At 44.1% G+C, this 123,259-nt stretch overlaps 10 protein-coding genes across 14 annotated transcripts in view; 4 read left to right on the top strand and 6 right to left on the bottom strand.

Annotated features, from left to right (window-relative positions):
* The first annotated feature begins 17,991 nt into the window (after window positions 1-17,991).
* On the top strand, window positions 17,992-19,485 carry nkx2.5 (NK2 homeobox 5). Its single transcript, XM_030100869.1, has 2 exons — window positions 17,992-18,373; window positions 18,843-19,485. The coding sequence occupies exons 1-2, from the start codon at window positions 17,995-17,997 to the stop codon at window positions 19,472-19,474; spliced, it is 1,011 nt and encodes a 336-aa protein (XP_029956729.1). The 5' UTR covers window positions 17,992-17,994; the 3' UTR covers window positions 19,475-19,485.
* Window positions 19,486-22,023: 2,538 nt separating this feature from the next.
* On the bottom strand, window positions 22,024-24,444 carry bnip1a (BCL2 interacting protein 1a). Its single transcript, XM_030100918.1, has 6 exons — window positions 24,344-24,444; window positions 23,000-23,092; window positions 22,827-22,918; window positions 22,582-22,686; window positions 22,353-22,471; window positions 22,024-22,220 (listed from the first exon to the last, which is right to left on the bottom strand). Exons 1-6 carry the CDS (start codon window positions 24,422-24,424, stop codon window positions 22,024-22,026), a joined length of 687 nt encoding a protein of 228 aa, XP_029956778.1. The 5' UTR covers window positions 24,425-24,444.
* A 934-nt stretch (window positions 24,445-25,378) lies between these two features.
* Window positions 25,379-27,192, bottom strand: atp6v0e1 (ATPase H+ transporting V0 subunit e1). Its single transcript, XM_030100991.1, has 4 exons — window positions 26,982-27,192; window positions 26,433-26,480; window positions 25,858-25,981; window positions 25,379-25,751 (listed from the first exon to the last, which is right to left on the bottom strand). Exons 1-3 carry the CDS (start codon window positions 27,083-27,085, stop codon window positions 25,888-25,890), a joined length of 246 nt encoding a protein of 81 aa, XP_029956851.1. The 5' UTR covers window positions 27,086-27,192; the 3' UTR covers window positions 25,379-25,751; window positions 25,858-25,887.
* A 1,703-nt stretch (window positions 27,193-28,895) lies between these two features.
* On the bottom strand, window positions 28,896-32,950 carry rpl26 (ribosomal protein L26). Its single transcript, XM_030100931.1, has 4 exons — window positions 32,863-32,950; window positions 32,081-32,252; window positions 31,867-32,007; window positions 28,896-29,061 (listed from the first exon to the last, which is right to left on the bottom strand). Exons 2-4 carry the CDS (start codon window positions 32,246-32,248, stop codon window positions 28,933-28,935), a joined length of 438 nt encoding a protein of 145 aa, XP_029956791.1. The 5' UTR covers window positions 32,249-32,252; window positions 32,863-32,950; the 3' UTR covers window positions 28,896-28,932.
* A 695-nt stretch (window positions 32,951-33,645) lies between these two features.
* LOC115395298 (serine/threonine-protein phosphatase 2A 55 kDa regulatory subunit B beta isoform) lies at window positions 33,646-75,100 on the top strand. 2 transcript variants are annotated; one of them, XM_030100773.1, is made up of 10 exons: window positions 33,646-34,029; window positions 62,648-62,745; window positions 64,347-64,512; window positions 65,452-65,564; window positions 68,379-68,556; window positions 68,688-68,852; window positions 71,247-71,416; window positions 71,960-72,051; window positions 72,149-72,272; window positions 73,131-75,100. In XM_030100773.1, the coding sequence occupies exons 1-10, from the start codon at window positions 33,951-33,953 to the stop codon at window positions 73,284-73,286; spliced, it is 1,341 nt and encodes a 446-aa protein (XP_029956633.1). In that variant the 5' UTR covers window positions 33,646-33,950; the 3' UTR covers window positions 73,287-75,100. The 2 variants fall into 2 exon arrangements, with proteins under 2 accessions (XP_029956633.1, XP_029956640.1); XM_030100780.1 differs by lacking the exon at window positions 33,646-34,029 and adding an exon at window positions 54,640-55,019.
* Window positions 75,101-75,985: 885 nt separating this feature from the next.
* gpr151 (G protein-coupled receptor 151) lies at window positions 75,986-77,660 on the top strand. The gene has a single exon (XM_030100845.1). It carries the CDS (start codon window positions 76,007-76,009, stop codon window positions 77,324-77,326), a length of 1,320 nt encoding a protein of 439 aa, XP_029956705.1. The 5' UTR covers window positions 75,986-76,006; the 3' UTR covers window positions 77,327-77,660.
* A 5,445-nt stretch (window positions 77,661-83,105) lies between these two features.
* Window positions 83,106-103,146, bottom strand: adam19b (ADAM metallopeptidase domain 19b). The gene is made up of 23 exons (XM_030100652.1): window positions 102,872-103,146; window positions 102,560-102,672; window positions 102,397-102,467; window positions 94,430-94,508; window positions 93,563-93,639; window positions 91,028-91,232; window positions 90,888-90,953; window positions 88,639-88,710; window positions 88,385-88,551; window positions 88,154-88,238; window positions 87,813-87,952; window positions 87,558-87,735; window positions 87,395-87,484; window positions 86,956-87,151; window positions 85,601-85,709; window positions 85,297-85,513; window positions 85,070-85,147; window positions 84,483-84,591; window positions 84,250-84,379; window positions 84,019-84,121; window positions 83,557-83,913; window positions 83,364-83,461; window positions 83,106-83,289 (listed from the first exon to the last, which is right to left on the bottom strand). Exons 1-23 carry the CDS (start codon window positions 103,002-103,004, stop codon window positions 83,283-83,285), a joined length of 2,880 nt encoding a protein of 959 aa, XP_029956512.1. The 5' UTR covers window positions 103,005-103,146; the 3' UTR covers window positions 83,106-83,282.
* Window positions 103,147-105,257: 2,111 nt separating this feature from the next.
* Window positions 105,258-109,823, bottom strand: thg1l (tRNA-histidine guanylyltransferase 1-like). Of its 3 annotated transcripts, none has more exons than XM_030100881.1 (7): window positions 109,809-109,823; window positions 109,314-109,520; window positions 108,751-108,927; window positions 108,470-108,639; window positions 108,287-108,375; window positions 106,008-106,115; window positions 105,258-105,738 (listed from the first exon to the last, which is right to left on the bottom strand). In XM_030100881.1, coding segments are annotated over exons 1-7 (915 nt in total). In that variant the 5' UTR covers window positions 109,811-109,823; the 3' UTR covers window positions 105,258-105,576. The 3 variants fall into 3 exon arrangements, with proteins under 3 accessions (XP_029956741.1, XP_029956746.1, XP_029956756.1); XM_030100886.1 differs by lacking the exon at window positions 109,809-109,823 and adding an exon at window positions 109,621-109,790; XM_030100896.1 differs by lacking the exons at window positions 109,314-109,520; window positions 109,809-109,823 and having other exon boundaries at window positions 108,470-108,544; window positions 108,751-108,817.
* Window positions 109,824-110,605: 782 nt separating this feature from the next.
* lsm11 (LSM11, U7 small nuclear RNA associated) lies at window positions 110,606-113,890 on the top strand. Its single transcript, XM_030109855.1, has 4 exons — window positions 110,606-111,077; window positions 111,478-111,617; window positions 111,725-111,808; window positions 113,057-113,890. The coding sequence occupies exons 1-4, from the start codon at window positions 110,606-110,608 to the stop codon at window positions 113,354-113,356; spliced, it is 996 nt and encodes a 331-aa protein (XP_029965715.1). The 3' UTR covers window positions 113,357-113,890.
* A 1,415-nt stretch (window positions 113,891-115,305) lies between these two features.
* The window catches only part of clint1a (clathrin interactor 1a), a 12,180-nt gene continuing 4,226 nt past the window's right edge, over window positions 115,306-123,259 (bottom strand). The window contains exons 3-12 of one of the 2 annotated variants that reach the window (XM_030115309.1): window positions 122,388-122,484; window positions 121,992-122,100; window positions 121,406-121,570; window positions 121,035-121,218; window positions 120,703-120,922; window positions 120,537-120,627; window positions 119,965-120,030; window positions 119,156-119,490; window positions 117,175-117,391; window positions 115,306-117,054 (exon numbers count right to left, since the gene is read on the bottom strand). In XM_030115309.1, the coding sequence (XP_029971169.1) occupies window positions 116,726-117,054; window positions 117,175-117,391; window positions 119,156-119,490; window positions 119,965-120,030; window positions 120,537-120,627; window positions 120,703-120,922; window positions 121,035-121,218; window positions 121,406-121,570; window positions 121,992-122,100; window positions 122,388-122,484 (1,813 nt within the window). In that variant the 3' untranslated portion in view covers window positions 115,306-116,725. The remainder of the gene's footprint in view (window positions 117,055-117,174; window positions 117,392-119,155; window positions 119,491-119,964; window positions 120,031-120,536; window positions 120,628-120,702; window positions 120,923-121,034; window positions 121,219-121,405; window positions 121,571-121,991; window positions 122,101-122,387; window positions 122,485-123,259) is intronic. The other variant, XM_030115319.1, reaches the window with a different exon arrangement.

Below are 123,259 nucleotides of genomic sequence, written 5' to 3'. Positions count from 1 at the left end.
TACAAATTAACATGAAATTAATGATAATGTTTCAGTGCAAAACCATGAGAGCAACAGTCATAACAGTGACAGACTCTGAATACTTAACAGATCGTGAAAATATGAAATTAGCACAAGAACAGTTATTCTCATCAACGCTGTTATTTAAAATTTACGTTGTTTTTGATGCGAAGCGTCCATTATACTGGAGATCGTCATGTTTCTAAACATGATTTATTTTTGGAAATAATACATCTGATACAAACAAACTTCTAACCTGCAGCTGTCAAACACTCTAAAGAGCTAACTCATGTGAAATTAGACACAATTCAGCTGCACAAGGCATTAAGCAGTGAAAACCTCTTCCTGTTCAACTCAAGACTTTCTGATTGTTGTCACAGTTTCTGTTCTTGGACGGATTGGTGATGTCCTGAAGTGTTTACCCAGGGTCATGTGGCAACAATTTAAATAAAGATTCAATAATAAACACAATTTATGGTTTCATTATAATTTCTGTTTCTCATTCAAACGTTGAAGATAACATTCTTTTCGAAATGACACGACACTGAAAGCCCAGAGCATCAGCGATGCAGCACTACAGGCATCAACAACGACAACAACAATCACATCTTTCATGGGATTTGAAAGATGTTGCAGAAGTAATGATGCAAGGTCATTAATGTAGCAAAATCCACCAGCAATTCCCAATGCCCCAGCATTTAGTCAGCCATATTGTGGAAGTTATTATATTTATTGAAAACTTCAAATTTCAGAATATTCGGGGGAAATAAGATCAATGAAACATTTGAAGTTTTCATTATTCGCAAGTTTTTTTTTGCTGAAGGTCCAGCTGGTTCGTATGCAGCCCTTTAACTAAAATGAGTTTGACACTGACGCGCAAAACGCTACGTCAAAGATTCAGTGTTTTGAAAACGTTTCAAATGAGATCAAGATATTTGTGATATTTCAGCAAAACATTAACCTGGCCGACAATAAATCCACCGACTTTAGGAACAGTTAAGAACTGAGTCAGAGTTGGGTTGTAGTTTTCCGCACATACAAGACAATTTCTTTTCATTGGTCTTCAAAATTGCATCCATTCGTAAAAATATGAATGTTGCAACTATAAGAGTTTAATAACAGTAAATGTGAAAATGGAAGCAAACATTAAGAATGGCTCATTCTTCACCATATCATGGTCATGTCGTATGAAAAAAAGAGCCTTTCTCTAACGTATAATTTCACCTTTTCTCTACATTTTAAATCCATTTGCTGCAAGTTTAGTCTGTCGTTTGGCACTGATGAACCGCACGTGTGTGTGTGTGTGTGTGTGTGTGTGTGTCTGTGTGTCTGTGTGTGTGTAACCCGGGCATGGACATCCCGTGTTTCATGTTTTTGATCCAGTTGTTGTGGAATCTTATTCAGACTGCGACACATGTGGTGTTAAGATGAGAAATAGCGAGCCCATAAAAGTTGTGCGTCACATCCCACGCAACGCAGGCTGTATAGGCACGAGGTCTGGTTGTGCCGTGCGGGGGAGAGCTCGCAGTGCACGGAAAGCTCGTGTCTCACACCAAGCTCTGCGCTGCAGGCCCACATACGCTAATTATACCTGATATACAGCCTGATGTGTGCTGATTGAAAGCAGGCTCATCTAACACAAGACACGGTCCTGCTGCACTGCTGCGCGCCGCCGGAGGCTGCCGGTTTGTTTCCAGGCGCTGGTCTAAGGTCACTTTCATGGTCTCCAAACAAATTAATTTGGTTGTGATTTAGCGAGGGGTAAACCGGTGCACGTCTCCGAGCATCGTGCGTCAGAGAGCGCGTCGACGGTGTAAAGAGGATGTGGCATTTCATGCTCTCGTGGGGCTTTTTCAGCTCGCAACCAGCTGTCCATGTGGCGACAGCTACAGCTACACACAGAAATGAGCGGCATGCACCGGGCAACACAGGCCACGGCACCACGCCAACCACGCCAGACACTCCCTCCGAGGCTCTCGCAGGCGTGCGCCGTGTGTTGTCGGATGCACAAGTTTAGAAAACATTGAACTCTTTCTGTCTCTCGTGATCTGTATTTGTCTTTTTGTGACTTGGGCAAACAGTTTCTGTCCGTCAGCTACGTTAGAAATACACAAAGGAAAACTGTCTGGGTCTTTTTTTTTTTTTTTCCATCTAGTGTTCAGACTTAGCTATCCTCTCTGTCTCTCATAAAATGGATCGCTGGGGAGGTATTGCGATGGCAGGACAATTATCCAAAGAGCTGTTTTCACTGGAACTGCAATCAAGCACCTGGAAAACTCGGCCAGCCACAATCAGGCTCTCCGCCAGACCTTTACTATTTTCTATTGAGATTGTTTGTATTCTCATTGTTGTCCTGCAGATTCTTCATCATGTTGCGGATTCCGCTTGGGAAAGTTACATAAAGTCAGATTCAAGGCTCCTACTGTATCCATCTGCTGGATCTCCGGCATGTTCACTTTAATTACATATATTCAAAAAGGAAAGACAAGGCCGGGATAATTTCACACTTGCGATTTTACAGCTGCTTTGCAATTGCAGCGTAATTACAGATTAAGAAAACATGACTTGTGTAAAATGGAATAACGGCAGCTCAATGACAAATAAGCCCCGAGGAGCAAAACACCTGGTGAAAGACCAATAGTTAGGTTTAACTGCAAGCCAGCTCAGCGGGTACACCAGGACCGTTTTTCCAGCATCCGTCTTTGTAATGAACCTGCCATTTGTACGAACAAACTGTGTTTCAGTAACTTTCTCAGTGACCCCGAGGCGATTTGACCGAGCTTCAACTCGCACATTATTAGTCAAAATATCACATTTCTATTTTGTCAGCGCGGACTGTACGTACAATCACTGAGATGTTGACTTGACTAATGGTGGCATCGGCTTAATGGTCCGTCACACCTGGTTCTTTTTTTTTTTTTTTTTTTTTTTTGGTTTTTGTTTTGATTTCCCATCTTGAATAATGTGATCCGGCCAAAAGGTTTTCTTACGCGGCAGTGGTCTGTGAGACCACTTCAGATGAGGGAGGGAGAATCAGCAGCGCAGGGGAAAGACTTGAAAGCAATACTTTGAATTTTCTGGTGGACCTGCAAAAGTGAAGCTGTACAAGTTAACGCTGATGTTGCTTCCAGTCGGGCATCTTTCCTGATGCTGTCAGGAGGAATGAGTCAGTTCAGGATTTTTCAAAGTGCTCCTTGAAAACACCCCCAACTTCAAAGCTAAAGCTCTTCCACAAACAGGATAAGGTAATGCACTAATCGAGGAAGAAAACATTCTGACACATGAAATTAAAAAGCAACTAGAACATACAAGCAAAGATGCAAATTAACTGGATCATTGAAACTATGTTATTGGTAACAGCCTTAATTAATAAAGTATTCATCAAAATATTTAAAAGTGTCATTTCCAAAACTGATCACCAATGTTTAATTTGCTCGAGTTCTGAATTAGAATGTGCTGAGTAATGGAGTACATCCATTCCATGCTTAAAAACGTTTAGATTTTAATTATTACCATATGTCCGTTTCTATTTCTGAATGGAGGACAAAAAGAAAGCACATATAGAATTAATCTGGGACACACCGCGTAATGGTTCATATAAAAATAAATACATAGAGCGCACTCAGAGGCAGCAATCATAAGTTTCCTGACCACAAATGATGTTTTCATCTCATTATCTCTGCACTTCAGAATGTAAAGGTTTTTTTCTTCTCTCTCTCTCTCCCTATTCAGATACCAGACGTTATACAGAAGGACATATCCGAGAGCCAACCCAGAGACACAAGTCTGGTGCGAGAAAACGCCGACTCAGCGATCCGTCATTATACGGAGTCTGAAAAAGAGCAGGATTCGCCACTGACAGAGGATAAATGCAGGGGGAGATGCTTGATGGGGGACGCTGGTCTGTCCTGTGATTTAGCTACCAGTTGGAACTTCTCACAGCGGCGCTGATTCACTTATACAAAGTAATTTCAGTAGCGCCAACTGCAGCCAACAGTAATGATGAGATGCAGCGCAACCACATGGTGGACGCTGCCTCGCGGGCTGCCTCCCCAGACCTCAGACTGTCTGTGCGGCGGTACACCTTGTCATTCAGTTGTATTCATGCTGCAGTCAAAACAGACCTACTTTTTTTCCCCTCCCCTCCGTCCCGTCTTGTCATTAACGTTCACGGGCTGAGCGTTGAGCTGCTGCCGTTTCATCGGCGCACACGTGACTCGTGTGAAATGAGACATACGAGACACCTTTCTTTTCATCCGCACGTGATGCAGGTCACAGCCAGACCCCTCGCCATTCCCTTCTTTGTCTTCCTTCGTCCCCTCTCTGTCTCCCACTTAAAGCTGCTTCTCTTCTCCTGTTGACAGCTTTGCTCAGCCGAAAAAAAGAAGCAGAATTACTGAGTAAAAGGGAAAAAGAGAGCAAATAACAGCTCTTAGAATGTTTGGATTGTGAAACCAGAACATTAGTACAAACCATAATGGCTGGCCCGGAGAGCCCAGAGCCGCTCCAGAACTTCACTCTCACAGGCAATGATGTAACGCCAGCCATTTCATATGAAGCATTCGCTTGTTGCGCTCCTCAAAGTCTATTTATACCTTCTTCGTCTACTCAAAATAAAGCTGCCTATGTTAGGCTGATGCCCTTTAAATAGCCTGTTTGTTTAAGCTGAGGGAATTAGAATACACCTCTATGGTGGTGAAACTCGGGGGCTGTTTAAGGTCTGCAAAGTAGAAAAACGTGTGAACTATTTATCACAGAAAATCAAATGGAAAAAAAAAAAAAACAGAAATGATGAAATGCTTCATGTCAGAGGGCCACGCCTGTGTGAGATGATGCCCCGCACTCAGATATCCATAAATGACTGAATTAATGGACGTAAAATGACTCACTCAGCTGGCAGGTAAAGCCGAGCGCGCTGTCCAGGATAGATACTTTTACTACTACAAAGCAATGTGTGTGTCTCTGTGTATGTGTGAGTGTGTATGTGTGAGTGTGTGTGTGTGTGTGTGTGTGTGGCACATGTGTTTGTGGTGCCAACCAGGCCTCGGTGTATACTATGAAGCAGAATAAACAAGTCTGTCTGTGTTCGCAGTCTGTAATTAAAGCCGTATAAAAGTGCACACGCATGCAGTGAGAGCACACGTCATGGCCCTCAGCGGCTCTGCTTCCCTCAGCCCTCAGCATGGGTTTGACAACAGCTGACCCAAACCACCTATGGCTAACATCTCTGCACACACATAAAGAAAACATTAAAAAACACACACACACACACACACACAGAGCAGTAGAGAAGGCTGTGCAGACGCGAGGCCGCACGGCTCGCATTGTGGAGCTGAATGAGCTGTGCACGGTAGAATTGCTGCGCAGCAACATGCTGCCGCTCTGCACAGCTGCCCGTCGCAGCCCTGCTTCATAAAAACTGGAATCACAGCACAGCCGCAGCAGGCAGCTTTGACCGTATCGGCTCATTTCAAAGAGCAATCACACCTTTCAGAGGCTCCCTCATCATCATCATCATCATCATCATCATCAACATCATCATCTCAGACATAAAAATTACAGACGACGTCGAGCTGGATCCACTGAAAATTTAGTTGCATTTGCACCTGATCTACTGGTCAACGTCAGGAGGCACCACAGCTGGGAGGTCCGGACGCTCCTGTCCTTCGGAAAATCAGACAACTGCCTGCTACATCATTTTGAGGACCGAAGCTCCCATAAAGATTCCTCTTTGTAGGGCCACATGGTGGTTTAGTGGTTTGTACTCATGCCTCATCGCAAAAATTCACCCAGGTTTAATGCAAGATGGATCAGCAGGCTTCTCTGTGTGGAGTTTGCATGTTCTCTTCCTGCACGAGTGGACTTACTCTCTGTACTTTTAGTGTGTCTCATAGTCCCAAAAAAATCAGAACTGCCTGATTAAGGGACAAGATTAAAGTCATTTTGGATTCAGTAAATCGAATTTTCTCATAATACAATGTAGACTTTCAGAATGGACCGTAGTGGTCTCGTCTCAGAAAGCCTGCAGCAGGACTACATCTAGATCTATGCAGTGCATCTATCTATCTATCTATCTATCTATCTATCTATCTATCTATCTATCTATCTGTCTGTCTGTCTGTCTATCTGTCTATGTTGATGTGTGTGCAGGCCTGTGTTCATGCATACACACACGTGAGCCTCCACCAGTCTTCATGACAGTTCCTGACCAGATTTTGCCCTCTGGTGGTGCATTTTGGGTAACGCTGGTTCTGCATTTCCTCCCCAAGCAGGTGAAAGTGCACAGCTAAAAGCTGCAGGGGGGTCTGAACCCTAGAAAGAGTTAGTGTGGCTAAATAAATACATTTTTAACAGAATTTTTTCTGATAGGTTTTGAAAGGGGAAAAATACAATTTAAAAAAAACCCCCACTGCAGATCAGTGGCAGAGGAGGAGAGGGACGGCAGAGAAGCTAACAAAGCAGGTTTGCTCAAGGAAATATTTAAAATCGAATGAGTGGCTGTACTCACTCATGATGCGGCGACACAGCGTGTTTGTTTGGAGGCGCCAGGATCAATCAGGTAAATCGCTAAATTAAACTGTGAACTTCTGATATGAAGTTAGGTTGTTAGGTTTGTTATATGTCTCAAGATAATCAACGCAAAATCTTTCTGAAGAGGTAAATAAACTTTCGTGTGTGTGTATGTGTGTGTGTGTGTGTGTGTGTGTGTCAGTTACCAAACACATCCTCTTGGAGCCAGTGATGGCCCTCGAGTCCCACGCATTTCCCATGCTCACTCACACCAAGCAGCGAGTCCCACCACACTCCTCTCTCCTCTCCTCTCCTCTCCTCTCTCTCGTTTTCGCCGTCATGTGCTCTTCTCCTCTCTTTTTCATTCATTCTCCTCCGTCATCATGGCTGCCATTATCACCCCACTCTGTTTGCAGCTGATTTGCAGCCTGACCTCATCGCTGGCGGAGGATAATTACCAAACGGGGACACCATGTTTTAACTGTGATTTCGAGGTCAGCCACTCGCTCACGTTTGCTGGTCGTTTTTGTTTTCGGCTGTGAAAGTTGCCAGTGTTCCTGTTCCCCCCACCCGCCCACCCCCAGCTCCCTCTCTGACCCCCGTGCATACATCCGTCCATACTGGGACTACTTTAGGGAGCAATCACTGTAATCTCTCACTGTCGGAGGAATTGGCAGGGCACCCTCTGTACACTACGTCTTGGAACACCGTGTCCATGCAGTGCGAGATGTTAAAGAGTGGTGATTGTGGAGAATGTGGCATGGTTTTGCTGAATGCCAGCCCATTAAGTTCCGCCATGCCAAAGCTATACTTGTGTTCCAAACACTGTGCTGAACTGCAAAGTACAATATACTGTGTGTTTTTCACACAAAAACACAAAAAGTGCTTGGATTCTATATGATAATTAACATTTAGGAAGTGTGTCTTGCAGCCGTACTCATCTGAGCAGTGGGACCGACTGTAAAGTGGCCACATGCAGGTTTTAACCTCCACGGCCTGGATGGGGATCGGTGCTGAAGCAGGTGGTCCCTGGATGTCAAGACCCCAAGTGAGTAAATGTAATGGAGCTTCTCCGGAATTTTACTCACCTTGAGCATGTTGAGCACTATCCGTGTGCAAGCAGCATGAACATACAGTAGATCACATGGCCGTGTGGCCACCATCGGCTATAAGCCGCCTCGGCCGCCGACACAAACCTTGAGAAAAACTCTGCTTCTTACAGATCAATGAAAACATTATTACCCTGTTTTATTAGTTTAACCCTTTACTGGGGGAAGTGGTTATGTTCGGTACCTCATACAGCTCTTCAGATTTCTTCCAAACTAAGAACTGTAAGTTGAAGACAATCATAGAATTCAATATTAAAGCTGCACCAAACACTGAGACCACACAGCAAATTTCCCAGTGTTGAATTAACTCTGAAAGTGTTAAGAGTGGTCTTATATATACACTGTTGTAGTGTTAAATGTAAGTGTTAAAATATACACTTTAAAGTGTTCATTCTAAGAATTAACACTGTGTAGAGTTAAATAGGAACACTGGTCAACAGAGAGGAATATTTATATAACTCCACAGAGTGTCAGCATTACAAAATTAACACTGGTCAGTGTTGAGATTTTAACACTACAAAAGTGTATATATGAGACCACTGTTTAACACTTTCAGAGTTAATTCAACACTGGAAAATTTGCTGTGCAGAGTTGAACTTTATACGCTGTATGCGGAATATTTCTGCTTTGTTCACTATATTCGATCATACACAGCTGTGCTCATGGTACTAGTGACAAGACGTACATGTACACACACTCACAGAATGAGTCATAATGAGACTCTTGTTAAATTAATGTGAAATTATGTTATGAGTTGTAAGAGGTGTATACAATGTTTCAACAAGACTGTATGGCAAAAATCCAGAAAGAAAAACAGTTAAAGAAAACATGGGATTTTTTTTTTCCAGTTTTACAAATTTTAACATCGACCTGTCCAGGGTCCATGCCCGCCCTCGCCCACAGCAGCTGGGAGCCCCCTGCGACCCTATAAAGGACAAGTGGCTTAGAAAATGGATGGATGGATGGAATTTTTAACATATTTTTTAGAAATGCATTTTAATTGGGAATTCTACAATGGCATTTAATCCTGTTATAACCACTACGCCTGGATTCACTTGGACTTCATGGCTGTAAAATGATCAAAGGTGAGATTTTCTGCCTCATCAGGTGAATCTTTTCTGTGAACGGCCCTGCAGAAGACCTGGGAGCCACCGTAATGACAGCGACATAAACATAGAGCTCTATTATCTGCTTTCTGATCATTTTTGGATGTCTATATATCAGTAATGATCAAGGAGCTGTGATAATGAGAAGTATACACGCCAAATCCTACAAGTTGTGAGAAGATGTGAGTGAAGGGATCGAATGTACCTTGAAATGCCTTTCAGTGAGGGTGTTAAATGTTTACAAGAATTTAATTTCTAAAAGTCTGACTGATGCTAAACACCATCAAATTTAACAAGGACATGAAAAAATCTGGTGCCATTTTAAACAAAACAAAAACCGAAACCCTGCGTGCCTGCGCCTATCCGTTTCCCATCACCGCCCCTGCGTGTCGGTTTGAAGGAGCAGCATGCGGGGAATGCAGCTCACGTCGTACGTGCCTGGAGGCTGCCACAGAAATGAAGCACATAGGTGTAAAGAAATGCCGGTCAGCCTCTCCGTGGCTCCTGGAGTCCAGCTCCTGGCAGCGTGCTGGCGAGGCCCCGGCCCAGGAATGCTGTGCCCATCTGTCAACACAGAGCTGCCTTCACTGGCAGATGCCACAGAGCGGATTTTTGTAACCTGGCCCTGGGTGGATTTCATAACCTGGCCTGGCAGCCGCAGAGAGCCTCAGGACTGCGAGAAGATTATGTGTGGGGATGATATGGAGCGGCATGCGTGTGCGCACGTCCCGTCGCTCTGCAAATATCTAGCAAGCGTTTGCATTGTGCTCCTCTAATCTGTACCTTTGCTCATCTCGGTGCCCTGCCCTCTCCCGCTCCACGCTCCGTGTCTCTCCCAGGCGCTCCCGGCCGCCTCTCATCGCTCTGACATTCATAATGAATGGTCGTCTCTATGTGGGGCCTGAATGTGTGGTGGAGTCAGGGGAGCACCACCTGAGTGATGATTCTGTCTGCCCAAGTCACTCTCACTACCTCCCTTTATCTCATGCACACACACACACACACACACACATATACACACACACTCCTACACACACACACACACGCCTGACCTGCTGGGAACACAGGGTCTTGCTGTACCAGGCCTCTGTGGCAGGGGCAATTAGAAAGGTCCAGACGGAGCACAAGCTCGCTTCTCATACTGTCCCCATTAGAGAGTGTGGGACAGGCAGAGGGGACAGACAGGAGGAGGACACACAATAACCACCTCTCTCTCTCTGTCACACACACTAACACATGCGAGCGAGTATACACACATACACACACACACAGAGCTGCGTTTTCATCACTCCAGAAGAATTTAAACTGACTTACATTCATTTCCTGTGTTCTTACTACTGTTGGCCAGATCTGTTTGCCGAGCTGTGATTATAGTCCAACCTCAAAACGGGTCGGCCTCTCAAAACGCAGTGATTTGTGCTTTGAGGTCTCGCTATTAAACCCCATATTTCAGGTAACTCCTCGTAATGTGAGCGTGTTAACAGATTTAGGTGTTTATGCTCTGAGCGAAAAACACACAAACACACATTCACCTCGTCTTCACCCCAAAAAAAAAGCATTAGTTTTCCTCATGAGGCAGCACTTTTTTCTTCTCAAAAGAACAATTTTTTATAAACTGAATGTGTCGTAAATGCAACAAATGCAAACACTATATAGATATATACATATATAGCAATAAAAGATGTACTTGCGTTGCGGTGTTTGTTGGGACTTCTCAATTACATTTTACACTGTTTCAGCAAGTAAATCTAATAAGTTAAACTTTTCAATACATCTAACAGTATAAACCTGTGGAAATGTGTTTTTAGGATCCACGAGTCAGTCAGACCTCACAAGAGGATTACTTTCCCAGATTTTAGGACCCAAACAAGCTTATTCAATGTGATGTAATGTACACACAAACCCCCAATTACTGATCTAACAGTCACAACTGAGTGCCTAACAACAACCTGAGCCTGATCGCCCTGCATTTCGGGTTCAACGAGGTTGATTGGACACCACAAGTGAGGTGCGCTCCCAGTTTTTGAGCTACTCCGTAAAGAAAATGTGCATACAATCACAACTGTAACCTACATTAAAGCCTACAACTTAGTTCTAACCTTTAAATACATGTAAATCAGTGTGGGGGCTGCATTTTCAGACTCCGGAGTCCAGGCCCCTCACAGAGAGAAATACGAAAACCACACACAGAGCCATTATAGAGTAACATTATGCAGACTTAAACTGCATATGTGGTGAGACAGGAGCTAAAAGCAGTTATATTTAGCCTTTTTGTAAAATTATATTTCTCATTGAGTGAACAAAATATGGGATCAAGCCATCACGTTGGTGTGTGTGGACTCCACCATCAGGAGCTGAATAATAATGGGCCAGGTTGAATGGAAGAGTGTCCAGTGCCAAGATGCAAGAAGCTCTGCTCAACCTGCCAGAATAGAGGTGATGGAGATGCATTCAGGGGGAGTGGGTGATGTGTTTATGTGACTGTTTTTTGTTTTGTTTTTGTTTTTGTTGTTTTGCACAGGAAGCAGCCAAAAGAGCCGCGCGTGTCGGGGCCCTCTGGGTGGCAAAGGGCCCGTCCTCTCGACCGCAGACGCGCGCAGAGACGCACGCAGCTGCGCGCGCGCTTTTCCACGCCGCCTTTTGTCTCCACACATGAATTATCCACCAGTCCCAAGTGCGGAAACCAAGCCGGCCCCGCGAGCCTCACTACAATGTCGGTCATTTAGGCCGTTAGCAATGCTCTTACCTCATGCCGCGGTCCACTCCAGTTGCACGGAAAACGGAGCAGTCAGCATGTTAAATGCGCGCGCCGAAGGCCGCGTGGACGGAGGGCCATAAAGAAAGTGCAGCTGATGCAGCACGAGCAGCCAGCGAGACGCGGCAGACCGCAGGGCACGCCGGGTCACAGGAGGACTCTGCCATGACGGGCCCTGCAATCATAAAAACTAATCCCTCATCAGGGCGCACGGGAGCGCACGCGGTTTTTATGGTATATTTCCAACGAGGCAAGACATGAGGGGCTCGGCAGCGCCAATAAAACGTCTTTCAAAGTAAGTTTCACAGAAGGGGGAAAAATAATTACCACAGAAAGACACTTCTGAGTGTTTTTTTTTTTAATGCAGGCATGTTGTTTGCAAGGAATTCTTTACAATCAGGGTTGGAAATGAAGAAGTATTGTGTTTATTATCTGACTGTGAGAGGAATATTTTCTTAAGTATTTTATAATCCATCAGGACCTGAATGCTAATAAAGTGTAGGATTCACGAAAGGACAGTGTGTTGCTGCCCTCTGGTGGCTGATGTGATCAGAACACGAGTGAAGAGCAACTGGATTTTTTTTTAAATGAGTGAATGCACCAAGAAGTAACAAAACAAAAAACATAAAATCTCTATTTAAAACATTATAGACTGGCGATATCTCAGTTATGAATCTTCTTTTCATGGATGGCTCAAACATGAGGTGAAACTTTTTTGTTTTATTTGACTAATTTGAAGTGACATTGGTGTTTTCTGTCATGATAGTCTTTTTTTCTGATGTCTTGAGTCTTATATCACTTCATACAATCAAGGGCTTGTTTTTCTATTTCCATTGAGATTTTTTTCACACTTAAAAGTCGAATAAATAGGACAATAAAATTGAATTCATTATCTTTTCTGCTTGAACCAACTTACTGTCACAGGATGCAGGACTTCTTTGTGAGCAGAGTGAACATACTGAGGCAGACAGACAGTCAAACTACCATTCCCTCCTATCTTCATGTCATCCTCCTGTGCTTGGGCTGTGCAAATAAACTGGTGAAGTCTACCCACTATGGCATGTAGACTTCACTCACAAAAGACCCCAAGTTTGGACTTGAACCAAGGATTGTCTCAGTGTACATCAGAGAGAATAAGAGAATAACCTCATATCAATGTAAGCCCCAAATCCTATTCAAATATCTTAAAATCAGATATAGTTCAAAAGAAGCTGGAGAAACACCACATAAGGTAGAGGGTTGTTGTTTTTCTTCTTCTTTTTTTAAGGCAGAGGAAAATGAGGACAATCTATTTTAAGGTTTTCAAGGTCAGCATGAAGACATGTTGCATCTTTGGCCAGATGAGATTAAGTTGATCTAATGAAAGAAGCTATGCCTGGAATCCTCCAGAACTTACCAGGCTTCTTCAAAGGCCTCAGCATGATGCAGATGGGTCAGTCCTTCAGGGCTGCAGAAGGGTCTGCATGAGACACCTTGAAGACCCCTTGCTGAGTCTTTGTCTGTTCAAGATTTGGTCATATCTATCAGGTGAAATCACCAACTTCTGAACTGCAAGCAGAGTGACCCACTAATGAAAACAATATTGAAATAGTAGTGAAACAACCTTTTAGAAAATGTAGATCGGAGATTGCAATGCCAGGCAGTACTGAGGAATTACCAAACAGATCCTGAGTTTAGATCCTATCATATGGCAGGTGAGGAGAAAATAAGCTTTGAGTGTTTGTGCTGGCTCGGCCTGCTGAGAGGAGATAAAGATCCTGCACCGTCCTTGCCTTTTGCAGGTCTTCTCAGCTAAATGAGGGGCTGCACTGAACAGCTGGACCATAACTTTAGAGTTAATCAGTAAAGCACAATCTTTCTTAAAAACCATTCATCAGCTTACGAACTTCAACAGTCGCTTACTGCTGACCGCAAACATCAGCTGTAAAGGAGCCACAGACAAAACTAAACTGGGCCCAGACAGTGATCCCTCCTCCTGTGTCCCCCCGGAGGGCCTGACTTCACCCTGAACCCAGAGGACGCCCGTGTGAAGTCCTGCCAAGCCGCCGAACATGACCTGCGGAGTGTGTGCGAGGGATGGCGTGGTGGGCAGAGGGAGGCAGAGGATGGAGGGCAAGATGAAGGGGATGCTCTCCCTCCGTCACAAACAAGACAAATGATGCACAGACAGACGGCACTCCACATTGCTGCCATTTTCATTTAGTTTCCAGTTACAATCGCGAATGCGAGGGCCGAGCTGACCCCTGGACGGTCTTTGCCTCAGTCGGACTTCCTTCAGCAGCCACATGGGGGTATTGTAGCTCAAAAAGGTTTGGTGGATAGAAAAGGGAACCACATTTTAGCTTAGTTAGTTTACCCACATCAGTCAGTAAATCTCTCCACCTGATTGTGAGAATCATCCAGGGTGCAGCAGAGGCGGAGACACAACATGAGAGAGCAGTTGTGACCTTGGACGGGAGGCGGATTGAACTGCGTCACCCGTTAACACGAACACAGGGGGGTGAAGAAAGGCGCTGGGAAATATAATATGGAATGAAAAGAAAGATCTAAGAAAACAGGTGGTGATTTGGATTTAGAGGAAGCCTGCTGGGCCACACGAGAGAGGAAATGTCTGAGGTTAGAAAGGGGTCAGAAGGAGAAGGAGTTTAAAGTTTGTAATGTGAATAAAATTAAATCCTCTCTTGCTTATTTTATGATCCAGCCATCAGCTGTAGTAAACCGGTATGTTCCCATCAGTGTCAAGTTTGGCAGATTTGTGGGGAGACTATATCTAGACTGTCCATCCATGTAGATGAAACACAGTTAAATTAATTAATTTAAAAAAATCTATGTAGCTGGAAGGAATCTAGTTTTTTCCCCATCATTTTGTGAATTTCTTCATAACAAAATAATTTAAGATCAGCTTATTTATATTTTTTTCAGTCACATTTTATTGTATTTGGACCCTGTGATATAGAAATGATTCATTCTGAAGTCTGTCACTTTTAACAAGACCTGCTTACATCAAGTGTTCATGGTTTTTTAAGTGGAAAACCATTTTTTTGTTCCGTGGCTTTAAAACTGTTCTCATGTCACTTGTACTGAAATCACATTTTAATATTATCCTTAAAATGTCCTAAAGTTACAATATGCCAACAAATTGAATGATGACAAAAACATGATTTTCTCTCAAAGTAATTTTCTACATTTCCTTTTAGAAAAAACTTGGAATCCCGTGTTGGAAGCAAGACCCTTGCACACCCCTGCTTTAAGTGTTTACCAGAGAAGTTCAGAGTTTTCAACATAAACTGTTCAGTGTGAGTCACGATCCTGCTGTCAGTGGGTCTACTTTCAACACAATGAGATTTTTTTTCCCTCTCAAGCTTATTATAGAGGCAACACAGTGGAGAGGGAGTCTTTTTTTAAAGGAACTTCATAAAGCGCCACGCTCACATTACAAGGCTTCCCTTTGTTATCATGCAGGCTCTGTATATACTGCATGATGTTCTATGAATAGAATTGTAAAAATGTTTCAGGCAGTAAAAGTCAGTGTGGTTTGGAAGCGTTCAGCACCATCACACTGCCACCAGATTATGACAGAAAAGCGTCCTCAGTTATTTGTGTGCCCTTATTTTACTTTTGAAAAAGCAGTAAGTGTCTCAAGGACACTTTTTGGACTAACTTTGTAAAAGTATTTTGCAGATGTTATTCCAGTGTGTTTTTTTAGATTTTTTTTTTTGTCATCTCTGTTGATTCTTTCTCTATCATTAAATCACAAAATAACTTCATGATGCAGAAATATTCAGCCTTTATGTTCCTCTGATTGCATGTTTGACACTTCCTGATGTTAACCCAAATACAAATGCAACAAATTTCACTGCATTTCTTTTGCTCGTGTGTTTACTAAATCTCTGCTCAAACAGATTGATAGTATTCTCTGTGTACTTTAAAGTCTTGTGATTGCCTAAACAGAGGTTGTTCAGTAAAAACAATTAAATTCTTAAGACACACAATGGGGTTTATGCACTTGTGTTTCTCATACAGTTGATATGCTGATGCCGGTAAATTGATTTAATCTTCTGCATTTCGTCAATACACTGTATTATAAACCACTTTTGTCATTAATGCCTACATTTCCTTTGCAAGTTGAATTTTTTCTTTATGTATTTTTTTTTTTTTTTTTTGTTTCTTCATATTTCTTTGAGCATTTATGTGTCTCTGATTCCACTTGGGCCTTTCTACAATGCTCTGCTTCTGAAAGTAACTGATTACTCGATTGGATTTTTATTGAAATTATGTACAACATGCATTTTACTGCAAAAGTTCCAAAAATTCAATCCCCAGCTTTGTTTTCAGTAAGTTTTTTGCTATGGAACCAAGGTCACTAAAACACACAGAAATAAAAATACAAAATACACATTTTCATCTTGAGAAGAATTTTCAAGACTTCAAATTAAAGAAATACTACAAGTACTTACAAAAGCAAGTCATTTTGAAATAATGGAAAGCCTTGACAGACAGCTAAATTGAGTAGAGCATCTGAAAGTGTTTGCAGTGTCATTCTTAACCGGATTATCAATCCGTTTTTTATCTCAGTCAGTCTAATTATCAAACAGTTAACTGGATCTCAATCACCCAAAGGCCTCCTGGGCAGAAAACACCAGCCGAGGGCAGCGTGGGCCACCAGAGCCCACCCCCCCCCCCCCCCCACCCCCCTCCATCCCTCCCTCCGCCGTGAGGATCCTCGCTCCGACACGCAACCCTTAAAAATACCCACCAGTTCGTGCAGCGGAAGTTTTTAAGCAGCCTTATCTGAAGCTTTATCTGAGCTGGAGATGTGCTGCAGAAAGACGGGTCAAAGGGGACGGCGGCGCAGCGGCAGGACGGAGCATTAGGGGATGTGAAACACATGCCAGGGCCTGTCATGTTTAATTTACAGTTGACAGAAGACGCTGGCGTTTCATCGAAGTTCTTCTTGGATTCTTTAATATGCTGTTTATATTTACCGGGAGACACTGAGGAACGCGTTTTGCGCCCAGACGGCGACGGAAATCCATCACGGTGGAAACATATTCCCGCGCCGTTGTGCTTCCGCAACACTGCGTTTACTTTATTTCGCCAATTATTACAGCGAGAGCAGGGCCCGTGTTGACTCTCACTGCTGCCCGGAGAAGATTTTACAGCCATTCATCAGCTCGCGAGGCGCACAAATAGCCTTTAAAACTATAAACACAATCGGCGGGTCGGAGACGGGGGGACCCATTTACCCCGTGGCTGCGCTAAACGCTGAAGATAAAACAAACGATAATACTGTCTGTCTCCTGCGACCGTCTCCACACGCATTAATAGCAGGTTTAGTGCCAACCGAGCGAGGGGGGGACGCGCCGAGGCCGTGCGTCATGACGCACGGCGTTCTGCTCTCCGCAGCTGTTGCCAACTGAAATCACAGGTGCTGCACAAAAGTGATATATGTAGTTGGTTCGGGAATTCCTGAATTTGACAAACATTGTAATTTATTACAAGTCTCGAGAGAAAAAAAAGTGGCCAAAACGCCTGTAGTTCAGGGACAGGTTTTGGGACAAACGTGTCGCACATGAGACGTCTTCAGGATAACCTGGCCTGCAGCGTGGGTGGTGTGTGTGTGTGTGTGTGCGCGCGCGCAGATTTGTTGTCGTCTGTTATCACTCCCTGATAAGACAGACAGCGGCTCCAAGATCTCTTGGAGGCAGACTGCAGAATTGTCGCTCCTGGTTTCAGGTTCCGTGTTTAGGGACCTAACCTGATGTCTGCCCCGTTTCCCCCCTCCGACACACACACACACACACACACACACACACACACACACACACACACACACACACACACACACACACACACACACACACACTCTAACAGTTCAACAATGCAAACGCACTTTATGAGTAATTATTATACAATTTTGATGTACTCTGTTAATATGAAATGTTTTTCTGGCTCTTGAGACAGTATATAAACATCCGTCGAAAATGCTGCCAGGACTGAAAAACGCGTTAGCTTTGTGTGTGAGTAACTGCAACACTAAAAACTCTGTCCAACAAGTCCATAATATAAACATTATGAATGGAGATAATGACACAAAAGATGAGACTTTTAGACAGAGTCAGAATTATTTTTCTACTCTAATTTATAAAGAGAGTACTGAAGTCTCGGTTTAATTCCAACATGTGAACAGATATGACCTTATATGCAACAGGAGGCACGTACAGACATTATTTCACGTCGTCGGATGGGAGTACCAGCCGGTTAGGGTCCCTCTGGCTCCCCTCCTCCTCTCTGCGTCACTGGAGAGTGAGAGGCCAGGACAAGAGTTTGGAGACACAGTTGACATTCAAAATGCACACTTCACTCAACATCAATCTGCTACACTAAACTACCACTGACATACAGTAAATACGACCAGCAAGCAAAGAAGAGGGCTGTTAACATCTTTTTTTTTCTTTTTTATTGGTTGCCTCCATAAGAAAGAGTTGTTTCTTTTCCTTTTAAATTCTTGGCGATGTTTCCCAGCCCCAGCACGTCGACTCCCTTCTCTGTAAAGGATATATTAAACTTGGAGCAGAGTCATGACGTGATGGTGTCTTCTCTGGATGTTTCTTCTCGTTTGGACTGCTGCTCAGCGCCACAGACCTCCATCTCCTCCTCTTCCTCCTCCTCCTCCTCCTGCATGCTGGCCCGCCTGAAGCTGGAGCCTCTCCGGGACGCGTCCGCCGCCGCCGCCGCCTCATCCTCACTGTTTGGAGAAGACTTCAACAACCCCAAGGCCGGCAGAGACAGTGCACTCAACTTTGCTTCAAACTTTTACGGCAAATCCATCATGGAAATGGATTTGGACAAGGAAGGCAGAGCTGATATGTTTGAGGGAAAACGAAGAAAAGGTGAGTTGATGAGAGAAAAGATTGAAATGTAAAAGCCTGTGCAAAGTCAGGCCTGCAGACGCACACATTGGTTTGTGCAGATTTAAATATTCTGGAGAAACAAATATATTAAAGCCACGAACTATTAAAAAAGAAGAATGCATATTTCAAAAGCTGAATATATTTTTAAAAATGAAACCACTGATACAAGCCGATGTGGAGTTTAATTACTGAGGAATAAACAGAAAAACAAATGTAAAGGTAAATTGTGTCGCGTAGAGGCGTTTCACTTCTACGTGTAAATTAAATTGCATGTGTTATATGTATTATAAATCGTGATAATTAAACGGAAGGGTAACCAAGTGAATCCACAAACTCTGTTAATTAGTTTGGGCCTAAACATTTTACGCACGAAAGAGGACTGCTATATCTATAAAATGTGTGGAAAAAGCTTTAATTATGAGTTTTTCCTTTCCTCTGTTTCGATCAGAGGAGTTTGGTGCTCAGGCCGAGGCCGCGGAGGACGTGAAGCCCGAGGATCCGGACCGACCGAAGCCCCGCAGGCGCAGGAAGCCGCGCGTCCTCTTCTCCCAGGCGCAGGTGTACGAGCTGGAGCGCCGCTTCAAGCAGCAGCGGTACCTGTCGGCCCCGGAGCGGGACCACCTGGCCGGGGTGCTCAAGCTCACCCCGACCCAGGTCAAGATCTGGTTCCAGAACCGGAGGTACAAGTGCAAGCGGCAGAGGCAGGACCAGAGCCTGGAGATGGTGTCCCTGCCGCCGCCCAGGAGGGTGTCCGTGCCGGTGCTGGTGCGGGACGGGAAGTCGTGTCTGTCGGCCGACGCGGCCGCCTACAACCCCTCCTACGGCATGGGCCACATCAACCACTTCGCTTACAACAACTACCCCGCTTTCAGCAGCTACCCCGGCCCCGGCTGCAACACAAACTACGGCTGCAGCTACCCGGCTGCCCAGATGCAAGGCATGCAGGGCGTGCAGGGCGTGCAGGGCGCCTCCAGCAGCGGGAACTACGTCAACTTTGGGGTCGGGGACCTGAATAGCATGCAGAACACGTTTTCCTCCGGTAACGGGGTGTCCTCGTTACACGGCATCAGGACATGGTGAAGGACGGATTAAAAAAAAAAAAAAGAAAAGAAATTCTTAATTTTCTTTAACATTTTACGGCTGCATGAATTTATAAAGATGGGACAGTTTATAGGACGCTGTAAGTTTTCTCATTTTTACGCTTTGCGGTTTTATTCTAAGCACAATTTTTTGTTCAACGTAAATAGATTTTTTTCCCCCTGCACTTGTAATTTGAGTAAAAATAAAAGGAAGTTGCAACCAGAGTTTTTTTTTAAAATTCAATTTCAAAATTTTTCTGAATATTTATTTTTATTATTATAGATATACAAATGAAAAAAGGAGAAAAACTGCAATTTATAGACTTTAAAAATACATTTTAACATTCTGTCCAGGGTCAAGCTAATTGTGTCTGTTCAAACCATCAGTATATATTTTAAAAAAAATGTAAAAATAATCAAAACTAAATTTTGAAACAGTAACTTCATGCACACATTCCATGGTTGAGTTGAACAGTTGCTCTCAGAGCCACATGAAGGGTCTGAACATCTGTACCTCCCCAGCATGGCTTGTGTCTGCTTAAAATGTTCAAGTGGCTATTACCAGGCTTCCCTCAATATGCTTAAACAAGGTTAAAAGGTTGTTAAAAGTTTACACTTTTTACAGCCTACTGTCACACACGTGTACTCTGTGTTTAGAGGTAGCTGGGATGAGATGAGAGATGGCTGTTAGGCATGACCTTGACCTCTAATGAACATTTCAGATCTGCCAGAAGTAAGACAATCATTGAAACTATTTCTCAAATTTGTTAGCATGGCCAAATTTTCACTTATGACATACCTTTTGACGTAAATTGTAATTCCTGGGTGTCTAACTGCTTTATCTGACGTCTGAAAATGCAGTGAAGCAACCCAAATAAGCTTTTTTTTTTTAAACTAATGTCCAGTTTTCAAAAAATATGTCTGCCTTGTTAATTAATTGGAAAATTATGCAGACTAATGCTTGATAATAAAAATAAACCATTTCATGCAATAACTATTGGAAAACTAGTGCATATGGTACCATTCCTGGCATAAATGCTGAGGTTCCTGTTCAGGTCCACAGCGTCTCGTACAGACTCCCACAGTCCAGATACAAACTCCCGACTCTTGACTGACAGTATCTCAGTGCTAAATGCACAAATAATCCAATTTGCTCGACAGAGAGCCAGAGGCCTCGTCTAAGTGCGCAGCTATATGAACAAGCTAGGAAACTGGCTCTGCACAACTGCCACCACTTTACATGAGTAAGAGATGCTTAGGCGTCTCTTAGGTCTCTCCACACTTACACTCTTTTACACTTTCTCATTTTTTTTTAACAGTGTGCATTTTAAAATTCACATATAAGACAATTTCCAAACACCAACATCATCACTTTTGTGTTTATTAATGATAATAACAATATTAATGACAGAATTTACATAGAATAAAGAAATTGGCAACGCTAGGCAATCACGGAAAGGGGAGCAAGGTCATGTAGCTTCTCTGGCCACCCTCTCCTCCATGGTGTTGAAAAGGCAACGTCAGATAACAGGGCCACACGGACCTAAAAATATCTCCCCTTCCCCTCCACCCACACTGGAAAGGGAGAGGGAAACGGGTCGGAATAATCTGCTTTTCCGGGTCTTATCTGAAGAAAGGCAGGGATGCATGCGGCGCTATCTATTGCCAGTGTGAACACCGCGACTCCTTTTTCTGAGCTTTTCTGCTCGGGTGCAGCCGTAGAGCTGAGCTGAGCTCCTCAACCCGCACGCTGGTTAGAGGCTTTTGTTTTCTCCACTGAATGAATAAAACATGTGGAATATTTGAATTAAAACACAAACTGGATGAGTCCAGTTTGGCCTAAATCACGCTTGAGGCATTTTTATTTCACTAAAATAACAAAAGGTTTTGTTCAATAAAGAAAAAGCCTCCTGCAGTAATTATACAGTACGTAGCTACAGGTATACACCAGGCTGAAGCATCATCTGCACAGTGATTGTGTGGCAATAAATAAAACAGGTTATAGTCATAAGCAGACCTGCTACACACACATTAAATCCCAGAATTGTTCCCAATCATAATTGCACTCAGTATGATGATATTCATGATTAACTCTCTAAAATCAATGAAGACTACTGTATTCATGTCTGTTAAAGTGGCTCTTTTTTCTCCTTACGTGATCGTTTTTTGGCTTTTTTAAGACAGAAATTCCCTTGTTGAGTCATATGTAAACATGTGCCTTAACACATTATCTGCACTCGACTAAGGACATAAACATCAGACACATTTTGCACGCCCATCTCTCTGCTCCTGACCATTTTTTTTTTTCATCAGTATGATGGATTAAAATCTATCCAATAAATAAAACAGAGTGAAGCTTATAGGCATGCAGGTTAAACCGCCGTTCTGTGGGCCATTTGTCACCGTCGGCAGTCAGTTCGGTCCACATTCCACCGGGCAGAAACACACACACGCGTGTGTAATCCGACACGCGGCATTCAGAGCTGTTTAAATCAATTGCGCTGGGAATGGAAAGTTGTTCTGGCAGAGCTCTGCAGCGAGGTACCTGGTCTACAGGAAGGGGAAGAGTCTCTTCTTCAGGATGTACAGCACCGTGGCGAGGAACAGAGCCAGGGCCAGGAAGATGAGCAGCTTGTCGGTGAGCTCCCTGCGGTTGTACTTGGTGATGAGCTTCCTCCCGAGCTGGATGGTCCCTGCCATGGTCTTAAACTCGTCATTCGTCTCCTGGACCGTCCGTGAGGAAGTCGCTTCAAACAGAGAAGAAAAACATGAAGTGAGTTCACGCAGTGCAAATTAGAACAGCTTAAAACCTTCATCACAAAAGAATTTTAATCTGGTGTTTCTCAAACTGAGGGGTATGATTCTTTTATTCAACTCACCGAGAGACGTGATGGTCTCCTCGCTCTGCTGGACCTGCTGGGCCATCATTCTGCTGATGCTCATGAGATTTTCTGTGATGCTACTGGAGGTCTGGGCCAAGTCCTCTTTGGTCATCTTCCTAGACAAAGACAAAGATAAACACTGAAAATATGACAAAGGAATACACTCGGTGGAGATATTTTCAAAAATAAAGACATTCTTTGACTATTTAAAATTATTTTAACCCACCTCTGTCTCACAGCGCTATCGGCTCCTTTAAGAAGTTCCTGCTTCTCCATGTTGTCGATGGACAGTTTGCTGGCCAGGTTGGCTTTTCTCCAGGCAGTCTGGTTACTGCAAAACACAGAGAAATAGAACATTTTCATAGAGATCCACTGAAGAAGCCATATTCCACGGGCATTTATCAAAAACTCATAATTTCAACATCTAAACGCCACAGTCTCAGTGGGTTAGCGTGTTGACGAGGACTTCACCTTTGCATCTGTTTTTTGTGTCCTTCTATACGACTGACCAGGTTCTGCTTCTCCGACTCTTTGTCCTGCTCCATGGCCATCTGATCCAAGTCCTGTCCAGAGAAGCAGGACATGTGAGAAAGCCCAGATTATTAGATTTGCACACATTTATCCTCAAAGTAAAACCTCCTCACCTGAATGCGAAGTCTGAGGTTGTGGAAACTCTTTTTCACTTCTGCATTTATTTCTGTCAGCTTGCTTTGAGGCCCAGTGCACTCTGTGATATCCTGGAAAAAACAATTGTTGGAAACAGTCACTGCATACTTGAATCATAGGAATAACTTAATAACAGTTTTTCACAATGATTTAAGTTGAGAAAATATGCCTGCATGGAAGCTGATGGCTTCTAGTGTCCAATCTCTTGCAAGCAGCAGTTTAAAGCACAAACATGTCTGACTTCCAATGAGTTAAAATACAGAAAACAGCAAAATATCACAACTGAGGAACCAACAGCACTTGTCTCCAGTCTCATCACCACCACTACAGGCTCTTCAACAAGATCCTTCAGCCTCTGAATCCTCTACAAGTGGACAGAGGACGCAGAACAACTAAAGGAAATCTTCTTAACGGTTCTATAAGGCGTTCCCCAATATCAGCTCTGAAATTGCTGTCAGCTTACCTTCACTAATAGAAAAAAAATATATAACAGAGATTGAGATCATTGAACAACTGCCACCCCCCCACCCCCCCATAAGTCTGATCAGAAAATTTGATGAGTATAACAGTCAACAAAAAGAAGTTCAGGGGGCATACAATGCTCAGTTATTAGGGTTAATTTAGTCCCTACTTTAAAACAACAGCAAGACTACAAAAAGTTAAAAGATCAGTGGTATTTTGGATTTAAAAATTAAGAAAACGCTGAAAACACTGCAATGTAATATGCAACAAACAATCCCCAGCATGTCAAGTCTGGGAGGTCCAGCATCTAGTCTGATTGTCAACATAATCTTAGTCCCAGAGCCACATCTCATTTCTATCTGGGGGCCATAACAGGGACTGGCTGGAATTAAAACTTTCTAACACAGCTTCTAGGATGGATTCATGTGGTTTAATTTGTGTCAGTACAAAGAGTCGACACTGATGACATAGCTACAAAACCAAAACGAACTGAAAACTGTAAAGAGAAAAATAATAAGTAACCTAATTTAAAGCAAATATTCAGTTATTGAACTGGTTGAAGATTTTACCTGTAAGTATAAACACATATATATTACATTGAAATCTGGAAGGTTTTTTTTTTTTTTTTACAATTTAGAACGTTGGCAAGTCCTTTACGATAGCTTTTATTATCACCATTATTATTATTATTATTTATTATTATTGTTATTATAAACTTTCACAGATGATTTGAATGGTTTGATCCATGTCTGTTCCTCTTCTCTTCACCCTCCGGGAAACCCCCTCTTCCCGCGGACAGGCTTCCGCCCCTGGCCGCCCGGACCCCGGACTCAGTCCTCTTACCACACAGGTGTTCGCACCTGGATGAGAGCCTTGATTTCCAGATCATATTTCAGGATTTCTTGCTCACATATTCGGACGTGGACATCCGACGACGCCATGTTGTCAACGTAGTAGTGCGCTGGAGCTACGGAAAGCGAGAGGGTGGTTTTGAAACGCGATTTTCCATCTTTGCACTGAGGAATAAACCTTTAACCCTTTATCAGCCAAGTGTCTGTGCTTGGTAACTTTGCAGTTTTTCACTTATCTCCAAATCTAGTGTGATTCAAACAAAATCATTACATTAAAAAAAACCACATTGTTAATTTATAAAGTACCTACCACTTTTGAAAAGGATCAACAAGTCCATTTTTTTATTGCAACTAACCCATCAGCACTTTCACTTTTGATTCTCACGTCTTAAAATATAAAATAACAGCATGAACAATTTCCTTTGGTCAACCTGAGGAAACGATTTTCCATTACTCCACCAAATCTAAACACAAAACAAAAATGTGAATATTAAGGGTTAATGAGGCAAACTAAGGAACAACAATCTCAGAATAAAAAAATAAAAAAATAAATAAAAATAAAAATTATTTCCAGAGAAAGTTAACGGTTCAGGAAAAAAAACGTGCATAAATTTTTGAAGCAGTTACAGTTGAACAGGCTTGTTCAAAAGTTTTGTCATAATGGTCTCTGGAGTATTAGGTACAGTCTGCTGTTTTAAATTGATATGTTTAAAAAATGAAAGTGTGGGCCTTCATATGCATCAGAGAGAAAATCAATGTGATCATTCAAATCCAAATTCACAACCAGAGAAAAAGAATCAAGAGTGAATTGTGTGGCGTGTGGGTCATGCTTTCAAATATTGATTGCCTAAGTGGGCAAGACACAAAAGATCCAGTTGTGGAGAAATTGCGGAAAACAAGGATCAGGAACCTGTTCAAATATTTGTGTTTATTGTCTGTGTTGAATTTAAGCTCTAAAGCACCCTGAGTCATGTCTAAATATAAGTATTGGTTCATATGAAAGGAAAAAGGCAACTCATACACACAGTCAAAACAATCCAAAAGTCATGGAGTTGATGAATATTTTATTTTGTACCCATCACATAGATTACGTTCATCCATCACACATAGACAAGCACTCTTGACAGGCCTCACACATACACAATCTCACCTAAAACATCTTTCACACATCAACAATAACATTAACCACAATTTACACAATACACAGACCAGGACACGACAAGTGGAGGCTGGTTCATTTTAAATTAAGAACACATCAGGTGAGATACTTAAGTCCTTTGGGAGTTGGTGAAATATTTGTACAAGGCACCATTCCAGGAATCACTCAGACTCAAGCAAGGATCTGAGCTTTAAGGCGGTTTGGAGGGAATAATCTCTGCACTCATTGACGTCCATTGGTATCCGCTGGTGAAAGAAACTGAAACACAAACCGAGAAACTGAGTGTATAACATACGTCTTGCAATGACAGGTAGAACATCAGATTTAAGTTTGGCGTTCACCTTCTTCAAAGGTAGAACTTTACCTGCAAGATTAGGAATCCTGGGATGGAACATTAAGACCAGTGATACCTCAGGTACCAGATGGTCTCGTTGGATAGAGACGGCCCAAACAGTGGGTTGAACTGAGCCAGAATAGCGATCAACCAGCTGAAAGACAGGAAACAGGAACTAAAGCATCAACACGACACTATATTTTCTAAATATTAAAGTAGTTACTCTTCTTCTTTGAAACCCTCATTTCTCATGACACAACCTGGGATTGTTGGGATGACATTACTTTGTCTCTACTGCCCTCTTTTGCCCAGTTATGTGCAACATAGCATGTGGTGCATAATAACGTTTTGATGTAACTAATTAATGCCAGAAGTTTTTTTCCACATGACATCTATAGGTTGGTTCACTATGGTTGTCACACATACTAATTCATACACATTTCTGCTGCCAGCACTTCAGATCAACGAATGCATGTGGAAATGATGGAAGAGGTTTAGATCTTAGATTTGTTTCTCTTAAATCAACCTTTTCTTTAGAGTAACAGGTTGTTAAATGTGGATAATCAGACGTTAACAACACAATGTGACAGTTTGATGATACTCACAAGAGGTAGCAGCAGACTGCAGTCAACACCAGCATAGTGACAGTCACTCTGCTCAAACAAACAAACAAACCAAAAGTAAGAATTACAAGGCATAATTTATCTGTAAAAGCAGCATTGGTGGTTTTAAACCAAACGAATCATATTTATGGAGTTACATACAGCAGCTGGTCTCGTGATGCAGTGACACACAGAAATAAAGGAAGTTAGATTCATTCTAACTCTTTCCCCAGCATGTGATCCTGCTAGTCTCATCTTTAAATATATACACAACGTTTATACAACGAAAAGCGGAGCACATTATTTTTCTACGATTTCACGTTAAAAAAAATAAAAAACTTCATAAATTACCTTCAATCACACCAACTTCACCCAAACAACAACGTTTAAACTTCTTTAATCGGCCAAGTTCGACCTGAACTCATCCAGCCATCAACTTTCGCACTTTTTGCGAATAAATAAAGTTTAAGAGGAAACAGTAGAGCAGACCCGGGGAGTTACGGAGAGCTGTGCTGGAGCCTGCTGGAGGCTAAAGCCAAGCTAAACTCTCACCCTCGGTTCGGTCCTTTGGGGATGAACCACGGCACGACTCCGCCGACGATTCCCCAGAACAGGGTCATCACGGAGGCGGTGATCACGAAGCTCAGCGTCGCCATGCTGCCGACACCGGGGGTCCGACGGGGGAGGAAAGTTAAGAAGTTCGGAGTTGACAAAACTTTGGCTGCCGATCGACGACACGGAACGACGGCGAGGATCACATGACCGCGCGAGGCGGAAGTGGCGGAAGTGGAGGAGGAGGACGGGAGCTGCGCTGCGAGCTGCATACAAACACTGGAGTCTGTACTGAAACACTGCGATCATTGATGCTCATTCTGCTTTTTACATAGTTGCTCTGTCAATAGTTGCACATACATCCATCTTCCAACACGGAGCTGGAGCTGATCCGGGCTGCAGGTACACCGGGTAGAATCCAAACGCCACAGCCCAACCTGGACTGGTCTGGAGTTCAGGCTTTCTTGTCATCAGGAAATTGAAGGTCCTTGTTTGTCCCGCTGGATGCCTTTTGTTCTCCTTCATAACAGCAACAGTAGATTGTGTGAGTGATCGCAAACATGACATGACAGGAAGCGAGTAGGGCCAAGCTTGAAAAAAGGGAGTGTGTCAATAAGGGCAATAAAACCAGTTAAGAGTATCAATTGTCACTTGATTTCTGTTGAGAGGTCTGCCTGAGGTGGAGGTCAATACATTTATAGCTTCCATTTAGACAGAATGGACAGAGTCAACAGCCCTTTGGTTTTCAGTGTGACGCTGGTGTGTGTTGAGTCGGACGATCAACAGTCGTCTCGCCTCAGGTTACAAGGAAATCAGTACTGAAAAGTTGCCTGTTCAGTCATCTTGCGCTGTAGCGGTTAACACACATAACTCTACGACATTGTACCTCATTTGAGTTCAGGCCAGGGGACTTTACAGTCTGTTTGTGCTGGGTGAATAGATACTTGGATCAATCCTTCTTGAAAACCTATTTTACTGCGGAGTATGGCTGCAGAGGGCTGGAACACAGGGTGAAAGACAAGAGACTTCCTGGACAGATGACCACTTCATCAACTAACAGGCGCACACACATCTACAGCCAGTGTGGAGGCATCAATCAACCCTACAGGGACATCTCTGTAGGAAAACTTTTGTTTGTGCAACAGCGAATTCCACTTCGTTCCTGTGGCTTAGCAGGAATACAATTCCGTCAATTTGTACTGGGGAACAGTTTCCTGATCAATATTGCTCCGATTCACCAGCATATAGCTCAAAAACATGAGAAACATGCAGTTTATCATGACAGACTTGTTGCATACACCACATTTAGTAACTGAGCATACAAATTTAGACAGGAAATGAGAAATTCTGAATTTGAAAAGTAAATGTTACATCTTTTACTAAGAAAACAGGAAACACTTTAAAAATGATGGTTCAGAAGCTGTAATAATTCAGTTTAACCCTTGATTTTGAAGTGTATGACTCATCTGAATCATGAACTTATTTCTCTTCATTCTACAAATAGTAAATGTGTAGTAAGTATGCTATGTATGTATAGTAAGCATGCTTGCTAAAAATGCTTGCATTTGTTGACTGAATAACTCACTTTGCATTTAGAAAACTGACTGTACAAGCATCAAACAAGCTCTACTTAATAAACTTCATCTGAGCTTACCAACTTGAAAGCAGCATGCCCTAAACCCAGTTTCCAACCACAGGTTGCAACATTTTCCTGATCTGGCTACAAAATTCAAACATGCTTTCTTTTCAACAATGACAGGTAATAATAAACCACACTATTTAAAATCATCAGGTGACTTTGTGACCTATGTTATGAGTCGGATGTGTAAGGCAGACATGTTTAAATCATAAATCTTCTTTTACATGAATAAACCTGCCCGGTAGAGGGAAAAAAAAAATCAAGAGACAGTGAGCTCCATTTACATTTTTTATTGATAGCAAAAGATGGTTTTTACTCCTGCATCTTTTCGATGGTCTCCTCCTTGTATTTGCCCTTCTCCTTTCCATCGGAGCGAGACTTGGCCTTACGCTCCAGGATCTTCTTGCGGTCCTTGTCGAGCTTTAGCCTGGTGATGACCACCTGGAAATCAGAAACAAAGGAAGTGAGCGTGTGGACAGACGTTTCACTGTTGGAACTGGCCATTAAGACGACAGCCCAGAGACTGAAAAGTGACAAAGTTGAAGGAGTTTCAACAACTACACCACTACAGCTCAGGACCACAAAGGAAGGGAAGAGATTTGTCAATGCTACTACTCAAAAACAACCTGCGATCAATGTTCAACTGGAGAGCAAAGAAGTAAAAAAACAAACAAAAAAAACACTGTTTTCCAGGTAACTGAGGCGGTTCCAGGACAATAGGGACTTTCAATTCCTACTTACACACTGAATCTGAATACACCCCTTTACTGCGGCTCATGCGCCTGTGTAGGTACTGCAGAATTGGGCTGGTCCGAACAGGCGTTTTTGCCCTCCAAATATTCGGGGCCAAGTAATGCCGATTATCCAAATATTCGGCATGGGAGCCACCGGTATACGCATGCGCCAGAGCGTTGCAGCAAACAAAACACGTCGGACGCTACTTTGAAAAGTGACTGTGTGAAGCCGTCAGGCTGTAGCTCCGTCTACAAAGACTTCCAGAGAGTGAAAAACTAGTGAACAGAGAGAGCAGACTCTGGAGGAATGAGAAGGTCCGCTAACAGAAGTGAAAGTGTCTAATTGCTCGGGCGCTGCCCCCACGATTCAGAAACAGAAAAAGAAAAAATAAAGTCGAAATAAACTTTGATACTAAATGATAACAGACGGAAAAAGCATGCGCCTCATTTTCTGTAAATAATTTGCAATAAAGGGTTAGATAAACTGTTTAGAGCACGGAAAAGCTCCCCGGGGATGCGGGGGGTGGGGGAGGAATACTCGGATAGCAAAATTATTCGCCGAGTGTCATCATAGCGACCGAACTTTCAGGACCAGCCCTACTGCAGAAACACCAAAAATAAGGATTTACATTACTTCTAGCAGAGTCTAATGCGCCTATCGACATTTGCATCATCCAATTTATGTGAGCAGTGAGAGCATGACAAGATGATGCAGTGTGGGCTTTACATTAGAACTAACAGCTTAAACACAAGCCAACTTTCTCCAAAACACCAGAGACTCAAAACTACACCAACACAAGATGTTGGTGGATAATTAGCCAGGCAAAAAAATAATTACACAATCTCAACAACATGGAAGATTTGTTTTCTGTTCTTAAATCATATTGGAGGTCATCACCACAAACAGTCTGCTGACTTTCTGAAGAGAGAACTGAAATGAATTGGGCAGCTGTACAGATTTATTCAGTGAAAACAGCTTCTCAGATACTTGCTGCTGGTATTAGAACTACCTTGAAAATAGATAGGATGGTAATTAAAGTTGAATTAATGCCAGTAGGAGACATAAATGTCAAGCTCTATGTAAGCAGGCAATTTTCAGAGGTCTAATTAGTCAGACTAGGTAAAAAAAAACCCTGTCAGTGCACCACAGGTTGCACTCGCGAACAATTCTTACAAAGTGTCATGGCAGATATTTTACATAATGCAGTAGAATTCACAGGCAGCAGGTGGAAAATGTATTCAAAGTATCTTGTATAAGAAAGAAAAGCCGGGGCACTTTTGTTTTGCCGAAGTTTTAGTCTGATTTTTGTATTTTAAATGATCTTGTCGACCCTTTACATAACGAAAGAATAAGCTATAACAATGACAACACAATGCTCGCAACTACTCCAACCTTAAAACACGCATTGATCCAGTTGAAGTTTGATCTTCCCTGTGTCAGATTGATTTTCATTTATTGTTCTTGTAACACTGGGACTGTTTCTTTAGGCTACACTAAAATATAATTTCAAGGTTAGTAGCTGAAGGCTGCATCAAACCATGATTACTCAAGTGTCACATCAAAACATGAGGCTGTGGAGCATCAACATGTGCAGACACCTTGTATGCAGTGCTGAAAACTTCAAGTACAAAACTGTGAGAACAATATTCTTGACACCGTCACAGAAGAAAAATACAAAGGCGCTTTGATAAGCTGAATATGACCAGTCTGTCATTGTAAACTGTTTTCCAAATTACATTTCTACCAAGACGTCTCTTTGATCACTGTGCACATTCGGCTTTCAACACATGATGCAAATGCTGTTCAACTTCTGAAGGAATAACAAGCATCATCGAAACATTTAAACTGAAATAATTATAAGCTGAGCAATGTGCTCAGATTCAAGTTGCTTTTATACTTGTATTTGAAGCTGAAGTAATGTAACTTCAGCACAAAACCTCTATTAGACAACCAGATGAACTAGACTAGTTAAGCCGAAAAAAAGAAACTGCGGTTAAACAAGAAATGTTAAAGAGATGTGATCACCCAGATACACCCTGAAGGAATAAGACAAGAGAAAGCAGTTTAGGACAGGGCAACTAGCATGCCCAAAACAAGTCACTGAAATAACTTACGTAATATAAAAAATACAAAAAATTATACAAAACTGATATACCATAGAACTCTCCTCTGAAAAATAGAAGGAAAAATCCAGAATTCAGCAATAAAACTTTTGTTACATGATGGTTTCAAACAGCAGTCCATCTTTTTCAATCTACCCCTTCAAACCTATCTGCCGCAGTTCTGCTCAACCATAACAAAGAAATATGTGCCAGAGAAACAGTCCAAGAGACATGGGTGGTCTTCAAAATCATGACTGAGATACAATTGTGGACAAAAATCAAAAGTCTGTGTAACACTTTTTCAGAGAAACAATGAACCTTCTCAAGCGATCTTTGAGTAACTCATAGATTGTACAAGTGTGCATCAACCGAAGGCGCACACAAACTCAGGTACAGGTACGTCTCTCACCTTGCTGGGGTGGATGCCAACGTGGACTGTGGTTCCGTTGGCCTTCTCTCTTTGCACACGCTCGATGTAGATGACGTACTTTTTCCTGTAGACCTGCACCACTTTGCCAATCTGCTGGCCTTTGTAGTGTCCACGGACGACCTGTGTGAGAACATCCCGTCAGGTAAATGCAACCTCCACTTTTAGTCGCGTCTGGCCACGGAAACTGTCTTACCTGGACTTCGTCATCCTTGCGGATGGGCATGGACCTCACATTGTACTTCTGGCGAAGCTCCTTGGACAGCGGGGAGGACATGATCTTCCTCCTGATGTGTGAGGGGGCATTGAAGTGCCTCTTGCGGTTCTTACGGCGGGAGGAGGTTACGAATGGATTCAGCTTCATGATGCTGTGGACGAAGGAGTACAGGTAAACTTTTAATTAGCACTTTCATCTAAGAAACACTGCTCAACACAAAACGCTCTCTCAAACTTGCACATGCATAACTAAGCCTTGAACACACCCGAATACACACTCGTTCTTATAAGTGCAGAGCTATATTGGACACTTTAAAAAGAGCATGTGTCTCATTACGCTTCATTCACTGTACAGAAATGTGTCGTTGAGACTAGTGAGGGTGAATGCTAATCTAGCTCAATGTGCTAAGTTAGCATAACGTTGATAAGACGGAGGTAGAAGTGTTCATTTATAGCACAAAGTAGGCTACATACTAATGAAGAACCCCGCCGACTGCAAATTAAGTCAAAAATGACTCAATAACGGTAGAAAATGTGCATTACGATGTCGCTAGCGGACATGCGGAGACTGACAGACCCGACTATGACACCGAACACTACGCGGCGTTTATTTTGTCATCTACCGCCAGAATTCTAGTAATATCGGCCTTTTCTGAACCGTGATGATGTTTACGTGGTATACAGACTGGTACAGGGACACTTGGATGCGCCAGGTGGAGGATGAACGGGGATTTAATGGAAGATTGTGTCGGGGTTTCTTACCCTGCCGTTTACTCCTCTATGGCCGGCGGAAAAGAGGCCCACGTTTTACTTCCGCTGGCATTAGTTCACTCAAGTCTCGCGAGACTTCTCGAGACAAGACACCAAAACATTCACACAAACTGAGCAAAACGTTAAAATACACAAAGGCGCGGATTTCTTATTATTTGATTTCATCCATTGTTTTTTTCCATACATTTTTTATTTCCTTGTACAATACTGTGTTTGAATTGTGCTATATAAATACATTCGCCTTCATCATTGTGCATTATACTCTTGGTATTCTTATTTTTAGCTGAACTGTTTACCTGCAAATGTCTTTCCAGTTGTAGCTTATTAATACGTTATGTCCCTGTTTGCCTCAGTAACCAGCAGTTTTATTTGCATTATCGCATGTTGCCAGAAGATGGCGCCAAACTTAATTAACCGATTACCTGGTCAGCAAACAAGTTTTGTCTATGAATCATCAAGTTCTGCTCTGTTCGTCACACTCCATATCTCTATTTATATTCATCTCAAAGGTTAAACAACCACTACCAGTAATATACGCAACTGTGCATCATTAAACGATCCATGGCGTACCTTAATTTGGAGCCTTTGAATTATATTATAGACTAAAATAAAGACGATGTTTATGTCATCTGATTGATCAGCTTCATCTTCCATAGGGTTGTCTGTATTTTTTTTTAATTTTTTTTTTTAATTTTTATCTTTTTAAATAAAGGGACACACAAACATGACGAGGGGTGTTTACGCCAGCAGACCACACAAACATTGACCTCCCCTCCGTGAGGACAGAACCGAGCCCCCGTCCTGCTCACGCGGCGGAGGGAACTACCGTCAGGGGAGGCGGAGGCGCGCTGACACCGAGCGCTGTTTGCTCCCCGGGCGGCGCGCACTTGTACCGGAGCCTGCCTGCCTGTCTGCGAAAAAAAGTGATGCTGTCATAGCCCCCTGCGCCGCGGACGGAGAGCCTCTTTCCCCTCCCGCACCTCCCCTGGATCCTCTCTGGCTGGCTGTCGCGGCAGCAGTGCGGATGTGGAGCCAGCAACGCAGCGCTCTTCAGCCGTCGGCAAGCACCGGAGAAGAAGATGAAATGTTTTTCCCGTTATCTCCCGTACCTCTTCCGCCCTCCGAGCACTATCCTGTCCTCCACTTGCCACACCGAAGGTAGGGTGGGACCCCGGGGGGGCTTCCACGGGGCTGTGAGTTGCTTACTTTGTGCGTGTGACATGAATGTTGGGGCTGCTCGTCTGTCCCTCACGCATACAGTGGACATGTGCAGAAGTTGGACCGGCCAGTAAACAGTGTTGGCCTCCCGTGGCACGTTTCAGATGTGCCATGAAGTTTTTTGGGGCCATTCTTAAATGCGAAGAGGGAACGGACGTAATGATCTGCGGTGCAAACTACAGAAAGCCCCCCAGGCTGTGTGTGTGACTGTGACTGTCTTAAAGAGTCCCATTCTCACCTCTTTAAAGCTGTCAGGCCTGGAGCATGCCAAGAGGGAAAGTCAGTTTGTGGAGTTGCATGACAAGTACTGCTTCCCATGCAGCCCTCAGTCCGGGAGACTCATTCATTTCACCAATTCATTCTTTACTAAAGATGCCCCACAGAAGACATCTGGCTTAATTCACTCAGCTCAGAGTGAGGAGTCACATGCTCCATACAGAGTTATTTCCTCAGAGTTTTACAGAGTTGAAATGTTCAACTGACCAGCTGTTGTGGCAATAAATGGCTTCATACACTGGCTGGTCAATTCATCCTGCTGATTGTGCTGTCAGAGGCAGCCCAAGAGGCTCTGAGTGTTTGTATAACCAGCCATTTACTAGGTCATAATGTGGAGACCGAGGCATTGCATTATTTAGCTTTGCATGGTTGCCCTCCTTCCTGTGTGTGCTCTGCCCTCAGCCCTCTGGCACAGGAGGGAAGATAGTGTGGTACAGTGTACAGTGCAGCATGCAGTGGTCACTGGCAGTGACTGTAGAGCTGCCCTATATACCATCAATCTTCATAAAGAAGGACAGAGAAATACTCCACTCACTCATTCACTCATTTGTGAATTATTCCGCTTCATGACATCCTTTGCCCTTCACTCCTTAAACTCTTACTCCTTGTCTATTCCCTTTCAGCAACTCTCCCTCCCTCTTTTGAGCAGTTTTGACATCCAGTGCTTTTAAATTATGATCAAAGTGATATGTTTGATATGGAAAATGTCAAAGTGCGGGTGTGAAAATATTGCATAAATGTAAAATATGAAAAGAAGAGTTGGAAATGATGCAAAGACGTGAGTGACAGCATAAAAGCATAAAGTGAAACACCAGGAGAAAGCTATATAAATAAATCAAATTAATTTTTTCTTTTTCAGGCTTAAACCAGAAGTGTCAGACATATTACCACATTATAAAACAGATCCCCCACAGGGTCCAGTCAGGCAGTGCAAACTATAGAAATTTCTAATAATACATCAATTAAACTTTTTCAATAAATATAACTATTATCCCTGATTTGTTGCACTGTATTAGTAAGATTATCCTACATAACACAGCAGTGAGAGCAAGGAATTAACAGTCGACTGCAGCAAGGTGCTGCTACCAACGGAAGAGACATTATTCCTATATATAGCAGGAGCATTACATCAATGCTATGAGGCCCAGCTGATGAAAACATGCATGCTTGAAGGCTGCAGAAATCAAGTGTTGTGAGAAGCGGAATGCTTCTTACTGGACAAATCTGAAAATCTGAGGTTGATCAAATCTGATTTTATCACAATCAAATTCAAGGTGCAGTCGTTTTCTGTACTTCTCTGAACTGAAACAAAAGCAAGAATTTTGAGCTGTCGGCATTTGAAGGCTGTTATGCATCGATTTCACTGGTGTGGCCTCACTGGACTCAGACAAGGCTGGATGAGGTTCTACAGTGAAATGAGCTTGTCAGCCATTGCTTGAAGAAATGTGCATTTGTGAAGAAAAAAGACCTGCAGCTCGTCAAAAACGATCAATTCAAAAATTAAAATGTATCAACCAAAGTGTCACAAGAAGAACTAATCGCTGAAATATGACAATCCAGCTTTCAGCTTGATGTTTAAAGTCTATTAGTGTATAATGAATAACATGTGAGAGATTTCTCTGGTGTCATGGTGTAATCAATTGTAGTGGAACGTCCTTATCTTAATCAAATCATACCAACTGAATTCTTTCAGCTGGATGTTCGGAGGTGAACAAGCAGCCTTTTTGGTGACTTGACGCCCTCTCTAAGCTCGCTTTCTCTCGATTCCTCGGCCTGAGATAAAGGAATGGCTTAATAGAGGAAGTGATAGATCACAAAAACATGGAGCTGTGATGCTCCAGCCAGAGTAACATGATCCATGAGCTCACGCTGCTCCCAGCGTGGAGAAATAGGGAAGAGTCGTACACGGAGTGCAGAACCGAGAGATGTGGAATCTCATGTGCTGGAGGCCAGCAGGGTGCGATGACACAGCGGATGACCTTGGTAATGTGATGTGTATAATAAACACAGGGTGTCTTCTCCGTGCGCCGTGGATAAACGGACGGCTCCGCCTGCCGATTGGCCGATTGGCATTTGTTTGCCCTGTACGAGAGCCGGTGTTTGCACATCCACATTGTGACCTTGTTCCTGTGTTTTGCCCTTCCAGTGGGCCTGCTGGTCTTGAGGAAGCCGAGCACTGCAGCAGTGTAGTCCTCCTTCCTGTCCACTCCAGCCGAGCAGGGTTCACCCCGGGGAAGATGAGTGTGCAGTTACCATGTTAGTGGAAAATACATTATATAAGCCCTGCACTGGGCTGTGTGTGTGGTTGTGCGTGCGGGTGCGTGTGTGTTTGTGTGTGTTTTTATGTTCTCTTTATTTATCTGGGCCATTGTGGGCAGTTGTGTGCCAGCATCACTCAGATTCACCTGGGTCCTCTCTCTGAGGGATTCACAGCCAGCTTTTGTCTGTCACTGTTGTTGCCCCCTTCTGTAAGGTTGCGTGTGTCTCTTAGTGGCTTTTTTTTTTTCCTATGCCACCCCCCTCCAACGTTTTCTTTTCCTCCAATTTCACATCCGTCTGTCACTTGCTTTGTGACGGATTAGGTCTTAAAGTTCTGCGATGGGTGTATATGTGTGTCTCCACTCGCTGCTGTTTTGTGTTGAAGTCAGGGAAAAATGTGCGTCCTCGACTGACACCTCGCCACATCGCATGAAGCCATCAATCAGCCTCAATCGTCCTGCATCGGTTCTCCTACTTCATGTTGCTGTAGCATCCGAGCAAACCTCTCTGATACGTTATTTGATGAATGTGACAAGAAAAAGCAGATAAGGGTTTTTTTTTTCTTGTAGAATAGATTTATGACAAATCTTTGTGGATACTTGTGTCATATAAGTGTATTTGTGTGCTTTGCATTTTTCTGCACCTGGTGTTTTATTCATAGGAGGAGCTGTGAGCTTTTTGTGGCAAAGGCCTGAGGGGGAACTTCTGTCAGTTCTCCGGCAAAATGTGACACTCATTCGGCGGATCGGAGACGAGGAACACGAGATCATAGGTTGGGCTGTGTCGGTCTTATCCTGACAGACACTCAGTTCACAGCCCAGAACGATCCTCGTAATCGTCCTGTCCTTGTCTGCCGCTGAGGACAAACACCCCACGTACTCATGTACTGATATAATTCACACACTTAAGCATGTGACTGCTCTGTTTTCAGTTTGGTCAGCTTTTAAAAAAGGAGCCTGCGCTTAAAGAGATAGGCTACTCCCGTAATTAATGCTGCTTTCCCATAAAAGCCATTACTTACTTGCCAAAACTGTAGATCCTACACACACCATGCCGCATTTCAGAAGTGTTCTTCACGTTTAATGTTTGCCTCATAGGCAATAAGCTTGAAGTTTCCTGCCTGAGCTGCAGTAACAACAGTCCGGTCACTGTGACGTGATCAGGCTTAGTTCTGCTGACTTAAGAAAGCTTACCCATAAACAGTGCAGACAGTGTGCTGTGTAATATACTACGCATCCCGTTTTTAGCACTTTTTATAGGCTGAACGGTAGTCATGTGAAAACAGCCGTTCGCTCTGTCTGTCTCTTCTTCTCTGTCTGCTTGCCTTCAGGGCTTTTCTGCTGCAGACGTTGTAGTGTAGTTTTGAGAAAAGGGGCTTTTCCCGGCTGGAAAAGAATTAAATAGTAAAGGTAGAGTTTGTATTCTGTCTTTTGGAAAGGAATAGTCAAGTGAATTTGAGTAAAATGATATATGATTGCCACAATCCGAGCAGTTTAGAGATAAAGCTTTTGACATGTTGGATGGAGATGGAGCTGCCAGGTAAGAGGAGAGGAAGAAGATCTTTCCTGAAGTAAAGGAGGGGATGGAGAAGGTGGGCATAACAGCAGAGGAGGCAGAGGATATGCTGAAAGAAAAACAGATGATCCACTGTGGTGACGTTTGAAATGAGCAGCCCATAGACAGAGATTGTCAAAGAGTTGAGCAAAGTGCATGTTATTTGTTTGCTTGTTTTTGAAACTATCCCTGAAAGCTCGTGAGGTTGCATTTCCAGTAATCAAATATTATTTCATCAAGGCACCACATGATGATATGCAGTCTGCTTGTAATGATGGAGTGATGTACCCGTCTGCGCGGTAGCCTTTGCTGTCTTTCAGCCGATTGTTTTGGTTTTGACTCCATGACTTTGGCCCACTTTCTCTCCCCTTATCAGTAACATTTCCAGCTGCAGCTACTTCAAGCGCAAAATAAGATAAGGCTCACTGAAAACTGCTCAACAACAGGCCCGGGAAGTTAGCGGCCCGCCGGTGAAGTGGGCCACGCGGTGGTTAAAAGAACCTGGTATTTATGTATCATTACGCTCACATTGATGGATATTTACTGCTTGCAGATGACTGGATTTCAACACTCCCATCTCACTCTGAGGCCTTTAAGAAGGACCAAGTAACGTTTAATCACTTTCAGATGACTTGAGAGATGCTGGAGTTGTTTTATGTTTTGAGTGAGTTTAGTTGGATTCATAGTGGCGATATTACAGATGATTTATAGCTACAGCTGGTCAGAGACCGACAGAATTGACTCCTTTATGTTTTAACTGCATTGTAACAAGACATATTTATACCCTTTTGTGTCCGTTGCCCTTTGCTAAGTGTTTTGGGTGAAGCTAATTAGACAATATATCAGAGGCTTTAAAAATGTGGAGCAGGTTTCTCCCTGGGTAGACAACAACAGGAAATCTCGCGATCCATGGGATTCCTTTTCGCTAATATGTGATTTAAAATTTTAAGAAGTATGCATGATTTAAAAATAAATGTAAGAAAAACTTATTGGCAAGACAGACCTTTCTTTAGAACTGAATTTACTGTAAGTATAACGGAGAGATCTGGTCTTTATTGATCAGTTTAAACTTCTTAAGTTATTATAAAGGTGCTATGAAGCATGTGAGTTTTGTGAGTTGAGCACCTCTGCTCCACAGTATCTGTATTTCTAACAGATCATTGCAGTGCAGTTCGTACCCTCATTTGTTTAACAAAGGCATATACAATAGCAGTGACATGAATTGCAATGGAATGAAGCCATTGAAAAGCAAATGGCCTGTCATGCTCGGTGTTTTAAATGGAAAGTTAATTGGATGCTGAGGAATATTTATGCTAAAATGGAAGATTGGTTCCCAGCAGTTTCCCTCTTCATTAAGCCATCGATCTGTCTTATGTACAGCTTTATGAAGTGGTTTCATCAGAGGAGACGACTGCAGGAATCCCCACAGTAAGACGCATGCATGCACAGGGAGAATATGCAAACTCCATGCAGAAAGGCCCAAAAGTTCATGCTCAAACCAGGAGTATTTTGATATGATTTTCTATTAAATGTTCACAGTAAAGAGACATACAGTATACTCACAGGCTCTCTGATAATCATAATGAAAGAAACTAAATACGTTTCTCTGGAAGAATCAACCAAAAACTTACGTACTTGTGAAAAGTTAAGCAGCAATATTTATCAATCAAAAGGCAAATGTCAGAAAATTCCTCATATTCCTCCTCCTGAGCTGGAACTGAGGAGCCGATGGGAACCGAGACGTTCTCCTCCTCAGCGAGATGAAAACACTAACATATCAGTGTCGTTCTCACACAGCACTCAGCCACAATCTCACTTTACCACAAACACTTCCTGCCAGCTTTTCACAGAGAGCGTGCATGGAAACAAGGGAAGAAGTGAGCAATTACAGCAGTGCTGAGACTTTCCTCACTCCTGTTCCCTCACAGGAGGCGGCGTATCATTACAGCAAACAGTGACGCAAGTCTCTTTGTCTTTTACTCTTTTTTTTTTTCTCCTTTAAATCAGTTTTGTGTAGAAGTGAAATGCGTGTGACATGAGTCTCAGAGTTTTGAACCCCCTCTGTTTAAGAGCATCGACCAGGCCCCTGTTGGGAGCTCAAGCCAGACAAAAAGGCTCCTTATCAAGCCGGGCTGCCGGGCCTTTGCTCCGGCTGACAGACTGCAGCAGAGACACAGCTACTATTGGGATTGGGGTATATATAGAACATCAGGATAGGCTTCCTCTTCCTCTCTGCCCCCCCCCCCCCCCCCATCCACCCATCTGTCTCCGTGGGTTTATGAGAGGTCCTGATGGGTTGAGTGAGACAGGTTACTGTAAACAGATTCACAATGCTGCAGTCAAATTAGTTGATGAACTCTTTACTAAAAATCCCAACATCTTATTTGTAATTCAGTTAATCTGTAATAATACTGAGGCAGATGATAAACAACCTATAGGTGACATTATTGCAGTAAAAAATGGTTTAAATGCTGTTGTCCTAGCCTCACATTTAGAATCCACCATCCATCCATGCTAAAGTTTAACAAGTGGTATACCCAGGTGGCACACTTGGATGGCAGTCGTCTTTTGTTTGCACTGAAACCTTTTGTAGTCGTGAAGAACAGCCTAGCTCAGATGAAACTTTAATGAGAATAAGCAGCAGCGGCGAGGAGGATATGGAACTTATTAGAAGAGAACATGGCAAAGCAGACAATAAACCAAAGCATGTACACACATACTTGATAGAATGAAATTGAATTGGAAAAGCAGTTTTTCTTTCTAGCTTTCGGTTGATGAACTCAGTGTGTGTGCAGTCATTACCTCGTGCATGTGCACAGATGCAAACATCCACAGTGGTAGTTTCAGCCTCTTGTATTGGTTGCAGCTGCAGGTCAGAGATAAAAGCACTGATTAGATACGTAAGGGGTGGTGTCATCCTCATTTTAGTTTAGGCATCACGTGCTGCAAGATGTAAACTAAGGTGGGCCAGACCAGCAGAATGACTGTTTATTTGCAAAACTTTAACATGCAAAATTATGCTAGCCATGCCTTTTGTTGCAAAACACAGTGATGGTGCTTGGTTTCTGCATTCCTGAACCAACTTTAACAGTTTTGATCCACAACAAAAGATCTGTGGTTGCTAATGAAATTGTTTATTTATGATTATGCCCCGTTTCCACTCCCCCCCCCCCTCAGTGGCCAAAAAAGAATCAGTTTATACAGGTTCAAATAAAAGCAGCAGAAATGAACACATCTGGCGCATGGCAGGTGGCGTCGTTAGACGGGTATTAGAGCTGATTGGATAGCTCTGTGGGGATATACATCTGAAACTAAAAGCTGACAATCACTTCTCCACAGCGCATCCACGGTACACGCACTGGGAAGTAAAATGGTAAAAACACAAGCGGGCTGTTTTTAAGCGCTCTCCCGCTATACTTTTTGGGTGTAAAATCAATGTGCAACACCCTCCTTTGGTGGGAATTGTGGTGTGCTGCAGATAAGTGCTCCAGGCCTCAGATGTGGCTTTCTTTTTTGGGTCTGTTGAAGTTCTCCTGCCAGAGCTTTGCACGCACTTAATAATAATTACATGGACAGAAAAGAAGAGTTGATGGATAATAATCCTGCCTACTCTCTGGACACAGGACAGGCTCTGTGTTCTCAGCTGCTTGTAAAGCCCGAACCCAACTGTACCCACAGGAGCAGTGGCCGTCATCCAGCTGGATCTCGGTTTAGGTGTCTTTTTATAGTTTCCCAGCATAGTTTTTCAATATTCCTCTGGAAATAGCCGTCCACTGTTGCAGAGTCATCACAGTGGCGCTGTTGAGTGAGATGGTCGATATGAGGATCAAACACCTACAGCTCGTCTGGAGCAGAGGTGGCTCCTGGTGGAGGATGGTTTCAGGCAGTTATTGTGTTTTTTTTATGTGTGAGAAGAACCGATGTACAGAGTAGAGTATTGTGTCTGCGTGCTTGAGAGAAAGAAGATACGACATCAGCCCTCACGCTACATCCCAGAGAAAGCTTTTCCTGTTCTGACTGAATGGTGTTGTACACATAAGACATGACAATGGATAAATAATGCAGCCTAATGCCACTGTGCGAGACGGCAGACGGCAGCAGTACATGAAGTACCAGTCTGTCTCTCCCCACTTTCTCTGCTTCTCCCTCCACTCTGCCGCTCCACACACACACACAAAATACAAAACCCGCTAAACTCTGTGAATGGATGGTTGGTTGGCACCCGGTGTCGCATGATGAGTCATCAATCAGCGTGATTATTTATTTTATTTTGTTTTATTTCTGTGAAACACTGCATCTGCCTGCTGCACACTCACACTGATTCACACAGTGACACACACCTTATTTGTCCCTGCTGTTGTGCTGCAGAAGTTTGTGTTCGTCTGAGTAACCCTCATTAGTCACCAGCTCGGCCTCGCGCTCCAGCCTCCAAATTACCTGGAAGATTCAGAGAATAGTGCCTGGAGTCAGCGGGTAAAAACACAGTCCTGATACTTTCCCTTGTCAGAGGGCCATGTTTGTATAAAATTATTTTTCTTATTATCGTTTCACCTCAGTCACAGTAAATTTTCAGTGAGGATTCAGACATAGATGCATCCTGAAAGCCTGAAAGTTCCCTTTTTAATCCTGTAGAGGGTAATTATTCAAATGATATGCTGTCACATTTCGGTGCTGTTTCTACCTTTTACTTATGATAGTTTTGTAACATTTTTGAATCTGTATAACACACAGAATAACATTTAATCAAATTTATTGGAAAACTGTAGAATTGACCAAAGAGAGGCTGTATTTCACCATTTGTTGTTAAAGAATGTCTTAATAAGAACAAATTCTCACTTCAAAAAGCACAGTCTCAAGTACACATGCCGTCCTGACTGCTTCGCACAGTCTGTACCTTCTTTTAACTTTTAATCTAGTTTTTTCTCTTGTCCTATTTTGCCTTTTGTTTACTTCTGTTTCCTGTTTACTTTTTGACTTCTTTTTTTAATCTATTTGTTTTATTGCGCAACCTTGACGTGAATCAGAGCGCATTCCACAACATGTCCTATTTGTATAACCTGCGACACGTGACAAATAAACCTCTTTAATCCTGAAAACCTTTCGTAAATCTGCTGGTTCATCCTGAAGATTTCAAGTTGTTATCCTGCAAAAACTGCATCATTTTATGAACGGCTGTGTTCTATATCTGCCTAGTTAATGCAGAAGACATAATATATGGTCACTTTAAAGGCCAACATGCTTTTTAAAGTCTGGATGAGTCATAAAAATATAAAATATCACACATTATGAAAAAATCCTGTGTGTGTGTTAAATTTTAAAAGTTGGGAGTAATGAGGAAGTTAAATATGAATGTTGATTAGTGTGTAAAATATATGTGAAAATGAAACCTTGTGAAAGACTTATGGGACGCTGCGATGTCTTAAAACAAGGAGGAAAGTGGAAGAAACGCAACGGTCCATAATCCAGCGCTGTTTGTGTGTCCCGTTTCTTATTTATCTTTCAAATATTTTACATGAATTGCAGCATATTTTCTGCTGTTTGTTTATTAATTGTTTGGGTAAACAGTCCTGTTGAACAGCTTTGCGTCCTGGACCCTCACCAGATCTTTAATCCCACCATGACACCAGCGCCGTGCGCCGGGATTATCAAGACGTGACTGAATGACGGTCTCTAGGATCAGCGCTTCTTTTCTCATTTGCTCGACATATTTATGAAAGGAAAAAAAAAACAAAGTGATTCTTTCAAAACAACATAGTGTTTTTTAAGCATCTCTCATTATTGTTACACGTCGAATCTCCCTCCCATCAAGTTTCGGTAATTGAAAGAGGAAACACATTTAAATTGTTCTTCAGCACTGGTGTCAACATCGGATGCTCGAATATTGTGTGTGTGTGTGTGTGTGTGTGTGTGTGTGTGTGTGTGTGTGTGTGTGTGTTGTAGGCAGTTGTTGTTTTTTTTTAGTAGGCCTAATCATTTATTAATTTTAATGAAAATACAAAACTAAGATAAATCTTTATGACATAAATAATGTATTCATCAGAACATAAAAGTTTGTGACTTTTTGAATTTTCTCGTTCGTCACTTGACTTTATGTGAAGAGAGGGAATGTAAATTTCAGTCTCCACTCAGGTGACGCCCAAGCAGAGTTTTTTCCTTTGACCTGGCATCAAACTTTGACTGACTCAGTGTCTTTGTCTCCTGAACGTGGCAACAGAAACAGGTTTGTACCCATTTAGTCAAAATGAGCTTTGCCACTTTGTTTTCAACCTCGGCTCCCGGTGATTAATATTGATCCAGCCAAATGGCTCTCTGACCCACCTAGCATAAAATGGGCTTAGCGGCCTGGTGTGTGACAAAGTATAACTCTGAGCCTAAATTAGCTTTCCCACCAGAAGGCAATTTTACGCTTGGAAACGACACTCAGTAAGTATTTTTTAGGGTCTTGGTCCATCATTCCCAGACTGAAGCATTGATTTCCTTTTTTTTTTTTTTTAATGTCTTGTTTTCATTGAAATGACCGACACATTGGATCGAATCAGGTTTGCTCCCGGTGACATTTTCCTTAACCGGTTTTCCACTTTGGCAAAAGCTGCACGTGGACGTAAAGCAGCTCGGGCGAAGCAGCAGCTTTACAGCCATGACGATCGCTGCAGACATCGGGCTGTTTCTCACTGAACCCATCTGGTCCGTTTGAGTGTTGCTGAGTATGAGGGAGGCGGTCAGGCGGCGGAGGAGTGTGGGTGATGGATGGGGTGACGGCTTCAGGGGGAGGGGGGAGGGGGGGGGGGGGGCGATGAGAGTGCAGATTTTGGGGTGGAAAAGGATCTCTTTTACGGCAGGGTTGAGTCTCGAGCTTGGCTGTGACACACTGCTCTGCCTGTTTCCACACCAAGCTCCCAACCAGCTTCGACCAACCAAAGCCTCCGGACCCCCGGACCCCTTCCCTCGTCCCTGACGTTTTGGCTCGTCCCCATCTCCATCTCTCTGTGTCTCTTTCACCGCCTCCTTCCTCTGGCCCTCCGTTTCAGATTTTTCTTACCTTCGCTCGCTTCTCTCTGTTCTTGTCAGGCTTTTTTTTTTTTTTTTTTCTGCTTCCTTCCGGTAGTACAGAGGAGAGAGGGACCGGACCGGGGCCTCCAGGTTACCATGGTAACACTTTGTATCCTGATGCCATTAGTATTGACGGTGTGTCGCTGCACCAAGCTGTCCGGACAAAAGGGGCTGTTTACTGTTTACCCCAAACTTAAGCCATTCACCGAGAGATTAGTGTGTGTGATATAATACTGTTTGTCTGGGAGTTTAACACTGCGATGGGGATCAGACTGAATTGTAAAGCAACAGATGAGTAAAGCGTTTGATTGATGAAAAAGCTCTTAGAGTAAAAACAGCGTGGTCAGGTTTCAGGAGCTGGATGAGCACCAGAACGAGGCAAAGCATAGCGGAAATGGCTGTTTCACAAAACAGCAGTCCTCCCAGTCTGCTTTGCTCACTGTATGATTGCTGAAGCATGTCTGGGAAGCGCACCTCCCGGGCCTCGACTCTCCGTCTCGCCTCTCATTTCTCTGGCTGCTTCACTGGCTCGTCTGTCTGAGGAGACAGACGTCCCCTCGCTGCGACGCTCCCCCTCACAAATTCAGAGCGGGGTTTTCGTCTGCGTTGCTTGCGCAGCCAAGTGTGTAACTCCATACATCTGTGGCGAATGCTCAAATCGCCAGGTTGCTCCCGTGTCTCTTCGTCTCACAGCCCGATCAGCTCGGAGCTCTCCCGCTGGCCCTCAGCTGGCAGGTTCCAGGCGCTGTGCTGCCAGAGTAATTAGTTCTGCCTGCTTTCCAGGGCCAGGGGTGGACAAAATATGGATCCCATATTGATGCTGTCGCATCACATGAAGAGACGGGACATCTGCAGTGCTCATCCACGACTCCTGCGCAGACCCGTCACCTCTGCGTGACGCTGACGCTCCGATTGACATGGTGCTGTTGTAGTTCTTCGTGTAACTTGATGTTTAGATGGCAATAAGCTGCAGAAGGAAAACACTTCCTGTATTGATTGAAATGTGAATCCCGAGCCCTTTGTGCACACACGCACACGCGCACTCTTCCATTAAAGCCTTCATCCTAGCAGGAGAAACAGAAGGTGAAGCTGTGGTTGTTCATAGGCAGTGTTTGAGTTGGATTTTGTGATAACTTAAACTAGCTAGCTAATTTTATTGTTTGTGTGTATTTGTGTGTGACATTTCTGTCCTGATTTACGGAGATTGAATGGACCCAAACTGACACCTGTGGTACCATTATGAGGATCCAGAATTGAAGGATTTCCTTCAAAACAACAAGTTTCTCTCCAAATATATCGCACAAATGTGAGCCTATAAATATTCCAAAAACATTGATCTATTATAATTGTGTTTTCTTGTAGCTTGACACTGGTGTCAGCCTCCTGTAATTGTGTCAATTCTGCTTTGCATTGCTTTTGCTCTGACCAATTTATTCCCTTGAGGACACAGGAAACAATGCATCCCTCACCTTCAGGTCTGATGGGAACCTAACGCGAACAAAGGCAGGAACCTCCTTCATGTGGCTGCTATTGTGTGGGGGTGCACATGTGTGCACAGTGGAACATGCCAAGACTTTGTCCCAAAATGTGATGTATGAGAGCAGCACACTTATGTAGCTGAAGTGCTGTAATTATGTCTCAGGTTTTAACATGTAATCTTTGTTTTTGCCAGATGGTGGTGCTCTAAGATTATCTCCTTTACTGATGCAGCATCAGGCTCAGAAACCTGAAGAATGGCATGCTTCAGTTTCTCTTCTGTGTGCTTGCAGATAGATAGATAGATAGATAGATAGATAGATAGATGGATATTTTAACTCAGAATTATCAAATATATTGAATTCAGTGTATTTTTTCATTTCAATATCAAAATGTTATTTTCACATAAACAGTGGAAAGTGTGTTTGACAGACAGCCAGGATGATACACAGACAGATGGACAAACCACTTTTGCCAGGAAGTCCCCTCACGCACCCTCCTACATCAAAAATGGCAAATCCCCGAGGCTAGTTTGCAACAGAGAAGGCCTCACACCGGATCAATAAATTGAGCTCTAAAAATTAAGCCCTGTCCAAATGAGAAACTGACTGGTTGAGCTTATTGACATGTTTCTATTAAAGTGGTGGAGGTGGCAAAGAATTTATCATCGCAGCAGTAGAGGCTGATCCCACCTTAAGCTTCTGTGCGTGTGTGTGTGTGTGCGTGTGTGTGTGTTTGCGAAAGGAGTGTGGATGGACAGCTTGCCACCCTGTGGGCACCACAACTACAGACTATCTGTGATCCACGCTGGCAGCTGCTCTGCCAAATGGGATTTTCCTGGAGATTACAGCCTCTAAGTGTGACACGCTTGCATGTGTTTGTCTTTGTTGTTGACGGAGTGCGTGTGTGGACTATTGTAATAATGAAATGTGTGGGCTTTTTTTTTTGTCTATGTCAGTGAGTGTGTATGTGTGTATGTGTGTGTGTGTGTGTGTGGAGCTCTTGAGCCGAGGTGCACAGAGAACATGCTCTGTTGTCACATGGGGCTGGTTGAAACATGACTGAATGGCTGCAGGGGACCCTCTCTGGCAAGCAGCACCAGCAAGAGGGGAGGGGACGGTGTTCAGATATGGGGTCAGGCTTTTTCCACACTGCTGCTGTTCTTATTAGCGACGCTCTTGTTGAACAGACTTTAAATGCTCAATCTGTTGGTTACCTAAAGATGGCCAGAACAGAGGAGGACCATTATGACTCGCCCTGACTGTTCAATACTACAATTGACTTGTGTGTGAGATGACTCATTAGAGCTGATTAGTTTATTAGAAATTACATTTTCATCAATAAGAGGAAATGATTTTAAAAGAGAAAAATGTCCAAGATGTATGGATTAGTCACTTTTTTTTGTTAATTAAGCATGTCAATTTAGTTTCTCACAACTTACAAATATGATTTAGAAATATTTGAATGATATAATTATTAGCTGGCATGTTTTATAGATAGTGCATAGAATGATGCACAATAAAGGTAGTTGATATTTAATTTAATTAAAAAAAAATCCCCGTTGTCACATCTTGCTCACGTCTATAGTGCAACAGATTTTCTTTGAAAATTTCCATTTAAAACAGCTTTTATAAATTTGAATTTTACGACATGCTTTTCCTTCTTTGGTATTGATAAGCCACTATCCACCTTCCTGCCTGCTCTGCATGCAGAGCGCTGTCCGCGGTCCTGAAGATAAGCCGTGCATGGGGCCCCGGTCATGTACGGGGAGGTGGCTTTGTAGTCGCTCGCTAACCTGCTTAACCTACTTTCAACTGGCCGGTCTTTCATCTGTCCACAGAGAGGAAAGTGCTGGAGGATAAATATAGCGTACTTAATAACACACACAGTGTTCGTCCCAGCTTTCCAAGCCAGCACAGACAGTAACCCTGTTTTTCCTGTGCCTCATGATTCCGTTTTAGGGCGCACGGTTTCTCCATCCTTCCCCCTTAACGCACCGCCGATCATTTCACTAATGAAATCCAGCTTTAGTCCAGCATGAACTCCTCATGTTCGTCCCATTAACCCAACCGGTAGAAAATGTGTTGGGACATGCTTGAACCTTTATTGAGATGAATATGACTAAAATAATGACATTTTAAGATCTTAATTGTCCAATTACACGGACAGCTGTTGTGCTGCATTGCAATGCCAGTTCAATTGCAGTTTCCTAGCAACCAGAGAGGTACAATGCAATGATTTTCTGTTAAGTGGCATCATTTCCTCCTAGCAAGCCGAGACTCCATATTCACAAAACAAATCTAAACCTGCACTGTGCACATGCTCCTCCGCCTTAAGGCCAGTGTTTTGATTTCTTGTAACATTTGCAATGCAGCAGAAATGCTAAACGTGTGTTTTATGATATTGCGGTGTTTCATTTACATGCATATGGCCCATGTCGTGCATTTGTATATCTGTACATCCTCGAGGTGTGAATTGTGAAATAGCGGCGCTGCTGCAAACCGAATTATTTCACTTGATTAATTTTCATCTAAAATGCGCCGTCCTGTGCTAATCATTGTACATGCATTCTTTTCAATTAATTTATTATCAAGGGAAGCAGAGAGGGGGGAGGTTGGGGGAGGGGAAAGGAGAGTCAAGGGGGGGAAACAGAAAATCCAATCCTGCTGGTCCGAAGTCTCGGAGCAACGGAGCATTAGTCTCATCCTGATGTAATTGGAATGACACCCAGAGTAAAGCCTGCTGATTTAGGGACAGCCTCTAGGCTTGATTTAATACCCTCTACCAAAACTATACATCCATCTTTTTATCTTTCTCTTCTTCCCTCTCCCAGGCCCTCCTTTCTCCTCTGCATCCCTCCCCCACCCGGTCTCGCGCTCCGTTCATTCACCAGCCGCTGCCATGTATCTCCATCTGTAGTCTATTAGCAGAACAGTGGCGGCGTTTTATAATGTTTAAAGCCAGAAGGTTACACACTCGCAGTAGAGTGCGTAATTTCCAGCGTTTTACTTACTCCTTATGGCATTTACACGCTCAAGTGGCTGTGTTTTACTTTCACAGAGGTTGAGTTCTAATGCGGAGCACAAATATCTCCAGAGAAAAGTGCAACGACAGGGCGGAGTGAGAAGGTGTATCCAGGCCAGGGTGCTGCCTCCCTGGGGTTTGCTGCTGCTCCGTCCCCTGACAGATGGACTGCCGGGGCAATCCTATTACCCCTCATGTGTTTAGCTGCTCTTAATGCCAGGGTGGGTTGCATAGCTAATGGAAGGCCAATGAATGTTTGCAGGGAGAATGTTATGCTGCTGATTATAATCCTGATTTGTTTGATAACATGAAAAGGATCTGAAGCCAGCAGAAAAGCAGTAAGAATTATGACCATAAGGACTTTGTAGCTCAGCTGGTGCACTTTGATCCAGCTGGTCTCACTCAGAGATGTCATATCAAACCAGCCCAGCTACTACACAGGCTTTATCTTATGTTTGGTGTAAAGCAGCTTCCCTCCGACTGCAGCCTATATTTTCCCGTCCTTTTTTTTTTTTTTTGATTCATGAAAGATTTGAATTCAACTGAAAGCATTTTTTAATATAAGATGAACCTTTAAAAGAGACGAATAAGAAAAAAGTTGAAGCCTTACTGCTGTTTAAAACTAGTTTCTCTGTTGAGTTTTTACATCTGTGATAAACTTTGTGGCCTTGATGATCTAACTCTGGACCACATGGATTCATCTGCAATCAATTTTCCAGGTCCTGTTTGCATGTCTCGGCTCTTTGTTTTAAAAATGCGATTGTATCAAACCATAATGCTGTAAATCAATTAGCAATTATGGCAAGATTGGATTTTCAGCCTCGCTCGGAGGTGAAGGGTGGTCAGTGCTGGTCCATCAGCTCATCACTTAGTAAAGACTGAGGCATCTCGATAGCTGCTGAATGAATTGCGGAGACATTTTGAGCTTATTTATGTTCCCCAGAGGGTGAAATCTATTTTATTATTATGTCTTGAGGACTAGTTGGTGAATCGCAGTGAAATATTTGCACAGATTGTCATGGCACTCAGGGGAATGGTCTCACAGGCTGTGGGTGATACCTCGACCTATACTGCTGCCACAAGGACGTTTGAGTTGTGACTCGATACCTCAACATCCATGCATTTTTACAGTACTGTGTGTAATGAGGATACATCATTTGCATCTCTGAATGACTGATTTCTAACCTTTTTTTTTCCATAAGTCACCTCAGTTTGGCTCTAACCTTGGCTGTAGACCCTCCCCCATAGTTTATGATTTGTCAAGTAAAGCCCAAACGCTGGTTCACTCACATACATACAGCTTGGGAAAAGCATTAAGCCCCAGGTCTGACGTAGAGCACCTTAATATTGTTTTCTTTTAGATATGCTTTTGTCAATTTTTAAGCCTCAGAGTAGAGGAAGCCATGTCTTTTAGTTCAAAATCACTTCAGTGGTTTGCTTTATGAACCACAACCTTGCAAAGCTGATGACATTTCCTATTCTGGACCATAAATTTACAAGTCTCACGTTAACATGCCAAAATGAAATGGTGAATCAGATTTCCATATGACTTGCATCAGTCACACTGTGGCAATATAATAAAAACAGGACTTTCTTTTACAAACCTACACACAGGTGCTATTAAATTTACCCATGTGTAAAATTTCTACATTATGTAGCGGAGGCGTAAGCAATGAAGAAAAATAGGCCTTTACTAATGTGATATTGAAATCAGTTTCCTCATAAAGCTATATACAAATGATTGCACTTTCTTTATGTATTGAGTACATAAAATGATTAACTATGTGGAGCTCATATAGATTTTGGATTTACTTCGCCATAACCACATATTTCTTGGATTAACTGGACGAAAACACTCAATATCATAGCTTATTTACCCCAGACATTATGCAGTGATCAATATGCTATCGACTGCACTTTTCAGATATGAAGTAATTGCAGAGAAGGTATATAATTTTAGCTGTGCTGCTCAGTTGCCGTGCAGCCAAATATCTATGCTCCCTGTGAAGGTGCATGCACAACCACAAGCCTGCACGTTACTTGGTATGCAGGCGGCATCTTCGCCGTCTGTAGGCCTTTACCGGCATCCCCAGGTCAACCAATTACCACACATCAAGGAAGGCAATTGGGCATGACTAAAATATCATTGCCATGTGATTGTGTCCCTATGTTTGGTGCTGCTGGTGCCTAATTTAACCCACTTTGTCCATACGATTGAGGAGAATTGAGGACACGCTCTTCCAATTCTGGTGGCCCCCCGAGCATTTCCTTCCAAGTCAGACTCGCGGCAGCTGGGCTGTAGATGCGCTGTCACCGGTCCCTCACCCGGCGGAGTGGGAGATGGGGGGTAATGAGCGAGAGAACCGGGGTAGCGGTGGAGAACGTGTCGCTGGAGGTTTCGGAGGGCAGCATCAAACGAGCCGCGGGGTGCAGAAACTTCAGGTCTTTTGAGGTGCGCCTCCTGAACGCACATATCGACCTGCGATCACTCGTCGAGTCGTGTGAGATCACATTGTGAAGGGGTGGTGGGAGGCTGAATTTGAAATGTGGGTTAGGGGCAATCATGCACAGGGATTGGGACCGGGGCACGGCGGAGGGGGTGGAGAGCGATATTGGAGTGGCAGCATTGATCCCCGACTCTGGCTCCAAGCAGGCCTCTCCACTTATTCCTTCATTATACAGTCAAATATCTGTGCGCCTTTAACTGTCAGTGCCGCCCTTCATTTGTATGTGTCTGCCTCATAATTTTACCCTCACCTCCCAACAAAATCTGACAAAGCTAAGCCTCTCATCCGTGCAGCTTTACTCCACTAAACCCATTGTTTTCCTGATTCCATCTCATTTTAATTCGGGCTGCTCAGCTGTAACTTAGCTGGAGTCTTTGTGGAAGAGGAGCAGTGTGTCTTCCTTTTGTCCTCGCGGATTCCTGTTTAAATATTGATAGAGATGGGAAATGCCATTGACCACTCGGTTAGATCTAAGAGGGTCAAGGATGGCAGCATTTCTCTGCAGATTTCATTAGAGGAGCAGAGGACTGTAAATATAGAAACATGTGAAATCGGAGGTTCTCGCCGACGCTCCAGTAGCCTTCATTATCCCCCCGCATGGATAACACCACCTAATGTATTCCATCAGAGATGGAGGTTGGAGGGTGATGGGGTGTAAAATAGCATGAGTAGGAAGTCCCTGTTTTTTTTTTCGCCATGAGCATCCCACCTTCCTCACGGTCAGATCCCCATTAGGACAGGAGCCGAGGATTGGGTGTGCAAATGGTCGCATGGATTAGAGCGCTAATGCATTTAGGAGAGGGGGCTCCACAATCTCTTTATTGCCACTGCTGCTCTGTGTGCTGGGGCTCGTGCAGGGAAGATACTCAGTCCCTTTGTGGAATTGGAGAGATTTAGGGTAAAGTGAGTCGATAAGGGGCAGGGATGCAATGCACACTGATGCAGTGCACACACACACACACACACACACACACACACACACTGCACTCATCAAAGATTATGCTTGGACCACAAGTAGATGTTATTAAACTCAGCATGGAAATTTGATTTTTTTCAGAAAGAGGCGCAGACGGCTGCCTCGCTAATCTAATTAATCAGTGTCTGGGTTTCTTTCCTTTTTTTAAATTTCATCTTCTTGTGACCCTCTCTGTTCTCTCTGCTCTCTAGTTCCCTGTCGCCAGTCTTGATCTTTCTCCTTTGTCCTGATCTCTGCCCTAGTTCCTTTGATGATGCTTTTTGCCAAATGTTTGGACACAAATGTGCTTCCATGTCTCATAAAAATCTTTCTGAAAAGCTGCTGTTGGAAGATGTTTAAATGCACAGAACGAAGCTTGTAACCAAGGTGGAAAACATTCATTTTGAGGAGCCAGGTTAGCCCAAAATTCATCAGATCGGTTCAGTAACTTTGAGTCATGCTGTAGCCACTGCCAGGCTAAGGTCAGCTGTTGCTGTGTGAGGGCAGGATGCACCCTGGAAAGGTCAGCAGGTCATCACAGGGAAAACAGACCCATCCACTCACATTCACACCTACAAGGAGTTAAGAGTCACCAGCTGATCTGAGTTAGATGCTTTTTTTCCTTTGGGAGGGAACGGAAGTCCCTGATGGAAAAGCTAATCGTGCAGTAAAACCATGGAAATTCCACCTACAGGCATGTTGAGGGTGCGAACCACTCCACACATTGCCGGTTTAATCCCGCTGTTTGCATCAGTCCCAGCTTGATATGCATGTAACATCTAGATGTCTCTGCAGCAGCAGGGTGGAGGGACGGTGGTGCAGGATCTGCCAAGCTTAAGAGGCAACTTGTACCCAGACCATAAGGCATCTGCCGGCTTTACAGGCGCGAGCGTGGCTGGTGGTCATCATCAGGCGCTGTGCGAACTGATTTTCGGGTCTTTCTCTGGAGGTGAGGGCTGGCGGTGTTTTTTTTTTTTTTTTTTTTTTTTTTAAAGAGCCATCCGGCAGGCAGCAGGGAGGGGCAGGGCGCTCCTCTCTCCTCAGCTGAAGCGCAGCAGCAGCAGCAGCAGCAGCAGCAGCAGCAGCGGGGATCCACAGGACGGCTCTGCTCCGCTCTGCGCCATCCGGCACAGTGAGTCAGCTGAGCGGACAGACTCCGACACACGAGGGAAGGGACGGAGGAGAGAGAGGGGAGGACAGCCGAGATGCCGGGGACCGAAAGAGTCTGACATGGAGATGCTGAGGTGATCGGAGGAGGCTTGTTGACGCATAATCCCGCCCGCCCCGCTGGCGCTGGGAGGGGGGAATCTATCCTGCCGAAACTCAAATCCTCCAAAAGAGATTTACTGCGCGCTGCTGCTCCGGGTTCAACCTCCAGGAAGACGCTGATTTTTGACCGGCGGTGATACCGCTCGTGCTTTTACATCGTTTTTCATTCATTTGAATGGGATTTACAGGTGACTGTGTGACTTGTGTGCGCGCGCGGTGATCATCGGTCCATTAAGCGCTGCGTCCGATTCGACGCTGTCACTGCGTCGCGCGCGGCGGGGCTTGTCGGATGCGCTCTGAGGTGTGGACAGGACCTGCCAGTACATCGTCCCCATCGGCACAGGTATTTGATCGGGGATTGTGTTGATTACGCCGGAGATCTGGAGCCATGACAGGCCCCCCGCTGGTCCCACAGCCCGCCTGCTGACGGTACCGGGCATGATGGGAGCAGGTCTGCCGCGTTCAGGATCCCGAACCAGCCGATTCATCAATGGAGGAGGAGAGTGACACCCGGAAAATTAACAACAGCTTCCTTCGCGACCACAACTATGCAACCGAAGGTATGACGAGATGAAGGGGGAACGAGATTATTAGATTTCTGCAGTTTGCCGGCACTGCAAATAACCTAAGGCTGTAGCCAGAGGGGATGCTCCTATCACAGCACAAATAACTCACTGTCTATGAAGTGTCACATAAAATGTCACAGTTTACCTGGGATGGCCTGTTTGGATTTATAAAAAGCCATTTTAGGGCTGTATAATGATGGTACATGATCGTTTAAATCACATTTAGCCAAATTAAATACCCCAGAAGCTGTCACAGGGATATTAAAGGGACATTATGGCCATTTCCTGTGAAAATACAGCTTGTAATTACCACGTGTTGCCTTTAAGTGGACATAATGGGAAGGTTTCCTGTCAAGCCTATTTTAGAGTGACCATTCTGATGAGGTGATTCAGGGCTTTAATCCGTTTGGACTACATGCAACAGGGGAGGAAAGTCTCCTGTACAGCAGCCTCTATAGCTGAGTCCACACAGAACACGCCAAGCCGTTATTGAGGGATGAAAAATGTATTTTCTTTGTCCATTCTGTGTGTATTCTGTGTGTAAAAATAAATAATTTAAAAAATGGAATATGAAAAAGGAACATGGCCTAATTCCAGGAGGCAGCACAATGAAATATAGATCTGTCTCTCTCTCCCTCTCTCTCTCTCTCTCTCTCTCTCTCTCTCCCACACACACATTTTCTAGCTATCCATGCTCACAACCATGCTCTGAACAATAGCTTTTTTTTTCTCAAGCTCCATGCATGTGCTTCCTCCTCACTTCAACCACGCTTCAGTCTTCTGATTATCAACCTGTTAGCTGTTTGATGTACAATTATTCCCTTATGTTCCACCACTTAGCTCCACCTGGCCTCCACCAGCTCCTCACATCACCGATCACTCTAAAATAATACAGTCAAAATTGATCATCTTCCTTGTTACCACCTCGGTCCCCATTAAGTAATTATGCAGATTGCTTATGGACATTAACTGCTGCACTGGCATGAGTGAGATAAGCGAAGCATGGGCTACTGAGGGAGTTTCAGTGCAGCAGTTTAAATAAAACACACATTTTGTACAGACTAATGCAATCATGTAGTTGTGAAATGAAGTGCATTGCCTCTAAGTATTGAAATTTGCACATTTTCAGCAAAATATTCTTATAACTGGATGCCAATCATATGTTTTTAATTTTAAATGTGCTTAAAAGATAAACATCATCAGGCATTGGGCGGATCTGTATTGTTCAGTTTTAGCATAGCTTTTTTTTTGCAGTCAAGTCTGCTGTATAAATAGACTCTGCAACACAGGGAAAGCATTTCATTCTTTCACACCAGGCACATTTTCCACCCACTTACCATACGGTCCAGAAAAAAACCAACATAGAAACACATTTTCATCTGAAATATGATCGAGCGCTAAATTGAGCAGTAAAACGGTATATTCATGTAAATGGTCTGCACACAGTATGCTCTGCAAGGATGGAGGTTTGTTGGAGAGTGTGTGCGGCTGCAGGGTGGGTCACAGCTTCTTCTGGTTGCCATGGGCTCAAGTTACAGATGCCACTGCAGGCTGGAGGAGGGACAAAGTCAAGGCTGGCGAGAAGCAGCTTTTCTGCTCCTTGCAGATTTTTTTTTCTTTTTTTTCCTGCTCACATGCCGAAGGGAGCCATCATTTGCTCAGCTCCAGCACGTCGATGATTCCCTGTCACTGTTATGCACACAGGCGCTGGTTCACAGCAAGAGGAAGTGAATTGGGGGAGGTAGTGGGTGTGATGGATATCTTTGTTTGATGGGAGCACTGAGATGAATAAACAGGAGCGAATTTTGTCTTCGCTCTCGGTTCTTCTTTTCTCCACCGTGTCTCATTCATTAGATCAATAGAAAGTGGTTGAGAGTCACATATATTGTTAACTGTGTCTCCTTGAAGCAAAAAGACTGTCTAGTCTGAGGCCCATCTGTGCTTTTCAGACGTCTACTTTTGTTATGTTTTATGGGCGTAATTTACGAGCGATCGTCACACCTCATATATCACGAATGCGCGTCTTTTCACTCTCGCCGGTCTTGTCTGATAAGTGCCGTGCAGTTAGCGTGAAGCCAAAGATCATACGGACCAGTGTTGGGGTCCATCACCCGTCCTCATAAATTTACTAAAGTGCACATGTTCCATCAGGCCCAGTCTGTTCAGACCACACACACACACACACTCACACTCACACACACACTCACACAGGGGTCCTTGGTGAGTGGCAGAGCGCCGGTTGGGATTTCCCTGCGGCCGTGCTCGCCCACAACAGCAGGACACTTTAATGATGTCACATTTTCATGATGTCTCTTGGCCTGACCTTTGCTTCGCACCAATCCCACGCCTCGGCGGCTCTGCGCGTGGTTACACTGACTCCGTGCACTAATGCGTTCTGGTCACCCATGACCTGCCAGAAGTTATCAAATCCACATCAAGCTCAAAGCCAAACTTTCCAGAGACATCATCATCATCTAGAAGGAAGTAAATCGCATTGCGTTCTGATTTGCATGGAGCAGTCGCCTGCAGGTGACACATTAGTAATGATGATGATGGGACAGATGATTTGTGTCTCACTGTTGCTGTATGTGTGTGTGTTGAGTCACTGAACTGCTATGCTCCTTGGTCTCAGTTTATTTTCATAATGACCACCTTGGATGCCTCCATAATGGATGGAACTGTCAAATAGTGCCACACCGGCTTTAAAAATGTAAATAGCTTCCTTGCTGTGAGGCAGGACCTAACCTAACGTCTGCTTTGGTATTGATTTCTGGTCTTTCACAATTTAGTCACCGGAACAATGACCTAAAGATCTATTGGTAGGACATGTAATCCCTTCCTCCGCTCCCCGACCCTTTCTTCTCCGCCGTCGATCCTGAGCTCTCTGCTTGGCCGTTCTGCGACTGTTTGAAGCGAGTACATGCCTCGTGTGTGATGTGACCTCTCCAGCCCTACTGAATACTGATGCAGCACCGTCACAGAGAGCGCAGCGCCTTTATTGCTGCTGTTGATGAGAGTCGGGCCAAGCCCCATTGCCTGTGCCAAGGCAAACGGCCTGGGGCCACACTTTAGGACCCCGGCATGAAAAGACTTAGCCTACCATACCCTCAGGTCCCATCCATTATTCACTACGAAACACTCAAAACACAGAGCCCCGCCCTGCTTCGCCTCGCCTCGCCTCGTAGTGCAAGTAAGCTATAGCGTGTGTGTGTGTGTGTGTGTGTGTGTGTGTGTGTGTGTGTGTGTGTGTGTGTATGGGGGTGGTGGGAGCTTAATGGCAAGCTGTGAAGTTGGGGCGAGTCACACTCCTTCTTCAGCAGCTGCTTTCATCCCTTGATTAGCTTCTTATTAAGTCTGCAGCACCATGAAAATTTAATGAGAATTTATTAAAGAATACCCGTGGTGTTTGCTACTGTAGGATGATTGCAGGAACGTCCTATTTCTCAGCCTCGGTATGGCTCCCTGGTCAGTAGATGAGCCAGGGCTGTGGCAGAGGTGCTGTATGGGAGCCATTCGGGGAGCAGCTAGCCTTAAGGCTAGGCAGTGTTTGACCTTTCCGGACTCAGTAATGGGGTACATTTGTAAGTTTTGATAGCTAATTCCCGTGTCCTGTCGAGGAAGCGGCATCACTCGAAATCCTTCATGTTTCGGTGATAAGGTCACCGCAAGTACAGGATTTTTGGTGTGTGCAGCAGCCGACTAATCTTTGATTCACTTCAGCGTTGAAAACAAGAAGATGAAAGGGAGTGCAGCGAAGCAGCAGACAGACAGACAGAGCGAGCGTGTCAGCTTTTGTTTTGGAGGTGGATTATAATTCTACGCGTCCTACGCTTCCTCACCATCCCCCACCCCCCCCCGTATTTTCAATTTCTAAAAGAATACCAAATAACAGGCTTTGGGAATGATTTCTCTGGGTATTGGGCTTGCGGCGTGTTGAGGCTGAATGCGGATTGGGCTGACGCTCGCCGGCTCACCTCTCTGTCTGCTCTGTCCGTCCCGTGTTGTGTCTGCAGTCAGATGTGTGCCACGGCGAAGTGTTAATGAAGTGTGAGAAGTGAAGCAGTAACACGTCTCGCCCATTTCACCCTCGGCTCCCCGGAGTGTGGCTTTTACACAAACTCACACATACGAAGATACACGCACGAGAGGGTGCGCAGACACGCACATGCCAAAAAGAAATGCGCACGTACACACACTGCTTCGGTCTCAAGGGGCTGATCTTGGAGAAACCAGGTTAATTAGCTTGTTCACTCCAGATCTTACAAAGAGTCATGCTCTTCAGATGAAGAGCGCTGTATTGTGCTCTGCTGCTTTGTGTGCAGCTAATAAAGCCTAATAAACCCCTTAATCATATGGCGGGGTACCAGACCAGTGGGGAACGGGGGTTTATTCAAAACTTTGATTGATCTCCATTGTTGCTTGTGTAAAATGAAGTCGTTATCGGCCGCTTATTCAGCACAAAAATGGTCTTTCGTGTGAGCATAGCTGTTGGGGGAAGAATAGGAAGGCGCAGATACATTCTGGTGATTATCAGGGAGGGAACCAGATTGGCAGGAGGAAGCCAACGCGAGAACCATCTTGAATTATCCGCCGGCCTGAACCTTTGACGCAGGCGGCTCAGCACAAGTGCCATAATCCTCCCCACTCTGCGTCTTATGCTAACAAAGAGTTTGCACGACACCGTGTTGCTCACGTCCCTCCCTTTACCCGGAATTACTGGATGCTACTTATGCAACTAGCTTTCCATTCACCCAGACCATTTTCAGGTTTGTGTGTCTTACACAACCCCGATGTGCCACCAGATCAGGCTTCACTGTGTCTGTCTGTTGTTTCCACCCTGACAGGATTATGCGCTGTGGAGAGGTTAGCCAGGGTGCTCCTATTTTGGTCTTTGTGTCTGTTCCAACGTGTGTCTGTACAATCTTTTATTGAGCTATTTGGAGCAGCCAGCATTGCTCCCCAGACTTTCTACTCCACTTGCTAGCTCTCTTCTGTAACGTGTGAGCATGTCATGCTCCGGTGTCTATAAATACATCCAATATCCTCGTTTCCTTCCTGCTGCTCCATGTGTTCCTGGCTACACGAGTTTCATTCCAAAATCAATGCATATCTATGTTTCCATCCAATTGGTTCGGCCGCCGCCGCTATATTGCAGTGCTGAAGGGTGGTTATTGAAGATCAGATTGGTGGATGGAATCAGATCGGGGCTGCGCAGTGCCTGTTTTAATTCAGTTGTACACACACACACACACACACACACACACACACATGGCAGCAGCAGGCCAACAGGCTTGTCTGTGTTATTACTGGTGATGGATGTGTGTGATCTGGAGCATCTCTACGACGCGTCAAGAAGCGCTGACCTGCCTTTGTCAGACCTGGCTGGCCATGGGATTTATGGGCTTCATCTGGTTATGGTCTGCTGATGAAGCTGCATGTGGGCGTATGTGTGTGTGTGCGTGAGCATGAGTGTGGGTGTGTGTCTAAGTACACATTTGATCAGCTGAATCTCTGGCCTGTGCCTGATTCAGTCCAGTATGACCCTGCTGGAGCTTTGTCATTAAAATTTCATCTGATGCCAACGGAAATTATTGAGGAATCCCCACCCACCTGCAACTCTGTGACTAATCCACGTGTTCGCTGGAATGAAATTTCATTTGAAGAGAATGTTACTATTTAAAAACAATTTTATGAGTGACTGAGGCTGAATAGATTGCCTTGTCTGGGTTGAATTCATTTGCATGCCGGAAAAAAAAAGTCATTTATAGGAGCATTCCATCACATTACCATGAATTTCAGCTTTGCCGGCTCGCTGTGGCTGATCAATCAGTGAGATGATTGAAAGACGTATCCATGTGTAAACCTATTAATGGCATCCATCAATTACTGCTTCCCCTCTGTGACTTAATGTTCAGATGATGAGGGGAGCAGAGAGGGAGCGGAGGACCGAGAGGAAGGGAAGACATAAAGGGAGAAAATGGCTTTGAGTGGAGAATGCTGACTGCTAAGCCGATTCTGCTCGATTCACACCAATGGCTTCGGCCTGATGGTGTTGGGGAAGAAACTATTGTGTGAGCAAAGAAGAGCGTGCTGGAGGGGGTTGCACCACACATCCCTGTGACTGTGTTAGCTCTCCCCGCGCACATGCATTAAGTGTTTGTGTGTGTGTGTTTGTGTAAGGTACGTTATGTGCCGGGGATTCTCTCGCGCTGTAATTAGGTCAGACTCTGTCTTGTCTTTGATAGATTACTAGTCTCACCATTCAGATATGATTAGCAGTGGCCCCCACCTCGTGTCATTATCGGTCCACGGCTACAGAGATCCCTCTGGTCTCATCTGTGAATGTGACTTTCTCTCCTCTAACTAATTGAAAAAGGGAGGGAACGCACACACAAGATAACACGCAAACAAACACACATGGAGAAAGATGCGGCGCTTAGTCATTTCTGCCGCGCACAGCGGCTCCGTGCGCAGCGCGACAGGGACTCTATTGTCTGAAGTTGTGCGCTGCATTGAGCTGTCCTCGCTCCCCCAGATGCAGTAGCAGGTTTTCACTCTATTGCAGCACTCCCTCTGTCTGCTGAATTACAGCTAGCATCAGCAAGTAAGTCTGAGAGCTATTGGCACACACACAGACACACACACACACACACACATATACACTTTGCTGCTAGAGATGGAAACGGTCTCCATAGCAACATCCCCCTCTCCTGTTCAGAGCTCCGCCAGCAGCAGGTCCACAGAGGGCGTGGGGGGTACAAAACAACGCACTCCCTCTCTTTCACTCTCTCACTGTTTAACATTATTGTCACTGTTAAACAGAGGGATAGCCTCTCCTCTGTGTGTGTGTGTGTGTGTGTGTGTGTGCGTGTGACTGACAGGCAGATTTTAAGATATGCCTCCTGTAGCCAGGGGCTGTGTAATAATTACAGCCAGCATTAGCCTCTCCTAGACCCAGGCAGGCAGATGTATGTCTTTGAGGAGGAGAGGAGAAGCTGTCTTAAGGGTAGGTGACTCTTATTTACTTTGTGAAACTGTAGCTTTCCAGGGTCACTCCAGAAAGTATAAATATGGACACTAAGTTCCTTTGTGATGTTTTATTCACAGTTATGTTGTTTTATTTTTTACTCCTGTTGCCCTGACTGGTTCTTGTTAGTGTGCTACACCAGCGTGGAAATGAAGAGCGTGATTGAAAGGTTTCTGAGTGTGGTTTGTGATGATGAAGGAGAGTCACAACACAGCATGCGGCCCTGCTCAGGAGTAGTGAGATGAATGGCATTATTAGTGTCTCTGCAGTGTCCTTAAAAAAAAAAAAAAAAAGCAGCAGTGCAATTAAATGACACAGATTGACTTCCTTTGGTCAGACAAGAGGCTGGATGATCATGCTGTGACTCCTGCAGTAGTAACAACTATATTCCAGTGAGCTGGGCTATCTGTGGGTTTTGTTTCAAGAGATTCCCCTCGCTTCCCCAACGACACGTTTTTTTTTTTTTTGAAGAAGAAGAAGTCGCTGTCCCAGATCTCGCTGAAAAGCCTATCTTCTCGCCCGTCTGAGATGTTGACAGGTTCGTTCAGGTCCACGCTGACATTTTCCCTCCCTCTCTCTGTTTCCTGTGTTGCAGCTGACATTATCTCAACGGTGGAGTTTAACTCATCGGGGGAGCTGTTGGCCACCGGGGATAAAGGAGGCAGAGTGGTTGTCTTCCAGAGGGAGCAGGAGGTAGGAAATGCCAACAATGCAACTCTAATTATGCTGCCCTTATGCGGAAAGGATTTGACAGCCCTGGAACAAAAACAACTGATTGTTTGCTAATGGGGACTTTGAAAAATGGCTCCTACCTGAAAATAACTTCAAAATGTAAGATTTAGGGTGATCTATAAACGCTGTGAGAAATGGTTTTCTGGTTGGAATTTTCCATCATTTTCCAGATAATTGCGCGTTCTGACAGAAAGAAGTGCTGGACACTTAGCTGTTTTTTGGGAAACACAATTTTGACAAGCTTTATGTCCTTTAAAATATGCAGTATGCACGCCTAAAAAGTCATTAAACTGATATTTAGGCTAAACTAAAAACCTAATGATGTAGTTTAGGAATATCGCCACCCCAATCTGCCCATTGAAGTCTTTCTTTTGGCATTGCTTTGAAAGTTTAATTAAATGAAGGAAAGTCTGAGTAAAAATGTTTTGCAAGAGCAGTACAAATACATATTTTGACAACTTAAGTTTTAAACTGTAAACATGTTAAATTCTTAATTCATCTTTGTGTCGCACATGAAAATCAACTCCTGATCGATGACAGAGAGATTAGGAGGCAAAAAAGTTAACATAAAAAGAGATATCAGAGCGATAACTAAGATAGTTTAACCATGGAACAGTGGTTCTTTACCTTGTCACACAAGTCAGATGAAAACTTCACCACAGGAAGCTATAGAGTGTCGATCTCAGATGAAAGTTATTGAATATCTCCTCTTGGTCTTTCAAAACTACAAACTTTGTTTAAGGCTCACATTTCTGCTCAAAACTTTCAATTAGAAAAAAAAAATCCATGAATGACAAACCTTTTTTGTTGCACTTTTAACACTAATGGTTTAGTAGATTTTGTATGTTATTTATGATAATCTTAATGTAAATTCAGTCTGTAAAGCGAATGCTATTCACCCAGTACATTCTACTGCAGCCTGTCAGGCTGGACAAAGCACTGATTGTGGTTACTTTTCTCAACCAATGAGAACGTAACGATGTCGAGCCATTATAGTTATTACTGTTAGGATTTCCATCTGGTGAATATATCAGATTTCAGAGAATCACTAAAGTGAAAAGGACCATTGATGTCTGCAGCATGCTGTAACTGGAGCTTCTTTTTTTCCCTAATAAAGCCTGTAAAATGAAAGTCACGGGGAGGGTTTGTATGTTGACCGTCTGTATTATTAGTTTGACTTATCTAATCCAGTGTGGTTTCACACAAACCTTTTACAAAGATACAGCTCTGCCATGAGTTTCTAATAGTTACTCACATCTTTGACTTTTATTTATTATGAGTACATTTTTATTTTTGTTCAGCTCTGCTCCACATCACAGCAAACTACAACATCAAGCAACATTTAACTGATACACAACCTGTTGCTTTGTGCAATTTAATCCAAAAATTAAGCCTTTTTTAAAGTAGAGCTTTTTTAGTAGATCACAGCAGTAGATTTTATATTGTTTCATTTTTTTCAGAGCTGGCTAGAAGAAGCTGCAGTGCTCATGACCAGAACTTTAATCAAGGAGGCCCAAAGATGGATCTATAAAACTTACCTTTACTCTCTCGTTCTTTCACAGAGTAAGAGCCAGCCCCAGCGTCGAGGGGAGTACAATGTTTACAGCACATTCCAGAGCCACGAGCCGGAGTTTGACTACTTGAAGAGTTTGGAAATTGAGGAAAAGATCAACAAGATCAAATGGCTTCCTCAGCAGAACGCGGCGTACTTCCTGCTCTCCACCAACGGTCAGTAAGCCAAGGCGGCGTCGGCAGAATTACAGCCAAACAAACTGGATAGACGCTCGACCGCGTGTTCACATTTGGGCGCTGTGTTGGAGCTGTGAGTGGATGAAACTGTCAACTGAAGCTGGGCTCGCGTCTCACTGTGATGTGATGTTAAAGGAGCTGTGATTAATATCACACGAAAACCTCTTCTTCACTATTTCTGGTACCATATTGGTGTTTTGCTTGGCTGAGCAAGAGCCACCAGCAGAGGAGTTTTAGATTAGGGAGTTCATGCATGGCTGCCACGGCAGAAGCATACACACACGCACGCACACACACAGACACACACACACACACACGCACACAGACACACACACACACACACACATACACACACACACACATTAGCAGAGCGACGTCTTGCAGATTGTGGACTTCATGCATGGCTGCTGCAGAAGTGCTTGTGGTGGCTGGAGCAGATGGCGGAGGGTCCTGTGGAGATGGCCTCGATGCTCTGACACCAATATTCACAGCGGAAATTAAAAGCAAGTGGGGGAAAAAAAAAAAAAAAAAAGGCGACAGCCCGACTGCTGCTGCCATCCACTCCAGCAGACAGGAGATGAGATCCAACCGGTGTTTATATGATGTAGAATTGAAATATGCCCAGATGGTTATTTTTTTTTTTCTTCTCCATATTGCAGCAGGGAAATGCAGTCAACTTGTAGATTGATATCAGTGACATCAGAATCTACACAGGAGCCGCCATTCATCATCTTGGCTGGCTCCTGCCCAGCCACATGCCAGATTGGCCACCCAACCCCCCGCATCCCTCTTTGCATCTGAGATTCACTGTACTGAGCCATGAGCTAACTGTAGTTTATGTGTGTGTGTGTGTGTGTGTGTGTGTGTGTGTGTGTGTGTGTGTGTGTGTGTGTGTGTTTGATGTCCCCACCCCCCCAGACAAGACAGTGAAGCTGTGGAAAATCAGTGAGAGGGACAAGCGTCCGGAGGGCTACAACCTGAAGGATGAGGACGGACGCATCCGAGACCCGTCGACCATCACGTCACTGCGGGTAAGAGGTCACACCAAACCGTCAAACACCACACCGAACGTCACATGCTCTCTGGGTGAGGATGATATGATCTGCCTGGCTGGTGTGTTGAAATGTACAGTTTGGCTCGCGGATATGTAGAGTGATATGAAATCTGACAAGGAGGAAGTATGAGAAGAAAAAAATACGTAAAAGAAGCCTTTAGTGTGCATAAAGTTAAAGAAAATCACAGAAACATGTTCAGTGGAACAAAATGTTACTAACAATTGACAACAACACGTTGTACAATAGTATTAATCACGAGAAATTTAATACAAACCAAGTTTTTCTGCTGATGTTGTAAGAAACTAATATATGAACACATTTTCCAAATCATACAGCCGGTGCACGTGTGGTATGTTGTCAAAAATCAAAGACGCTTGATGAGAAACACTAATCCCAAAACCTTCACTGCATTTCATCCCACTGTTTCTGCCTGTTTGCTCATACCATCATCATCATCATCATCATCATCATCATCATCATCATCATCATCAATTATTCAACAACTGGAAAAGTAGCAGAGTAACTGTTGACACAACAGTAGACACACACAGCATTTGTAGAGGAACTAATTTTCTTGTCTGAAGTTGAACGCATAATTGACACGGTGATTTGTGCTCAGTTTTGATGCTCTCTAATATTAAATCCGACGAAGCCACAAGTCAGTCAACAAATCAAGTCTATTTATATTGTAGCGTTAAGATGAGAGGCCATTCAACCTGCTTCAGAAGAACCTGTTAATTATTTATAGGCATATCTGCAAGATAGGATACTCTTAAATAAATGGCCACAAATAAATTGGAAGTGTATGTATGTTAGTGTTCTTGTGCATTGGGAACCTGCCTCTATTTGAGACTAGATTCCACCCAGATGTATCTGCACCCTTTAAAAAAGCGTTTGAAAAACAAACATAATTTAAAAGCAAGCTAAATGGCTACTAATATTTTACATATCTATCTCACTGGTAAAGTACAGTAAACATTCATGTTTTGTAGTTGAAATCTGTTTAATTTATGAATTTACATGAACTGCACCACATGTTAAAATGAGTGTCCAACCAGACCAGATGTTGTTGGGAAAGTTTTGATTGAGCCTGTGTAAATGTGAAGTCCGTCACATGCAGTCTAAACCGGGACACTTCTCAGCCACCCGTCTTTCATCCCGCGTCATACGACTCAGGGTCCGCATAAGCTGATTAAATCAAAATGTAGCCATCGTGCATTATGCTATGATAGCTTTTAATCCCGCATAAACGTCTTAGTAACACTTACTCAGTGTCTGTCGCTGTCGGATTCTCCATTCAGACGCTCGTTAAATACTGCAGTTTAAGCTTCAGCACTGAGAAATGGGAGCTTGGTGTTTCTGGACACTTTTAAACTCGGATCGGTGGAAGAAAGTGAGAGTGAGTGATCAATATGTGCACTGAGAAGAACACAGGAGGGATCATCCGCTCCCTCTCTCTGAGTCTTATCACACCACCACCTATTCCATTTTCACACATTGGTGCTCGCGTCGGACCGTGTGTGCGTGCGTGCGTGTGTGTGTGTGTGTGTCACAGCAGATTAGTGTCGTGTTCAGCGTGTCTGTCCCTCTTTGTCTGGCTGGCCAGGGGATCATAGCAACCTGGAGGACGGGCCGGGAGTGTGGCAATCCTGTTAAGAGACTGTGAAATCTGCATGGGGGCAGGAAGCAGAGGGCGAGAGGGACGACTTCACAGTATTAGTCCAAATGTACAAAAAAAAATGATGTTTCAGATGTAAACTGTCTGAGTTTCGTGTATCATCTGATTACGATATTCCGTCTTAAATGAAAGATTTCTGCTTTACATATCATGGATCTCTGATGGAGGCGCAGGGCTGAGCTGAGCTGTGTCGCTGTCAGTGTTGAGGGGTGATGGGTTAATACGGTCCGTGTCTCTCTGGACAGCGAGTGAAAGACATGGAAATGAAGCGACGCCCATGGAGATGCAGCAGCCTGCTGGGCTGCCATGTCTCTCTGTCAGTGCCAGCGACGGACCAGAGAAAGAGAGAAGAAGCAGCCGATTTGTCCTCCGTGCTCCCTCCCCTCTCCTCCCTCTTTGTCTGGGTTTTATCTGGTCAACGGGGGGGCTGCATGCAAACTGGTGCTGGGGGTCTTTGAAGCCCAAGCCGCCCTGTGCAACTGTGTGTGTGTGTGTTTGTATGTATGTGTGTGTGTGAGAAAGAGAGACGCTCAAGTTAATTCTACAGAATTCAGTTATCATTCCTCAGCAGGGCCTGCCGATGCCCCCCGGCCTTCTATCTTTTTACACCGCTTTCGCTTTCTCCCCTTTTCCTCTTCTCTGGCGCAGTGGTGCACACAAACTAGGAAACGGGAGTGACTTATTCAGCATTACATGAGCAGAGAGAGAGAGAGAGAGAGGGAGAGAGAGGTGCAATCACTGTGTAGATGTGTTGCAAACAGACATGCACAGGCTGATTGAAGCCGCTCATCAAACGGCCCCGGAGCTCTTCGCTCGCTGTCTCTGTTTCATTAAGATTTGTGGAGTGAATGTCAAATGAATCCCTGGAGTCATCCGGTTGTGCTTCTGTGTCTCTCTCTCTCTCTCTCTCTCTCTCTCTCTCTCTCTCACATACACACATATGAGCACACACACACACGCATGAGCAGATAAATATCTAAGAATCCAGCTTCAAAGTATGAATAATATGTCAGTGTCGCAAAACACATCAAAGGCTCTGAAATAAATCTTTTTATTGTGAAATATTTTGCTTCATCTCTTAACGTGTTTGATCCGTATCGGTCTCTCTGCAGGTGCCGGTGCTGCAGCCGATGGATCTGATGGTGGAGGCTACAGCCAGGCGCGTGTTCAGCAACGCCCACACCTACCACATCAACTCCATCTCCGTCAACTCCGACCTCCAGACCTACATCTCCACCGACGACCTCCGGGTGAACCTGTGGAATCTGGAGATCACTGACCGCAGCTTCAGTATCCTCAGCGCCAAGATCATTTAGTGTCTTGCAGAATATGTCATTTTATTCAGAACTGAAATTACGATTGATTCCTTCGGTACCGTGTTTGCGCCGCGCGGTTGCATTCCTTAGCCGGCCGCCTCTCAGACATCGTCGACATCAAACCGGCCAACATGGAGGAGCTGACGGAAGTCATCACCTCAGCGGAGTTTCATCCCCAGCAGTGTCACACTTTTGCTTACAGTAGCAGCAAGGGCTCGATACGTCTGTGTGACATGAGGCAGGCCGCGCTCTGCGACAAGCATTGTAAATGTGAGTAACCAAGTGCATGATGGGGAAAAAAATGATTAAATGTCACGGGCGGTGGCAAAATCTTACAGACGGGGTGGGATAGTTATCTTTATAGATTTTCTTTCACAGAATGAATTTGATGTGCTTCAGCATGGTATTCTTTTTTTTTTTTAAATGAAAGATAAAACTATTGAGTGCAAATCACATCAGGACACTCCCACTGTTTATTTTTTCATTTCACTGCTTGTTTTCATCATATTGATTTTCTTCTTCTACATCAGTAAAATCATTTTTGAGTCCGAAATAATTAGCTTTTATAATTCTGTTGTGTAATTTATCTGCCGTTGTACAACTTCATCTCCTTTCCGAACCATAAATTCTTTGAAACAGCAAGAAAAATTGTCATTATCCTGCTGGAAGCAAACTGGTACTGCTTGTTTTGCTTTTTATTGCTCGCTTTAAGCGCAGAGGGAGTGCAGAAACAAGAAGCAGAGGCACAGGGTTTGAAAATTAAAATGCAAATACAGACAGTTAAAAAAATATACAACGCAGATTATGTGGGATCACAATATTTCTGTATCTGCTCAACCTTTTGTGCGGCGGCGACATGCGGGCTTCCCCCTGCTCAATGTGCTCCGATTGATAACCCATCAGAACGTCACACGGCCGGCGTTCCAACAATGGACGACCTTCGACGCCGCATGCGTAGTCTTTGCTTGAATGAATAATGAATACATTGACATTTTCACTGGGAAATCAATGGCTTAAGAGCAATCGCATTAGGCCCTCATGGACACACCTTGTTGTTCAATAATGCCACTCATTTCCTCAGACATATTGATGTGCCCACTGGACCGTGCGCCGGCGTGGCCTGTTGAATTTCACATGAGTGTCTGAAGGTTGCTCGAGGGAAAATATGTTGAGGGTTTGTATGATTTTGATGGTGTTTACACCGCGGCGCTCACTCTTTATCTCTGATTGTTAGATAGTGACGTGTATTTGCCCTCCTCGAACAGACAAATCAGTCAGTGTAGGGCTTCCTCACTGACATTATGAATTCAAAAGCTCCTTAACCTGGAGTTACAGTGTAACTCTTAAAGAGATGTGCTGTTTTAAGAGGATTTCTATTTATATGGGGCCCAGATTTTTTTCCCTGCTAGGCTGGACCCACAGGACTGATGGACTTCCAGCGTTTGGAACTCTCAAAGATAGTTAAAAAAAATAGATGCCACACACACCCACACAATCGTACACAGAGACACACACACACACACACACAGAGTGCAGACAGGTGCTCCCGTTAGCCTCGGGACAGGTCGGTTAATACTGACCTACTGTCTCCCTGCATGAACCTGTATGACTTGAAGCGATATGTAATTCCTTCCCTCCCACTCTTCTTCTCTCCTTCTCTCCCTGTCTGACTCACACACACACACACACACACACACACACAGAAAAAAAGATACATATTTTCAAACCCCCCCCCCCATTCATAGTGTATTTCCTCCCACACCTATAAATCTGGGAGGCTGCTGGTATCAATCAGTGTTATAGTAAAGATGGATGGAGGGGTGAAGGAGGGATGGATGGAGGGATCGGGGAGGATTGCCAAAACTCTGAGCCCCAGGACAGAAGAAGAGGGGATCTAACCCCCCCCCCCCCCCCCCCCCCCCCCTTCCCCACTATCTGCCAACTCCCCAGGGACCCTATTATACTCCCCTGGAGCTGGACAGAGGGAGGGCAGAGACGCACACACATGCATATATACATGCACACATTGCTCACCCGCTTATTCACAAACACTCGTTCACTGGCACACATACAAATCCAGCGGGGCTCATATGGACCCAGCACTTTGACATTGATTTGTTTTTCTTATCCCTTTCTCATCCCCCCATTTTTTCATCTCGCACGCCGCATCCCTAGTTAGACTCCCTGTTGGTACTTCACAGAGCTATTCTCCTGGCCTCGGCGAGGCGGGGGACTGCAGGGAGGGGCCATATTTGGAGAGATGGAGAGTAGAGAGAGAGAGAGAGAGAGAGAGAGAGAGAGGAACAGGGGAGAAAAGGTGGGAGGAAAACCACGGCGGAGGAGGAGGAGGAACAATAACTTGACAGCTCACGATGGAATGCCTGGCTCTTGTCCCCAGCGTGCTGGCCTGCACACACATCCGCAGCTGCCAAAATCAATATGAATCATAACCAATATTTACCCACCATGCTGACCCACGACTATCTCCCTAAACACACAAATGATTCTGTGAGGAGATGCAGCTGCTGCAGGAACCCAGCGCCGGCGCTTTGTTGTGGCTGTGACTGTGTGTTAATGACAGCCTTCCATCACCAATAACAGCATTATACTATGGAATTCATACATTTTTCTGTTAGTGTAAGTTGTTGTTGTTGTTTTTTTCAGACTTCGAGGAACCAGAGGATCCATCCACCCGCTCTTTTTTCTCTGAAATCATCTCATCCATCTCAGATGTGAAGTTCAGCCACAATGGACGCTACCTGATGACTAGGGACTACCTCACTGTCAAGGTGTGGGACCTTCAGATGGAGAGCAAACCGCTGGAGACGTACCAGGTACGCCTTCGTCTTGTTGTTTCTTTGCTCGGCCCAAAGACGATTCTCAGCTTGTGAGGTTAGTAAATAACATCTTAACCCAGATCAAATCAAAACGTATTGATTTCAGGCTAATCACTCAACGTAATCCTGTTGCGCTGTCAGCCCGCCGATCTATAACCATGTCATCTCTAGCAATTACCCCAGGAGAGCTCATTGAGCCGAGTGTCCATAAGAAGACAGATAGTGAGGGTCCTGATGCAACCTGAAGGGCAGAGCCTCCCACTGTGAGGCCGCCGGAGTCGGAGACACACTGTCTGATCAGGGGAGTTATATTTGTGCAGGTCATGATTGATAAGGCCATCAGCAGGTCTCAAGGGATTCTCTCTCCAATTCCACCTCCGCCTCCACCTGCTCACTCAGGTCTTAGCAGGGGTCACCAGGGCTGGAGGGATTACTGAAAGTAGAGCATATGGTAGCGTGGCTTGAAGCTGCGTGGTCGTTCGCTTCAACGCAATGAATGTAATACGACGACTACATCAGATTATCTGGTTTGCTTCCCAGGTTCACGACTATTTACGGGGGAAACTTTGTTCGTTATACGAGAACGACTGCATCTTTGACAAGTTCGAGTGCGTCTGGAACGGATCAGACAGGTGAGACGTCTCGTCGGGACGCCCGTCAGTCAAACACGTCGCTGAATCCTTCCGAATACTCTTCTCAATAACCTCCCGCTCCTTCCTCTCCCCTCAGTGTCATCATGACAGGCTCTTACAACAACTTCTTCCGGATGTTTGACCGGAATACCAAACGCGATGTCACGCTGGAAGCATCCAGAGAAAACAGCAAACCCAGAGCTATCCTGAAGCCGCGCAAGGTACGCCACTTCAGGCATTAGCATTAGCATTAGCGTTAGCATTAGCAACATGACGAACTGAAAAACATTAAACACTCAAATGTCTACACTGCTGCTCAGATAGCATTTTTTCATTATCCCCAAAAAGTACTGTTTCATGAAAAACATAATTGGATACGGGAAAGCAACTAATTTACAGTTAAAACTTTGATCATTTTCAAGCCTGTTTATTTATCTTTTTCAGTTACTAGATTTTTTGGCTTGAGTTTGTTGTTGATAGTAAAATAAAGTTTAAATGCACATTTTAACATTGAAGAACTCCTCATATATGTGGTATCTTATAAGTGATGTGATTCCATATCAACGTGTGGCCGCCTTTCCTGCAATACCCACAATGCACTCCTTCAACAAAGTATTGTTTGAAGTAAATTGGAAAGCCAGTGAAGGTTTCATTTATCAGTCATGGCACTTTCACATTATCCATGTTTTTTCCATCAGAACTTTTGCTACAAACGAATAATTGCAGTATACAGGCCATACTGTACATTAAAAGCTGAGGGGATTTGTTCACTTATATCTTTAGTTTTCTGCTGCAGAAAGAGGGTGAAACTGTGATAAACTAACTGTACACTGAGTTCAACACCTAATATACATATCAACAGAAATCAAATGATCTGAAAAATATACATAAAAGACTGAAGATAAACGCTGATATTTATTTAGTTTTCCACAATATTCGTCTTTATATCACTGCTGCCACGGTCCAATAGTTAAAATATTCATTCTTCAGAATTGTTGAAATGACTGATAATTTATGTCTGAAGACGTGTCAACACTCCCACATCTTGATGCCTCCTCGTCCCTGTTGTGGTGGTCCAGGTGTGTGTAGGTGGGAAGCGGCGTAAGGATGAGATCAGTGTGGACAGCCTGGACTTCAGCAAGAAGATCCTTCACACGACGTGGCACCCACATGAAAACATCATCGCCGTAGCTGCCACCAACAACCTCTACATCTTTCAGGACAAGGTCAACTAACGGGCAGCCTGACCCTGGCGACCCCCGCCCCCACCCCGCCCCACCCCCACACACACACACACACACGGTGAGGGGAGGGGCTGCTGTCCTGATTCCCCCCCTTGCTCTGCTGAGAAAATGCAGAGTTGAGCATCCAGTGACTGACGTGGGGAAGCGGACGGGCAAGAGAGAATTTCGAAAAGCACTAACTGGATACAACAAATTAAGAAGACTCTCCGTACTTGAGAATGGATTTTCATTCTGCAGTCTGACTTCTAATTTATTTTATTCAGCCAGGCGGATCCCTGAAGAATTGAATGCTGTGTGTTTATGCAACACGGGGTTTGCTGCGTCGATGGCGTGATGTAGCACAACCTCTGGACCCTTGAAGAAAAAGGGCGGTTGTGGGGTTACTGAAAACATAGCACACAAAACAGAACAGAGCTTACATGGTGGCGGCCCCCCCGTGCCATGTGGCAACAGTGCCCCCTCTCTTTCAGTCTGCCCATGCTGCGTCGCATGCCATCAAGCCCACCGCCTCCGGCTGAGGTGAGAGTTTTGGACAGTGCAAACCCACTGCAGAAAAACAAAGAGACTGTTAACCTCTGACCCCAGAAACAGAGTTTTCTCTGCCTGTGATCCAACACAGTCAGTCTTTCTAGTACCGGTTTTGTGTCTCCTTGGCGAGACTGCTGTAGTCAGTAATGTGAATGAAGCCCTTCCAGGCGGTGTCAATGGTTTTATTTAACGCTGTTGTTTTGTTGAGTCCTTCTCTCAGTCAATGAGTCTGTTTAGAAGCTGTGGTGCCTTCTTTTGGTATGTGGGGGTTCGATGTAGTTGGACGGGAGGGAAGGGGGGGGTGGGACTGAATAAAAGGCGGGAGTGTGAATGTTACAAATGAAATGTTAACTTAGGATTTTTTTCCTCTTTTTTTTTTCTTCCTTTATTTTGCTATAAACGAAAACACACACACAAAAGAAATCTCCACCCAGGCCCCACGTGGGATAAGTGCTTAAGGTGATGTAGTCCAGATTACATGACAGCACAGGTTACGTGTTTGTGACTCAGGAGAGGACGCTGCGGTCTGTAAAAACGTTATTGTTGCTCTTACGTTGCAGTAAGTCTGATGTCACCAGTTTGCAAGAGACACGACGAAGCCTCATTATTTCTTTTTTTTTTAATGCAAAACTCTGACAAAAATACCGAAATCCCCTGTATTACTTTCGCCCTTAATTTGGATAGTACTGAAAATGATCTGTAGATGGTAGAACCGTAATCCTGTTATGTTGTAATACTGAACATAAACCTAAGATTTTTCTTGGCATAACAATGCTAGCGTAGCTCTTCCTGCATGTGTTGGGTTTGATTCTCATGAAGCTGACAGCCTGCGAATAGTTTTTTTTTTTTTCTCCAACATCTACAGATCGTCTGAGGCACTATGCACTTGAAATATTTTTGCGTTTCTTTTAGATATCGTTACATTGCCTGTCCGTGTTTCTCGTCTCGCTGATGATAGGCAACACAGAACAATTGGCGGGATGTGTCTCAGTACTTCGCTCCAGTCAGTCTGGAGACGCTGGCCTGTGTCGAATTCGTTCTTTGAGCCGACTCCCACAAAACAAAGCGGTCAAAGGTCTAACCGAACTCTGTGAAATCAGGGAATAATTAAGTGTTGATTCCTTTTAAAACAGTAATGTCTTCTAAACAACCTCCTTTGTGTCACTTCTAATTGAAACAAACAAAAAAACTTTTATAGCTCAGAATGTATTGAAATGCAACAAATTACCATGCAGTCTTTATGCTTACTGGACTTTCTTTGAATAAAAAAAAAAAAAGAATAAAGATGTGCAAGTTCCAATGGTGGATTTCCCTCTTTTTTTAAACAGCAACAACAACAAAAAAACCCTCTGAGTCATAAACAAGACAGGTGTTTCTGTCGCTTCTGATGTGACGACGCCCTCATGTGGACAAACAGGAGTAAAACCAAGAAAGGCAGCTTGAAGAAGATAAGAAACGTGGTTCTATCATTTGAAGATAGCTGAAAGCAAATTAAAAATTACTAATGGGATCACAATTTATTCTAAATAATATTTTTTTTTTTTTTAAGTTTCCAGTAGGTGGTCTCAATATGCCACTCACATACCAGAATTAAACACATCTATTTGTTTGGATGAAAGGTATGTTTGTCCAGCAACAAATGTCAAAATGACAGATATCGTGCCAAAATCGGAAGACTTTCATCAACTGCATGGCATTGGCACTCTTATTTGAAATGTCTAATTGCTGCTCAGAAAACCTTCAAGTAATGACCTTTAATTCACAATCACTTCCATAAATTACAAACCCGGTATGTTCATCTGTGCACATTATGCATACTTTTTTCCTAATTGGCCCCATGAGGGTGTCGTCTACGCACATTTCGCCAGCTGGGGACAGCAGCTGTCAATCAAACGGGATCCTTATAACCAGCCGCCCAAGCTGCATCGTTGCATCTCTGGAAAAACCAGGGGGACGGACAGGAGCTCCGCTGTGATCGCTGACTGTCAGTCAGTGCTTCCTCTGATACCTGCATTCAAACAGGTTTGGATTCCAGCACATATTTTTTTGGTTAATCTGCTTTAAAGAGTACCTCTGTTTTTGGAAACTCAACCATCCAGAACAATTTTCTTCATCTTCTTCTTTTTCTCTGTGCCTAATTGTCTACTTTCTTCTCAAATCAGATCACCGCTTTCCTGGAAGACATGGATAAGTTGAGTGGGAGCAATGACACGGTGCTGAACAGCTCCATAGACAAATGGTCGTATAGTGATCACGGCTTGTTCCGGCACCTGGACCCCAGTGAGCTCCGGGTTTTGGTGCCGGCCGTTCTGGGAGTCATCTGCGTCTTGGGTGTGGCGTGCAATCTGACGGCGATGGTCATCCTCTTCTCGAACGCGCACAAGGGCAAGCTGTCCCTCATCAACTCCCTCATCTTCAACCTGATGTTCGCCGACGGGCTGGTGCTGCTGTTCAGCGTGCCGTTCAGGGCCGCCTCCTACTCCAGGGCCGGCTGGAATCTGGGCTGGCTGGTGTGCAAGACGGCCGACTGGTTCCTCCAGTCCTGCATGGCGGCGAAGAGCTTCACCGTGGCCATCATGGCCAAGGCTTGCTACCGCTACGTGTCCAACCCGACCAAGCAGGTCAGCATCCACCTGGGCTCCATCCTGGTGGTGCTCTTCTTCATCTGGGTGTCTGCCTGCCTGATCACCATCCCTCACTGGCTGTTCGCCACGCTGCAGAGAGAGATCCGCGGGCTGGTGTGCGTGCTGTTTGTTCCTCCCCAAGCCCGGGATTTCATGTCTGTTTATGTCAAGGCGTACCCCCTGGGAGTCTACTGTGCACCTCTCAGCTTCGCCTTGATGTACTTCTGGAAGGCTTACGGCCAGTGCCAGCGCCGCTCCAGCAAGACCCAGAATCTGCGCACGCAGATCCGATCCAGGAGACTCACCTTGATGCTCTTCAGTCTGACGGTGGCCATGGCCATCCTCTGGCTCCCTCAGTGGGTGGTGTGGGTTTGGGAGCATCATATAGCGGAGAAAGAAATCGAAGGAGCCCAGCCCCTTCTCTCCTCTCCCCCTCTTCTCCTGACCATCTCCGCTCAGCTGCTCACCTTCTCTCTGTCGCTGGTGAACCCGCTGATCGTCCTCTCGCTCTCCGAGGAGTTCAGGGAGGGCTATAGGGGGTTCTGGAGGCGCCTCACGCTGCGCCAGCAGCCTCCGCCTAAGCCAAAGCCGGGGCCCCACAACCCGACCTCCCTGAAGTCCCCCTGTCCCAGACCAGAGACTTCGGGCCAACTGAGAGGGGAGAAAAGCTTCCGATCGAGCTCCAGCCAGGAACCCAGCAGAGAGGCTCAGTCCCAGTCGGAGCAGGGCGGCGGGAGGGAGGCAGACAGAGTGAGCCTGAAGGACGGGATTGTGTTGCCTGACGTGGAGCAGTTCTGGCATGAGAGGGAGACTGGGGACCACACAGACGAAAACGATCCGGTGCCGTGGGAGCATCAGGACAAAGAGGAGAAAAAATGACAGCCATTCTCCCAGAAGATCGTCTGAGTGCTGCACCATAAATCTCTGGCACTCCCTCCACTGTGTTTATGGTATTATTCAAAGGTAAGAAGGGCAAACCGTGTGAGTGTGGACTGTAAATAGAGTAGCACATCATCCAGACCTCAAATCAACTTTGCAATGATGTTTATTTCCTTGTCTAATTGAAATTCATTTCTGTGGGCTCATTCATGATGGCTGTAAATAAAATGCTTGTTGTGATGATGACAGTGTAAATTGAATTCAGATGATCTATATATAGATATATAGTAAAGTAGATATCTGTGTGTTCAATATGCTATAGTAAATCAATATAAAAAGCAAAAAACTGTATCTGGACTTAATATGTCAATTTAATCATGAGAACCTTATCTTTCTGTCTGATTTGGAGGTGGATGCTGACGCCTTATTTCTGCCATGTGTCATTTCAGTTTGTATATAGTCTCTATCATTCTGTATATAGTCTGAATGTTGCAAAGTGTTGTGGAGAATTAACGTGGAAGGTGAAAAGGTCCGTTTGTTGTCCTCTTTCAACGGGAAACAGTGTTCACAATAAAGACGACTGTCAAACGGAACACATGTGTTGTTTTTTTTCCCTGTTAAACATTATTTGGATGAAAGGGAAACTACACCGTATTACCAGAGCTATGTGATGCAAATCTGCTTTCAAGTCACTGAAAAAAAAATCTTGGCTTCAGTTAAATCAGTGACACACACACACACACACACACACACACACACACACACACACACACACACACACACACACACACACACACACACACACACACGTGCAGTAAAGTCTAAATGGGACCAATCAGATATGCCTCCTGCTGGGATTGGAACATTAAGCATATTTTTCTCAAGTGCTTTAATATTAGGAGAAAATGCTTTTTTTTTCTATGCTTAGATGTAATTTCAGTGGACTGGTCTCTGCGGGAGCCTCAGCAGCTTTTCTCTCTCCATTGATCTGAATCCATAAGATGGATTGAAGACTTACAAAGAGATAAACACCTTAAGTGGAAATTACACCTCAGCTGATCTGTGATCGATTCGTCTGGCTGCTGTAAAAGGACCCCAGCTGTGCCGAACGCTGGAATCCACTGTAAATGATGTGTTTGTTTCTTTCTCGTGAAAGATCCAGGCTTGAAATTTCACATCTTATTAAATGAATCATTCTCACATCATAAGACGTCTGGAAGGAGAGCGCAAGAAGAATTTCAGATGTAGTCATTCCATAGTTGGCTGACGCCTTCTTTTTTTTCTCTCCTCATCCCTTATGACATTTTCCTCTCATTAATCATTTACGTTGACCTTTTATTGCCAGAGGCAAGTACCTCAGTCAGAGCAACACTTAACTATATAACCCACCAACAGTCCCCGGGGTAGTGACCTGGCCATAAATACTGAAGGCAATAAATATGCACTCATTATTCAGCTGAAAATCTAACCTTTGCTGTTCAGTGATTAAGTGTTACTGTAGATGAACAGCATAAAAACAGTGGGTGTCGGTCAATTTTGGCTAATGCACGATGTGTAAATGCACTTTGTGGCCATTTCTCTCCAGCTTTTACTGTTGACACCTCTGGCTCAGCCATTCACCCTGGTCAATGAGCCAGTAAATCCACAGTTGTGGGATTTTATCCAAGTTCAACAAAAAGCCCTGAAGCAACTAATCACTGGCACGCAAATGGTGAAAACCCGGCTGCCCTACGTCTGAGAGCAATCATCTTATGAGTCATCCATCCATCATCTATACCGCTCTGTCCAACTCAGGTGACTGACGTCAGTTCTGAGGGAACCCTGGTGTGTCCTGCACTAGTCAGGGGCAAAAACAGAGATACATAGCTACTGTGGGGGGAACAAAGCACATAGCAGTGTATACGCTTAGACTGTGAGAGCTGGAATCACACTGTTTGCTTTCTATTTTATGACATACATCAGAAAAACAGAACTTGGTATTTGGTAAAGAAGCCTTTATGTCAGAGATCAGACATTTCCCCCAGGTCTTGACCAGGTTTGTTGGCTTGTAGTCATGCTGAAAGACCCAGCCATGATCCATCTTCAATACTCTCACTGAGGGAAGGAGGTTGTTAGCCAGATCCCTGTCCCCTCAACACGGTGTTCTCTTTGCAGAAAAGTTACGTTTCCACCTCCATACTTCACGTTTGGGATGGTGTTCTTAATGTCCGTCTTCTTTTCCAAGCACAGTGAGTGGAATTTATACCAAAATCATCAGATCACATGACTTCTCCCATTCCTCCTCTGGATCATCCAGCTGGTCAAACTTCAGACTTTGCAAGGGCTGCAGGATTTTAATCCATGATGCCGTAGTGTGTTACCGAAGGTTTTCTTTGACATCGTATCCCCAGCTCTCTTCAGGTCATTGACCAGGTCTCGAGGTGTAGTCCTGGGCTGATCCCTCACCTTCCTCATGATCACTGATGCCCCACAAGGTGAGTTCTTTCAGGTCTACAGTTTTGTCCCTGATGTCCTCACACAGCTCTCTGGTCTGCACCATGGTATAAAGGTTGGAGTCTGTTTGATTGTGAGTGTGGACGGGTGTCTTTTAAACATATTACAAGTTCAAACAGATGCAGTTACAATACAGGTAAAGAGTGGAGAACAGCTATCAGGTCTGTGAGAGCAGGAAATCCTTCTGGTAGTTTGGTGATCAAATACTTATGTCATGTAATAAAAAAATCAATTAATTATTTAATAAGTATACAGTGGGATCTTCAGGGCTTCTCCATCTCTCACAGTAGAAGTGTACCTATAATACAAATTATAGACTTTTATATGCTTTATAAGTAGGAAAACCTGAAAAATCTCCAGTGTAATACTTGTTCTCCCCACTCGACATGCAAGCACACGAGAGGAAACCAGAACACTTGAGCAAACTTCAGACATGCACAAATAAAATTTGTAAATTTTACATGGGAAGGTCTCCAAGCTCAGATTCAAACTGGATATTCTTACTGTGAGGCAAGAGCGCTCCCCACTGAATGAAAGCCCTCTGAACACCAGCCCAGATGTGGTTTCCAGCCTGTCCAGCGGCCATACAATTCAACCAGCAGCAGCATTAACATTTGTCAGCAGCAGGCAGGAGAAATCCATGTTTTCATGTTTTGCATGATGCAAAGTTTTGACCCTGTCATTCATGTGGGACAGAAGAAACTAAGAATTTATAGAACTTTGATTTTTTTTCAGTCCTTTATTGCCCACCAGGAGTTGTGTCGGCCTCTTTCTTTTTCACCCAGTTAAACCTTTGATATTAGTCATGTGTTGACCAAGACTGTAAAAGTTTGACCAGTGTCAGTCAGCTTCTCTTTCTCTGACCATTTTACAGCAGAAATGTTTATGTGGAACAACCCTAGGAGATCAATCTTCAAATAGTGATAAAATATAAGATTTTTAAAAAATGCAGCCAATATAAATGACTTGTATAATCAAAAACTCAGAAAAAGGCTGAAGGGGGAAAGGAGGGATTAAAGTCAGGGCTGAAAGAAGCCTGATTGCAAGAAAAATGGTGAAGAAACAAATGAGATAATCAACGTTTACAAGTGTAAAAACAAGCCGGTCTTAATTAGGCCATTATCCGAGGCAGGGGAGCTTCCAGCAGGTGAGACCCTCCCTTTGCTGCCCTCCTGGCTGCGCCGCCCTCCTGCTGCGAGGGGAGGCGGGGGTGTCACCCCGGCGTTTCATCCCTCAGCCAATCATCATCTCTAATAGATGAAACTCCACAGGAAGTGACATGCTACCCAACGCTAATTATGCTCGGCAGGAGACGCTGGCTGCAATTAAGCCACATGCTAAAAACCTTTGCCTGCCAAGGCCTCGTCTCCCTCTGAGACACAGCTACCTTCAACTCCCTTTGGTCCTGAGGGTGATCACCTCAGTCCACACACAGTCAGCCTGGCACCGTGTGTGTGTGTGTGGAGGGGGGGGGGGTTGTTTTTGCACTGGTGATAGGTTGGTTCAGAGGGTCTGGCTCTAATATTTAACAGCGTATCGATCAGAATAAATGCGTGAGCTTTCATCTCGGTAGAGGATGCGGAGACCTAAAGGGCAGCCACCTTTCAGCAGGACTAAGAGGGTGTCATTCAAATGTGTCCATCACTCACCGATGGTGGAAACCCGAGTAGTAAAAGTTAAACCTCAGCATTTTAGATTTTGAGTCCACTGAGTCTGCAGAAAAAGTTTAAGTGAAGCTGTTCTACCAACTGTCAGAACAACAATAAAATTCTGCACTTCGTGAAAGATGTTCAGTAAATGAATAAATCAAAGTTGACTGTTTTGGTGTCACACCAGAAGGCCAGGAGCTGGACTCTTCTGTACGCTGATGTTGCACCACATAAAACGCTGTGGCACTGTTTCCTGTCTGCAGTATGACTCACAGTTCAACGCCACATGGTGTGATTCTCGTGAGGCTGATGCACGTTTACTCCTGGAGCCTAAAATACATTTTAAAATGCTCTCTGATCTGATGGTAATTAATTTCCTGTTATCAGCCAGGGAGGATAACGACGCACCACAGTGACTCAGATGGAGATTGGGAGGGGGGGGAATGGAGGCTTGGGGACACAGCAGAGGCTTTCTAAATATATGGGGGGAAAGACAGTGTTGATTCACCTGTGATCCCCCCCCCCCACCCCAAGCTGGATGACAGAAGATGGATGGATGACAATTTTCAGGCTGTTGTGCTGCCACCAAGTGGCCACAGAATGGACTTTGATTCAAAATGTACTCAACGGACAAAATAACTGTTTGATTTGAACACTGACAACACAGAAGCCGGTGAAGAGTTGAACATATTTATTTATTTTTCAATGTGTTGATTTAATTTCCAGTTTCAGACACAAGGCTGCACGCTCCCTGTGTTTGCATAGGTCTGAGAACAAGGTAAAACATGGCAGGTGACAAACTGTACTTCCACATTACAGATTTGTTATCCCCCAAGCAGTATAAAAAACAATCCCACAATATCCAGCTGTACCTTATAACAGTGCCAAAAAAAAAAAAGCTGCTTCATAGCAGAAAGTGGAACACAAAGTCACTTTAAAAGAGGATAAACTGCCAATGAACAGTTTAATTCAACAAACTGATGAAACTGAATTTATGCTGCAGTTTCGGGATGATGAACTGTAAATAAAAAAACATGATGTTTTACCAAAGCCCTGATTGTCAGCAACTAAACAGACAATTTAACCCAAAGGGAATACGTTGTGGATGTATATATATGAGTTACCTTTTATATTTTCATGGTGTGAGTGTTTCAGAGAAGAATTGTGGTTGTGCAATGCAACACAATGTAAAAAAATAATGTAAATACAAATCATATAAGCTTTAAAAAAATCCCCCCAGATTCCCTGCTACATATCAGACTTGTATCTCTCATCACAAGCATATTCCTACAGCATGCAAGTTGTGTGTGTAATCTCTTAAAACCCTTGATTAATCCATTTTTTTTAACACTTAGGAAACATAAGAACTCCATTATTGGCATCTCTTCTTAATATAAGATAATCCCTTTATAGCTAATGCACTTTAAGAGGCACCAGGTTTGGTTCATAGGCTGCACTGTAAACATTCATTTTTCTTTCCTTTGAGAATAAATACTTCTGGAACAGTTTCACATTTTACAACCACCCTTGGGACAAACAAAATAACATACAATAGGAACTGAAATTCACAGCTCTGGCTGTTTCAAGTGAAAAAATGCACACTTGTAGGGCTAAAACGTACTCACTGCGACCTCTTCTCTACCGTAATGCAGCTATTTAAACTCCAGTTCAGTGCACATGAATATAAATACAGTGTCAAGTATTCATCTTGTCCTACAGTGTCACATTTTGTAGCTACCTGCTAGAAGTACAGTTTGAGGCAGTCTGTTATTGGGTGTACGTGGTGATCCCCAATGCCTCCCTGAGATGGTAGTTTAGGATCTGAAAAGAAGTGTAGAAAATCAGAATTTATTGAAGAATTCTTTCGAATTGCAAGAAACAAAGCAGATAATTACCTGTTTGGCTTCTTCTGTCCAGCAGATGGCACCAAAGCAGCCTTTCCTCTCTGCAGGGCATTAGTGGTCACCTGCAGGCCTCTCCCTCCATGTTGCTCCTTCATGAAAAAGACCAGTTCAATCTTGCATCTTCAGTTGAATAAGCCTATAAGCTGCTGTGCAGGTAAGTGTGCAGGAATAAAACAGTATTTACCAGTGCTGGGTTGACGGGACACGGCGGTGGAGGTCTGTTTGGGGGTTCCGGTCGAGGTTTAGACATCGCTGAAGGCTCTGAGCGGTTTTCGTGATTCAGAGAAGGCAGAAGTGGAGTTCCTGAACTCTGGTGTGGTTTTTGCCCGTGAAGCTGAGCGGACTTTAAAGGTGGCGGGGTGTAAGCCTGAGGAGGGTACTGCTTCTGGCAGGAAGTCCCGGGCGGGACCGGGGCCGGCGGGGTCTGCTCCCTGCGCCCTGAAGTGTAGGCTGGAACGGGAGGGGGCTTCACTGCAGGACGCACAATGGCGGGTCTGGGTCGAGCCGGGCAAGACGGGCTCGGGTGAGGAGAGGACGACCCCTGAGGAGGAGACACGGCGCAAACATGGCGGAATTCAATGGGTTTGTTTGCTAAATAGAAGTCAAGATGCTTTAATAGTTATAACTTGTAGCTGTAGGTCTTTACCAGATGGTCTGAGTCTTGTTTCTTCAGTCGGAATATGGGGTTGGCGTGACCCGCCACATCGCCGTCAGCCTGCTGAGGCTTGCTCTCAACCGGGATCGAACAACTGCAGGTTAAAATAGAAGAGTCATCACACAGTAAATATCTACACTACGTTATTGGCAAGTGGAACGAGCCGCTGCTGAATTGCTGTTGCTGTAAATGATCAGAATTCAACACTGCATCGTTGCATACTTTGGCACTGGTAAGGGAACAGGGGCTTTCAGTGGGCGGAGCTTATGTTTGTAGCGACACCAAAGTCCAATGGCAGCCAAGACCGCGAAAAGGGTCAAGGGGAGAGCAAGCAGCACTCGAAGAAGGCGACCTGATGGAAGGAAAAGTGGAAAAATGTCAGGATGAAAACTGAAACGTCACAAACAAAAAAATCTCATCTCATTTTGCTCATGAAATCTGGCGGCTTTTCTCACTGTGGCTGATGACAGGTCCACTGTCCACGCTCCCTCCTGACCCCCGCTGGTCACACAGAGGAGGAGCCCAGCCGGGGTCACAGTGGCAGTTATGGTTGTTGTTGCACAGCTAAAAGGAAAACGGAACACAGATGATCATCCATCCATACGACCGTCCCTCCATCCATGCATCGATCCTCGATTCCAGCTGATCATGGCAGACGATGAGTGAAAGCAAGTTACAGCCTGAACGGCTACTTTTGTATTTATTAGTTTACATTAACTTCCTGAAGAACAATCTAATAATGAGATTATATTTCTGTTCTCGTCCTCAGGAAGGACTTTTGTACATAAACCAGCCAATTTTCATTCTTCTCCCGCCGAGCTGACGGCACCTTTCTGCTTTTACTTGAGTAATGTTTTTCCTGCTTTAGTGTTTCGATGCTCTTGCGTTGCTACTTTTAATTAGGCAAATGATCTGAACGGCTGCTGGCTCGCTGCCGAGGCTGCCAGCTTCCCATAATGCTCGGCGAGCAGCCAAATGTTCAGCCGGAGCCCGGAGGAATCCATCATCGCCGTACTCCCCGCTGTGACGCGCTGGAACTTACCCCATGTCCGTGGCACTTGGCGTTGCACTCATCCGCCCTGAGAAAAGATGCATTGCGGCACTCTCCGTTGAAGCAAATCTTTTGAAACCAAGGGAGGGAGAGGGGAGCGTTTCAAAAGTTACTCAAACAAGCTGCAGCCTTGCTGGTTACACATGAAACTTTACGAAAGTGTTCCTGATGTATTAAGAGTCTTCATCTGCTTCGGTGTGAATTTGAGCGATCCTCACCGAGTCCTCCCCACACTTGGTGCCCGTCATGACCAGACCCGGGTCCAGCGTGTCGCCCTGCGGCTCCTCGTCGCCCTGGCCCAGCTTGTACACGTGCGTTCCCATGCACATGACTTTCCTGTTGCCCACCGTGACCGTGGTCTCAATGCGCACCGCGTTGTTCTCAATGGGCTTGGAAGCCGACGTCAAACACTGGATTTTGCCGCATACGGCGTCCCTGGCACGTCAGGAAAATACAGACGCACTTGAGATTAAGAGAAAAGTCGAACAGCAATGTGTTTCGCTGAGTGTTTTGAATCCTCACCTTTCTTTACAGCTCCTGTATTTCCCGAGGAGATCTTTGCCACAGTTCCCGTACATGTCCCCTGCTTCGTTGACCTTCTTGAAACACAGGTCAGGGGCTGAGCGACCATCTGCGGTTTGAAAGACACACACAATACACACAAACATAAAATCAGGTTTGAACATGCACAGACCAAAAACTGCAAAGAAAACTGCATGCACAGTGTGTTTTCAGGCCACCTGATGGAGAGCAGATGGCATATTCTGCGTGGTTCCTGTGGAACTACAAAGGCTCTCCGGGACGCCTCTATCACAGCAGGAACGTGGACAGTGTCCAATAACAATCCTTTATCCTGTGGCTCATCAAGGGCTCATCTTCAACGCTCAGCTTCAGACACTGACTGTTCAACCTCTCACCAGTTTCCCCTACGAAATATGTTCAGTGGAATTTTCCACAGTGCAAAACACAGAGATCCGACAAAGATGACAGAAAATAAACTCTCAGGAGACGCATGGCGGTACCTTAAGGTGGACGATACCTTCACTGCACTGTGATCCCAGTTTGTTGGTCAACTGAACGTGATATTAGTTTATTTACAGAAGTTTTGATCAGCATTTCTTTTATTTCAGTTGGAGTAACAGTCTGCCCTCTATTAGGACTCACTGATTAGAAAAATACCGCCTCTCCCATCCGGACCACAGGCTGCCTTTCATTTCTGATTAACTCCAACACGCGCAATAAATTATTTGCTGGGAAAATCACTGCATTAACAGAATATTTCACACACATTTACATTTCATGCCTTTTTTACTACTTGAAAGCAAGAAAGATTTACTTTGAGATCAAAACATCCATCAGAAGCTTCATTTCACGTCAAACTCTGTTTCTGTGCGTCTCACTTCTGGTCTGTTGTCACTAAAAAAGCTAACGGAGTGCAATATGATCAGCTGACATGTGATATTACTCATTTAATTACTTGATTTAATATTTCCTTCATGTGAGCACATCCTGTCTGGTTCAATCTCGTCTCCACTACTGGATACAAACAGTGGCGCGCATTGTCTGCAGAGCTGTGTCTGGTAGTGACGGGGAAACCGTGGAGACGTGAGCGTGGCAGAGAAGTTAGGGGCAAAAGAAAGTGGCGAACGCCCCACAAAGCACCACTTAGCAATGAACGTTTTGAGAGGAACGCTGCCATCACTTGTATTTTGAGGAGTAACCTCCAAGAGGAGGCTAAACTGTATCTCTGTGAGGTGTGTTACTGTGGACACATCACTGAATGTCAAAGAGCAGAATAAAGCATATTGAAAAACACAAAACAAAACAAAAAAACATATTGGATTTAGGGTGAAAAAACATGCACTTATTGTACCAACCTCGTCCCCAGAGCGAGCGGCACTGCTGCTCGAGGGTCAGACACATGCCGGTGTAGCAGTAGGCCTGTCCGCCTGCACAGGAAGTCCCATCCACCAGATAGAAGTTAGCGGGACAAGACTCTGCCTTTCCATCGCAGTACTCCGGCAGGTCGCACGACCCCGAGGGCGCACGGCACAGCACACCCGGGCTCTTCAGCTTCACAGCGAGGGACGGGGAGAAACGGAGCAAGGTTCAAATGGGAGGAAAGGGATCTACGCAGGCTCACAAGGTGAAATCCCACATGTCAGAGCAAAGGACTTCTATCATCATTACTGTTACTGCAAAACACGCCATTAACATTTAGCTTACAATAAAAAAGGGAAGCATGTGCTTTGTTTCATTTATCTAGAAAAGACATCACCAGTGATGGAGAGGTTTGGATCAGCAGACGATTTCTACCTTGCAGTTCTGGCAGCAGACTCCATGTGCACACTCAGCTCCGGCTCTCAGGGTGCAGTTGTTGGCGTTGCAGCAGGGACTGGTGCATTCCTGCGCAGGACGGAGAGAGATAAAGTCACAGAGCCTAAATAAACATCTAAACGGCATATGGACGCCCGCTGACCTCCTCCTCTCCACAGTCACACTCCTCTCCTTCCTCCAGGTAGCCGTTGCCGCAGCGCTGCCCTCCGTACATGGCTCTGGTGTTCGGCATGTTGAAGAGACACTTCCCTCCTCCGGAGCTCAGGTAGCTCTTCAGCTCCCTCTGGTTGCAACCGTTAAACACGCGTGGAAACGGATGCCTGGGTACAAATGCACGAGTTTTTCACTTTAGGTCTTTGGTTTTTCTTGATAAGGATACTTTTGTTGTGCGTCCTACCCTGTAGCAGCAGCCATGATGCAGCCCCCGTCCTCCGCCTTGGCCTGGCAGCAGCCTGCGATGTCGTGGCTCATGCCGAAGTTGTGGCCCATCTCGTGAGCCATGGTGGCTGCAACACCGACTGCTGACTCTGAGTGGTCCTGTGCAGCAGAACACAGAGCCGGCTCATCACAGTGCGAATCGGTGCAGGTTATCATTTCTTGAATGACTCCAATTACGAAAAATAAGCAGAAACGGTTTATTTATGGTTCATGAGGTTAAAATTAAGTGCAAAGGTAGCTAAAGATTGTGAAGCTCCTGCATGCAGAGGCCTCCTGTTTGTTGACAGTCTCGTCTCTCACCGTGTTCACTCCACCAGACTGGTAGTCGGAGCACATGGCTTTGAGAGGAGCCAGCCCGATGGTGGTCCCCTGGAATGGCCTCCCCCTGGACACAAAAGAGCCCCGCCGGCAATCAGCCCCAACTAGGACACGGCTGGCGTTGATTAAATCATGTGTGATACGCCGCCCTTGGGACAGAGGACTCAGAGGGGACAGGCGGGGACGCCGGACGAGGGGGGGAGAGACACTGACGTGATGAGCTGGGCGTTGTCGTTGGGCAAGGCGCGCAGCTGCTTGCGTCTCCATGTCAGGAAAGCTGCCAGGGTGCTGTGAGGGTTATCGGACACGCCGATCAGGTCCTGGCCGGTCCACACCTCCAGGCCGATCAGCGCCACGCGGATCTTCAGGGCCTTGTAGTACTGCCGGCAAAAGTAGAAACAGGAACTGTGACAGAAATCCGTCCTCTAAAAATAAGCGTGCCCGCTTGTGGTTTCCATGACGGTTACCTTGTCAACCAAGTTGGCAGCTTCAAGTAATTTCAGTTTGGTCTTCTCGAGATTACTGTCGTGCTTCTCATACTGCAACCAGAAAGGAAACGACATACCGGTAATCCACGCAATTTACTCTGAATGACATGCTGGACGAGAATCAAACAGAGTTGGGCGTCAGACTAGATATCCAGTATAGGCACGTAAATTTAGTTTAGTTTAGTTTAGTTTATTTAGCACATACAATGAAATATATCACATAAACCAGTGCAGAAAAAGAAACAGTGCAGGGAGGAGCGGGCAAGCCAAAGGCTTATGAAGAGCCCCCACCTAATAAAATTATGCAGATATCGTCAAAAAAAACAAAAAAAACAACAACAAATAAATAAAATGCATAAATAAATAAAATAAAATACAAAACAACAAAAAGCATCATAAACTCTCATGCAAAACAAAAGAAAGAAAGAAGAAAAAAAAGACAAAAGAAAAGAAAAATGCTGTTGACCTTATATGGACATGCTCATAAAAATTGACATTTTTGTTGATCATTATAGGCAACACTGAAAATAAACTAAAAAGAAGTTAGCAGTCTACGGAAAAGCTTAAGTACAGAGCTCTCTTGGCTACACTTTTGAATTAGATGCTCTCTTGCGCGACTTTTAAAGATAGATAAAGATCTACAATTGTTGGCAATGTGGTACCAACTGTTCCAAACTTTGACACCTCTATACCTAAACAAAAATTGGCTTCTAGATTTAAGACATTTGGGCGGATGTGGAGCTGAGGCCTGTCGTGTTGAGTAAGAATGCAAATGAGAATTTGCTGCAAAGTACGTCCTAAAATGCTCAGGGACCTTGTCATCTGAAGAAAATATCTTGTACATAAAAATGCATATTTGATAACTGTTAATATCATAAATAGTGAGAATCTGGAGATTTTTAAATAAGGGAGCAGCAGTAGCGTCCCAGACAGATCGAGATGCAAGTCTAACAAAGCGATTCTGAAGAATTAAGATTTTTTTAAGAGTGGTTGTAAATGTACTCCCCCAAACAATATTACAATATGAAAGATGCGGATAGATTAGACTGTAATAAAGAGTAAGAAGACACTGTTTACTAACAAGTTGGCTAACTTTCCTTATTATACCAAGAGATTTGTATATTTTCTTACTCACACAGTAAATCTGTTCTCTCCAACTCAAACTCTCATCAATAATTATTCCTAAGAATCTTGTAGATGATACTTGGGGCATCTCTATGGACTCAATTATAATTTTAGATAAATCCTTATTGTATGATTTTTTCCCACTGAAGATAATAAAGTTAGATTTTTTTATATTCAAAGATAATTTGTTCATTTTGAACCATGTGACAAAGGCATCTAAACCATCATTCACATCCCTTATTAAGGAATTGAAGTTTGGGTTTGAGAGAACTAGTGTTGTGTCATCTGCAAACATAATTGGAGAAACGATGTTTGAGATGTTACACAAATCATTTATGTAAACAAGGAATAATAGTGGACCAAGGATGGATCCTTGTGGAACTCCACAGTGAAGTTAAATGCCTGGCTTATTATCTTTTTTTTTTTTTAATTCAGAAAATAATTTAACACAATACACAACGTAAAACTATGATTCAAGATTAATTCTGATGTGGCATTGTTAAGTTCCTTATAAATTTCGCAGAAAAAATTCTACACATATAAAGCATTCAACTTGTGTGCCTTAAGAAAGTCATCACATACCTAAAAAGTATAAAATTATTCTTAAAATGACTACAATTCAGGGACCACAGTTCTGCTTTTTTTTTTTTTTTTACATTTATTTAATTGAGGAAGTTGATCTGGTACTTTTACTAAAAGCATATTGAGTCACTGTACTTTTACTGAAGTGAAGCATGTGACTAATTTTAGCAACTCTGCTGTATGAATCCAGGCCTCTCTGGATCCGGGCTGTATTCTTTTTCATGTGTGTTCTTTACTTGAATTGTTGTTCATATAAGGTTAGCTCTGTGCATGAAGTGAGATATATAAATAAAGCTCCTATGTAAAAGGAAGGTGACCTTATATGGTGCATCTCCGGCCTACATTACCGTACCTCTCCACAGATTATCAGAAACGTTGCTATATTCCACTGACCTTGTGATTTCTAACTACCCACACCACGGTTCACACATTTTCTTTTTTTTCACTCGAATATTTAAAGATGTAACACAAATGAAAACCAAAGTCATGAGGTATGAGTGACTCCGCGACCACATCCTCACCTCCGCTTTGTCGGCCACCAACAGAAGCTCCACGTACATCATATTTTGGCTCAGTTCCCTCTTATTCTGAAAAAGGTTGAGAGGTAAACAGTCGTATTTTATAGAAGGCGATATCGGGTGGGAGACGGTGACTGACTCACCCTGACGCTCCGCGGCGACGCCATCCCACGGATGAAGTCACCCAGCACGCCCTCCTCCTCCTCCTCGTTGCCATGGTGATGGAGGCAGCGACCTCCGGGGAGATGGAGACTCTCGGCTCTGAACACGGCGTGCTGCTGAGGCTCCGCCGGGGCAGGGAGAGGCTCGATCAGGTAGCTGACACTTGCGTTCAGGGAAATCAGTCCCCTGGGGAAACGAGGGAGGCAGAGGTTAATTGTTCCAGTTCGAGGGAATCGATGTTTGTTTTTCGGTGAGCAGCTAAAAACTGATATAGCTGCTTTTATTTCAGTCTATATTATCAAAGTTCTTTTTCGTTGTCGTTGGCTGCTGCGATTTTCTGAACGGGGTGGGGCAGAGGCAGCGCTGTGTCAGGTGATTTACAGCCGCTTCCAGATGGGGATCGGTTGGGAGCGGCGGCCGAACACACAAACCTCTGGCTCCTTCTGCAACACCGCTCATAAACATGGACGCCTCACACACAAACACAGCGAGCACGCACACAAGCAGCCGGTCACACAGCTGCAGAAAACATCTGGAGAAGTCCGGCGCAAACATCGGGTGTCCTACGCTCTGTTTGCGTTCCCCAGTGAATTTACATTATCATCAAGATGTATTCATTCCCTCCTGCTGCAGATGCGGAGCAGTAACCCCGCAGAAAAACATCACTTCTGCCAAACACTCGCAAGTTCCTGCTCTGCTGCCGGCCTCCTCTCTCCGAGTGTCTCCAGCAGGAAGCATCAGCTGCTCTGGAGCCGCACCGGGAGAAAACACAGGATCTAAATAATGAGCTGTACTCAATGAACCAACTCTGGAGCCAGCGACCTACTAACCTAATGGACGACAGGAGACACAGCACAACTGCTTCCTCTCACCCACTTTATGCAGGCAGGGCTTCATCAAAGGCCTCAGATAACTACTAAACCTTTTCCAACCAACATAAATCATGTGCTGATCAATAACTGCGCTACAACTTTGTGCAATAGCGTAAAGCAGGAAACTGGAAATTGCAAGCACCAGAATTGTAAAATAAAAAAACTACCGTAACTGATTTTTTTTTTCACATATGGGAAGGTGTGAAATCGAGAAAAAGTTGTGAACATTATCAGCTATGCTCAGTGGCTCACTGCGAGGACTAGCTCGCACATAACTGAATCAAATTACCATAAAATAACAGATAATACTGTCATAACATGAAAAATACAGCGCCATTGTGAGATTTAGTGAATTAGAAAGAGGGATTTTATTGTCAAAACCACTAAGAGATATGTGTTGAATAAAATCTATATATTTTGGAGGATTTTCATCTAAGTTACGCCACTTTAAACAATAAACAGAAACTGATTTTCATGTTTAAAGAATCATTGATTGTACATTTCTACAACGTGTTTGGAAATATGGGTGAAATTTTATGTTCTGCATATCTATTCCTCAGACTCAACCACTACCACAGCAGTGTGTGTTCAGATGAAAGGTTCCTCCAAGGCTTCAATATAACTGCGGTCTTACAACGGAGCTGAGCCGAGCTTTTTTTGCAGTAAAATTGCTCTGACAAGGAGATTATTGTCATTTCTCTTTTCATCTCCCGTGAAGTGAAAACTGCTCTGAAAATGTGACTTTATATATATATATATATTTTTTAAATACAGATTTACCCAGCTTAGAACTGCAGAGCAGTGGGGCTGATTCTGGACAAACAGACCAGCAAACACACACAAATTTACGCCGACCTACAATTTAGATTTTCCATTTTGTTCTCAAACACACGTTTTTGAACTGTAAGAGGAAACTGTAGTTGTGGAAGGATAATCAAAAAACAGACTGAACTGGGATGATTGCTTATCATAATGTATCATGGCTGCTGCTCTCCAGAATCCCTACCGAGGACCATTTCAACCCAGTGTTTTCATTTAGCACAAGTATTAGGCCAGATGTCTTTCCTGATGCAGTGTGAATAAGTGGGATCTGAAACAGCAAACTTCTGGTTAAAAAATGTCTTCCCTCACCTCGAGGCAAGGCTGCAGGGAGTGACTATTAATACACCAACAGGATATGAAGACAAATAAAACATGTGATGTTCAACAACAATCACTGTGATTCATTCCGTGACACCTGGAAAAGACAGTATTTACTTAGTTATAACATTATATCCCAAATATTAGATGGTGTAAAATTAACTCCAATTAACTGTATCTACTTTCCTGAAAAGGTTTGCGTGTCACTAAAAAACGAGTGAACTGAGGCTGTACGATTTGCATTCATGGGATAACGGCGCTGACTGAGCGATGCCAGCACATCTGTTTTCAGAACAGTCCCAAACATTGTTGCTGCAGCACCTCACTGCTGTCAGCTGACTTCCTTTTAGGGGCTTATCTTCATAAATAGCAATTTCAAGTTCTTTTAGTTCCATGGGAGACTTCTGAAAATCTGAGAATCTTGTTTTCATCATTTATAGAAAAAAAAAAGAAAAGCTATGATAGCAGGGGAATTCAGAAATACAGCAGGAATGTTTGTCTTACCTGAGTCCTGAGCAGGTGCTGAGAGCAACACTCGACTCTTCAAAGCCTTCAACTGTGCCGTGGTAGAAACAGTGTCCCTGCAGGATAACATGATCACTAAACAGGATGCAATCAGTCATTTGACACATTAGGTTTCATCCATTTTTTTCTGTGTTTCAGCTGTGTACACCACCATAATGAGGAGCTAATATTCCCTAAAACACTTGAACAGAACTTGTTTTCATGCTTTTTGACAGCAGTCACATCGTCAATAAAGAGAAAAGAATCAGCTCCATTAGTAGCACCGTACTCTTCACATCAATCTGACACGAGTTGATCTCCGTCTGCAGGATGTTTGCTCCAGAACGAAACAGAACTCCTTTGCATGTCTTCTTTGTAAACTCTCACGTGACCTTCCTGTTTTTACACTGCTGGTACACCTTGTGGTAAACCGCATGCACATCTTTCCTAAACGGTTGTTCTATTCTCTATCTCACATCCCCAGGTGTTTTGGGTGTTGCTTCACTCATCAGTTTGGTTTTGGATTTAGTTTTCAGCCTCACGAAGGCCTCGCTTCACCGAGAGTCACCAGATCTTTGATTTTCAAGCTGAGATTTACCAATCTCTGCATGAAAAGAACCACATTTAAAATTAACTTTAGACCTTTTTAATCTGCTGTTATTCCTTCACTGTTAACTTGATTTTACACTCAAATTACAGCAAAAAAATCCACATTTTGATTATTCCAATTTTAACTCTTTCTAAAATAAAGAAATATATGTCAGTGTCCCCCTACTGCCACTCACGGTCTGATGTTTGTCTTTCTGCTATGATCGTGCATTGCTCCCTGCTGCACTTCAAGAACATCAAGCTGTCTCACAGACTTACGGAGTCGGTGGGAGAGGAGGACTTGCGAGCTCCGTCAGCCGTGTACCATATTTCTTGATAGCCGGGGGCCAACAGCTGTCTGGCGAGCGCAAACACACAAACTCAGTCACAACAGAATGCATGTAGTGTCAGACATTCAATCTACGGGAAAACAGCAGCGGTATGGCATGTATAGATAATGAGCCAAATCTGCAGGAAAGCCAGCAGACAGAAGAAGACAGAAAATCTCTGGCTGCCCACGTCTCATGAAACATTCATGGTGACAGAGACGGTCTGCAAAACCGAGCTGCTGTAGAGATTTGGGCAGAGATCCTTCACCGAGATGAGAAAACAGAGAGGGACGTAAAACGAGTGCTGCTATAAAAGCCATATGTGCTGATCTCAAACGATCCCCCTGCCTTCCTGAATAACACAGGTGAATTATGGGATGCTAACTGCTCATACTGAGAGTTTATAACTCACTTAGGATCCGGGCTACATTTGTTTGAAAGGAGTGTTCCTTTTTTTCCATCAGCGTCCAAGATTTTTTTCCCATTACTGAAATTTCTCAACAGTACAGAAGAGGCTAATAAATCAGGGACGCAGAGACGCGTGTGAAGAAACATTCATGTCTTTTCGAGAGGGCTTTACATTTTTCTGACTCTCCATCTGTATGTCTTTGGATCTGCTCCAGTATTGATGCTTGTTTTCCTGTCTTTCTTCTTCCGACTTTGCCTCTTCCTGTTTTCATTCATAAACTTTGTCTGCCGAACAGCTGCTTTTGTTTTGGTCTGTCTCTCTAAATCTCCTCTCATCACCCTCTGCCCCGGGGTCCGACTCGGATCCATCAGACAGGATGGAGCTGCAGAGGAACCAGAGGCCTTCAAGAAGTCAATCTGACTCAAACATGAGACACCCAGTGCTCTTTCTTCCACTTTGTATGATTTAATGGGTTACATTTATTTTGTTGTCATATCCCATCCACAGTGTTTGTGGATGAAAAATCACAAACACGCTCACTAATGTTGAGAAACGACACGCAATAGGAGCCACTTGGTGTCTCATGTGATACTCAAACATGGTTTGGCATCAAAAGGAGGTCGTGGAGCAGCTGTGTTTTTAGGCCATCGCTCTGTACACATTCAAATACAGCAATGGAAGTAACGCAATACAAATCACATTTAACTAAGCCATAAATCAAGCTATCTGTAGTATTTCTTCACATATGCACTTTTAAAAACAGTAGAATAAATTTATACCATCTACTTTACTACTTTTTTAAATCATAAGTTGCTCCTGAATACAGAGAGAATTTCAGTTAAAGGGGACATAATATGCTTTTTTTCACTTTGTGAAGAATTTATTATAGTAGTTTGTGTTGCTGTAGCCTCATTATGATGTTCAACACCACATTTTGTGAAACTGAAACTGCAGCCAAAACGGTCGAGTTTGAGTTGTGTCCGCTTATCCTGAAATGAGTGGATTTAACTCCTCCCCCTGACTGTGCCCCCACCATGTGTGTGTGTGTGTGTGAGAGTGGGCGTGGAGAGATGCGTTCAAGTACCGGAAAGCAGGCTCAGAAACAGCCTGTTCTGAGGAGGGCTTCTCAGAGCGACTTTTCACACCGCTGAAACTCCGAAAGAAGGATGAATTTGGGGCGAACAAACTCAAATACTATGTTTTTGGGCTTCTGACACCTATATGACGTGACTGAAAAATAGCATAATATGTCCCCTTTAATATTCAATCCATCTTCATGTTTGCAGCCTAGGTTCATTTTTTAGAGAAAATATTTCAACTGCTAATTTTCACAAGACTTTACACAGTTGCATATTTTAAACAGGTGGATCAGTCTCTCTGAGACTGACAGTGGAACAAAGTCCCCAATAATCAAAAAAGTAACCAATACAGTTCTGATTTAATTTAGAAGAGCACTTTATACTCTTACTTGAGTATTTATCACAACACAGTACTTAACTTAAATCCAATCGCATTTCTCTAATTCATATTCCAAATTCAGGAATGATTAATATGTTTACGTTCTTTCTTCAAGTTGTAAAAGATCTAAGTAATTATCTCACAAGTCAAGACCCGATGCATGTGAAGAAAATTCAAAGCTACTGTATGGAGGCGCGAGATAAACCTGGATATAAACTTCACTAACCCTGTTTTCTGGCCTGTTGGATGCAAAACTATTTGAGTCTGTTTGCAGTGACTCTGCTAATTTTAGTAATTTTCAAATTATATTAAACAAAGTATGTATTGTCTTTTAGAGCTGCTGGAAGGCAGATGATGATACATCCTCAGACAGATCCAGATTTGCTCCCTGATGCGAAGCCGTTATGCCACGCAGAGAAAAGAGGCATGTCACGCTCCGAGCACCAGAAATAAGCCCATTTCCTCAAAGGTCAGATTGCGTCTTGAGATGATGACGAGACAAATGAAAGGGAGATGGGGGATTTTTCCTTCTCTCTCTCGTCAGATGTCCCGAGGGGCTTCGTTCTCTCCAGACAATGACAGCCTGTTGATGCAACATGCAACAAAGCAGGCAAAGACAGAACGCAGCCATTTCATCTCTTAACAGATAACAGCTCCGGGAGAGGAGGGTGTGTGGGTGTGTGTGTGTGTGTGTGTGTGTGTGTGTGTGTGTGTACACGCCCAACCAGTCAAACAAAGACCTCAAAAAATGATGAGTGAGTGTTCTTGTATCCGGCTGATGTCAAACTGATCTAACCCCCGTCATGCTGCGATCCGACCTTCTATCCACATTTACATCTGGGCTTCCTCTGGTTCAGCAGCTCCTTTAACGTCCTGTTTCCTCTGCGCTCTTTACCCGGCTCCGTAACTCTTTCTTTCTTTCTACGACTGGAGGAAGAGCAGACTGAACCCTGGCCGATCTCTTCTTCCATGAGGGAATGACTTCATGTGTATTTTCCCTCACCCTCACATGCCACTCAGCAGCTCTGCTCCTGAGCTAAATGCGCTGATTTACGAGTCCCTCGGGGACGGCAGCGGGCACTGCTGGGCCTTTGGCTGTATAACTTGCCACTGTGTGACATGTAGACACAATATGCTTTCAACAGAGCCACCGACTGCGTCACTGCCTCATGTTCCAGCTTCGGTTTGCAGCATTTTTGAAAAGGTCTTCCACTGTGGTGACTCCATGAGCCTCATGTTCAGTTTGCCTGGGGTTCAGGCTCACTCCGAAGTGCTTCACTTCTGTCTCTGCTTCTGGTTCTCGTCTTTGACTCAGCCCTCTTGCGAGTTTCTCGTGGCCCATCCATCCAACTTTTATGCTGCTTTATCCGGCTCACTGCTTCACTGCTGGAGCTGAGCACCAGGTTACAACATCACAGAGAAAAAACACTTTCACATTTATCAGTTATCTTCAAGTGCGTCTTTTATAAGCTGGGAAATTTTTAATTCTGTGTTTTTTCTCTGCATTGGTTTTATTTTTGGTCATAGTGGTAAACCCATTGCTACTTCTTCTTTAATAAATCCTGCACACTGTAAAAGTGCTCGCTGAAAGGTTCCCTTGCTTTGTGATCGACTTCTTTGCCCAAACCTGTGATATACTGTAGGCACTTATTTCTGCCTCTCAGGGTTGCCTACAGTTCGAGCAAATGTTTCTGCATTTCTAATACGAAGTCTCAAGGTGACTTCTTCTTAATAGAAACTGCAGTTGCAACTTCAAATAAACATCAAAAAAGTGGAATAGAGGTGAACGGTGGCACGAGAGGAAACATCCTCAAACACATTTTGCAGACGCTGATGAGTTTCCTGTTGACGCATCAGCGTCGAAAACATTTATAGAGGTGTGAAAATGGCGGATGTTCAAGTACAATATTCTATTAAATGGACGATGATTTATAAGAAGAAGACAAGGATAATACACTTTAACCTAAAGCTGTCTGAATGTCTTTGCAGTGTGAAGCTGAACTGCCTCAAATCGATCCACTGCAACAAACATACTGACTGCTGCTCAGTAGAAACGTCGCTGTTGAAGTGTATGACAAAGTCCAGCCAAAGTGTCTCCAGGTACACGGAATCAACAGTTCGTTAGATTTCGTTTTAATAAAAAAAGGCTTCAACAAAAATATCTTCACACAGCATCGTCACACAGCAACCTGAGCTGCTCATAAGAAAAGACCGCTGTGTTTTGATAGACAAAGTAGTAAAGTGCGAATGTCTACAGTAATTTCTGGCCTCTGTGTTAATTCTAATTCCAGCAACAATGCGTGCCGTAAACCTGACGACGCTGCCAGACCTGCGTAACACTCAGCCCAACCCGTTCGGAACACCCCACACGTAATGCCAATCGCCTTCTGGTAAACACTGCGACAGCTTTCAAATCAAGACTGTAAAAACTTTTATGCGATGGTGACGGCAAACAAGGTTTGGATGCAGTCCAGCGTTCAGACAGACGCCGTGATTGAAGAGTGCGGAGCTGGCTGGACCGGGGCTGTCTGGCATGGAGGCCGAGACAAAGGCTCGGTTCAGCAGGAGCAGGAGAAAGACGGGGAGGGGGAGTAATTCTAATGTACTCGGGAGATAGGGAAAGGGGGAGAAAAGATGTGGGGTAATGCATCAGGGTCAGTGGGTCGCATTCCCTCATAGTATCGAATGACTGCAGCAGGCGGGAGCGAGACGGCTGATGCAAAGTCAAAGCGCTGCTCAGCAACAAATGATGAAGAGCCTGTAGCAGCGAGGCGAGGCTAACGCTCTGCCGAGCGCGGCCCTGTGGCCCGCACCAAGACGAACAGGCAGACGGGACCGCGCCGCTGCGAGACTAAACAAAGACACAAAGGAAGCAAGGACGGGCGGACGCATCCTCCGCTCCCCAAACCTGCAATCCATCAGGGCCTGTTTGTGTTCTTTCGGGGGTTGTTGTGTGTTTGTGTGTCATCTGTGTGCGTGTGGCCGCGCTCTCCCCAAAGCCCGAGCGCAGGCGAGCGCGTGGGAGATGTATGTTTGCGCTGGAGCCCTGGGGAATATCAGGAGAGGTGAGAGTTGGAGTGAAAAGAGAAAGAATGGGGCGCTCGTTTTTAAAGCTGGACAGTGGAAGACGTATGAGGCTACGACAAGATGAAGAGATAGGAGGGAGAGACACGATCCAGCGCTGGTATCCCGGGAGAGCGCTCAATTCAGGATCATGCTCTTAAGGGTGAGCAGAACGGCCATTAAGCAGAAGAACAGCGAAAGTCACGCAGAGGAGGAAGCGAGAATATCCACAGGATTCATGTCTGCTCCATCAGATATAACCTACACATGAACCGACCCCAGCTGTCCCTGCTTTCCTCTCTCCGCGACTTTTCCCACCTTCACCCCTCTCCTCTGGTCCATCACTCACTTTTTTTTTTTTTTTACATTGTTTCCTCTCCGTCTCGCTCTCTTCTCACATCCTTTTTCCTGCTCTCTGAGTCAGCAGGCACTGTCGTCGTTGCCCGGCTCTTAAGTGAATCAGCCCAGCACCGAGGCCTTTCATTAAGATAAAAGCTCAGGCACACACACACACACACACACACACTCACACAGTGTCACACAGGACCAAGGAGGACATAAATGGATAGAGTTTGGACGGCATCCACCCGGAGTACTAATGCCTGCAAGAATCCACAGTTACGTCTTTCTTCATTCGGTGATTAAGTGATGCATTAAGTGAGGACCAGGCGAGGTGTGCGGGGAGTAAAGGGAGGACAGCTGGAGAAAAATGGACGCAAAGTCCTGCCCAAAATAAACAGAAAGACGAGCTCTTCTGAGCGCCTCGCTGCCGAGTTCTCCCTTATCGCTGTGTCCCAGTAACACAGTTGTAGGTGCAACAAAGGACACAAAGGAGTCGTCAGGACAGCGGGGCTGGACGGACACTGGCTTCTCTCCAAAATCAAACATTAATCCTCCCTGACACAAACTGCCGTCTCCCTCGGCTCCGGCCTGTAGCCAGTGCTGCTTTCGCATCGGGCCAACGGAGGACAAATCCAGGCACAGTGAACCAGATTGGGATTCTCTGTCTGGAGCCGGAGTGGAGGGGAAAACACTGAGGGAGTGAAGTGGAAAGATAAATACTGGAGCTAAAAAAAAAAAATCCTTCCTGCAATAGCAGTTTATCTTTTATGGACTGTACATAAATTACTGTAATGAAGAGAAGGAATGATGGTTATGGTTTGTTATCAACACAATGCTGCTGGTATTATTTATTGAATCATTAAAAATTTTAATAGAAACAAGTTTAATTTGACTTGTCAAACACAGCAGCTGACAAAAAAACCAATATATGGAGTAACAATATTATTTATCTGTGTTTATGAATGAATTCCTAATCACTGGTTGTAATTATCTCTAATATCCAGTCTCACTTCACTATTTTCACTTTCTTACCATCCTGAGGTAAATGTGTTGAGCAGCTGTGTGTGTTTACTGCCCGGTGCTGATCATGCAGGCGCGGTGGGTTTATGTGGCCGTTTAGCCGAACACCTACACCCCCTGATGAAAAACTACACTGTAAAAGCAATAAAGCAAAACTGCATGTGAAACAGGTCGACAGTAAGATGGAGCTCTCTGCAAAAGTCTTCATCCTCACCGGGATGAGCATTCTTTCATTTAGCTTTAATGCGAGTTAAAAGTTCATTCATCTGTCAAGGAAAATAAAGTACCAAACTTCATTGAAATTATTAGGTTTTAGTGAATGGAAAATAAAATTGTGGAACAACAAAAGGATATTTACATGTTTTTTTTTGTCTCCATCAATAAAGCTCTCAGAAGAAGCACATTAAAAAATCAATACAGAGTGCTTGTGGTGCCACTTTGAAGCCAAACATTCTTTTATTTAACCTAAAATGGCTCCATTATCACTAAAGTCGGTGTGTCGGTTATCGACCGTCCTGTTTCTCACTGCAATCTTGCTCTGCAGTTGTTGCGGATACGGTTGGCAGCGATGAAGAAATAAAACGTTCTGATCTTTTCTGTTCCAATAAAAACGAGAAGTTGCACAAAATCCGTTTCAAAATCTGCTACTTCACAACCGCAAGCGGTGGGAAAGAATCGAATATTTTCCTGCTTTTATTTCCTCTTTCTTCTGACAAATGTGCAACAATATTTGGATAAGTTCTCCAACATGTTCATTGTCCCAGAGTGAATGAACAGAGAACCAAAGCCTGCATCTGCAACTCCACAAATCCACTCTCAGGCCCGCCTTCTCTGTTTTCCCCTCTCGCTGCACATGTGCAGACAGTTTGTGATTAATGAAAATTCCTTGCCCAGGAGGAAATCTAACAGTGTGACCACCTGCTGGGCCGACGGAGCAGGGGGGCAAACCCCTCGGGGGACCGTCAGTCAGACGCAGTGGAGTCATGGTCTGTTAGTGTGTGAGTTCTTGTGAGTCAATGAATGACAGACGCAGGATGCGACGGGGGGGGGGGGGGGGGAGAAACGGACTCAGTTCTGTTCACAAAAGCTTCCTGGGCCTACTTGTGCATTGGCTCGGATCCAGGAGTGATAAACACAGCTCTGAGATCTGGAGAGCAGCGTGGCCCTCCCTGACATCCCATGCAACCATTGCACTCTGGATCACACCGGTGATCTGCTCAGCTGTCTTCCTATCACCGTCCCATTGTTGCCGGACAGGAACCTCTCCATCAGATTACAGGACGTTAGGTGCGGAGGCACAATCTGGCTTCCTGTTTGCCCGAGGCAACGCAGATCGGGTGTCAGCCCGCTGTTGTCCAAAGTCATCACCATCCTCTCCTCCCCTCATCCCCTTCTCAACACTGGCGGGGGCCGCTGACCCTATAAATGCGTGGATGTGACAGCTAACATCTGCTCAAATAAACACGGCCGGACAAGGCGTCTTGTGAAGGGCTTTAAATACACAACCTCAGTGCTATCGGTGATTTGTCTCATTCGGGTGTGTACTTGTGAAAATCCCAGTGTAAATGCAAAAGCCTTAAAGGTCTCAGATTAAATAGAAAAGAAAATGAACTGGAGCTACTTACTCGTTCCTCTCTAAGTGGAGTCTGAGCTCCTGGCTCTCAGCTGATATCAGGACTTGTGCCTCTGCTGGATGCTGAGTGAAGAACAGAGAACACTTTGGAGACTGATAGCAGCTCATTGAGGCTGATCTGGTTAGTGAGGAAGGGGAGAGTGAGGCAGACTCACCTCTTTGATGGCAGACCTCTTGTGTCTGACAGGATGCAGCCATACAGGAGAAGTAATCTCATAACTCTGGATGCTGTCAAGGATGCTCCTGCCTGGACCTTGCCTGTTCTCCCCTGTATGGAACGGAAACGTGTCAAAAGACACATTGCAGGTTTAGGATTTTGGTAGGATTAACCCAAACGAATAAAAATAACTAAATTAACGCTGATAACTGATGCTGGTAGAAGCAAACGCTGCAATCAAATATTAGACGCACTTAACTGCAGCGCTAAATCGACCCGTTGAAAGAGCATTACATGAGAGGAGACTCACCACTGTGAACATGGGTTTCGGATGCAGAACCAGCGGCAGCGGCAGCGGGCTCCACGCCGCGGAGCAGGAGGACTACCAGGCACAGAGAGGCGCGCACCGCATCCAGCGGCGGAGGGCGCGCTCCCGGACGCATTCTCCCGGCACACGGCGGCACGACCGGCGGCTCCGCTCAGGCATAAATGTGCGCGGAGAGGGAGCCCGAGGTGTTTCCACGAAGGATGGAGGAGGGAGGGAGGAGGGAGTGGGGGGGGGGACTCCTCCACCGCCGCCGCCGCCGCGTGCCTGAATGAGATGCCTGGCAGGGACCGCGGGGCGAACATCTCCCTCCCAGTGCCAAGCCCTCCCCTCCACGATCACACGCACGGACGCGCACACACCGAGCCGTGTGAGCAGGGTGTGATGAAGATCTGAGCGAGCAGCGACACACACACACACACACACTCTCTCAGATCACTCACAGCAGCCTAATATTAGAAACACACTGCAAATCGAGCTGTACGCGTGCGCCGTCCTTTACAGATCCTGATCAATATCTTTAGCTGGAGGAAACCCAGTCACCTCTTCATATCTCTATTATTTATGAAGCGAAGGCTCCTAGTTTGGACATTTCATTTACAATTTTTCGATGATTGTTTTTAAAAAAAAATAACCCTCTTTGTCCTGCAATTCAAACTCCACGTGGCCCATTCACGTGACCTACAGTGATGAGTCCATCACCAATCGACCTCAGGTAAACTCCTCCACAGGGAGAACGTGCAGCTTCCACAAAGAAAATCCCCCAGGCCCAGAATCAAACCACTGTGGTGACTGTGTTACACTGACCAAAGGAAGGCTTCATCCCAGACAAGATAGCAGAGAAAACGTTTTCAGGAAATCAATAAAGGCTGATCTTAATCAGAAAGGAGCCAGAGAATGTTGGGAGTTTTCATGACTTTTTCCAGCATAAGTTATCCAAACTGTCAGCTTTCTTGTACCAAATTTTAAAATTTTAAATAATTTCGTAGATTTGATGTTGTTTTTTAAGCTCAATTATGTCACATGTTGACAATCAGTATAAAAAAATATAAAGACATTTATTGCTTTTTTTTCATCTTTTACCTGCTTAAACCTTCAGTCGTCTTCTATATGTGCTTCTTCCAGACTGAGGTCACAGAAGCAGGAGAGAAACAGATGTTTTCTCCATCCATCCATCTTCCATACAGCTTAATCCTGGTCGGGTCGCGGGACGCTGAAGACAATCCCAGTTCACTGTGGGCGAGAGCAGGGTCGACCCTGGACAGGTCACCAGGCCATCACACACTCACAGTCACACCGAGGGGCAAATCAGGGTCACCAATTAACATGCCTGTTTTTGGACCGTGAGAGGAAACCCACATCGGTCAGCCTCTGACCCCAGGGGTTCATTTTATTGATGAAAGATAAGTCTGCTCTCAAAATTTCAGCCAATTCCAAGGTGGGAGTGAAATCGGAGCATGTAAATAAAGTTTACGTTCCAGTCAAATGTTCAAAGTGACCCAGTGAAGCACAGCTTCCACTCTCTCTGTTTCCTGATGAACTGTGTGGGCTTGTGTTTGGCTTCAGCATGTAAACATAGACCTGCTTTAAATAGCCGCACCACTCGCCTCAACACGTCCGGGTTTGTTGGTTATCATCTCCACAATAAGGCCATATGTTAGGTCACAGTATGCGTCGAGTCTGGCGGCGAGCCAAGTCATCAAAGAGCTCAAAGCCCACCGGCGTCTTCACCGAGAACGCAGCTCCTCACGCTCTATATAGTTACTATTGGACTATTTTACATCAGCTTGTTCACAGAAAGTGATTGTTGTCCAGTTTGAACGGGTTACATAAAGTACAGTAGATTGCTCGCATGTTTTAAACAAGGTCAGGAAACCAAAAATACCTCTACACAAACCGCCCGCGGTAACCCAGCCCGCTAAAGTAACAAAATACGGCGGGCTTCGACCACTTGGAGCTCCCAGAGGCCATTCATACTGGGCCGGTCATTTCCAAGTGCGATGATAAATATGCCACGGAGCACATGTCAGGAGGATAGAGTGTATTCGGGGTGTGTGAGATATTCTTAGCGCTGATGACAGTGCAGGCCCACAAATCCATTCACATCTCCAAATGGAGCCCTGGCGACGGGACAAGGCCGCTCGCTCCCGCTGCAGATATTGGTTTCTGCTTTACTAGCTGCATGAGATCAACTCTTTCTTCCTACACACTGTAAGTGATATTGAATACTTGGCAAAGACACTTCCTGAAATATTAAAATTCAAACCCTGTGAACTCTAGAAGGGAGTGTGATCCAGATGCGGCGAGCCAAGAAAGAAAAAAAAAAAACCACGATGAAAGAGCAAGCGTTGGTAGTATTCGAAATGTCATTCATGATATCGAATTGGAAAATAGCTTTGCACGCCACACCTTCATTAAGAGAGCCTAAAATCTTTTCTTTCAACATGACAGACATTTTACACATCAAGCAGAAAAGTTCCTCCATGGTGGGAAGATTACAGGAGCGGAATACACAAGAGGAGGAAAATGTTCCGGCTGTGGGAAAGTATTCGTACAAAGTCACTCATCAGAAGGCTTCAGTGTCAGAAAGCCTTTCAAGGACATGGAGCTTCATGGGTAAAATGTTTGAGACTTGCTCAGTCAGAGGAGTTCAGAGCTGTTCTCCATGAACAGGAGCGAGAGAGGCGCCGTCAGCAGCCGTCCTCCTCCAGGACGTCCGGGTGTTCCTCCCAGAACTGCTCCCCGATGATGTCGCAGTGGTACGCCTCCACTCGCCTCCTGCTGCGGGTGACGGGGACGTCCTTCTCCTCCTCGTTTGGCAGCTTCACGCGTTTGACGACAGTCTCGTCTCGCTGCGGTGAAGACGTGGGAATCGGTTAGTGAATGAAGTGAATGCATTGAGAGAATTTCTCCACCGACGGCAGCGTCAAATCTTGAATGATAATCTATTCCATATTGAAAAATACTAATGTGGCATTTTTGGACAGAATATAGATTTATGGAGGAAAACAAATTAAACACACATTGAAGTCGAGGGGGACGTGAGAAGAAAATCTCAAACGGAGCAGGGCTGTTCAAAATGTAATGAAAGTGATGATTGATCTGCTTCTGGGCAGCTCACCTTCTCCCAGATGAGCGTGGTGCCCTTCCTGTGGAGGGCAGATTCATTGTTGTAGTTGATGTCAAACTCTGAGAACAGGATCTCGTTTTTATCTGCTGCCAATGTTCCCTGAAGAAGAGGAAACAGAGTTGAGACGTGCACAGATAGTGTGGCGCACATGTCCGTCGAGCATCCCAGTTCTGTGTGGAGTTTCCATGTTCTCACTGGGTGTGTGTGGGAATCTTCATGGCAGTGAAAAAACATGCTAATTAATGACACAGAAGATGGACTGATGGACAAAAATATAGATAAAAAGCACAGAATGGAATAATTCTTCACCGTATATCCTGGGTACAAGTTCACAAAAAGGTTGTTCTTCCTTCATTCTGCCGACAATATTATTATAAAGACAAGACCTGAGGACTCCACCCACTGCTATTGTTCTCAAGGAAAGTCATCATCATCAAGAACAACACAACAGAATCAGTAAAATCGTCTCTGGGTGTTTAATAAAGGACTGAAGAAGCTCGACGGCTTATCACCGTCTGAGTGATTCATGTCGTCTGTACATCAAGACAGATTTAACACGTCCACAACCAGCGAGCCGCTTCCTCCGCAGTCCACCGGAGACTGGAGGGACTTCAGAGAGCAGCTGCATCTCTCCGTCAGCTGCCACAAATAGTGGCGGGCCTGATGTGCCGCAGAGTATTTTTAATACACGTCGATAAATAATTCACAGAGAGGCTGCCGAAATCAGGAGGGAACAAACACACCGGCTTTTTTTTTTCTCTCTGATGAAACATTAAAAGTAATGAGAAAATGCCACCAGGTTCACATCAGAACACACAGTGAGTTCTTCAAATAGTTTTAAAAGTATTACAGTCCAAGAATTGCTGGACTTTTGTGGTAAAGGTGAATAAAAACAGCAGCAAATAAAAAAGAATTAGACAAAATATTCTGTGTGCATGTAAGTTGTGGAAATGAATCAAACTCAACACTTAACAGATTCAAACCTTCTCAACACGTTTGTCTTGAGCTGCTTATCGGATGTCAGTGGAATAATCCATCAGTGCTAAAGTGAGACGACTGTAAGATGTGGCCACTGTTGGCTTTATGGCACTTTAAATTACACAGAGTTTGACTCCAGGGTCAGAGCACTGCCTGAGCTGAGTGATGCACTGTGGGAAAAAGAGCAGCAGCGAGCTCTGCTGGTCAATCTGTGTTACAACGACACCACCTTCTAATCACACTGAGCATCTTTTCAGATTATTATTTAGGGCAATGGACATATTTCTGAAGCTAATTTACTCTATAATTTCACTTTACTGTGATAAAGACCTTAAAAATCACTATTAACACTGTTAATGTAAATTATTTCAAATAAACGTAAGTTTCTTTTTGTTGTTTGTTTCATATCCCAGTAAGACTTTTTTAGTTTTACTCATGACAATAAATCATAACATAAAAGAAATATGTGTCAGTTAAACAATACCTTACTGGTTTAAAATAAGCATTATTTTGTGTCCTTGTTCTGTCAACAACTAAAACTGATAAAATGAGCCACTGAGACGGTCACATACATTATACACTTGCTGGATATGTCACATTCAAAGCATCTTAAATTAGCAGGAGAGTTATGCTTTGTAATATCTATGAATTTCAACAAGCAACAATAGTACCAGATAATGTGAAAAACATTTGTAAGTTTGGCATTCAACCAATAAACGCTACTGATATGAGCTGATATTGCTCATTCTGCCACTTTGAAATATACGGCGTAGCATGAAAGTCGCAACAAATAAATACACTATAAAGTAACTTCCAGTATGTCTTCAACAATGGACACAAGTGAAAAACTATTTACGTGAATGAATCAATTCATAAACAAGTTTATATGGGTGTAATCATTTACTGTGTGTCTACAGTGCGTGATTCAATGGATTGATGGTTTGGTTGCTAGATCGACTCAATATCCACTCATCTGCTGTACCTGCTTCACTCTGAGTGGTCAGGATGACTGGAGACCATCTTAAAGTAGATGTAGATAATACAGATGTGCTGTTTAATTTGAAAACTGAGTTGATAATGGCAACGAAGTACATACTGAACACCAAACAAATCATACTATTGTTTAATGGCAAATACAGATTTCACCTACATCACCCCTAAATATGAAGATGTTTATTTACTAATAGTTCAAAGTAACTAGTGTCTTCTCCCATTTATTGTAGCAGGAACAACACATCTAATACGTTCCATAATTAAATTACATTCACTTTTTGCGGTGTGTTTTCTCTCACCTTCAGACGATCCTCTGCCTGTGCGGTGGTCAGGCCTCCTCTCTGTACTAATGTCCAGAACACTGTGTTATACAGGTTATTAATGTGACCTGAGGGACACAAAGACACACACAGAGTTGTTCATAGCGTTTTAAATCTCAAAGGAAATGTTGATTGATGAATTAAATAAAAGATTGTACATACAGTCAGCCTGCCTCCAGCTGAGGTAGTCTTTAAGGTTATGATTGCTTGGATATAAAACCACACGTCCATCAAAGCCTGGAGGGTAAAGGAGGGGCTGCTCGCCAAAAAACTCCTTCCAGTAAAACACGTAGGAGGAAGAGAACTGGGAGGCAACATGGGTCATCAGCTTGCTGCCGAGGAGGAAGGAGACAAGGATGTAAAGTCAAATAAAGACAAAAAAAAAAAAAAGAATTAAAATCCTATGTAAGGATGACAATGACTTGAGGTTTAAGAAAAGGTACCTGGCCCTTCTTTTAAACCAAGTGGAACTCCTCTTGAAAACAAAGCTGAACTCGTCACTCTGTCCATATGCAATCGTTATATCTTCAAGCTCTTCCATGACGGAGCGTGCACTCCTCTTCATCAGTCCTAAAGCCCTGTCATCATTAGGCTTTGTGAACTTGTGTTGTTCAGCAAACCTGAAACACACGTTTAGAAATCTTTCACAACACTATTGTAAAATGTAAAACACTGATGGGTGACTGGAGCGATCTACTGATTTCCCTGCACAAATAATAGATTGGTAATCCCTTGATGGCACTGAACCTTTTGCCAATAGCAACTAGAATGCAATGGCCACAATAATGTTACATAGATTTCCCATGTCTAACACTAATTACGGATCCACTGTTCGCGCAGTTTATGTCATCAGTAACTACTTCAGGAAAGTGGAACCCTCAGTGCAATCAGATGTGTTGCAACAGACAGACATCTTCACGTGCAGGACAGAATCAGTCCAAAACCAGGATTGTACACGACTGGATACGTCCGATATGCAACACAGCAGAAAGAATATTTAACTCACTTGTGGAAGTTGCGACCATCCAGTCTCACCACAATGTAGCAGTTCCGTAGACAAGTGTCATCCGTCTCAAAGTTGCGGACATACTCGAACTTACTCTTTGCCATGCTGCTGGAACTACTGGAGAAAAGACGGAACAAGGACGGGAGGATACAGGAGCTGACACGTCCCCCGAATCTACACGACTGAGTGATCAGCATGAAGTCGCTCCTAGAAACAAAAGACAAATATAAAACGGAATATTTCCAGCCAAAATTGCTTTAACATTGAAATACATATATAAAAGGAATTAGTGTTAGCCCATTGTTACCATTTAACACAGGGATGACACGCAGGCTGTCAGTTCTCTACAATAACCGGCTCATAAGCCTGTTATAAACCCGCTCAATTTCACGACAGAAAACCTCTACCTACACTAAAGCCATAACTCCGTGTTGTAAGACACATGAAATAGGTTACAGATTGGTATCAGCGTTTGCCCTCCGTACAAATACTCACATGGGTTTGTATACAGTCCGTCAGTGAATTCTGCCGTAGACGAACTCAAACATCCCGTACAGAAGTTCCGCTGCACAAACCTGAAAAAAATAAAAATAATAAATTGCAAGCTATACAATCACTTTGTGTTTTTTTTTCCAAAATAAATTAAAGCTTTTAATTAATCTTGGGGTTGATTATTTTATCTCTAAAAATAATCAATTGAAGTCATGGTAATTTAACAGTAAACAGTAAATAATGTTTTAACGCCACCGTGTGGCGAGAAGATAAAGTGAGGGAACGTTTACTATGTGGACCAAGGGGTTATGGGACTGGTAGTCCAAATATGTTCTTTATGTTCTTTAAGTTTGGAGGCGTTTCGTTTAACTCAAATTACCGTAGTTGTGGGGATTATGACACAACTTTTCAAAGAGGTATAGATATATATATATTTGTGCCTAAAATCACATCCTTTTTTTGGTTGTTGGTAAAAACCATACCAGGACCGGTGTTTCGGATTGAGTGGTTTCCCAGTTAGCGGTGGACAACTTCCTTTAGCGTCATTTGTTACTACTAGTAAGACGAGTAAGACAGATGTTTAAAAAATGGCATGAATCCATAGCTGTCCCGACGAAGGCCATTTAACCGCATTCCCTAAAAAGTTTTGAAATATCTTAGTATTAAGATTGAGTCTTTATATTTGTTTGACAGACATGTGACATGTGTCAGACTGTCGGTCACCGGTTAACAGGGGAACCAGTCAATCGGAAACACCGGTGATTTATTTACCCATGATCCCTTGTGCCCTTGTTTTGAACATGGAGGAGAGGGAAAGACAAAGTGCAAAACCGGACAGTAAAGATGGGGCGCCTGCTCCCAGTTCGAGCACACCGACTGCCCCGGGGCACAAAGCAAGGGCTGCGAGCAAAGATGAGGATGACGAGGCGGGAAAAACAAACGTGTGCTCGGAGAACTTTGACCCGCTCCTGGCCCTGTACTCCCCGGCCGTGCCGCTGCCTTTCCCCGACATCAAGAGCTTCAACAACGTGGCGGCGTACGAGAGCTTCCTGAAGGGCGGCCGGGGCCGGGCCAAACCGGAGAACGTGGAGAAGAGGCAGAGGAAGGCGATGAAAGGGGTGGTGGACCCGGAGCGCATCGAGAGGCTGAAGAGGCTGATGGTGAACAACCCGGCGGGGCAGCCGGAGGAGGGAGAGGGAGAGGGCAGCGGCACGGCGCCGAGGAGGAGGAGGAGGCAGAGACCCCAGAAGAACGTCCTGACGAGGATGACCCGTAGGTCCTCCACCCGCACCGACCACCCGCAGCATCTGGGGAGGGCTGGAGGGTTCAGGTCAGCCTGAGGTGGATGAATAGACAGACGCTCACATGGCTCTGCAGGCACACACAGATGACAGTCACCACGTGACAAACGTGTAAATTATAACAGACAAACAATTACACCCACAAAATAGCTAGTCGTAAATCTGTGCAAACAAACAAGAACACACAAACAACTACCACTGACATCTGAAAAGTCTTGGGACATAAGAATTATGGGTTCTCACACTGGACTTGGATAATCTCTGTCTTGTCCTTGTATTTCTTGCAGATGTTGTCTGAGCTCCTCGCCAGTCCTTGTTCGACCTGCCAGTTGTTGAGGCAGCTTCATAACCTGCTTGTCCACTGTCTCCAGTATGTGCAGGCAGTCCTTTGGGGGAGCTGTACCGCTTCGTTCAGGAGAGGATCAGAGTCAGGGTTCACATCAGGACCTTCAAAGGTCTGAGAGGAGTGTGCTCCGGCTTCGTGGTGGCCTTCGACAAGTTCTGGAACATGGTGAGTGACTACAGATTTTTTTATGTGCCTCTTGCTTCATGTTGAATCTGTGCTAATCCAGCACCTGGAAATCATGAATCTCACATTTTAATATCTCCTCATGGCAGGCAATGGTAGACGTGGATGAAACCTACAAAGAGCCTGTGTTTGGAGAGGAATTCTACCACGAGAAAGCCCTCACAGTTACTCGGGTATGTGCGAGTGGGAAGAAACTCACTTTTAGAAGTGCTATTAGAAGAGGAAAATCTCCAGTATATCATGTTAAAAGCTGCTGCTGAAGACTGAATGCATGTTTCGTCTCCTCTATTTGCTTTTTTGACACGTTTTGACAAAGTACTCAGCACTCATTTCAAAAACACGTTGTTTCTGCAACTGCTTCATATTAAGCGCCTTGTGTCACCCCAGTTAAATGCTTTTGATATATATGGGCTTCATTCATCCAGCAGATCTTCACTTCAAATCGCTTACACTGTTAGTTACATTCACTAACACACACACACACACACACACACACACACACACACACACATTGCTGATACAGACAGCTGCCATGCAAGGTGCTCGACCTCCACTGGGAGCAGTTTGAGGTTTAGTATCTTGCCCAGGAACACTTTGGACATCTGGACGAGGCGAGACGAAGGATTGAACCCCGGAAGATAACTGGTTATATCAATCATCTCTAGAACAGTAGTAACTGTGAACTAACTGCTAGTAACTGCTGAAAAATGAAGATTAGATTGGATTAGACAGAACTTCATCAGTCCTTTTGGGACAAAACTTTCAAGGAAATTAGAGTAGAAATGTAGTGGAAAAGACACAATACAGCACACTGTGTTAAAAAAGAAAAGACATCACAGATTCATTGTTTAGTCGTAGTGGAATGTGGAGAAGTTTAAAACACAATATGGGAGATAATCATAGTCAAAACTGTAGGTAAGAAAAGATGAGCAGGAAGTCCAGAAAAGATTTCAATAACAGAAAATATCTGACAATAAAGTCAACACATAAAAGTTGTGAGGAGCCAGTGGACAAAATGTGTCACCACAATAACAGCAGGCTCTCTTCTGAAGGGTGAGCCGACAGGATTCGTCTTTTCAAGCTCATTCAAAACAGATTTAATCATAAACAGTGCAGATATTGTCAGAGGTTATAAATGTGATGTCCATCAATTCGGTGCACATGCCTGATGTTAGATAGTCATGAAAACAATTTTGTTTTGTGCCTCTGTTAGTGTGTCCATTTCATCAGTCAGCTAGCAGAGGATCTCATGTTCAGACCCAGAGTCAACTGAGGAGCTGCATAAAGAGAGATGAGGAAGGAGGATTATTTTTCTAACTGCAAATCATGAAAAGCTCCTGTGGATTATACTAAAACTAATTGTAGAGAGGTCACTCCATTGTTCAGAAGATCATGCTGTTGTGTCTGAACTCTTCTTACAGCTCTTTGAGAAGCTAAAGCTCCAGGAAAGTGAAGCATCAAGCAAGACGGTGGACGCTGCGGGAAGAGATTCTCAGACTTCTCTCAAAAGCTCGTCTGCCGATGCGAGAGACGACGGCAGGACGCCGGAGTCCGAACAGGGCTCAGCCTCTCGGCCAAAGAAAGCCACGCAGAAGGGCCGCCATCGAGTGACGGTCCCCAAGCCGTACGGGAAGGTCCACACGCGCCACGTCAACCAGCTGTTCATCCGCGGGGAGAACGTGATCCTGGTGAACCCGCAGCCCCTCGGACCCGCAACGTGAAATTCAGTTTGAGTCGGCTCAAACTCTGACTGCTGTTCTATCACATTGATACGGAGGATCCTCTCTGTCCACCAGAGACACTTTATTTGTTTTAAATTTCAGAAATAAAATGTTTTGTTTTGTGCGGCACTCCAGTGTGCTTCGGTTGTTCTCCAGCAGGTGGCAGCATAAACACGCCGGAGCGGCCTGTGGGGCCATTGTCATCTCAGAGCGCGTGTCCCTTTATGTTGCATTTCCCCGTTAGTTTGAACAGGAATGACAGCGCAGTCTCAGCGGACTTCATAAATGCATTATGAATAATTGAGTTTGTGAAGCTGGAGATTGCAGATGGCACTCAAAAGCTGTCATTTGTCTTGACGTCTCAGATTGCTTTTACTCTTTAATGGGCACATTACCCATAAAAGCACAATTTACTGCATCTCATAGAAGTTGTAAAGATGTTTCTTTTTTTTCCCTCTTTAAATGACAGGGGTTAGTTTGGATGATGAGTGGCACGGAGCTTCTCCGGCTCCAGAGTTTTATTTTCTTATTTTAGTTTCCTCTAATTTGACTGCAGAAAGATTAATTGACCCTCTTCGTGTATGTTTTCCATCATAAATGGGGCATATATTCCATCAGCAGCTGAGCTTCTCGCTCATCTACTGCATATATATTGTTGGGATTCATATGTTTCAGAATATTATTAGTATAGCCCATTTAACAGTCCTCTCTAGAGAGGGAAAACCGGGTCAATTGTTTAATGCAAGCTGTGTTTTAGTTGTGTTTGTCACACAAAGTGTGTTCCGGCAAACCTTGATACAAGAGGAGAAGGTCACAGCGATGATTGGAGCGAGGCGAACCACAATTAGATTATACAGTCTGTCTCTTGTGTGTATTACAACACAGTAATCGGGCCAAGAAACTTCCAACAGTAGGAGAGTATTTGAAACATTCAGGACAAAAAGAACCGGCTTTAAGAAAGCGGTACTAACAGGTGGAATCAGAGATGTTTCACTTCAGAATTCAGTGGAAATGTAATGCAGACAAACTGAAATGAGAAATTAAGCATTTGAGCAAAACTATTAAGATTTACTGGATAACATACATTGAAAAAACTTTTTCATGTTGTGGATTCATGTACTTACAGCTTAACCAACAAAGTTAGAGTCACAGCAGCTCGGTGTAATTTCAAATTCAGGCTCCGCGGCTTCTCTTCTGCTGCTTGAAGCACTTTTGAGCGAGGCTAATGACACAGCGCACCAAATAACACACACCATTAACAGATTTCAATCAACTGTTTAATGTTGTAAAGAATCTTGACGTGGAAATCAAATCAAAATGGAAACAATGTAAAATTTCATTTACTCCAAGGATTTTAACATTTGCATATACTAGTGTTTCAGTAACAATCCTGTTTCAGAAAGGAACAAAATGATTTAGAGTAGAAAAAAAAAACAAAAAAAAAAAAATAAGGCAACGACAACAACTTCTACTGATATATATTAGGAAGAAGAAAAAAATAACAGCAAAGAGATTTTGGTCATTTTTAATGTTTCAGACACTGACGCAAGGCTACTGTGTGTTAGTGCTCAGCCTCTCCGGCCCTGGGGAGAGAAGGAAAAGCACAACTTGAATCCTCCCGGGTCTGCCTTCTCCTCTGGTCAGTGAATTATTTATCTGGGTGTTGCCACACCAAAAAGGGCAGGCAGCCGAGACTCGAATCTGATTATCAATCACTCATTACGAGGGTCAGGAGGCCACCGCCGGCAGGCACTTGAACCACTGAGGAGCAATGCTGTGTACCTCGGACACATGAGCGCAGCTTGTGAAGGGAACATTTCTGGATGCGGTACCACACACACTTGACAAAAAGAAAAAGAAAATCTCCATCGGATCATACTGGGCGTGCACAACCTGCATCCCAGCTGGTAAAAGTGCTTCTGTACCTGATAAAACACGCGGGCTTCGCACTGATGACGGTTATGACAGGGATGATGCTTTCAAGATAGCCGTTTTTTTTTTTTTTTTTTTTTAATAAATGTGTGACACCAACGAAGATGAAGAGTGAAAGGCAGCGTTTAACCGAGACGTCACTGATGAACATTTCACAGACGGATGCATTGCACAACCTTATTAACAGTCTGAAACAGCGGCGCTGAGTCTACAAGGCCTCTCTGTAGCACTCACGTTGATCACTGGCCTGAAGAGATTAAAATCAATGAGAAAAGGTGCATGAGATGAAGAACCCCCCCCCAAAAAAAAAAGAAAAAGAAAGAGTCCAACAATTAAGAGGATTGCATCTGATTTCTGTACAAACAGTACACTTGGCTTGAGGCACAAGTACAGAAGCTACACTGTGGCAGCTTTATTTCAAACACTGCACAGTCACATTCTCTTTTTTTTGCGTTTCAAAGAGGTTGAAGTGAAGAGAAAAGGCAAAGGTCTTTCATTCAGGCACTATGTGCTTAACCAAGAACCCACTGATTATCTCATTTGGATGCAAACTGATTAGAATAATCTTAAGTAAAATATATAACTATATATATACCAATAAGAAAGGCCACAAAGGATGGTCAATCGACGGGCAAAAAGCCCTCGACTAAATCAATAGCTTTCACTGCAAACAATTAATTACCCCAACTGTTGCAGTAACATCTGGAGTGTGGACTCTTTATGTACAAAGGGAAGGTGTCAATGTGCTTCGTTAAAGGTCTTAAATCGTATGAGGTTTGGTCTGGAGGACACAACTCTTCACATTGTCACTGCCTCTCGTTTGTGGACTTCATAAGTTATCGGAAGGGCTTCAGATTTCTATTTACAGGTCAAAGGAAGAGCAAGGACAAAAAGAGGTAACTTGACAATCTTCAATGTGTGTTAGAAAGTTAAAATGGCTGATCATAGTATCCAAAGTCATCATTCAGTACAATAATTGAGAATCCAACATGAAAAAGAAAAAAAGGAAAATGCAGCTACAGATACATATATGCCTTTTTTTGTTTTGCTAATCTGGTGATTTTACTCGATTGAGGTTATAAAGCAAATCCTCCCTGACATTCCCTCCGTGGCACACTTCCTTCTTTTCACTGACTCATTACAGACTAATAACAGAGCGTCTGTCTGAACAGCGGCGCAGATCAGACACGTCATTGGTTCAAAAACACACTCACTCGCACACATTCACTTCGATTCATACGACGACACGACTTTTTGAAAAAAAAAAAAAAAAAAAAAAGGGAGATTGCAGGGTGTTGGTATTATGATAGTTGACGTGATTCAAGTACTCTTTGTTTGCAGCTCATAACAATCCTTCACTGATGGACGGACAGAGAGAGAGAGAGGGAGACGGACTGCCGCAGCTCCTCTTCAGGATCTTTGCTGTCCCGTGTCCCGTCACTTTCCAAAGTTGCCGAAGTCAGCGAAGGCATCGTGTTTGGGCTGTTGGACCATGGCAGTGTTCATCCCCATCCCCATCCCTCCAGGCATCCCCATGGTCATACCTCCTTGTGGCATCCCCATGTTCATGCCCATTCCCATCATGCCTTGGTTGGGTGCCATGCCCATTCCCATCATGCCTTGGTTGGGCACCATGCCCATGCCCATTGCCATGCCCATGCCAGCTCCAGGGTGCATCATAGGATTAACAGGTGGTCTGACGGCTGTAGGTCCAAGATTCATATGGGAAAATCCCTGGGAGAGCATGTTGGCAGGTACTTGGTTGACTGAAACAAAAAAAAAAGTGAAGAAAAGAGCCAGATTTTAAGTGATGTTTGATTGACAGGTGGCATCGAGCTCAGCGTCACGGGCAATCCTGCCAGATCCAGATCGCTCACTGGTCTCACCTTGCTGGAGGGTGTTGAGGCTGGGCTGGCTTTGTTTCGGGGGGTGCATGCCAGGGCCCAGGAAGTCCAGGCTGATGTTGACCGAGTGGTCGGACCAGGTGGAGGGGAGGGGTGCTTTGGCTCCGGCTCCTGCTCCGTCAGCCGCTGCTCCCTGCTGCACAGGCTGGAGGGGCTGCACAGGCTGAGGCTGGAGGGGACCGCCGATGTTCTGGAAGGGCTGCCGAACAAAGATCCATGTGAGGGGAGAGGTAGACTAAGAGGGACTGCTACATATATACAGCGATAAACATTAAACCTTTACCCTCACCTACTTAACCTTGGCAGTCAGTGAAGTCTGCGTGTCTCATTTAGAACAGCCTGGACTCACAAGCATAACATGTGAAGTAACTCCAGTAAAGGGGTGGTGGGCGTTTTACCAGTCTAACAAAGAACAAGTTTTTTTTTTTTTTTTTTTTTTTAAGTAGGTCAACAGCCTTTTAACTTGGAAATACAGTTGACATAAGTGAGCCTTTGTTGGGTTTTTAATGTTTTTGTAACTCAAATCTCATTCTTCTCATTCTGTGTCAGTAACAGGAGGAGTGGGTGGTTAGTGGGCGGTCTCTGGGGGGGAGCAGCATCTGGCGAGGCTGCGTGTTAACTCTCCACTGTGGTGCCTGTCCTCTTTCAATCACACAAGGTATGTCTCTATCACACGAGCTTGCCGACTGATGTGGCTGACAAGCGGGGCAAGCTGTGTGGCTAAATGTTGTGGAGTCACGGATGTTGTATAATTTCTCAACTGTGTTTGACGTTGATGTTTGCGAGCGTACACACAAGAATCAAAGATCAGAACTGTTTTAAAACTGCAACTTATAAATATCAAGGTCAGATACAAACAAGCCTGTGGTTATGGATGATGTTGAAACTGGGTTTCAGTTTGCAACAACAGCACTCAGAATCACAGCTCAATAGTCATTAAGATGTATAAAATTTAAACGGGAAAAGTGTAGCAATAATCTGTACCATATCTTTTAACCTCAAATGTTTTCTGCCAGTAAATAATGAATAAAGCATCTGGGTGCTTTATTGTTGGAGGAGGCTGCTCTCTTTACTGTTTGAGTTCAAATCAATGCTGACTCTGGCATGTGCAGCTTTACATTTTGATGAATAAATGCTGAATAATTAACCAGACAGATTATTTTTCCTTTATGTCAAGCACCTTAGTTTGAATGTAAAGACCGCATGAAGGCAATAAGCTTCAGGTTTTATAGTTTATAAGGTAGAAAGCTCAGTTAAACAGAGTTGAAGTGCTTAATCACATGGATATAGAAAATTAAGTATTACATTATTGAACAGTGATCATTTCTATACAAGTATGACAAACGACGTTTTGAATGATTGTCTAAATAGTGTGATATGCGCCAATGCAACATGCTGTGCAACAGAAAACCTTTCACACGTTGATTCCTGAAGTTAAGGAAAATAGAAAAAAGAAAACCCACGCAGTTGGTTAAACATTGTGACTGAGGTAAATTGAAGCATGTGTAGTTATTGAAGGTTTTCATTTTGATCGGCATGCCATGCCTTTAAGTCCCCGCTGCCCTGATTGACAACATCAATTAAGTACGTTCAGAGCAGCACGGTTAATGTGTTAGAGTAAGCACTTTTATAACTGTCTGAATTTAAAACAGTGCAACGAACAAAGGTGAAGCTAAACCAATTTCCTGAAAATATCCAAGCTGGCCTTATAAATACATGAGTTAAAAAAAAAAAAAAGTCTGAATCAACTAAAGTGCCACTGATAATTTTTATATAACAAAATGTTTGTTCATTAAAAATACTGATGCATAATCACATCTGTGGAGTGTGTAGCTATTTAGCTGCAGATATTTTGCATCAAATAGTCTTCAATTTATGCCCAATACGCAAGTCTTGTAATGACATGTATTTCAATGAATTATTAAACTAAAATGCGTGCGTGCTTGAGTGCAATCATGCATACCTGCGACCTAGACTGGGGGAGGACTGTGGCGCTCATGGTCTGTGTGCTGCTCATGCTAAAATTGAGGCTCTGGGAGGAGGTGAGAGACTGAGATGGTCCCATCAAGTCAAACAGGTCTGCTGAGGAGGAACCGGAGCCTGGAGCCGAGGCTGCGGCTGCGGCGGGGGCCGGGGCCGGAGATGGAGCCGGGGCCGCGGCAGGCTGAGGAGTGGCTGTCATGGCCCCAAAGAGGTCGTTTCCACCAATGTCGACAGGCTGAGCAGACGCTGGCATCTGACCTCCGGGAAAGGCGTTCCACTCTCCAAAGTCCCCGTTGGTGCTCGAGGCCGGGGCTGCTGCAACACGGGGAGAGGAAGAGGCCGCATGAGAGTGACACGTGCACACCGTCAGCCGTTTCAAGATTCGACAAATAGAAGTCACAGATGCAAATTTGAAACGGTTAACGAAAAGAATCTTCTGTGAGGCCAGTTCAGCTTCATCAAGGACAGTCTCACTGACCACTGGTGCTAAGTTTTAACATTTCATTGAACTGGCCTGACTTGTTGTCTCTTTCCCTCTTGCTGTCTCTTTCAGCTTCCTCCACCCCCACCAGTGTCTCTCCCTGTCCCTGTCTCCTTGTCATCCATAACAGGAGCTGATGTGTGTCTGTTCTTATTATGCAGAGCAGGTAGCAGGCTCCATATGGCCAGGGTTCCTTCCCAGCATCTCTCTGAATATTCTAGCAGTACGGCTGCAACAGGACAGCATACACATGCACACCCCACCAACAACAACACACAAAAAAAAAAGACGGAACTCTTGAAACCCACCGGATCCAGAGGACAGTCCGGTAGAAGCAGCCGAGGAGGAGAAATCTGCAAATCCACCCATCAGGTCTGCATAGAGACACAAAAACAAACACACACTTTCAACAACAGTGCTCCAGGTGTCATTCCACCATAGTTAGCATTCCTTCAGTGTCACAAGTGGAGCAAGGGAGGGGAGGGGGTGGAAGCAGTGGATAGGCGGAGGAGACCAAACATCTGTTCTGCACTCCCGCCCCCTCTGCCACTGGGGACTCCTCCAAAAACATCTGGTGCACTTAGTTTCTATACATCAACTCCCTCCCCCTGCTGTCCCCAAAATCCGACTCTGGTATCAGCAGCTGGGCACCGTCACTTCCAAAGGCTGAGTCTGTGCTTGTAGCTGCTATTAAGTTAAACTAAAACAGAGTTATTCTCGGGTTTAGCAGCTTTTCACAGAGGAGTATTTTTCCTAAAGTCTTGGTTGTAGTCTTTAGTCATAGCAGACAAATTAAAAATAATTGGTTCCCGTTCCCTGTTAGCAAGAAAGAGGGTTTTATAAAATGTCAGGACATGAGATGAAAGTGGTTTCACTGTACCTGGGGCAGCCGGCTGACTGGGTGCTGTATCCACCATTAGTAGGTCAGCGAGGCCTGAACTGGAGGGCTGAGGGGCCGCCGCTGGCTGGGCCTGAAATGATTAGGGTTCATTTAAAGGAAAATGAAATCAGGACTGAGTGTACACACACCCCACACACTCCGTTACCTGTTTATTGGCAGTAGTTGGGCTTGCATCTCCTGTGTAGTGAGCTGCAGCCCCCAGATCCACCTTCTTGGAGGGAACCCCTCCTCTTTTCCGTGTTGCCGTCGTCTCTGTTGCTTGAACAATGTGTACGCTCTTAGTAGTAACAGTTTCTTCCTCGTCTTTGAACTCTTTTCCACTCTGGCCATTGTGAGACGAGCGACCCCGGTCTTCCTCGTTGTCACTGCCGAGAGAAGATAAGACCTCTTAATTGTTCTATTTTCTATTAGAAAAAGAAAACAAGCTTACACTGATATTTTTTTTCCCTCCCCAGCATCTTTTTGGCTTTGTCATACCTGAATCTGTCTGGTGAGTCGTCCCTGTCTTTCTTCCTAAATTGGCTAATGGTATCATTGATGGTGCTGCCGATTTTGTCGCTGATTTCACCCAGTTTCTCACTGAAGGGGAACTGTCCTTTATTACTCTCCCAGTCATCGTCCCACTTTGGCCGGCTTTCGCTGGAGTCATACCGGTCCCCAGCTACCGAAAGAAAGAAGCAGGAAACACAGGACATCAATGTAGGCCCCGATCATTGACTGCATTTAATACATACAAAATGCCAACAGATTCAAAAAACATTTAGTAAAAGAACTTGAAGGATTGTGTGGGATATGAACGTCTATGAGCCATCAGTGAGCTTCCATTACACACACAGCACGGTACTTACAGTAACCTCTGAATCCCATACTGTCCGAGGATACACCGATGTATTTGTCTTTGTTCTTTTTCGCCTTTTTTCGCTCTTCCCTGAGTCTGTCGTCATCCTGAACAAAGTCCACGAGCTCCTTCACCTTCTGACGCACATTCACACCTTGATCTTTCCCATTTTCATCTGGGGGGACAGATTTTAAAATATGTAAACAAATAAATATTAGACTAAAGTCACAGACACACAAAAATAATAATATAAACATAATATAATTGAACATCTGGGCAAATAAACCCAATGTGTAAACAGCAGCCTTCAATACAAAAACAGGGCTGGGAAGAATGAAAGCTGCTTTAGAGTGTGTTTGTGTTTGTGTGTGTGTGATGCATTTGTGGACTAAGCAGCGCTAAGGCCTCCTTCCACCCATTACAGCTCACACTAAGTCTATTGTTAATAAAAACTAAATACAACAATCCTGATGTGCAGGGAACCTCTTAGCTAATCGAAGCACTTTCAAAAGAAGCACCATGTTTTTGTTTACTAAATCTGTTCAGGCACAAAGTGAAGCGATGTTTCTAAAACGGAAACCAGAACGACACCTCACCTACAAAGTGGTAGCTTTCTAATGATCTCAGGTCATACAGATGTTCTCTGGTGCTTGTTACAACCCTCTCTGATCCATTCCTGATTAGATGAGCCAGCAGCAGCAAGGACTTAGTGGGGGGAAAAAAAACAGCGGTTATAGCAAAAAGAAACGTGATTTCTTTTGTACAAAGAGAAATGTCTGTCTGACTGAGACCATATTAAACAATGTAAGCTGTCCTGACATTTCTACTCAATACAGACACTTTTGGTTTTGTATAATTACTTTTGTGGCATCATTTAAAAACCAAATTTAAAAGTATATCTAAGAGAAGTACAGTTGTGTTCAGTAGACAAACATTTTTGTTCACAGTTAAACTTGTTTGTTGGTGAGAAACACTTCAGCTCTGTGGCAGACCTTATAGACTCTCCTCCAGTTCTTCTTGTTGTCCCTCAGCATGCGAGCCCACAGCATGTTCATCACCTCTGGAAACTGCTCGTACATGAAAGTGGCTCTGTTCACAAAAAAATAAAAACAATTCCACAAGAAAAAAATTAATCAATTCATCATCTTTTTACTGGCAAAATCTTTATTTTCAATAAAAAACGATGAAAACTAAATTAATGAACAAGCTCATCTTTCAGCATTTTTTTTTTGGGTCAAATGTTTGGTGTGTGCACGGCACACTGCAAGAATAACACAAACCAGACCAACGCAAAACTAAATAATGGTTATTAATGTGTCAATATGTACACCATAACAATGCGACTTGGGGAATCCATGTTGTGCACAACATGTGAACAGCTCAAATGAGAAGATTCTACATTCAGGGTCCATTTTCTTAAAAATATTTAGATATATAACAGCAGTATGACTTAGACAAAGTAACATGTGGATGGTACCATGGGTTTTCGAAGATTCTGTTTGAGGAAAAACTCAGGAATTGTAAATATTTTTAATTTGTTCTTTTTAATGATTTTTTGTAAGAAATTCATTAAAATGAAAACAATCAAAATAATGCAAAAAGATAAATAAATCAAAGTTTAACTGAACGTTTTGTCTAAGTAAAGCATGTTTACAGAGCTAACAAACTTGGAATATCAGTCTGCCATGAAATATAGCACACCAATAGCTGTAAAGGCCGCTGGGTCCGGGGCATCTGTGGATTTTCAGGTGAACTCGCTGCTACACGTAGATGTGTTTGCTCTGTGGTGTACTGATGACCAGCTCAGAGTGGAGTCTGCTTCTCACCATATCTCTCTAGAGATACACTCCAGGCCCAGCGACCC

The sequence above is a fragment of the Salarias fasciatus genome, chromosome 2, assembly GCF_902148845.1.
Source record: "Salarias fasciatus chromosome 2, fSalaFa1.1, whole genome shotgun sequence".
Classification (NCBI taxonomy): Eukaryota; Metazoa; Chordata; class Actinopteri; order Blenniiformes; family Blenniidae; genus Salarias; species Salarias fasciatus.
Note: the sequence above shows the minus strand (reverse complement) of the source record. Positions and strands in the feature narration are given on the sequence as shown.

What these genes read in the sequence shown, in the direction of transcription:
- nkx2.5 (XM_030100869.1), top strand. Translation starts at nt 17,995, where the DNA reads ATGTTTCCCAGCCCCAGCACGTCGACTCCCTTCTCTGTAAAGGATATA. An exon ending in TGAGGGAAAACGAAGAAAAG is followed by an intron (nt 18,374 to 18,842) that starts GTGAGTTGATGA and finishes TGTTTCGATCAG; the next exon opens with AGGAGTTTGGTGCTCAGGCC.
- bnip1a (XM_030100918.1), bottom strand. Translation starts at nt 24,424, where the DNA reads ATGGCGTCGTCGGATGTCCACGTCCGAATATGTGAGCAAGAAATCCTG. An exon ending in AAATCAAGGCTCTCATCCAG is followed by an intron (nt 23,093 to 24,343) that starts GTGCGAACACCT and finishes TGTTTTTTCCAG; the next exon opens with GATATCACAGAGTGCACTGG. An exon ending in ACCTCAGACTTCGCATTCAG is followed by an intron (nt 22,919 to 22,999) that starts GTGAGGAGGTTT and finishes TTCTCTGGACAG; the next exon opens with GACTTGGATCAGATGGCCAT.
- atp6v0e1 (XM_030100991.1), bottom strand. Translation starts at nt 27,085, where the DNA reads ATGGCGACGCTGAGCTTCGTGATCACCGCCTCCGTGATGACCCTGTTC. An exon ending in CCCAAAGGACCGAACCGAGG is followed by an intron (nt 26,481 to 26,981) that starts GTGAGAGTTTAG and finishes TTGTTTGAGCAG; the next exon opens with AGTGACTGTCACTATGCTGG. An exon ending in GCAGTCTGCTGCTACCTCTT is followed by an intron (nt 25,982 to 26,432) that starts GTGAGTATCATC and finishes CCTGTCTTTCAG; the next exon opens with CTGGTTGATCGCTATTCTGG.
- rpl26 (XM_030100931.1), bottom strand. Translation starts at nt 32,248, where the DNA reads ATGAAGCTGAATCCATTCGTAACCTCCTCCCGCCGTAAGAACCGCAAG. An exon ending in GCAAGGATGACGAAGTCCAG is followed by an intron (nt 32,008 to 32,080) that starts GTAAGACAGTTT and finishes GTTCTCACACAG; the next exon opens with GTCGTCCGTGGACACTACAA. An exon ending in TTGGCATCCACCCCAGCAAG is followed by an intron (nt 29,062 to 31,866) that starts GTGAGAGACGTA and finishes TCTGATTTCCAG; the next exon opens with GTGGTCATCACCAGGCTAAA.
- LOC115395298 (XM_030100773.1), top strand. Translation starts at nt 33,951, where the DNA reads ATGAAATGTTTTTCCCGTTATCTCCCGTACCTCTTCCGCCCTCCGAGC. An exon ending in TCTTCCAGAGGGAGCAGGAG is followed by an intron (nt 62,746 to 64,346) that starts GTAGGAAATGCC and finishes GTTCTTTCACAG; the next exon opens with AGTAAGAGCCAGCCCCAGCG. An exon ending in AACCGCTGGAGACGTACCAG is followed by an intron (nt 71,417 to 71,959) that starts GTACGCCTTCGT and finishes TTTGCTTCCCAG; the next exon opens with GTTCACGACTATTTACGGGG.
- gpr151 (XM_030100845.1), top strand. Translation starts at nt 76,007, where the DNA reads ATGGATAAGTTGAGTGGGAGCAATGACACGGTGCTGAACAGCTCCATA.
- adam19b (XM_030100652.1), bottom strand. Translation starts at nt 103,004, where the DNA reads ATGCGTCCGGGAGCGCGCCCTCCGCCGCTGGATGCGGTGCGCGCCTCT. An exon ending in CCGCTCGCTCTGGGGACGAG is followed by an intron (nt 85,710 to 86,955) that starts GTTGGTACAATA and finishes TTCAAACCGCAG; the next exon opens with ATGGTCGCTCAGCCCCTGAC. An exon ending in CCAAGTGTGGGGAGGACTCG is followed by an intron (nt 85,148 to 85,296) that starts GTGAGGATCGCT and finishes TGGTTTCAAAAG; the next exon opens with ATTTGCTTCAACGGAGAGTG.
- thg1l (XM_030100881.1), bottom strand. An exon ending in TGGTTTAAAAGAAGGGCCAG is followed by an intron (nt 108,640 to 108,750) that starts GTACCTTTTCTT and finishes CCTCCTCGGCAG; the next exon opens with CAAGCTGATGACCCATGTTG. An exon ending in CCACGCTCATCTGGGAGAAG is followed by an intron (nt 105,739 to 106,007) that starts GTGAGCTGCCCA and finishes TCTTCACCGCAG; the next exon opens with CGAGACGAGACTGTCGTCAA.
- lsm11 (XM_030109855.1), top strand. Translation starts at nt 110,606, where the DNA reads ATGGAGGAGAGGGAAAGACAAAGTGCAAAACCGGACAGTAAAGATGGG. An exon ending in TCGACAAGTTCTGGAACATG is followed by an intron (nt 111,618 to 111,724) that starts GTGAGTGACTAC and finishes TCCTCATGGCAG; the next exon opens with GCAATGGTAGACGTGGATGA. An exon ending in AAGCCCTCACAGTTACTCGG is followed by an intron (nt 111,809 to 113,056) that starts GTATGTGCGAGT and finishes CTCTTCTTACAG; the next exon opens with CTCTTTGAGAAGCTAAAGCT.